A 144,179-nucleotide genomic window follows, 5' to 3' on the forward strand; every position below is an offset into this window, starting at 1 on the left:
CACACTTAACATTTGCTGTGAAACCTCTGCTCACACATTAACTAAAATTACTGTCCTTAACTCTTGCTAACTTCTCCCCTTGGGTATCCAAGTGAATGTCTCCAACAATTGCCTCAACACTTATGAAATGTCCTCTGTGTGCAGAGAACTGTATTTGTAGTTGGATGGAGATTACAGACCAGCAGCAAATTTAGAGCCATGTTGTTCAGTCCCACCACAGAGCTGCTTTGAAATTTAATACTCCAGACTCATCCTTTTCTCAACAGCCATACAACCAAACCTTCTGACACTTTGGGAATAACTATGTCCCTTTATCTCAGCCTGTCCTACCAGGTTACCATGTCCCTTGTGACCTGGCTAGTCATCTACATTTTTTTAAAGTTGTATAGTGTCAACTTGAGAACAAAAGCCAGTAAGTTGGGGCCAAATGCTCAGTGGGATCACACCCTGACAGGAATGATTTGATCTATACTTACTAAGCACTTACTGGGTACAGAGTTCTGTGCTAAGTGTAAGAGGAAAGACAAAGAAACCCCATTTCTGATGAGGCACAGATTGTAGCACAGGTTCATTTGCAGAGACTGGAGGAAAATTATGAGATGGAGGATTGTAATAAAATCAGGACAGAGCCAGGACTTGAACAGTAATAAGCAGATCTTTCACTAAGCCAAGCTGGGAGCTTCATGGAAATTGGGTGAAGCATGAGTATGGGCCAAGTCAGCACATAGTGAAGGCTCCAACCCCCTCATGCTGGTTGTAAAGAATTTGTCCATGCTTTCTCTATTGGAATAGTGACGGGGAAGGGACTTGGTTACCAAATGACTCTCCAGGGAAATCAGGATGAGGTTGTTCAGGCAAATGTGGTATTATTTATTCTTGTTTAAATGTTTTATGCTTAAAAATAAAAATTTTTGATTATTGACCCTTACCAGCAAAAAAAAAAAAGAGCATGTAATATCTAATGTGTATTAACTCATTTATAAATTACTTACACCTAGTACCATATTTACAGTTATGTATTTTTTAAGATAGTCATAAAGAGATTTTAAAAAGGATAAAGATGAAATATTTGATCTTAGAATCAATAGGGAGTCATTGGCATTTAAGTTAGGTGAGTGGTGTAATCGGACCCGAACTTTAGGAAAATGATTTTAGCAGTCAGTTGTTTGGAGGATGGATACAAGGAGATAAGACTTCAACTAGGGAGGCCAATTAGAAGGCTACTGAAATAGTCCAGGTGGTGGTTGTGTGAACAGGGGCAAAGGCACAGATGTGGTCACTGACTGAACACGTAGGTATGGGGTAAAGATGACAAAGTGAAGAAGACATTTAAGGTCAGGGAAAAAACATGGGTGACTTCAGCACAAACAGGTTAGTTTGAAAGATGAGTGGGTTGGGGAAAAGATAATGTAAAGATATCTGTGATCCAAATCACAATCCATTGATGCCTACTTATCCTTTGACTCACTCAACTTTACTGCATACTAAAAAGGGTGTATCCCTTCAGTGATCTGGGGACAAAGAGAATTTTCCCAAAGGCATACTGGTACTGCTACTAGTTAGTTCAGGTTATAATTGCCAAAGAGGCTTTCACCTGGAAAGTGGGGACATTAGGAGTTTGAATAGCAGAGGAAGAGATCAAAAATAGTGGAGTGTCAGAGGATGAGGGTATAGTTGGGCTGAAGACAAGCCCCCAAATTTAATTATTTGAGAACAACCTGTCTTCCCATCCATCAGAAAATTAACCCTTTGGGGTCAAGGTTTAGTCTACCTGGAAAGACAGCTTCTTCCTCCCCTCGATTTGGAGACACTGACTTATATTTGAACATATCAGTGCGACACTTTTGGGATCCTTTGGTTGTCCAAACATCTACCACAAAAACACTCCTGTGTCCTTGTTTCACTTGTCAATGACACCTTCACCTTTCTACCCACCACCTACAAGCTATCTGAGCCTTTCAAATGAATTTAATTATGATCGGTATTTTCTCTAAGAATCTAGTTCACTGGTCAAGGATGATGACACAGGAATACAGGACTGCATCTAGATCAGCTTTTATTTATACTGAACAGCTTTAAAAATACAGAATAAAATAGCTTTATCTCTACTATTTATTCACAACATCTGGTCCAAATATTACATATTTTTTAAATATTTAAACGTTTAATGAAGCCATGTTAGAAAAACAATATGAAATCTTTTAAAAACTCCATAAAAGAATTACACATCTCAAACCCTTCCCTACCCCCACCCTCCACCCTCAAAAAACAAAAACCAAACCCTTGGTATGCAAAATAATAAAAAGACAAACAAATAAAAGAGAAAAAAAAAGACAATCCCTCCCCCCGATAAAACACCAAAAAACCCCGAAAGGTTTACAGCCAAATTCAGCCACAAAACTCATGGAAAATATAGGCATCCCCACTGTTTTAAGAACATCCAGTCTGTTAACATGTCAAAGGTTGTTCTGAACCAACAACAAAAAAATACAACAATTTGAATTATCAGCAAGATGGCAACACTGGTCAAGATGACCTAAGTGCCTGAAAAATACAAACAGCAATCTAAGCACGGTTGATAGTAATAATATATACTGATGACAAAGCACAGTCACAACCAATCTAACAAGACAGGAATGTTTTTGGATGCTGCTAAAAATGGATTCCTCAATACAAAATGCAACCCAGCACAAAGCCGGATAGATGGATCCTTCAGCAGAAGCAAACAAGTCCATGGCCTTTTTGCAATACTGCTAATGACTGGCAGACTGTATGGTGATGCAGGAGATGTCTTATTCTCTTAAAAGCCACAACAGGAAATACTACGATATATACAGCATGTGGGAATCAAGCCATTGGTCACTATTTCAATTAGGTCTCTGACCAAGGGAGAGAGTTGCCTTGCTTTTCATCTATGGACTTGAAGAAGGCCACTCCATTGGAGCATTGCAATTGTTAGGGCATTATACACTGTACATTAATATCGGAATTATGTACTTTGTAGCACAAAGGGATGTGAACTTTATGTCCAACATCTAATGGTTAAGTTATTTTGAAACTAGTTATGTCAGTCATCGTTAACTGGCAGTCCCCTTTACACCACTATTAAATTTAACCTGCTGAATGTTCTCTCTCCCCTAAACCCTGAAACTCTTGGTATAAAGATATTGCCACAGCTGATTGTTCTCTGGCTGATGCATTTGGCTTAACCACTCTTGTGGCACATAAAAGCACTGAGGATTACATCTGCAAACCTTCACTCTAATTTCCTAGTACCAGTATTTCAGCAGGGACATGAATAAAAGGAAACAACTTCAGCTCTTTGTTATAAAACAGAAGCATGGGTAAATAAAGTATACACAGCTACTAGAGATTCATCAATGGAGAAATTCTATTATCACATGACATTGTCATGAAAATCATATCACTCCCCCCCTGGAAACCTGTGACCATTATCCTGGGTGGAAATGTTATTTTAATATATGGAAATACTGCAATATTCATGTACAAACCAAGCTGTTGTATTTAAAGTCAGTATTCAAAGGTACAAAGCAAATTCTGTGTATGTGTCCCACATGGAGACAGGAAAAGTCAGACATCATGACCACTCCCTTCAGTTCACTGGTCACTCAAGGTGGCCTGGTGCATTTACTACAGTCAATCACAGGTAATTTGCCTTAAAACTGAAATCAGTGGGTTCCTTTAAACAAGAACCTGAATTTTAGTGTATTAATTCTGAATATTGATTCTCAGCTACACTGCTGGTAAGTTAGAGAAATCCAGGGTGAGTTTCCAATTCTATAGCTATATATAATAAAGAAAGTGAATATTTCTGTCATGAATTGGGGGACAAGACGCTCTTTTTTAATTTTTCATTCTGAACATGTCAGGCCTTTTACACATACTTTCTAACTCTGTATGTGATTTAGTGGACAAGCAATTCAGTAAATTGCTCCATTCCACCAAAAAATGTAGTGTGACAAACACAATTCACCGTTACATTACCTCAGCTTCCTACCTAGCTATTTCTGTAAACAGGCAATAAAAACATATCAAATTATCTCCCTGCACCAAATTAGCATCTTTTGTTCCATTGTTTATTTGCTAGCAGTTGAGATTGTACTATGTGATTAACTTTATGTGTTGTGTATATGCAAGAAACATATTATTGTCCAATTCAGACACTGGACTCCTACCACATTCTGGCTACATTTTCAGCTCTTTGGAAATGGACCTACTGGGGATGTGGTATACTGTTCCCTTCACCACACTTCAGTCCCTGCTTCACAAAATAATTCAAAAAGAATCCCTAATCTGGCGATTCCCAAAGTTCATCCCACCAAATATCATGTCAAGGTGGAAAATTCTCTCCAGGGGAAGTGTTGTTACTTTATGTCTCTTCTCTATTTGTTTAAGTAAAGGGATATCACACGTGGATGCTACAAAATAAGACATTCTCCTATGCAAACAAGGGTTTCAGAAGCAATTTGGCATCTGAACCTTAACACACAAACTTTTCATGCTGTTTTGTGGAGGAAAAATATCAAAAAGGCAGGTCATCCATGCTAACCAGGATGTGTTACTGAATTATAGTGATAAGCATTCAATCCTTCTGCTGAGATATTTGGCAGCATTACTGTGCTGGACAACTAGAAATAGTGTCAAGGCACACTTACCAAACCCCATCAGTTCAGCAGTTTTCTCCATTTATCAGGGCAAAAGAATCAGAGATAAACAAAGCACAGTTTAACAGTATATTGCTTGATTTGGTCTCACCTAACAAAAAGGATGAGACTGATTGAACTACTGAGTGATTTTCTTTTGAACAACACTGTTTCTAAAATATACTAAAATAACCAGAACTTTTAACATATAAAACCACAATCAATTTTGAATACATGTGCTTCATTTAATCTGTAGTAAGATCTTGGCACAAAATGCAGAATCTTAAGAAGGTGTCCTAATGCAATGCTCACTAAAGCTCATGCTTCCTGGAGTCAAAGGGTTAAAAACATATACATTATTTAGCCCACAACCTCAAAAGGCAGCTAAGTTGATCTCAAAATGTTCTCTCCTATTTATAACAAACTAATCTTGACACTGTCTTGAGTGTCAATGGAGACACAAGAAACCACTGCAGCCAAAAGAGTTGTATGCAATTTGAAATTATCCATTTTTTAGCTGCTCAAAAAGCAATTGACCTTCGATATCTGGTGTAAATAAAGTCATCTCCTAATTCTGATTCTTCTCTTTCTTTACCTTTCTCTGAGCTGTAAATTCCAAAACAAATTAACAGATTATTTGTACTATTAGCTTAGTGTTCTCAATTAGAGTGCTCTGCAAGGGAACAGGCAGTAAGGCAGCATCCAACCAAACGCCTCTCACTTGATGTGGATCAGTGACAAAGAGGAATAAGAAAGGCTTCACTCAAACAGCAAAGGTGTAACCTTTGCTACTGCCAAGAAGTAACACGGACTACCTCAAGAATATCCAGGAGATACTCAAATGGCAAACTACTGAATGTTTCCTTAAGCTAAAGCAGCTTGAAAATGTCTTCCTTGAACAGCTGTGCAATAAAGATTTTATGAAGCCATTCCAGAAAGTGGAATACATGGATTTACTTAGATGAAGGGTCATTCAATGCTGATTGATCCAGTTTATGCTTTCTCCTTGATCTTAAAGCGAGATTCAGAGAAAGTCATAGCCTTCCCATGCTCTGGTCCAGTAGTCAGTTCAGAAAAATAAAAAATTGAGTTACAGCATATACTTTCATTTGATCAAGAAATACAAAACACAAGCACAGAAATATTATACTGGGCTTAAGAGCACATTACATTAAGCTTCCCTGACGATTTCCATGGCATTGCAAATGCGAGTTCTTTTTCCTGCTTCTCTTTGGGGGATGGAGTAGGTGGGTAGGGTGACAGGGATAAGCTGGATGGATCACAATGAATAACAGTGATAGCAAACTAATGTGTAATGGTCAGAACATTAAACATGAACATAGCCTCACAATTACGAATGCCTGATAAGTAACAATATCCACATTACAGGAGAGACAAAACTTTCATAGATAGAAATAAGAAAGAGTTTGCTGATCCAAAAAATCTACTGCTCTGGCCCTGAATGGGAAGATAAACATATGGTAGTAAATTATTTCCTAGTAGACTCTTAGGCAACTTCCTTAATGTTAATAATTTGATATGAAGCTTAACAATAGATTGACTCCCATCACATCCTCTCCCCCTAGATTCATTCAAAACAGTATCTGTGGTTCTCACAAATGTGTGTCTCCATAGGCCATAGAGCAATCCATTCTGCAATTCTAGTTCAAAAAAGCTTCCTAAAAATACTAATTCAAGAGAAAATGACTGCATTGACTATTAAGTCATAACGATGCAGAAGAAAATGCATTTTTGCTTCCCCTAGAACTTTATTTAGGCACAGATGAGATGAGGAATTGTGAAAACACTATCCAAGGAAGTAGGTCTAAGTGCTTGAAGGACCAGAAGTCTTTCTAGCCTGGGGACAGGTGCAGTGGGTACAGAAAGGGTAGGTGAGGAAGAAAAGCTGTTGACAGGTTATCTTGGATGACTTGGCATGCAGTCAAACATTCAGAATGCTAGGGATGAGAGACAGCACGTATCCAAAATAATACTATGCATTTACCAAGAAACAGGAATGCATAAAACAAAAACAAAAAACCCAAAAGAACAAAAAACCCGCCACGAATTCCAAACGTCTCTCTTCCACAGGAGGGTCGGGAGTTTTCAGGTGCAACTATCATTGCCAGCAATGGACGCCCTGAAAAGAGCCAGGCTCAAGGGTTTAAATAACAAGGGGGTCGAGACACTGTGTCAGACAACATCACCGCCCGCAACAGAAAAGCTATTTCTCATCGGTCTTGGCTCTGGGTTTCAAAATTTAAATGCAGATATACAAAACATATATTTTAATGCTTATTAATCAGCAAAGAACTTCAAATACATCTTTTACTACAACTAGATAATATAATTCCAACTAAGGCTATACGGCAGCCTCTGAATCTTCATCTGAATTTCTGCAGTTACTGCTTTTCCTGAAACCTTTCCACGTATAACCCATGAAGGTGGGGCTTATGGGTAAATAGCTAAAGCATCGGAATTTTTTGATAATGTTCATGCCAAATGGCAAATCATAGGATTCCATGCCATCGAGTGATTTACTCCCCTTTCCAACTCCTTTCTTCCACTTCCGTATTCCTCTTTCTTCTGGAGTACCTGTCAAAAAACAGGGTGAAGTACAGAATGAGGAAAAGGACCCAAGGGGGAAAAAAAAAAGAAACAAGCATGTTAATTTAACAGTGTCGTTCAGAGGAATACAATTCTTCTTCAAAGAAAACTGTTTCATAAGCAAGGCAATCCTGGAATACATATTGCCCCATACTGCACAGAATAAATACCTGCTCAAGTCCTGGCTTAATAAGCAGATAGAACGTTTTGCCAAATGATACCCTGCACATCTGCTATTGTGTTTGATGTGACAGAAAGAACAAAGGATGCAGAATCATGGAGTTGGGTTTAAAGTACTGGATCTGACAATGCCAGAGGGTGCACAAAGGGCAAAATGTTTGACCTTTCTGGACCCTGGTTTCCTTTTATGCAAAATAAGGGATAGCCAAAAATGCTGTGGATGTCAAAGGGCTATTGTTAGAAACCCTATAACTGTGACTTATTACTAAGATAATGGATTATTATGCAAAGAGCTCTGGATTCAGTGATCGAAGTGGGGTCCTCATCCTTGTTCTGCCTTTCAGATAGCCAACTATGGGCAAGTCACTTTCTCTATCTGAGCCTCAGTTTCCTTACCTGTAAAGTAAGGATTACTATGGAAAGAAAATCACTAAATAAAGTTATATGGTGTTTATATGATCTCTTCTAATAAGGGCAGCTGATAAGAATCTATGAGAATGAATCCAAGGCCTTCTAGTATGAAAAAAATCTAATCCAGTCTGTCTCTGAAAAAAGAATTTTTATTCTAGCCTATGCCACAAGAGGTAATTGAGAGAGAGAGAGAGAGAGAACGAGAACAAAATAATGAACCCAGTACAGGAAGCTAAAGGTTGTTATCTCATGGCAAATGGCTGATACCAGATTTTACAGGGTCAAAGATTTTCCAGTATGTTCACTATTATAAATATTTTAATATGAAAAATATTTCATTTATTATTTAAATTATATATCATTAGTATTTAATTTGACAAATATTTAATAAGATATTAAATATACCACTATTATTATAAAAAGTAGATGAAATAAAATATAAATATTACCACTAACCTGGGATGGTATTATCTAAAATAAAAGCAACACATCCACCTACAAACATTGCTGTGGTGAGAAGGACATTTAACACTTGATCAATTCCTGTGATCCCTAGAACAAGAAAGGAAGAATTAAGAGACTAGTGTCTGCAGACAGTAAACATGCCTAATTTAGGCTTATGTGGCCTTATTCCATGATAAGAAACTTCATCAAGCCCAAAAATTTAGGTATTTCAGCTAGACAAAGATTTGCTCAAACAGATACTGCCTTCACTATTTTAGAAATACTACAGGTATATTAAAAATAGCGTAGTAAAAAAAAGCAAGTGGATTTGGAATGAGAGATCCTGGGTCCAAACCCAAACTTTTTCCTAACTCTCTGCATGATCCTAAATAAATCACTACCTTCTCTCTGAGTCCAATTTTCTTCTCTGCAAAATGAAGGAGCTGGATTAAATCAGCTCAGAATCCTATGACCCTCTATGATTCAACTAACAAAAGATTTCCAGTTAAAACTGTGTAAGACATACAACGGAAAATTGCTAATAAAGTTCTAGGTGTACACTAAACAATCTCTGCTCAAAGCAATGCTTCAAAGAACAAAGCACTGAAAACCTTCAATAGTGGTGGAGTGGTTTTTGTGGGAGGCAGAGGGAGATGGTGGAGTGTAGGAGAGTATTTATATTATATTTATATTATCATACTGAATTACATATAATGTAAAATAATGTAATAATTACATATAAATTGGTATTTAAAGGTAGAAATCTCATTAAAAAGCTATTTGATGGGACTATTAAGTGACTGTTCTCCTGAGCCTAACTCCAGCTATGGGTAGCAAGAAAGGCAATCTGAGCCTCCAACCCAGATGTCAGTCAGCTGGTGAGATCCTGGTATGAACTGCAAAGGGGTGATCTCATGGGAAGGGCGGGAGAGCAGCTGTTCAGCATGGGCTGAGAGGATTCTCCTGACTCAATTTCCCCACTGACACCTGGCAGACCTTAAGCCTGACTGAATGCAAGTGGATAATCTAATCCTGCCTGGAACTGACATGAAGTTGGGGAGATACTGTATCCCTGCAATGTCCCTACTCTTGGTGGCAATTTCCTATAGTCAAAAGATTTGCAAGCTTAATACCAGATCTATTCAATTATAGATTATTGGTAGGGGAACATCTGAGGTTAAGTCTAAAATTAAGCTATTAGGCACAGGACTTTAGACCAAGAACAATAAGTTAGGGTACTTCAATACTTAGTAACACTGTGGAGACAATTAGGTCAAGAGCTTGTGAAGCTGGCAACATAAATATTGTTTGTGTCTCAGTTGGTTAATGTTTAAAAAAAAATTCTTTTTTGTGGTCCATATTGTAAATGCTTTAAAAAGAAGTATCACCAGACCAAAAGTTTGAATTGTTTTATCTGCTATAAACTGTGTTAAAAAATGAAAAATAAAAAATATTTTAAAAATAGCTATTTGGCACCTTTGGCAAACAGGACAGAAAAAATTTTGAAAGCACTTGAAAAAGTGAATAATGAGAATAAAAACAGAAATCTGGTACAGCATCAGTCATTTTGTGTGTTCCTTTTAAATACTTAATTATCATTTGTTTCTAATTGGAGAAATAAAATTGAGTATGACCCAGAGGTCAATAAAGGGATGCACAGTGGGGTGCAAGAAGGCTCTAATACATTATATATTAGGAATTATGTAGATGAAGCTGTGTATCTTATTTTGTCAGAGAAATATATTATAGGAAAATAAGATAGGCTGGCCATATAGTAAAAGTAAGGAATAATTAATTGATAGCTAGCCTGCATGCTTCAGCAGTATTCATGCAACACCAAGTGAGCATAAAGGAGGCCCCCAGCACATGTTTAGACAATTCCACCATATTTGTAGAAAAACATGCAAAAAATTGTGTGAACAATGGCGTAAGCACTGATGGGTTGCAGTTTGTATCACTGGAGGGCGTATCCACATTAATAAGGTCAAAGGTCTCTTCCAACGGAGTCTTAAGGTATTATTAGTGTAGATACAATGCCTTAAATAGACTATAGGATCAGATTATTAGAACTAGGAATGACAGACCATCTAGTTCAATCACCTCATTTTCACATGATGAAATGAAGGTAGCTGCTAAGGTTGACCTTCCTTTGGACTTTTCTTTGTATAATAGAGCTACAAAGGACCAATGCAGGGATTTAAAAAACTGAATAGGCTTGATTGTAATCCAAATAATGTTTCTTAACACAGTTGAAATGCTAAAACAGAAATTCATTAGAAAATATTTAAAGTAGTTTCAAAAAGACAGCCTTACATTTGGCATTCTCCAAAGAGACAGAAAGAAACAGTTTCTTGATTTATATGATAATTACGATGACAGACTGGATTACAATGAAGTTTTAGACTGTGCACACATTCCAGAGGCAAGTGTTACATGAACAGACAAAACATTTCCTATTAAATCTAAAGCAGACTGACAACTGGGCTGTGACTCAGACCTCTCTAGAGAATCAAAATGTTTCTCAATACCTGTGACTAGTGGGTTCTGTTTGAGGTAACTTGGAAGAACGAGTCCAAAGAAAATGGAAAATCCGAGGACAAAGAGGTTACGCGAAGAATTTAAATCTATGAACTGAAGATTGGACAATCCCACAGCAGTGATCATTCCTGAGAAGAGAAAGAAACAAAGCCAAAACTTCGCACCCCCCTTTACAGAAAAAGCACCTAAGGCCCTCAAACATTTGGGATGGAAGGGAATAAGCATTTATATAACATCTACTGTGTGTCAGGCACTGTCCTCAGCTCTTTAAAAATATTATCTCATTTGATCCTCACAACAACTCATGGGTAGGGGCTATTATCCCCAGCTGAAGAAACTGAGGAAAACAAAAGGTTAAGTGACTTGGCTAGGGTTGCACAGCTATCAAGTGTCTGAGGCTGGATTTGGAATCAGGAAGACCTGATTCTAGGCCCAGCACTCTACCCATTGAGATACCACATGCTAAGACTTCAACTTTTAACCATGTCACCATAAGGAGTCAACATGAAAATATACTGCATAACAGAAACAGAACTAACATTATAAAGATATGGGATTCTACCCTAGATTTGCAATCTGCCAGCTCTGGGAGCTTGGCTAAGTCACTTAGCCTCTCTACCTATTTCTTCATCTCTTAGTTCAAACAACAATATTGGCACTACTTCTACCCCAGAGTTGCAAGGATCGAATGACACAATATTTTTAAATTACTTTATAAACTGTGAATCGCTATGCAGGTCTATGCGATTAATATTACTATGTGGTACTATAAATAATAATCCATTGTCTGAGTACATTATCAGTGATAATTTGAGGTTCTGTTGTCCATGGTCCTGTATCACAACCTATACCATCAGATTAACCTTAGAGATCTATGACCTAAGCTTAGAAGAGAGTGGGATGAGTGCAGTGTTCTCTCACTGAGCTCATATAATACCATTCTATATAATCAAACATAAATGACTTTTGAACTAAGAACTTCTGGATTGATTATATACAATTTTTCACTTCTGTTATTATGGACAAATAAAAAGTAATTGTAGTTTCTTCACAACAGATAAAAATGCAGAGCCACTGAGTTTACATGAAAAATCTTGAAACTGCGAAACAATACCAAAATATGTATGGTATAACTATTTCTAATAATTAGGCAATCCTTTTAAAATGAGACCAATCCTGTTATGGGAAAAAAAAATAGCTGTCTTAAATGAAATATTTTAAGTCTGAAGTTTCAGCATTTACCCTTACAAAGTATTCCTGTTGTGGTTACAACTTAACCTCAGTTCTCCTTCCCTCTAAGGGGGTGATTTTAGAAGCTACTTGACTATATATATTCAAGGTGTAATTTCAGTGTCATCTTCAGGAAAAGAGTCATCTAAAAATTTCACTGAAGCCTTAAGAGTTTTAAGAACAGAAAGAATAGGGGAATGAGGAGAAGACAAGGACATAAACATGGTTTTACCAAAGAGTGTACAAAAGAGGGCGCCAAGCACAGGGTCTGGAAGAGAAGCAAACAATGCACTGAATTTCCCTATCATTCCGAGCATGAGCATTAAAGCCGCACCATACTGAATGACTCGACGACTTCCAACCTAAGAGGCAAAATTAGGAAACAAGAATTACAATGTGGAAAAGTCTGTCATCTAACAATATACTTTTCCTTTGAAGACATCCGTTGCAAAGAGCTACCAGGAAAATAGCTGTTCCACAGTAACTGATTCTGTCTCAGAGTTAACAACTTACACCACTAAAATAAAAAGAGTATAGTTTACAGACAGTACACATTTAGTTTGTAAATAGCAGAAATAGTTTTTTTAAAATCCCCACATTTAAGTCACTTACTTCAAACTTCATAGGTAAGATGGTATAGCGGACAAGGACTAGACCCATGCATGAGTTCTCTGAGTTCATGAGTTCATTGAGAAAACCCAGGTGAAGAAACTCCCTTTACCAATGCAGACTGACAAGCTCACTGCAACTGAGAGTCTCAAGAGAGTTGCCTGGAATACTGAGACATGGAAGTGACTGACTTGCCCATGGTCAGGTGGCCAGTATGTATTCAGAGGGGGAACTGGAATCCAGATTTTCCTGGCTTTGAAAATGACTTTCTGTCTCCACCTCATTCTGCTGCATCTCAGGCTATAGTATACAGAAAACTAGATTGGGAGCCAAAAGCCTCAGGCTGCAAGTCTTGGTTCTATGAGTCATTAGCTCCATAACCCAAACAAGACACTTTACCATCCTAGAATTCAGTTTCTTAGCTTGGAAAATGAAATGACATTAGATATCCTCTCTCACTCTAAAACTGAACAATCTTATATGTGTTTGAAGCAAAGCCCAGTACTCTAAAAGAATATGAATTTGTTTTAGGATTTGAAGGACAAGCAGCAAGAATGTGAATGTTTATTCCCGTTAACATTTCTGTCACTAAAAGTGCAGAAAGATGCTCTTTATGCAATGAGTCAGCCAAGCTTATTTTATATAAATGCAAAATATTCTAATGTATCAACACATAACTAAAATATGTCATTACTTAACAAGCCTAACCAATGAACTGACTACTTTACCCATCAACTCTTGTCTAATAGGTAGTACTTATTTGCAGTTACTGAGTCTGATCCCCAGTCTAGTCTGTCCCACTTATCTACTTTTCTAATCAGTTCCAAATGACGATCATTTTTATAAGAGTTTGAGATCTAGAAGCATGTGTTAGTCCCCTTCATTCTTACCACTTTTCATAATTCTCTTTGATATTCTAGATCTTTTGTTCTTTCAAACAAATTTTGCTATTTTATCTGGCCCTACAAACTAGGTGACTGGTAGTATGAATGGCACATCACTTAATCTGTACATTACCATAGGCTGTACTGTTTTTCTTACACTGGCACTGTCCAATCAGGAGCACTGACTACTGCTCCAGTTTTACAGAAATTCTTCTTTATCTGTTTAAAGAACATTTTGCAATTGCATGTATGTACGTAGGTACTAACTGTGCTTTAGTAGAATGACTTCCAGAAATCTTATCTATTTTGAAGTTATTTTAAAACAGGGCTGCTTTTCCTGTTACTGAATCATGGAGTTTGTTTTGCTATATTGAAATATACCTGGCTCTTGATTAGTGTAAATAATCAATACTGTACAGCAGTTGCATTATTCAAATTTTCACAGCACATATCCACTAGGCTGGAACCAATGACCACATTTTTTACATAATTGTAACTTTGATAGTATTAACTCAAATACATTCGACTATTTTACAAGATACACTATTCATACTAAGCACTAATTAGGACCTAGCTGTGCTATGAATTCTTGTGAGTTTATTCTGCAGCCTAAAACTTGACTGAAATTGTGCAAGCTGGTTTATTTGTTAACACCCTAGACATTTTTAAGCAAATTACAATGTCATCAGCACATAAGGATGGTTTCTGTCTCCTCTTTGCCAGTCCCTATGCCTTGAATTTCCTTCTAGTTTTCTTGCTATTATTCCTAGACAGGATTAGGAACAGTGTGCCTGCAGTTCCACAAGAAAGACTGTCACTCTATTTACAACAATCAAGTTCTAAACAAATGTGGGGCATAACAATTTTAGCAATACAACTATTTTGTTGTATTACTGAGGCTGAAGCTAAAAGTCATGCTGTCCATCACTGGTTTGTGAAAATAAACTGAAGAATGATTCTCAACGTAGTCAGAAGGACCCTATAAAAGAAAATTTAATCTCCTCAAAGTGCCTGTAGAATAAACTAGAAAACTTTAGGATATGTTGTAAGGTTTTTCCATTTCTTAATTAAACATGTAACAGAAGTTTAAAATACTCAGAATCAATGAACAAGCATTTATTAGGCACCTTCCAAGTTTTTAGGAACTACCCTAACTACTGAGGATACAAAGGCAAAAAGCTAAACAGTTCTCACTGTCAAGGAGCTTACATCTTTATCAAGAGAGAAAACATGTGAATCTCTAAGTGTACAAAAAATATATATTAAATAAACCAAGGTAATTTTGGAACAGAGGCACTCAAAGCTTAGGAAGGTGGACAGGGTAGACAAGAAGGGCCTTGTATAGGAGAAAGTTCCAAAAAGTGGTCTAACGTGAAAAATAATATTTTCCTTTAGACATGTTGAGTTTGAAATATACATATAAGATAGCCACTGTGAAAAGTTCAGTACGCAGTCAATGATGCAGCACAGGAGAGACACTAGGGCAAAACACACACACACACACAAATTATTTGCACAAGAATGATGATTGGCCCTATGGGAGTTAATAAGGTCACCAACAAAGGGTCAGTAGAGACGTCAGCCCATAATACAACCGTGGGATGCACCTACAGTTAGAAGGTGATCTATGAATGATGATCCAGGAGAAAAGACTTAAAAAGGATTCATCACATAGACAGGAGAACCAGGACAGAGCAATGCTACAAAAACAAGCACATACAGATATGGGAGAAGACAGTCACCAGTGACAAATGCTGCAGATATAAAGAATGAAGACTGGGAAAGGCCAGGAGTTTGACAAGAAAATATCACTGGACCAAAACATTCAAGATACCTTTTGTGTTAGCCAAGAAATGGGGAAAAAAAGTAGATGTCCATCAACTGGAGAATAAGTAAGTTATGGTACATGAATGTAATGGAATACTACTGCCCTACACAAAAATATAAATATGAGACTCAGAGAAGCATGAGAAGACATAATAAAGATAATGTATAAATGAAAACATCAGCAGTTTCAGATTAATGGTGTAGACGAAAGCCAGGCTGCAAGGGGCTAAGAAATGAATGAGATTAGAAAAAGTGGAAACAAGCATAGGCAATTTTTTAGGGAGTTTATCAAAGCACAGGGACTAGACAACAATAATATCTGACAATCATGAAGTACATTTAAGTTCTGCAAAACATTTTATATACATCATTCAATTGATCTTCACATCCTATGAAGTAGGTGCTAATAATACCAAAAATTTACAAATAAGGAAAGAGACTGAGAATGATTAAGAGACTTCCCCAGGTCAGGCACGTAGTGTCTGAGGCAGGATTTTAACCTTCTCCCTTCATAAGGCCTTTTCTGATTCCTCTACCTGTTGGTCCTCCCTCATCCCACCTCTGCTCCCTGATGAAACTGTCTTTTAGCTATTTTATTTATAGTATCCTATATTTACTTATCTGTCAATATGTTCCAATAGGATAGAAATTTCTTGAATGCAGGCATTGTATTGATTTCCTCTTTGTGCTGGTTTCTAGCACAGTGCCTGGCACACATTGGGTAATAGAGATGAATATTTCACAAGAATTCCAAAATCCCACCCCTACCCTCCAATTTTTCAATGACCTAGAAATTTTGTTTACTGACTGATATGTACTTTTAGGCCCAAGACATGTGAAAAAGCCTGCTTTTGAATAGTTCAGTGAAAATTTCCACATCAAATTTGAGAGGCTTTTCAGAGGATAATTTTCCTCCTCACTTATAATCAGTAATATGAGTCAGGGAAATGCAAAACCGTTTCCTGAAACAGTGCCACTGGTAAAAGTGGGCTAGTGTCCAAAGGTACTCGGAAGAGGCATCAATTAGCTCGTTAAACAGAGCTGGCATAATGCCTTTTCAGTAATAAACTGGCACAATTCACGTTGTGATTGTAAGCAATTCAAAATTTTAATGAAGATAATTATACCTATACTCCCTCAATAATATTTAAGAATGAAGTCTTTTGTAATATTAACAAGTACTGGTTACACATATCAATGGTCCTGGTTAAGTTACAAGGCAGAGTTTGAAAGGGGGTGTTGAATGTCTGGTCCTGGTGAAAGCTGAGGGACCATGCTGCTAAAATGGCTCTGCCCAAGTCTTCCTTCTACCTATTCTATCTACTATTCCTAGATGCATAACTTTATCATGAATTACCTACTGAAAGGATGCTTAGTAGATGATAGTCTGAAATGTATATCATTTGCATGGCAGCTTCCAATTAATGGGACCCACTTTCTCTTAGAGCTGTCATACCATATAAAAAAAAAATCTCTCTAATTTTCAAGAATTTTGTTTCTCACATACACAGAGCAATGGTACCAAAAAGTTGACTTTAAGAACACCTCCAGTACCATTAAATTTTTCCCACAATTACTTCTGTGATAAAACTTTGTAACAAGTTAAAAAGAGAGAGAGAGACAGAATCAGCAGATGGTACTGTCTGAATGGTTTTATGGAAATTTCCCCCTACCAATTTGCTAAAAAACAAACCAAAAACAATCCACAACAAAGAAATCAAATGTGCGCATTCGCAGCACAATGTGCTACAGAATTCTATCCAACATCATTATCTATTCTTTGCTCTCTCGATTACCCTGAAATGCAAAGAAGTATTAATCATGTTTATCTTAAGGAACTTTTTCTGCTTCAGTCCTCTTGTGAAAGTAACTGTGCAATCTCAAAGGCTATGCCTGAGGTCCTACTAAACCAGAAAAGCTTAAAAGAATAATCCTGGAAACGGTCTGCATGTCTCTCATAGCACTAGCTTAGTTAAATGCAGAAAAGCCCATGATCATAAGACTGGCAATAGAGTGAACTGCCCACTTAAGCAGAGGCAGGATGATCATCTTTGGATATTTCATAAGAGCAATTCCTACAGGTATAGGTTGAACTCGATAGCTTCTGAGCCCCCTCTTAATATCTTCAGTGATTCTAAAATTGTTTTGGCCACAGAGCCTCATGAATATTATCTACTAAGGTAGAGATCAGGGACCCATTAATCTTTTAGTAGTCTGGTGAAGACTCAAAATAATGTTTTTAATATAAAATAATGCAATGATTGTACTGAAAGATAGTTACTAAAATATCCACACAAAAAGTGTCCACAGATGCCAGGTTAACAATCTCTGGTACAGATTATTGGCTATAACCTATGATGGTGGAGGGAGAACCCACACTAACAATATCACAAATACTTCTGTGATACATACATACATACATATACACACACATATAAATTAAATGCTATCTCCTGATTACGGAATCACAGAAGTTGAAAGGGGCCTTAAAGGCTCATTAGCCAAGTAATGGGGGCAAGAGAGGTGAAACAACTTATCCCAAATCAATTTTTAGTGGCCAAGACAGGATTGGCAAAATGCTTCTAAGAATATAGTGCTTCCTTAGTACCACTTAAGAAACAGAAGGGTAGACCAGTGGAATAGGCCAGGTACTCAAGACACAGTAGTCAATGAATATAGCAATCTACTGTTTGATAAACCCAAGGACTCCAAATTATGGGATAAGAACTCACTGTTTGACAAAAACTGCTGGGAAAACTGGATAACAGTGTGGCGGAAACTGGGCATAGACCAATATCTGACACCGAATAAAGTCCAAATGAATACATGATCTAGGTATAACGATTGATACTATAAACAAATTAGGGGAATAAAGGATAGTTTGTCAGATTTATGGAGAAATTTATGACCAAAAAAGATATAGAAAACATTATGAAGTGCAAAATGGATAATTTTGATTACATTAAATTGAAAAGGTTTTGCACAAATAAACCCAATGTAACCAAGATTAGGAGCAGAAAACTAGAAAGGAATTTTTGCAACTAGTGTCTGTGATAAAGGCCTCATTTCTAAACTATAGAGAACTGAGTCAAATGGACAAGAATACAAGTCATTCCCCAATTAATAAATGGTCAAAGGATAGGAACAGACAGTTTTCAGAGAAAGAAATTAAAACTATCTATAGTCATATGAAAAAATGCTATAAATCCCTATTGATTAGAGAGATGCAAATCAAAACAACTCTGAGGCACCACATCACACCTATAAGATGGGCAAACATGACAAAACAGAAAGATGATAAATGTTGGAGAAGATGTGGGAGAGTTGGAACATAATTCATTGTTGGTGGAGTTGTGAGCTGATCCAACCATTCAGTAGAGCAATTTGGAACTATGCCCAAAGGGCTACAAAAATGTGCATAACCTTTGATCCAGCAATTTTGCTTCTAGGACTCTATCCCAAAGAGATCATAGAAATCGGAAAGGGTCCCACATGTACAAAAATATCTACAGCAGTTCTCTTTGTGGTGGCCAAGAACTGGAAATTGAGGGGATGTCCATCAATTGGGGAATGGCTGAATTGTGCCATAGACTTCAGAGAGGCCTAGAAGGACTTATATGAACTGAAGCTGAGCAAAAGGAACAGAACCAGGAGAACTCTGTACACAGCAACAACCACAGTGTGTGAGGAATTTTTCTGGTAGACTTAGTACTTTATTGCAATGCATGGACTTACAAAATTTCCAATGGACTCGAGGCAAAACACCTTCCACATCCAGGGAAAGAACTATGGAACTGGATCGCAGAGAGAAGCAGATCATTTTCTTTTGTATTATGTTTTGTTTTGTGGTTTCTCCCATTCATTTTAATTCTTCTATGCAACACATATTTAATAGGAACGTATGTGTAGAACCTATATAAGATTGTATGTCATCTCAGGGAGGGAGTAGGGAGGGAGAGGGGAATGAGGGGAAGGGAGGCTAAAAATATCTAAGATATATGGAAGTGATTGTTGAACACTGAAAACAAATAAAATAAATTTAAAAAGAAAAGAATACAGTGCTTCAGAGAATTCAACATTCAATTCATTTTTTTATCTACCCATGCTTCCTTGCATGCTTCCGTAGGACATAAAGAATGACCCAATTAAAATTTCTTCTCCCAAGAGGAATCATTTGTAAAATGAGGGGGTTGGACCAAATGGTTCCTTCCAGCTGTAACAGCCTGAAAACAATGAATCTAGATGCTGGCTAAGATGGAAAATTATTATTAGCATCAGTGATCCCAATATCATCCCAAAGACCTAAAAATAAACTATCTGCAGAATCACGTGATGTTAATTAAGAGCTGGGAGGGCTGTTACAGACCACCCAAGTCCCAATATCTACTACCTCCTCAATGTGACAGTATGTAAAGTGAGGAAGGTCATAGGATCACAGGATTATAGCTGAAAGGGTTCTTAGAAATCAGTCATCTAGTACAATCTCCTCATTCTACAGATGTGTTAGCTGAGGCCCTGAGAGTCACAGAAGGAGTGACAGAGGAGGGATTTGAACGCACTTTCTCAAGTGACTTGATCAAGATTACAAAGCCAAGCTCATGCTACTTCCCTAATTAAAAACTGCCTTCTGAAAACTATTTATAAAAATCTCTTCTTACATAAGGTGTAGTGAGGCAGAATCACATGGTTTTAAAAAAAAAGGACTGGGTTTAGAGCTAGAAAACATGAGTTCAAGTCTGGTTACAGAATCACAAAATTTTATAGCCTCTGAAAGGCATGTTACTGCACCTTTCTGGGCTTCAGTTTTCCACTGTGTAAAATGGCAACTTTAGAATGAGAGTTTAGATAACATTTAAGGTCATGTCCTGCTCTTGATTCTATGAAACCATGAAAACTCAATTTATAAAAGCAAGAGTGAGCAAAAAGCATCATTGTAAACAGTAGCTATTTGGTTGACTACATTTAGGGTAAAATGCTCTTTTTCTAGGAACAAATTATAATAATGTGGAAGATAAATATTTTCAGGAGAGGTCTCTTAATGTTTTGGTAGCACATTACAGAAAAGAGCATATTACAAGGTATTCCCACGCCTTTACTAGATCTTTAATAACAGCAATAATAATAATAACAGCATTAGCTCTGTTTCCCTCTACAGACAGATAAGCTAAGGACAATTTTCTCAGTCCTACTTCAAAACCCATCAAAAAAATAAAGATACTGTTAAGTTCAGCCCTTCAGAATTCAAATGTTCAGGGAGATTATACAAAATACTTCTACCATTAGATGTTAACTAGAAAAAGATTTGTACCTTAGTTATTCCTAAAACTCCAATATTGGGACTGGATGAAGTGGAGCCATTTCCAGTACCAAACACACCATCTAGAACACAGGACAGCCCCTCAATGAAAATCCCCCTACAACACAAAGGAAGGATAAAGAGAAACAGGGTCATTTTAGAGACAAAATATTCGAAAACTTGAAAACAAAAAATACCACATAGAAATCATTAAAATTTTATATTAAATGCAAACTGACAATTTCTCTATATCCAAGATATTTTAGCAAAGATTGTAGTTAGAAAAGAAATCCAATTTTCAAATACGTTAAATTCAGAATGGAGAGTAACAGAAAATATGTAGCTTCCAGAATCTCCATCTAGTCACTTCTCAAAGAGTATACTAAATTTTTATGTTATAAAAACCAATGATATTTCTTAAATCTTTTAAGCACTAAAAATTATCAACAATGAAGTTCAAGTGAATTAGTGATTAATAATGTCCTTATTAGAGATATAGGAAAAATAAATATAAATTAGTCTGACAAGGTGTAAGGTGGCAGTGTCATGGAAACAAGGCTCATATGATCATGTATTTGTGAAAGACCTCATTTACTTTTTTAAAAAGATGTTTTATTCACTTTTGTAAATTATTGTTCTCTTTTCTTTATCACTTTTATTGTCACTCAAGTCTTCTCAATCTTCCTGTGCAGGGCTGAAACATAGGATGCCCTGAGACACGCTGGAGTGTGCACAGAGAGGGACAAGCCTGAAGTCAGGACAACCTCAAGTCAAGTCTTGTCTTCAACTTATGATACCTGTGTGAGGCTGGGCAGTCCACTAACCTCTGTGTCTAAAGCAGCTATCTTGGAGGCTTAAGTTACAAAAAATAGTTACTGGTCTGCTTTAGGATAAAGGAACTGTGTACACTGGTGAAATCAGGGGCCTGAGGGGAAAAAAGAGCTCTCTATAGAGGGTTTACAAGTCAGATGTAGGGTACCAGTATGTTTGTTAATAAGAGTATGCTATGCTAAAATGACATATAGCCAAAGATATGAAACTAGTTCTCCCCCAGCCTTTCTTAAACTACCAAAGAAACAAGGTAAGATCCAATCATTTCTGATGAATCACCAGGTCAAAGAGCTGGAAAAGATGTTGGAGGTCATCTAATCCAACCCCTACCTAAACAAGAATATCACTCTGCAACTTAGCAATTAGCCTTGGCTTAAAGCTCCCCCCTCTCCCCCCCCAGTAAAATGGAATTCATGAAAGGAAGACCTTTGTCTGTCAGACACTTACCTATTTATTGCATGAATGGGAGGTGGAGGAGCACAAGATAATCTTGCACAGGCATAATAATCACCGATGGATTCAATAATACTAGCAACCACTGCACTGAGCATTCCTATAACCCCAGCAGCTGAAACGGTTGGAAGTCCCCACTGAACTGCGAAAGAAAAAACAAATATGAAATTCTTACTGGTTGTCTCAAATAGGCAATCTAATATTAAAATGCTTAATCCTAGTAATGAGAGGCTAAAAAATAATTATTCAATCAGGTAGGGCACTGAAATTATTATTCATTCCATTAAACTGATTAACAGTTATAGAACGATTTGATTTTTAATCCAATTCATCAGATTCTGGGACCCAATGCTAATTCAAATGAAGCAGGATATAATTGAAAGTACTTTGCATATGTTTTTACGTAAGAATAAACTGTTTGGCCAAGAGAAGCTTTACAATTCAACTCAACATATGTTAATTAAGTACCTGCTACTTGCAAGGCACTGAAATGTGCACGGGGCACACAGAGAATCCACTTCCCTGTGGATCCTGACTGCAGCTGCCACAAAGCCAAGACTGACTGATAGGCTGGGCTTCCCCACCTCAGTCTCTGTACTTAGGGGATGAAGACAGAGAGAGAGCTGAACACTGACTGAGATTTCTACTTGTCACAAAGTGACTCTGAAGAAATAATGAGGGAAGAGCCAGGTGAAACTTGTCAGGACTGATAAGCACAAAGGACACATAGGGGTCAGGGTCCAGTGGGCACTTGGGTGTCTTTTAGTTGTTCTCTCCTGTGGGCCCCACAGTTCCTTCTTTCGAGAAGCTTAAAAGTTAGAAGGTAAGATAAGACACAAATCGCTCTGAAACTGTACAGAAGAATAAAGATACAAATCACTCTGAAATTGTACATAAGATAAAACCGAATGCTATGGAAGACCTAAAAGATTATTTCCATCTAGGGGCTATCAGGAAAAAACTTCATGAAGAAAGCATGATTTGAGTGGGGGTCTAAAGAGTGGGTAGGATCACAATATATCAACAAGGGACTGCAGTGCCCTTAACAAAAACAGGTTAGTCAGAAAGAGGAGAATGCTTAGGGAGAAAAAATAACGATTTTCATTTTGGACAGGATGAGTTCAAAATTCCTATGGGATATATCCAGGAGAAGATGTCCGGCAAGGAGTTAGTTGACAATTAGAGCCTGGCCCTCAGGAGAGAGGTAAGGGATTTGGCAGTCACCTGCACAGGCTGACCACTGGAGCTGGTAAGACTCACTGAGATAGCTGGAGAAAAGTTGCGATGGAACAGCCTTCTGACGTCATGACTGGCCAAGGTTTGAGAAAAACATAACATTGTAGAACAAAAGCTTAAGAATCTCTGCTCTACTCTCCAGAGAATCTTGGGACAGATTTCAGGGGGTGTGTGAACTTGGATGGAGAAAAACTACATTTTTATTTCAATATACTTGGTTTCTATTCATTTCCCAACTGATTTTTATCTTTGGCGTTTAGCACAAAAAGTTTAGGACTACCAAAGGGATCTACCACACAAGAAGTTTAAGAACTCTTCCTACAATACATTAAATTGAGATCTTTTTCCTTCTTACATTAAGTTTTGCCACAGCAAAGCCCAGAGCTGAGATGTGGGTAGCAGAAAAGTGACATTAGATAGCAGTGTCATGAAGTGGCGACAGTATGGAGCTGGGAAGTCAGGAGATTTGAATCTGATCCTAGATATGCCAGTATGACTATGGGAAAGTTGTTTCTTCTCTCTTGGTCTCAGTTCCCTTTATTTAAAATAAGAGGGAGTGGAGCAGATCCATCAATCAATATGCATTTATTAAGTACCTTCTGTGTTTCAGAGGCTGTGCATGAAAGATGAGTGTATATACAACAGTTGATCGATTCCGATCTTTTCTAGATAGGAAATTCTATACTATGATACCATGCCAGCTGATTCCATACCTGACCAACTAATAAGACTCACCAAATCTGGGGTGGCAGAATGATTTATTTCCCTCCCAGAGGGACAGCGAGCAAAATATTTAGCTTTGTCTTTATTCCCAGTAGATTTCAAACTCAGGGGGAGGTATGCTGGTAAAAGTTTAACAACTAGCTCTCAAAAAAATGTAAATGCATGACATACTTTCAAGTTTAATCAGCATTATTAACATTTTTCTATTGCTTCCTTAATTCTAGATAATCAACAAAACAATGAATTAAGCCCTGATTTGTAGCATTTGCCTATTCATTTCACAATGCAAAATTTAATAAATGGCTCTGGTCTGAGCTGGCTCTAGTACACCCCTGCCAAGACCCTGAGCACTATACTCACAAATCCTTCACTACGCTCAAAGCAGCCAGGGTTCTTGCACTACCACAGGCTGGAAACCTGTGTATACTCACTCACAGCTTAGGATGTGGTGAGAGCCCCAACTCTGAGTCTAGTTCCCAGCTGGACTGTGGAGATATGAGCACCTACCTTCCCTTTCCAGTTTTGCGTACCATTTAGTTAGGAGGATTTTTCCATGGATATTTTTGATTCTCCAGGTAGAAAATATTGATTTGTGTAGTAGAAGTAGAGAACTGGGGGTGGGGAGGGAGAGGAATGGGATTGGGGAGCACAGAATGAACCTTCCTCCTCTGGGGCTGGTAAATGAAGCCAGACTTGATGATTTTATTACAAATACACCTCCTCTCAGGGTCTGCCTGTTGGAAATGAAGGTCCCATCTCTGGATATCCACCTAGCAAAAGCTGAGTGCATGAACTGCTCATTCCTGACTTCTGCAGGCCTGCCACTGCCCACATACCTTTGAACACAGGGAGCCTTGTCCACTATCCATTTTAAGTTTAACACTTACTAGGAGAAGGCACTGTCAAAGCTCACACGGACTGACCTCAAATTAAAGCTAGTTTCTTGACTTGTTACAAGGTACATATTCCACGAAGGGAGGCAAGAAAGATGGGTACGAGTGGTTGGGTGGAAGTATAGAATAAAAGCAGAGAGGCTAGAGCCAGTGTGTGGTGGGGTCTTGAACTTTATCTAGTAGGCCAAGAAACAGAAGGTTTTTGAGAAGAGAGACAAAATGGAGGTGCTACAGAAGTCCCCCAAGCCATGATAGAATAATGCCTGAAGACATTCCATGAGGGGCATGACCTATAGACTAAGCCCACTGCCACTTGTAGACAAATAGAATCATTATCCTTATACCGAGCAAAATATGGTGCCCTACAACTGCTACCCAATTCTTGCCTTCAAGACCAGGCAGAACAAGTCTAATACTTCTTCCACATGACAGATCTCAAAGTATTTTATGGCCAGAAAGGTCTACAGTCTATATGTAGAGAAAATAAAATCAAAGTATATTGAATTATAATCTCAACCAAAATGAATGCAACATGGTATAGCAAACTACTCTTACTATAATGCCAACATTTATCTTGAACATTCAATGCCATGGAAAATTAGTAAATAGTCATACAGGATAAAAGCTTTAGAGCTGGAAGAGACATGTGAGGTGGTCTAGTTCAATGATTTCATTTTATAGAGGAGGAAACTGAGGGCCAGGGAGGTTAAAGTGGTCAAAGGTACACACCCAGTAAGTAGTGGGGTTAGTACTTGAACTGAAGTCCTGTGACCCCAAGCTTGGCTCTCTTTCTTCACTGTAGGACTCTTTATGGGTTCACTGTGGGAAACTGAGTTTATTACATCTTTTTTTGTTCTAGCTCTGCCCCTTTAGTATGATTGGTTTGGACATATTTCCTCAAAGTCTTTTTTAAAAATTATTTTTGATATTTTTTAATCAATAAAAATCTGCTTTTTTGCCCTTCCCCCAAATCCCACCTCACCACCCAACCTGGGAACTGAAAAGAAATAAAAACAATACCCAAACCCAGCTACAAACATGAACGAACAGTTTGTTATTTCCACATTGGTCATGTAAAAAAACAAAAACCTGTTCATTCTGCACTGGGACTCCTTCGCCTCTCTGTAAGGAGTGGGTAGCCTGTTTCACCATTAGTCCTCTGGAATCGTGGCTGGCCATGATGCCGGTGACAGTTTCCAGTTCTTTCAAAGTTGTCTGTCTCCACCGTACTGCTGTCACTGTATATAAATGATCCTCCTGGTTTTGTCATTTCACTCGACATGAGACATGCAAGTCTTCCCAGGTTTCTCTGAAACCTTCATCTTTTCTTACAATAGTTTTTCATCATATTTCTATACCAATTCTTGTTCAACCATTCCCCAATTTATGAACACCCCCTCAGATTCCCATTCTTTGCCAAAGCTCAAAAGATCTATAAATATTTTTGTATGTTCTTACGAGTTTGTTTTGCTCAGGACTAATCTTTCCCTTAATCTTCCCTCCCTTTAATTCTCCCTTCTCTGTTCCCTGTTGAGTGAAATGTACTTCAGTATTCAACTATATTCTCCCCTCCTTTAACTAGTTCAGATGAATGAGGCTAAAGCACTAGCTGCTCCCTCCACCCTAACCTCGCTGTTTGTAGAGCTGGCTATTTGTGTACCTTCAGTTAGGAGATAATTTCCCCTAATTTTCCTTTCCTTTCTTTCCCCCTCCCCCCAGTATTCTACTCTTAATATCAAGACGTAACAGAACCACTACTAGGACTCGACTAATTTAGACTCCCTCTATGATCTCTCAGGCGACAAATGTATCATTTCCCTGTATTGATATGCAAGCAATTTCTCTTTTTATAATCAATTATTGTTATTCATTCATGCTTATCTTTTTACGTTTCTCAAACTCCTGTGTCTGAACTTCCAAGTTTCTAGAAGCAGCTCTAGTCTTTTCCAAAAGAATGCCTGAAATCTTTATCTCATTAAAGTCTTCATTCATCATAGATCCTCCCCCCACCCCCTCCCCAGTAACACCATACTCAGTTTTGTTGGGTAAGTTATTCTTGGCTGTAAGATCTTATCCCTTGCTTTCTGCTCGAGTTATCCCTTCCCAAGTTCTCCATTCCTTTTTAGTTGTGACTACTAAATTGTGTATGATCCTAACTGGCTCCTCAGTAGTTGAATTTTCCTTCTGGCTCCTTATATTATTTTTTTCTCTGACCTAGAAGCTCTAACTCAGAGGTGGGGAAAAGCCACAGGTTCTGCATCCCCACTCTAGATTTTGGCTATAATGTTACTGAGAATTTTCACTTAGGACTTTCTTTCAAGTGGTGACTGGTGGATTTGTTCAGTTTCCACTTTCCCATCTGGTTCTAAAAGGTTTAGACAATTTTAAAATTTCTTGAAATATCATTCAATCAATAAACATTTATTAAGCACCGACTATATGTGCCAGGCACTGTGCTAAGTGTTAGGGATACAAAAAGAAACAAAAGACAGTCCTTGTCTTCAAGGAGCTTATCACCTAATGGGGAATACAACGTGCAAACAAAACATACACAGAGTAAGCTTTGTACAGGGTAAATAGGAAATAATTAAGAGAGGGAGGGTACTGCAATTAAGGGGTTGGGGAAGGCTTCCTATGGAAGGAGAAATTTTAGTTGGGATTTAAAGAAAGCCAAGTGGGTCAGTAGACAGAGTAGAGAAGTGAGAGTTTTCTAGGAATAGGGAACAATCAGAGAAAATATCTGGAACCCAATATGGAGTATCTCATTCATAAAATTCCCATTTCTGGACTCATGAAACAGCAGAGGGCCAGTGTCACTGAATCAAAGAATACATGTCAGGGAGTAAGGTATAAGAAGCTAGGATAGATCCAAGGGGGCCAGATTATGAAGGACTCTGAATGCCAAACAAAGGATTGTGTATTTGTTCCTGGAGGTAACAGAAAGACACTAGAATGTACTGAGTACAAGAGATGACATTATTGGACCTCCACTTCAGGAAGATCACTGTAGTGGCTAACAAGATGATGGACGAGAGAGGGTGGAAGCTTGAAACATGATGCCTAGGTTATATTTTTTGTCACAACTTTCAGACAGTCTGATGATTTGTAAAAATTTTTTTCTCCTCAGTATCCAGGTCAATTGTTTATGTTCTGAGACACCTCATGTTTTTTCTTTATCCTCCCCCCTTTTCCCCATCTTTTGACTTTGTTTTAATGTTCCTTGTTTCATGAAGTAATTGGCTTCTTTTTGGTCCACTGTAATTTTCAGGGAGTTTGTTGCTTGGACAAGATTTTGCACCTCTTCTGCCACACTACTAATTCCCTTTCCAATTCTTTCTTCTATAGCTTTCATTTCTTTTCCATTTTTTTCTCAAGTGCTCTCATTTCATTTTTAAGAGCATTGCTCATTCTTTCATTATCTCTTCTTTTCTTCCAGGAATTCTAGTTCAATTTGCATTTAAGCTGTGTTTTGCTCTAAGGCATTACTTGTAGATGTTTCAGAACCACTCTCTTCTGTGTTTGTGTCTTGAGCATCCTTTTTTGCTTGCCCATCCTCTACCCAATTCCTGATTTCGGACTTCTTGTTAGGGCATGGTTCTGGCCCACTTCTGGAGGGAAGCGCTGGGCCCGTCCCCTCCTGTGGCTGCTTTCTTTGACTGTTGTGTTAGTCCTGCATCTCAAGGACTGGCTGGGAACATGCAAGCTTTCAATGCTTCCAAAGTAATCCAAGCCAAGGTAAAGTTTGACTGCTGACCCCCTAGTCTGAGCTCTGCAAGTTCCTGACCTACGTTTTGGTCAGAGCAAAAATAGACTGCTACTGGACTCAGTCTCTATCAGCCAGACAGGAAGTTCTGGTTCAGAGTGAAGAAACTACAAGGTGCCCTTTGGTCTAGGATTCTTTCTGAAGGTTATTCCTCTGAAGAATGGACTAGATACTGGAATTGAGATTCCACTCGGATTCCAGTCAGCGCCTGGGGTCTGAGCCAAACTACTGCTGGTTGTTTCTCCACAGACTGCCCAGAGCTTTCCTATCCAGAATGCTACCTACGTATGCAGGTCCCTCTTGGATGTGTAGCCCAAAACTGAGCAGTGAGTGACAAGGCTCCTAGCTGGCATCTGTCCCCACTGCAGTGCCCCAGCATGGATCTTGAACCTCCCTGTGACTGTGTGCACAACTTCTCCCTAGATGCTAGAGTGCTCCACACTTGGGCATATTTTTGCTCAGATGTGGAATGGCAATCTCAGTCTTCAGTACCAATGTTAGCAGGCCCCTCTCTCTGTCTTCCTATGCCAACCTGGATCTGACAAAGAACTCACTGAGACTTTTTCTGGATCTCCCCAGCAGGATTCAGTCTGATGCTGTTGCATTTTCTATGTCTTTATGGACGAGTTTAGTGGGAGTTCTGCTACACTGCTTCTTGCTACTCTATCTTCCCAGAAAGTCTTATTATTTAATATAAACTTCCTATTTCAGATGAATGTAAGTGTCAATAGTGGGTGTATATGTACAACAAGGAATGCCAATGTGAACATTATATGTGAGAAACATTTACACATACAACATTATGTTTCTGCTAGAAATTGATTAATATAGACTAGAACAAGAGTAAATAGCCATATTCAACAAAAATATAAGGTATGTCACAAAGGAATATATGACTTAGTACCATACACAAACAGGAAATATTTTAAGTTCAAAGGAACGGATAACAAAAAGGAATAACAAAACCAACTGAAGGATGGAGGAGTTAAAAGAGTGAGAAGGTCTTGTGAGCAAACCCATCCAACAACAGAGGAAGGTTTGTGTAAGGCAGTAGTGATAGATATAAAGTTAGAAAGCTCTGGTAGGATCAATTCTGTAGGGTTCTGAAAGGCTCTAAAAGGTAGGCTGAGTTTAGATTTCAGAATGTAAGCAATGGGGATCCACTGTGAAAGTTTCTGAGTGGGAAGGAATTATAAACAATGAAAGCTGAGTTTCTGGCATATTAATCTTCCTAAAGGGAAGTAAAAAATACATTTTGGGGAAGAGGTATTCATATCTAAAATTTTCATCATCTGCTCCCGACTTTAAAGTATCTTTTTCTAAGCTACATTTCCTTAAAAACTATAGTCTCCTACAAAGAAGAATAAATTGCCTACTTTGACCTAAATTCAAAAAAACTGTTAATATGCTAGAGGTTATATTCTTCAAAACGCTAGACATAAATCCAGACAATTCTTTTGTTGGGCTCTGTGCTTCAACTAAAATTTAATCAACTCATCTATTGTAATTTGAGAGTCACAGCCCTTCCATTTGTGCTTGTTAGTTTAGATAGATAGATAGATAGATAGATAGATAGATAGATAGATAGATAGATAGATAGATAGACAGATAGATAGATCTTTTCAACTATCCTTTTGCTATCAATAAAATGTGGACCCAATAATAATCAAAAAATATTTGTAACAGGTGGTCATAAATATTTGTTAACCAATTATTCCTATGCATCTCATTATTCTTGGGTACCCTCTACCTTCTCTAGCCCTTCTATTTATAACCTCCATCCACAACAGCCCACTAGTACTTCAAACATCCATTACACAAAACTTGCCTCATAACACTTGTCACCTAGAGCTTATAAATGCCATGCATGATCTCTTCCACCAAAACAAATCCATCCTTATTCTCTCCTCTCAAAGGTGTTGACAAGCTAATTTGAAAAACTAATACTCCCTGGCCATAAAGGACTGTTAGAGTGTAGTTTCCATGAAACACATACATTTTAATTGTCTTTCTTTAGACAATGTTCCATTTTTGTTATCAAAATCTCAGTGTCCACAGTGGTGAGAATTTCAGGTCATGAACACTACAAGTGATTGCTGCAACTCATTCCCCCTACAAGTACAGCCTGCACTGCCTTTGGACTGCCTTAAGTATACTTACATGGATATGGAACTTTAAACCAAGGTGCCACAAAAAGCACGCCTTGTCTAGCATCTGTACGAGCATAGAACCCATACTTTGTGCTGTCAGGTGGAAAGACATCTGTCACAGTGAATATGAAGCACAGTAACCAGGATACCAAGATAGCCAGGATTATCTGAAATTGGAAAGGGAAAAGACTATTCCAGGCTAAGTATATTAGTGGTTATTGATGAAACATCGCTTTTACATGCTCTCTCTCTTTCCCTCTCCCTTTCTCCTTGCCCAACATGGTACCTTGCCATCAATAACTTTAATGCAGAAAAAACTTAAGAGTGGTTTTAATGGATTTTCTTTTAATTAAATTGCATTTCAAATGCTTCACACACCTAACTTCAGTTTTGCTTAAATGACAAATACCACCTAGTGATGAACATCTATAAGAATGACTCAATTTATGTTCGTAAAAAAGACTGACATAGAGCTAATCCTAAGTAACCCCTTAGAGAAATGGGAGAAGTCTAACAAATATACTTTTCACTGTCATTTTATCTAGAGGACTACAAAAATATGCTCTTCAAAATTTAGAACTGGAGTATATTATTTGGTTTATCTTCAGTGAGGACAATGGTCATTTATGTGGCTTACTTATTACAGTTCCGTAACACAGAAATTTAAAAATCAAAATGGCCTTCATAGGTTCTCAAGAGATATGCATTGACAGTAATTTTTAAAGTAAAACAGAAATTGATTACTTACAGGGAACATTTTGAAAAGCTGCAATTTGTAGGCAGTCCATCCTTTTTTGGATTTGTAAATTGGGAGAGGAAATTTAACATTTCTGGCATATTGAGAAAATAATAATACTAGAAAAATAGTTCTGGGGGAGAAAGAAAAATTAGTTAGGTTCACACACTGTATACTGGAAATAATCCTTTAAGGTTTGACAAAAAAGCCACTAGAAATCTAATTTTGTACTTTCTTAAGACTAGAAAACTACTACACAGTTCTTATTTAATTGAAATGAGAGATTATGACATCTTTTTGAAATCACCTCTATAGGCAGATCTTAGAACTCTGATTTAACATCACTTGACACTGGAATAAAATATTACAGCAGAAGAACTAACCAACAGACCATTAACTTGCATAAATGGAGAAGACAGTTCTGGTTGAAATTTGTGAATAATAATATTGAAAACACAGAAATCTACATGATGGAATTTAGGGAATATAACACAAGGCATGTTTTAGAAAATGCTTCTATATTGAAATTGATGTCACATGAACTGCATAATACAAAAATGAGGAAAGATAATGTAATCTGAAGAAGACAAAGAGTGAGCAGAAATTGTCTAGAAAAAGATTCTGAAACAAAATGAGGCAAATCTAAATCTTCCACCAAACTGAATATTTTACCATATGATAGAATGTAAAACACAATCTTGTTAAGCTATTATCTAGTTAAAGAGTTCCCAGAACCTAGCTTGGCTCTGTAATTCCAGAACCTAGTTCTCTATTATTCTCGCCCTGCCCTGGCCCTCTCTCCATCCCTCCCCTACTACTCTAACACATACCTTCCCTTACCCCAAAAGCCAACAGTACCACTCACAACAGAACACCTACTGTTCCATCTCCAACAACTTCATTCATCTGTTCTAAAATTCCAGGTTCATTCTCAATCAGAAAATCTGATTGTGGATGGGTTTTTGGTACTGCCACCCTCATGCTGCCTTAATTACTATATAAGCAATTGCCTTTTCATCTCAAGAGTGAGAGAGGCAAAAAGATTTTATAAAAAATACTTTTACAAGGGTGTCCTTGACAAAAATTGTGTCCCACCAAAAAGAGTAACTCACTATGTTCATCCTCAATGTTCCTATGACTTTCTTCACAAAGCTCATTAGTGGTAGAACTAGAACTTCAGATCTCCTGCCTCCCAATTGACACTCTACTAAACCCATGACACTTCAAGTTAGAATTCTGTGGATATTTAAAAGGGATTTTCAACGAACTTTACGATCCTACACTGGCTCCTTAAAGACAGAAAAACCAAATCAGCAAGCAACACATTTTTGTATTAGCCTTATGGTTCAAAATTCCAATATTCCCACTGGAATTTTTACAATTTGTACAATTACATGGCCAAGTCATTACTATCAAAACTTGAAAGAACCTTTTAGTGATCTCCAAATGAAGGGCGATTCCCTCAGCTGACACTCCCTCCGGAGTATGGGACATCTCAGTATTTCCAGTTTTTCCTTACCCTGTTGCCTTCTATAAGCTTTATACTCCAGCTGAACTGGAGGAACCCGCTATCTCTGCACAGGCCCTGTACTAACCTAGCTCCGAGCCTTCTGCTGGGGCTGTTTCTCTTCACCTGTAATGACCTCTATCACCACTCTGTTTAACCCTCCTCATGTTCCAAGGCCCAGTTCAAATGGCACTTGTTCCATGAAGGTGTGGATCCTCTGATCTGACACTTGTAGGCTTCACATGCAGCATCTGGATCACACCTCTTCTCTACACTGATCCTATGTCCTTTTGTTTTAAAGCTATTTATGTGTCCTATTAGCTAGCAGACTGTGAACTCTGAGGACAGGAGCCATGTGTCATTGGTATTTTACTTCCCCCAGTGCTTAGAAAAAGGCTCTGTGAAAAGCAGACTTTAGTTAAAGAAAAGTGAAAAGATAAGAAGAAGAGAGGTAGTTGTTGACTGAGGAACATTCAACATATACTATGTACTATCTGTACATAAGAACGACCCCTTGATGCCCCTATTCTCATGTTAACCTGGGGTTCAGTGAATAAGGCTACCAATAACTGTCTCTGGGACTAGTATGCAAATTATTACGTCATTCTGATGGGAAAACATTCTGAGAGCTATAAACAACAGAGTGGAAAATAAACTTTTTAAAGTTTTGCAAGAAACACAGAAGTCATTGGATTTGAGGACTGCCAGGTGGGTAAGCAAGAAATATTTCCTTTTTGATTTTAGATGGTCACATGTTTAATTCTGACAAAGAGACAATTCAACAAACATGTAAGTTTCTAATATGAAGAAGATATACTGACTTTCCTAAGTTGATAAGCTATTAAACTGGATGTATCAACAGTCAATAAGAACACAGATTTAGAGTTAAAAGGAACCATAGAAATCTAATCCAAATAGTAAAGGAAACTGAGGACCATAAAATCCTTATTTGAAGGTCATACAGGCAATTAAGTGGGAAAACCAAGATCTGAAAAAGCAGGTTTCTGACTCTAAACAAAACCTCCTGAATAAATATGTTTTGTTAGGCTCAAACAACTTTCTATTTATTACATGGTACTACAAAAATTTGTTTTCTACAACCAGAAGGAATTTTACTTTCTATATTCACTATTATTACTTTATTTAGAAGATGAAAGAGTTGTATCATCATAACAATATCCACATTTAAAAAACAAACAAGTAAGTGAACTTACAGCATAGCTATGCCCCAGTGTTTCCCTGCTCTTTCTCCTGCTGCTTGGAAACCAGAGAGACCAATCAGGGCCACTGTTGGTGTAATAGTCAAAGGTCCAATATACTTTAGCAGAGCACCTGGCAGGCCAAGAAAGCCAATTACGACTTCTATCAATGAAGACATGATAATGGCACCTTGGATCTGAACCAAGAGATGAGAAAAGACATTATCAACTATCCCTATTCCCTCTCCTCTTTTAAATACTGCCTTTACTCTTTAAAAAAAAAACAAACAACAGACCCCTGACATTTATTTCCTGATTAAAGAAAAACAGATAGGCATAACTAACCAATACTAATGATGCATGCCACATTTCATATCTGTAATTTCCCACTTTCCCTCCTATGAAAAAGGGTATATGCCACATGCTTTGTAAGGTGTATAAAGTGCTCTCTTCATCACCAGTCTATGAAATAAGACAGTCTAAGTTTTATAACCTCCATTTTGCAGACACAGAATCTGAGGCTCAGAGAGGTGAAATAACTTCCCTATGGTCACAAAGCTATTAAATAATAGGGATGGGATCTGAACCCATCCAAGTTTTCTGACTCCAAAATCAAGCACTCTATATGTATTATATGAGGCTTTCTTACAAAGTCCACAACTCCCAAACTTAACAGAGTTCTGGAAGGTTCTGAAATATGACATCCACCCTAGTCAGATGTATTTGGGGATACATCTGGGTGTATTGGAGCATGGCAGGGCATGTGTTAAAGGCAAATCTAGAAGAGATATATGGAATTATTAAGGAAGAGGCTTCTGACACAAAAGATTTTCTTTGCAGACTGTGCAAACTGCTGTTCTCAATAAGTCATCGGCTTTTCATATGACAGTATATAAGCATCAATGGCATTACTGGTGCTAGAGTCTAACCATGAATAATCACTCATATCAGTTCTATTTGGAAAATTTTAAACAGGGCAGACAGGTTATGATTTGCAAAGTATAAATCCTTATGCTGCAGTAAAACCTTTTGGAACAAAACCAGAATTTTCTATTTTACTACTTGACTATAATGATGCTGATAAGAACTGGGACTAAAACTCAGTTCACAGAGGTTGGTTTCATACAGCTTTAAATACACTTTTTATGAGATATCTTTATTTAAAATACAATATCCAAAAGAATTTTAGCAACTGAAACAACTAACCAATCTCTTAAAAATAACTCTCTGATGTTTATAGAATACTGTTTTCAAATTTGTTGCAATATAACAGAAGTTTAAGACTGACAATAAGAATGAAAAAGAGAAAATAATGAGTTTTTTACCTCTCGTATTCTTGGATACCAGATATGTTCAGTATGCAATAACGTTGTTTCATTGCTAACAGAAAGATCTTGAAAACAAAAAAAGAAAAGCATTTTATCTCTTAATATTTGGAGAAATGCTGCTTTAATATGATTCAATTAATGTTAGTTTTTCAAAAGTCACCTCTGCTTTACACGTAAATCTAAATCCATTATTACTGACATAACAGTATGGCTTACCATAACGAGAGATGAATTCATAGCAAGAATATCAGATTAGTTAACTTGCAGGCAAAATCCTAATTTTCAATAAATGTAATGGAATTACAATTTAATTCACTTTTCTGTCTTACATTAAAAAAAATCAACCTTTACAAGTAATACATTTAATTAAATTATACTATGACAAACCATTCCCTTACTGAAATTGTAAGGTATTTGGAAAAGAAACTAAATCAAATGAATGATTTCATAATATCAATTCCAGAAGCCACCATGGAAATCAAGTAGAGAAAATTCAACTCCAAGAATCTAAAAAGCTAGTCTAAGAGTATGTGTGAACTAGACAAGTGTCTGGCTTTGCTATTTTCATAATTTCCCTACCTTCTTCTTCAGTCGATCAAAATATTTAAAGTTACCATAGTTAAAAAGAAAATAAACAGCATTTGTGGGAAATTTATATCTACATATTTTAGAAGGTATTATTCTGATATGTATCAAAGTGACAAGAGCACCACATATTCATAATTCCTTTGAAATAAAACATCAGCAAAAAAAGTGTCTTATATACTTCTCTATTACGCACACAAGCACACACGCACATATTCTAATCTAACTGTACCTTTTCCTAAATCTGCTTACACAGAAAACCTGAGTCATAGGTAAATCACACTCTTAAGAGAATAAAGATGGAAATGAGTAAGACAAAAAAAAGTGATAAAATAAAGTATTTTATTTGAATTTTAAAAAGTCTTTATAGTAAATATTTCACATATTGTAATCACATGTAATATTTTTCAAGGTTTAAACATATAACTTTTTTTCCCCTTTCAAAAGTGAGATCCCATTTTATGGGTATATTCAACATAGTATTTATTCATTTCATGAAAAAAATACATTTCTAGGCCCTGAGGAATGGCAGAAAGGAGAAAAAGGAAAAAACTATGCTAAAAATAAAAGGGCTATAATTCAGTATTGCATTTTTATTATTTAGTTCACAGGGTACAAATTATATATTTTGAAAAAAATAGCAAGTTACCTGTAGTATTACATTTCCATTTATCCAGAGACAAGATGGCTCGAGCTGGGGCCAAAAATGCAAAAGCACTGGCCTGAAATAGAGGTAACCTAAAAGAAATGAAAACAAAAACCATAACCATAACACTAAAAAGTTAAACAAATAATGGCATGACTGAAAATTTATTTTCTAAGAATCCGAACTAAGCATATATTTACTTGGGACAGAACACATGAAATTAGAGGCCCTCACACTGCTAAGAGCCTGCAAAGGTGTTATACCTGAATGAATGGTTACTGGCTGGAGCCAACCCACGCAAGTCACACTCTACTTGCACCTGTCTGAAAGTACAAGTAAATGTTTGAGCCAATATCTCTTCCTGATCACCTTTTTTCTTTCTCCTTCGGGGAGACTGTGCTATATACTGCTTCCCTCATTTCTTATAAGAGTCAGAAAGGATCAAAGACCACAGTCTAAAACACTCTTAGAATCACAGAATATAAGAGGTGGAAGAGCTCCCTTGTAGCCACCCAGGTGAATTCATACCTGAAAAAGAATCTTCACTATTAAGTGATCATGAGAGGGAACCCACCACCTAAGGCAGGCTATTCCACTTTTGGACAACGAACTGTTAGAAAGATACACAGTTGTAATGCTAAAATCTGTAATACTATATATAACGCTAATAAAATATATACAAAATATTTGAAAAGAAATTTGGCAAAACAGAACAGATAAGAATTTTAGGAAGAACTGAACTCATAAATCTAGTAGCTGATAAATCCAGGAACATAAAGTACTTAGAAAATAATTCCCTATTTAATATAAGATTGTCAGAAATCAGATTTAGACAAATATCTCACATTATATGCCACAATAAACTAAAAATAGATATACTATCTGAATTATTATACCATTAGCCAACAGAAGAGAACCAGATCAGATAGCTAATCTCGGTTAGATGTTAATGAAAATAAAGATATAATTTTTTTGCCTGTCCAAGTTCATACCAATCCAGAAATCAAGGGGTCTGAACTAGTCAAACCAACTCATTTTAAAGATGAGAAAACTGAGACAGAGAGGTTGACTGACGTGGCTACAGTCCTAACAAATATTAATTATAAGAGGCAGGTTCTCTTACTTTAAAACCAATGTTCTTTCTACTATGGAAATAATGAATGAAAAAGTAATCCTATGAAGTGGTCTCATTATTCAAATTCATACTGCATATTTCTGTTGGGATGTAATCAATGACAATATTTTACAAAATTGTAACTGAATAATGAGAATTCAAATACTAATGAAATCTGTGAAGTGGGATTCATTCACACTAAATGTTTGGAGCAGAAAGTGTCATGATCCAACATCGTTTTCTCCATCTCAACTACAATTTCCCTTAACCACTAACTTAACCCATTTACCACTTGAGTATACAACCCCTCTGATACAATTACTGAGTGGCAGGTGGAGAACACACAGGTCTGTCAGAGTTGGAGCTTTTCCTCCCTCATTTTTTAGGCCTCTGTCATCAACAGAACTCTGCTAAATGCTACACTAGGGTGAGGCTTGAATCAAGGCCTAGTTATGACTCTCCCTGAAAAACTAACACTCAAAGTACAGTCTCCATAACACTGCAATTTCATCATAAAAAACTCATGGAATCAGAACACACAAGCGTGCACAGGTGTGCACATACACATACATACTTCTGACACCATCCACACGTTCCTCAGTTTGTCTGGGTATAAAGACATGAAACAAGATGCATCTCCAAAAGTTTTTAAACTGCTTTTACAAAAGCAATGGAAGAGCTAGCCACATCACTGAATTACAGTTGAGGCTCTATTTAAGATTACAGGTCACAGAAGTATGATAGTGGATAGGTCCTATATACAAGTGCATATTCGTAACATCTCTGGATACTCCTCTCCGAGCGTCTAAGATATCTAACCACACTACCTTGCCACCTGCTCAGGCCACTTCCAAATCATATTTGGCAACCCGATGCTTCATGACAACTCCACTGCATTTGATCATAAGCAGGGCCACAGTACATATTTCATAAAATTATACATAAAAATATTACCATAGTTCTATGTCCCAATGAGTAATTTTTAATTGGAGCAGCTTAACATCCCATGTCTTACCTGCATCCAAAAGTTGTCTGTAACAAAGTTGTGATTCCCACACAGAAGAATATGGTCCCAATAAGCTGACTTGTAGCCCACTGGTCATATCCAACACACATAGCATCAGCTAGCAAGAAGGGCACTGCTATGGTTCCACTGAAACAGGTCAGATAGTGCTATAGACAACAGAAAGATATAAAGATTGCTTTATATGTGTGTGTGTATGTGTGTGTGTATATATACACACACACACACACACACAAGTATATCTCATACATACACACATACACACATTTCAGTTTTATAATTCTGGCTTAACTCCCCACCTCACTTCTAATTTAAAAATAACCTAAGGCTAATTCCTTTCAAAGTTTTGATTTCTGGTTCTACTATTAAAGAATGTTTAAACTAGGTAACAACACAGATTTTCTTGTAACCCATCCAGTAACATATCCCCAAAAGGCAGGTGGAGGCAAAGGAAAAGGAAAATCTGAAAAAGACTATCACAAAGTTAATATTAACTGTTTATTGGAACAACAGGGAAGTTAGTCTTTATGCCTCAGCAACCCCTTCTGGTTCAGTATGTTTGGAGGAATGAAAGAATATATACATAGAAAAGATGACTTTTTTGGGGGGATGGGGGGTTGAGGGGAGATGAAAAGATACACTATCATTTTACCTGTCTATGTAATCTAAGGACCTCAGAGTTTTGTCATCCAACTCACTGTAACCACTCCAACTCTTTATTAATGTAGGAGCTATCCTTGAACCAGTTATCTATGAAAAGTCAGACCACAGACTTTGCTTCAGAACAGATTAGAATTTGTGAAAAGCTAAAAATACATTACTACTGTCATTACAAAAAAAAAAGGAATCTGCCTACTTCTAAGAAAATTCTGTGCAATTCATGAAATTCTGAGATTTTTTTTGTGATGATGAGTAGAGGAAAGAAAGAGCAATAATTTTAGAATGGAATATTTGGGAAAAAGGGAAGGTAGCAAAAACTAATTTTGCTCATTTCCACTATCCAACTCTCACCCCACATCATCTAAACATCCTGTTCCACCACCCTTTTTCCTTCTTGGAAGCAGTAGGACTGTGAGGTCAATATGAATGAATTTGTCACAAGGCCAATAAAAGAGGAAACTTACTAATATACAGGCCAGGTCTCATAGGGGAGGTTGAAAAGTCACCTTTCTCCACCCCGGCACTTTTTTCTACATTCTTCTCAGCTATTTTTCTTTTCCTTTCCTTTTTATTATTTGCCTTGCTTCCCTGTACCTTTTTGACATTCTCTTCCTTTTTTCCTCTAGCTTTTTCCACCCTTCCACCATAAACGTAATAAATTTGCCATTTTATAAAAGATTCCAGTATGTCTAATTAAATTATTTAAGCAAAAGTTTAGAATACATATGCTAATAAATTAAATAAATTAAAGCAAAATAGAATAGAATAGTAAAGTATACAATAGAAAATACAATAGGAAAGTAAAACATTTAAGAAGTAAATAGTGGTACAAATTTTTAATCATATTTAAGAATTTTACCTGTAGCCCTAAGAATATACAGAGATACCAAGGAGGTACATCTTCTATTGTATAAATCATATCTGTTCTCTGGGGATCTAAACTTCCAGTGCTGTCCAATGTCTCTGCAAGAGAACTCTGTAGAATGAAAGAACTAATTAGCATTTTAGGGAAAAAAACCAGCAACTTTATTTTGGGCTAAAGTGGCAAAATTTTAAAAGTTACCCAATTTGACTACTCAAAAAAGGAGCAATAAAAATAAAACCTATGACTTTAAATGTTACTATCAAATCAATCCACAATTACCCAACCCTTCTCTGACCATCAAGGCCATAGTGTATTTACTATATCTGGAAAACCTTCTCTGTAAAGTAGATAAAAAATTTTAACCACTTAAAGGTGCTGAACCCACTTTCCTGGTTTGGGGCCAATGGAATACAACTTGCAAAGGCAAGAGCAATGAACACTTTAGAACAGCAGAAAGAGCATAAAACTAAAAGGCAACTTAGAAAAATATACTTGTGGATAACAAACCCACAAAAATCGGCATGGTATATTGTAAAGAGCACTTTACAATGGTTTTGAAGCCTGGTTCAGAAACTATGCGACTCTCTCCCCATTCATAAAATGATGAAACAATTACTTTTACTACCTACCTTTTTGGGTTACTTGCAGAAAAGCACTTTGTAAGCATGATGCAGAAATGAATGATAGCAGATGGACAGCCTAAGTGCTAATCGTACTGACAGTCATGAAACATTAAAAAGTTCAGAGGAAGATCACCAGCTTGCTAGGAACATCTTCTATGAAAGATTTATGTGTGGGCATGGTGGTGCATGCCTGTAATCCCTGTTTACCAGGGAGATTGAGACTGGTGGATAACTTCAGCTTGGACTGGATGCTCACATTAAGTTTGGCATCATCATGGTGAGCCTCCAAGAGCAAAGGGTGTGGGGGTATGAGGTTACCTATGTAGGACCAAACTGACCCAGTAAAGAAACAAAGCATATCAAAACTCTCATGCAAATCAATAGTGGAATTGGGCCAACGATCAGCCACTGCACTTACAACCTAGGTAAGACAGATAGAGACCTAGGTTTAAAAAAACAATAAAAAACAATAAATAACCTATAAAAAAGGAAAGGAAGGATCTGTGGCAGAACATGGATGAGAAGCACACAGGACAATAAGGAAGGGCTCATTTTACAAACTGCCCAAGTGGGTAAAGTATCCACATAGATAAGATTGTGGTTTCATCAATGTATCTAAGTAGGAGAAGTACTTTGACAAGAGACAGACACAGGAGATAATGTAAAACAAAGAAGACAACCAAAGTAGAAGAGAACACACTGTGACACATTCACATTTACATAGTTTGTCAAAGTTTGCAGAAAAGCTACCTCATGGCCCTGTGAAGGAATCTGTAGAGTTACTATGATCTCCATTTGCAAATGATGATGCTCACACAAATACCCAGTGGAAAATTAGAACTCAAATTCCAAACTAGCAGTCACACTAATGCACTTCTATACTCAATATATAAAAATACACCTATTTATCCACATACAACGGACAAGCAAGAAGATCTAAAGAGTACATAGGATAAATGACAAGTTGCTACTGTTACTTGTGTATTACTGTGTGTGTGTGCATGCACACTTATGTTTGTAGAAATTAATTTTATTGAATTTTTTAAGCAGTTAAATTCTTACTACGCATTTTATTTTGAAATCAGAGTAAAAATGGAAATCCTGGGCCAAAAATTCAACAGAAGCAAGGGCAGCATCCGTATCCTTCTGCTCTCGAGCTATTCCCTTAGCAGTTACAGCTGACATTTATATATAGCTTTAAGGTTTGCAGAAGTACTTCTATACATTATCTTGTTGAACAATAAACATAGGCATTCATTTTCTATTTTACATGTGAGGAAAATGAGACAGAGAGATTAACTGGCTTGCCCTATGGTTACATGTAAATGAGTTTTTGAGGCAGAATTCAAACTCAAGTTTTCCTGACTCAAAAATCTTCCGCTCCTTTTCAACAGAAGATTTTGGATACATGTGATGTTTTTCAACAAGGAAATCAACTAGATCAGACACCAGAAAGATGCACCACTACAGAGAAAAATGAGCCCAAGCTGGTTTTTTTTTTTAAAATTCTATTTCTAGGCAGATTTGAAATGCATTAAAAAGTAATGTGTATCTATTTAATCAGAAGTTTAAAGGAAGAGACAAAGAAAAAAGATGAAGAAACGAAGTAATCATCAACCAAATTCAAGAAATTTGCTTTGCTACAGAAAAAAAAAAATACCTTGTACAAGAAAAAAAAAATACCTTTTCAGCTATGCCATTTTCTGTGGTATAGATGGCCATTAGTTCAGTATCCTCATTGTCCTGTTCACCACTTGATGTGGCACCTCCATTAATTACCACCTAAAAAAGAAATATTTCATTAAATTGCTATTTCAAATTACTACACTTTCTGTGAATAAATCTATCTGAAGGTTTTTTCGCAAATCCTATTAAGACCAAAAAACTGAGACAGGTTTTAAAACTTGTCCCAAGATTTTAAAATAACAGCTCATTTATTCAAAAAATGCATTGTGAAAATGTAACAAAACCACCACTGTAATTTCATACAGGGTAAATTATACTCCAAACACTTTTTAAAAAAAAATATTTAACAGTAAATATTTGTATCAGTTTAGCCAAAAGAAAATTTTAAAATCCCCTCATGGATTCTTACAAAAGCATATTTGGCTCTTAACAACTGTTCACCCACAAAACAAAACATTCACAGGATATGTGTTCCCTGCTAAGCGTCTCTGTTCTGTATCAACATTCACTAACCAGAAGAACATTATTGCTTACCACACTAAATTCACTAATTAACTTGACTCCAGTTTTATTATTGAGATTCTATTCCAACTCATACTATGAACAGTACGTGACCTATTAAAAAGGTAAGACATACGAACACAGCGAACTTTTCAAAAAATAAAACTAAAACAAAGCCTACCACCAAACCCACAAGGTAACTCAGATTCAATTTTAAATCCCATATTGGCGTAAGCTAGTAGTCTTCATTTTTTGCAATTAACCTTATGACTCCCACAATACCTGAAGTATGAATTTTATACATCTAATGTCAATAAGGAATTGTTGTAACTGACAACTCAAGACTGCTCCTTCACTTGTCAAAACCCAAGGAAATGAACAAGTAAGTACTAAAACAAGCAATTCCTAACTTATGAAAAGAGTGAATGAGACAAGTTTAATTCTAAGTCAAGTTGTTTGAAAATCATGAGTTTTCCCACAGAAAAGATGTTATAAAGGATAATAAGTTTCCCAACTCTATTTAACCCTTAGTCTATTTCACATCCTTTAGCAGGATCAAACTCCAACACTAGAGAACCTAATATCATTTCTGTGAGATGTCTTAAAGTCACATTGGAGATACCAGGAATACATCCACACACTGCTCCAAAACATGTCTGTTCTATTCTGTAAACCCCTCCCCACCCAAAGCCTGCCAACTCACATGTGCCAGCACCTAGAGGTTTCTTCTCCCATTTTTAAACAGATTCAGCTTTTGTAGGGACTTGCAGTGGGGGAACTAAGTGGGTAGAGAAGAATTATAAAGGAAGATGAAGACCATGTTTAGTCAAAATTGGGTAAGATAGCAAACAGGACTAGAAGAGAGAAAAGAGTGGTAAAAATTGTGAAGGCGGAGGAACTTCTTAAAGAAGAGAACCTTTTTGGTGAAGAGGCACCAGGGTAAAGTGGAGGTTCAGCTGGTTCCCTAAGGCCCCTCTGACCATATCATTTCACTTTCATCTCTTCATTTACGATCTTATAATGGAAGGGGTGTATGTGTAGGAGGGGTGGGGGGTGTTGTGAGCAGGGAGGTGTTTACCTTATAAAATCCATCTGTTTTACTGGTATTTTTCAAAGAGCTTTTAAAAAATAATCCACAGTCCTTTTAAAACACATTTGATGCTAAAATCAGTTCACTTGTAAAAGGTTTTAAGATTTTCAAGATTTTGGAAGAAGTGCCGTTAAAACTGCTGGACTGTACTAGTTTTAAAGAGTTAATTTCTAAATATTATTCCAATGTTAACAAAATATCTCAGAAAGTTTATCTAAATGTAATCATGTCTGTGGTTTTCCTTTATATTATTTGTAGTATTACTCAGATGATAGGAAACTTCCACTGCCATTTTACTTCTTCAATGGGAAATTGTTCTTATATAACATTAACAAAGTATTACAATTTGGGGGGATATGATGTTTTTTAATCTCAGTTGAGACCAGTCATCATTCTCATTTCTTTTTTCCCTCACTAAAGGTAAGTGCCCAACCAACTAACTAGCTGGCTGCTCTGCCTAACTTCACTATCAGTCAGTCCTTACTAGGTCCTCAACAAGGTGCACAGATTTTTGGACTACAAAGTTCATATATTAAGTTGGTTTTATTCAGATTTTTTTCCCCTACAAGGATAATACAACATGGAGCATCATTAAGCTAGCCTGCTAAAATTTCTAAGAGCTAAGATTTATGATTTTCAAACTTTTTAAGTCTCTGGAGTGTCAAGTAATCTGTTAGTAATTTTATTAGGAAAGAAACTCTGGTGATAACTACTACTAGAACACAGTTTATAAAATAGCAGGTAAATCAATTAAGTTCTCAGTGTTCCGAGGTTACAATCTGCATAGGTTAAAGGAATTTCACATTAAGGGTTCAGCTCTAGACCCTCCCCCCTTGCTATCCCACCTCTAAATTCACTCAAGTAATATTGCTATTATTACTATAATGATAACAACAGACAAGAAGAACTGAGATTTATACAGCACTTTAAGGTCTGCTGATTGCTTTATAAATATGATTTCATTGGATCCTCACAACAACATTGGGAAGTTGGTACTATTATTATCTCAATTTTACAGATAAGGAAAACAAGGCAAAAAGAGGTGAAGTGACTTGCCCAGGATCACAATGCCGGTAAGTGTCTGAGGACAAATTTGAACTCAGGACTCCCTGACTTGAAGCCCATCACTCTATCCAGTGTGCTACACCTGGGTGACTAGGGTGAATAATGAATCTATAAACAAATGGGAAATGACAAGGGTTCAAAAACCTAAGCGAGGTCAGAAGTTTTTAACCTCTACAGTTTTTAAATTGTTACCACCTATTCTGGATAACTGGGGTCTGCTTTAATGTGACTACTACTACTCTTTACCTTATATTAACTTACTACTCTGTACTAAACTTAGTTTTAGGACAGAAAAGGGAAAAATCTAAAAGTAAAGAGGAAAATATTCTACCCTGACTTCTGAACAACAACAACAAAAATAAAGCTATTGTATACTTCCTGTCATGCTCCCCTCTCCCAGCCCCCTTCTCCCCAAGTACTACAGCACAGTGGGCAAAACACGTGACTTGAAATAGAAAATAGGATTTCCAGATGCACTAAAAATATCTCCATGATCACAGATCACTGAAAGTGAAGCGACATGTTTCTAGTGGCTGACTTCTACTAATCTCATTTTCCTCAGCTGTAAAATGAGAATAATACTTTCCCTATGTACCTGACAGGAGCATTATGAGCAGTGTCTGGCAAACTCTAAAGTGCTACCAAAAAATCTGACTTTTATTCCATCTCTCTGCTTCAGTAAATAAAAACTATGGCTGTTGCTGTTCATCCTTCACTCTTGAAAAGGACCGATAATATCGGGAAGGTGATATCATGACTTGCAAGTGAATTGGATTTAAATGAGGCAGGGCTATGCAAAGTCACCCATCTCAATATCTCCTCCACAGTCTTTGGAGTTCAATGGCAATGCCCAACATAGTCAGGACCACTGGCAAAGATGCAGTGAAAGACTTTGGCCTTTATAAGCTAAGGTCTTTTCCGGCTCTCCGTTTGAACAACAGCCATTCAGTGATTAAAGGCTAGGTAAGAATTGCGGCAAAAGATAGCTTTCCAAAAGAATCGATCTGAGAAGGGTTTCTCAGAGTTTCACCAGAAGCAAACAAAAACTACCTCCCACTGAAAAGAGGTATAATGAAAGATAAAACATTTTTTGACAGTGCATGACACATAGTGGAGTTTTCAATAAACACCTACCAACTGTCATGCTAGAAAACTATCGTGTCATCTTTTTTGTGGCTCCTATCAATTCTTAATTTACAGTAGAACCCTCGGCAAAGAAGAAGCAAGTAAATAAATCTTAGAAGCAAATACTAAATTACATTGCGTGGTGCTGTTAAACAAATCTCACGTTTACTATCTATTTTTAAAATGTGCTACCACTGGTTAACTTTAACTACCATCTTTCAACAACTGACACCCTGGTGAAATGCGCAAGATACACAGGCGTTCATCTTTTCAGACTAAATTTCAATATAGTTCCTCTGCAAAGAGACAATATTTGAAAAATTAAGAAACTACAGCCTGAAATATAAGTGAGAGAGATAACAAAAGTCAGGTTTTTGTAGTGCTTTATAACGCCCCTGTCAGGTACACAGAGAAATGAAAAGACTTGACCAAGTACACACAGCCAGTTAGCTGCCAAACCAAGGACAGAATTCAGGGCTCTTGAATCCATGTCTGCATTCTGTCCACTACACAGCTTTTCTAGGTATCTGCCTAATGTGCTCCCAACCTCTTCCAGGTCTATAAAAATCTTTATAAAAGGGATCAGCTAAAAGGGCCCTCAAGGCAATTAATGAACAAGCACTTAAGGGCTTACTATGTGCAAGGCTCGGTGCTAAATGTTGGGGATACAGAGGAAAAGCAAAACTAGCTCTTGCCTCCAGGAACTCACATTCTAATATGGAGACAGGATGCACATAGATGCATGCACATACACATACAAGTCACATATAAAGCAAATACAAATTAACTTGAGAAGGGAAGGCACTGATAGCTTGGGAGATCAGAGAAAAGGAAAGGCTTCACTTAGGGCTGTATCCTGCAAAGAGTCAGTTCCTCAAGGAGGCTAAAGTGAGGAGGATGAGGATTGCAGTCATGGTGATGGAGAATGGAGCACTGTGTAAAATGAACAGCAAATAGGTCACTTTGGCTGGACAGCAGAGTTTGTGAATGGAAGTAAAGTAGAAGAGGCCAGTTTATAAAGAAATTTAAATACCAAAACCAGAATTTATATTTGATCCTAAAGGTAATACGAAGTAGCAAAAATTTACTGGATAAGTGGTAACATGGTCAAACCTGGACTTGGGGTTCCAAAAGAGGAATCCAAAGGCAAAAGAGAAGTCAACAACTGCCAGTGCTGCAGAGCTCAAGGAAGAGAACTGATAAAAGGTTACTCGATTTTGACAATTATACAATTACTAGTAGTTTTAGAGAGAGTAGGTTCAATCAAATGATAATGTTTTTTGGAAAAAACTAGAATTCAGTAAACATTTACCAAGCATCTACTTCAAGGTACTGTGTAGAGAAAGAAAAAAATTTCAGTAGTCCCTGTCCCAAAGGAGCTTACATCTGTTTAAGAAAGAGGTGGACGACATACAACATATATAGTAATTTGAGGGGAGAGTCCATTAATAACTTGAGAGGAAGGACCAGAGAAAGTCTGATAACAAGGAGATATCCAAAATGATACTACAAGGAAGTTTACAATTCTGAGAACTGAGGTAAGAAAGGAATGCATCTGAGGCTGGGAGGTCAGCCTGCACAAGCATACAGGAATGTAATATGAATTCAGAGAAGAACTAATACATCAGTTTGTCTAGAAATAAGATTGTACAAAAGAGAGCCATTTTTTACAAGTCCATAAAGATGATCACATTAATTTCAAAATAAGAGTGCACAGAGAAGGCAACAGAGTAAGAATGAAAGTGTAAGTGGGGAAACATAAGGTAGCCAACTCTGCCCAGTGGATTAGAAGGCATGAAAGGAGAAACCTGCATTGGAGAGGGTGCCCCAAGATTTTTCTGGATAGAATCTGAGTTTCATGAGTGTCAGAAATGAAGATACAGAATAAGGATTCAAAGACAAAATGAAAGAGAAAAGCAGAGTTTTTAATGACACTGCTCTCTCCTAGTTCTCCTACCAGAGTGTTTTACTGTATCATCCTCACTCTGCCCTGTTACCGTGAAGTTAGAGAAGCAAGTCTCTATTCTGGATCTTATTTTTTTCTCTATATATTCTCTTTTCTTGGCAATTTCAACAGCTATCATGAATTCAATTATCATTTCTATGCTAATGACTCCCAGGTCGATATTTACAAACCTCTCATCCTGAGTTCCAGTCTCACATCTACAACTGGATGTCTGTAATAAAGATCTCAACATGTTCAAAACAGAACTCATTCTCTCTACCACACCCATCTTCCTAATTTTTATGTATCTGTCTAGGAAACCACCATCCTTCTAGTTACTGTAGTTCATAACCTCAGAATCATCTGGGACACTCTCTCTCATCTAATCAGTTGCCAAGTCTTATGGATTCTACCTCTGTAACAACTCTGACATGTCTATAACCTCACCAGCACCACCCTATTTGAGGTTCTCATCACCTTTTGCCTTCAATCTCTCAATAATCCAAACCACCCTCAACAAAGATGACAAAGTGATACTCCCAAAGTCAATGTCCGATCTCATGTGTAATGTCTCCTATTAATACTCGAATGGCATTTAAAGCTGGCTACACAAACTGATCGCCCTCTATTTTTACAGAGTGATCTTTCCTATGCATTCTCTGATCCAACCTACATGTGAGCACTTCCCTTCTCCACACCTCAGCGCCTGGACCATAAGCCAAATCACTTCCCCAACTCCACCTCTTGGAATCCTCAGCTCAAGTACCCTATCCTTGAAAATGCCTCCCTACTAACGCATGTTTGAGTCCTCCTATCCTTGTAATTTTGTGCATATTTTGTACTGACTTAAGTGGGTAGATACTGTTCCCCCCAGTGGAACTATGCTCCTGAAGGATTGTCTTGGGAGCACCCAGCATCTAGCACACTTCTTAAAACAACAGGTGCTTAATAAATGCTTTCTGAATGAAAAACTGAATGGGATGAGGAGAGACAGATGACAGTAGAGAGAAAGGTGAAGAGAATTTTAAAATTGTTTTGATTTTATATCATATCAATTTATATGTGTATGTGTGTGTATCTGCACACTACCCCCCAATAAGCCCTCCCTTGTACCAAAGATTTTTTAACAAGCAGCAAAAAAATGAACTGACTGTGTCTGACAGTATATGCAATGTTCTACCTCTACCTTGCAATGAAGAGAAGCAGGTACATTTTCTCAACTCTTCCTTAGTTTGGGTCATTATAATTACATTAATAATTATTTAGTATGCAATTTCATTTGTGTTTTTTTCTCTTATACTGTTGTAACCATTGTGTATATTGTAAATCTCCCTCAATATTTCTAATTCTTCAAATATTCTTTTGCAAGAAATTGAGGTGACCTTATTTCAAAATACGTAATATGGAAATATTCAATAAACATTTTTAAAGCACCCACTATGTGCCAGGCACAGTGTACATTCAAGTATATACTAAGTTGTTTAAATCTGCTTTATTTTTACAAAACTAACCAAAAGATACCAACTTTCCTTAAACCACACTGTAATTCAAATTCTTCACCGATAGACTAAACTTGTTTTTAGGCACTGCAAAATAATGGAACACTAATTCTTGTTAACAGTAACAATAATAACTAGCATACATATAGCACCTACATTTTGTGAAAGGCACTATCCTAAGTCCTTTACATCAACTATTTTTCAAGTACTTATTAGATCCAGTAAAATTTTAAGCTAATTGCCCTCAGAACTGCACACTTGTTCTATTTCTCTCCAATTCATTCTCCACACAACTGTCAAATTTGATATTTGATATTCCCAAAGCACACAGGTCTGACAATATCACTCCCCTATAAATGCCAACTGCTCCCGCACATACAGCGCTTCAAAATCTGCCTCCTGCTCAGCTTCCTGGTCTGATTATACATGAATACTTTCACATGACTCTACAGTATCACCAGGCTGAGCTCTCTGTTCTTTATAATACACAACATTCTCTCTCTTGCCCCCAACACCTTGCATGCTGCCCCTGCTCATCTCAGGCTTCCTAGCTTCCTCCAAAATTTAGCTCAAGCTCCTCTCTGTCACTTCCCTGGTCACTCTAGCTAATGAATACTGCTTTCCCTATATTATATTTAAATGTACACAAAGATAATCTTTTCACCAATCAAATATAAGCATCCTAAGGAAAGATGTTTCCCTTTTGTCTTTTAGTGCCAGAACCAAGCACAAAATCTGGTACTTACTTGGTCCTTGACAAATGCTTTTGGATAAATGAAACCTATATATTATAAGGAGACTGTAACTACTATAAAATCAGGACTGAATTTTAAGAAGAAAAATATAATATTCTGTAATGTTTAATAAGTTAAGGGCTCTGACTGATGAGCTAAGCCAGAGCATCTATCATTAAAAATTCACACAAAGAATTTAGCATTCTGGTCTCATATCTCCTCTGAAAATGAGACCATTTTTACCAATCCTTGCTTTAACTTCTATCCTCTTTACTGAAAAAATTTTTTTTGAAATTTGCCACTTAGAAAAATATTGTTAAAAGACTTACCACAAACTCTGCCATTTCTCTGAAAGAAAAATCCACTATTTTTTTTCTGTATTCTACATTCTCTTAAGTCTCTACATTTGTCATTATCATTTACCATGAACTTCCCACTACTTACCTCACTCCCTTTCCACTTATCCATCAGTCCACAAAGTTCAACCTCTTGCAAACCTTAGCTTAGATTGCCAAAGGGCTGATTCACTGTCCCCTCTCAAATGGATACTTTAAGCTCCTTATCCTCTCTTTTAAAGTGCTACAGCCCTAAGTCCCACCTACAATCTGACTTTCCCTCCCACCATTAATTATGTGGTTCCTCCCATATCTGGACCACTTGGTTTAGTGTTTTCTTTCAGGTACTTTATTATGCTTGCAATTAGCCTTTTAATATATCAGATAGCATTCTTTCTTAGTCTTATTCCTGAAAAATTCTCCCATGCAGCACCTAATCCAACAATTATTTCAAACCAAGATGCTGTTACCTTGGTATCCTTGTCTTAGAACTTAAAAATGAGAACTCTGTCTTGTTTTCACTCCTAAAAACACCAGTTACTTTTCCAATGTTCACAGTAAGTTCTCCAAATCCTTTGTTTCCTAGATTATAGGATCACTTTAATAAAGTGTTAAGTATCAATTTACAGCAAAATTTAAAAGTCCAGCTGCAAATGAAGACAGGGGAGGAAATTCAACTTCTACGAGAGTTATGGTCTATGTAAGGTTTTTGAAAAGCTTAAGGTTTCAAAATAAAAATAGACAATAGGTCAAAATTTTCCTATGTACAGAAAAAAAAATCTGACAAGTCAAATGCTTTCATCTGAAATTACAGGGGACTGAAAACTAACTATTTTACTACTTTCAAACAGTCGTGATGCCTGAACATGGAAACACTTTCACAAAACATGAGCTTTGAAAATTATTTCATGCTCAAAGACGCCAACACAAATGCTTCATCTTAACCAGCTTGAAAGTCCATTCACCTGCACTAGAAATGTGAAATTTTCAAGTTCATCACATGAGACTTGTAGAGGGATGGAGTTTTTGAAACTTTTAACTGAACCTTTATCTTTAAGGAAAGATTCTTATGTCCTTCAATTCAACACCCTTAATACTGCTGAATTCTTAATGAAGACATAAATAATACTAAGAAAACCTCAAACCAGTAAGTTCAATGACATTAAAATTATAGTAGGACTGTCTAACAGAGAGCACTAGAACTAATTCCAAGTATTATTGGCTGTGAATGGGCACCTTTCTATAAAACAGACATAAAAATGCTTCCAACTGTTACCTCAAAGGGTTATTATCAAGAATGTGATTTATAAAATCTATAGTGCTATATAAATATGAAGCTGAGCTAGTACTATTAGATCTATTTTCTTGTGTAATCCATACCACTATCACAATTCCATCACTGTTTTCATTTTTTGTTTGGTTAGGCTGAACCCCAAAAGTTCACTTTTATATCACTCCAAGTATGTAGTCCACAAATTCTCACACACACAAACCCTTTTCCCCATTAAATAACCTGCTGTTTCCAATCCAATGAAAAGGTATAAATAATGCTAGACAAACGGTTTTTAAAGAAGGTGGGGGAAGTAAAAGCTTAAACATTCTTAAAATATTTCCTCAAACCTGAACTCAACAGTAAAATACTGACTTTGCTGAAACAAATAGTGGATTGTATTACATATCTGTGCCTATGCCAGCATTCGTTAGTTCAGGTTATTAACTTGGTTTCTTCTGGAGGCCCAACAGGTTCAAACAGTCAACAAGATACTAATCCACACACCGGAACTGCAGAGCTGGCTGTACTTTCCTAAAGATATTATTAACAAATGGTAGCTCTTCAACAATTTCTGCTGTTTTCTGTTCTTCATTCACATGTACCCCCAAACCTACCATGTACTGCCTTTAAAAACAGATGGCAGATTTATCCAGATTATTTTCTAACCACCGATAACAAATACTAGATTCAATCCCCCATGTACTCCTATAGGTACGGACTCTTAATGTGTCTCTGGGTACTAGGGAGGCAACTTTTGACCATAAGAAATTACAGAAAATAACAACCATTTATCTCAAAATCCATCAAGGCACTACTCAGTTACTAAAAAAGAGAGAATCTGTGAGTTCCTCCTCAGAATTTCCATTTGAAAACATGGGAAAGTCAACCATGCTCACTCCTTTCTCCTTCTGCCAGCTCAGGTCTCGAATCTTCGGACCAGGCCTGACACTGACTACCCACATGGTCCTGGGCAAGTCATTTAACTTCTCAGTGTCTCCAGCCAAAGCTCCTACTTATTTTTAGCCTACTCAGCACTTACTCTGGATGAGTAGGCAGGTACTGAGGATAAAGAACAAAAATATGAAGCAATCCTTGTCCGCAAGGTGACTATTCTATCAGGGAAGCACAACCTATACACAGGCATGCATATACAAAATGTGAGGAGAGGGAGCACACTTAATCAAGAGAGGCTTCCTGTAGGAAGTGGAATCTAAGAATTCTACGAGGAAGGGGGTGAGAGAAAGGAAGGCACCAAACTTCCATCTGAAAACTATTCTAATGATAGACTTCATCACCTCCTTAAGCTGTCTATCCTACCTTTGGATAGCACTAATTGTTACAAAGCTTACTGAGCTAAAATTGGACTTTTGGAACTTCAGTTGCTCCTGGCTCTGTTTTCTGGGGCCAAGTAGAATGTTTAATTTCTTGTCGCGTAAACAGCTACTTGAAGGCTGAGGTCACAAAGATATTAGAACATAGGCTACCTAGCCTTTAAGCCTATAATACATGTTGTTTTCATCTCTGCCTCTCATCTTAGCAAGTCTTATTTCCTTCAAATCTCAATTCTAACATTAACTCCTACACAAGGATATTCCCAATTCTTCCCTAGTTTAGTTAATGCCTCCCCAAATGCTTCAAAAAACAGATTCCATTTATTTTACATAGAGCTATACATTTACACGTTGTCTCTTACACTAGAATATAAGCCTCCTTTAGGGCAAGGACTACTTCAATTTTGTCTTTAGATCCCCAATGTCCTCAATATTGCCTGTCACACAACAGGCACTCAAATGCTTGTTGATTAATTGAGGGTTTTCATTCCTTCCACTAGTCAGGCTATCTTCACTGTTAAATCACTACCATGACTCAAGATATTTCCTCAGACTAACCAAAATATTTGCTTCATTCTAATCCATTTCATTTTATTATGCCTTCTATTTTCATTGAAAAAGCTTCTAAGGAGACAGTTCACTGGTCTTTCCTGATACTTCTGCTCTCTATGTATAAAACTAAGGTAACTGCAGAACTAGCATTTCCTCCCTGCATTCCCCACTAGTCCTCCAGTTCCACATTAAGTCTGAGTGTGATATTGCACAGCTAAAATATTAACAGGATTCATGATTTCACCAATGTGGGTATTCCCTCCAACAACAGTACTCACATCCCCTCTTAACATAGTATTATCATCAGACTCTTCATGCATACTTTTACTTCCTAGCCAACTTCTGTAGAGGAGAAGTAACAAGACTATATTTTAAATCAATTAATTCTTATTTAAAGTATGATAAGGTAAAGAAAACATCAAAAATATAAAAACAATATAAGTTCAAGAACTGAAGGATTTTATTTCCAAGTATTTTCAATGCAGAACTATGAGCATACTACCAAAGCAAATTCAGCATTATTTTACAAGAAACTCTAAGGTATTATCATAACGACTGACAAACCTGTACAGGAAAATCTTCACTGGTATAAAAGGCACTATCAAAGAAACCTTAAGGGAAACCACTCAAGAGTTTTTAAAAACATAACCACTTAAGGCAATTTTAAACATACCAGATTATCCAGAACCTTGAAAATAATGCTGGTATTATATATAATACATCAAGTAATCCACCATATCTGGCTGCTAATATTCTTATTCAGATAAAATTATTTCACCTTTAATTATGATCATTTGTATTCTGAACAAAGAAATTCATTCATTTCCTAACTTGCAGTTCAAGTATAAAAGTTGAGTAATATCCTACCACATTTCTACTGATAAATTTAAGCCCAACTTTTCCACACTGTGACCTAACCAGCTCTAAGTTTTTAATGACAATTATACATCTCCTTCCTGCACTTAATTCTCAGTAAGTAGTTTTTATAGGTAAAACAGGGCTAAAAAGAAAAAGTCCAAAATTAGCCACTAACACTATAGTAGTTCTCATAATCAATAGCACTTCCTTCCTTACCCTTGAATGAAAATGAAGTTATTTGAGATCTTACATTGGTTAAATATTGCAACTATTCAGAGTTCTAAAAAATGATCGATATTGTTACCGGAAGAGTAAAGAAAGCAGGATGCTTGGATTCCTCTTCATATTTGCCCTCAGTGGAACCTCCAGCTTCTACTGACTTTGATGTGGTGTTTTTGCCAATACCCATGGTGAAGAAAAGACAAATGTTTGCAGAGCAGCTTGGGACAGGGATATAGGGTAACTATATGAGGAATGTGACAGATTCAAAGAGCAGCTCTTCCAAGTTCTGAAGCATTAAGTTCTCAGAGAAGCATCCCATTCCATTAGCACTACTTCTTAGAACCTAGAAGGGGGAAGGAAAGAAGTCAAATAAATTCTAACAAATAAGCAGAAACATAAAGTAGTTCAGTCCTTCAGAAAATAAAAATTGCATATTATATGTACTTAGAAAAATGCCTCTAAGTAACATGCTGTTGTGGAAATATAAAGGAAAAATTTCTTACACTATGACAGTAATGGAGGGAAAACAGCATCGATAACTCAAAAGAGCAAATAATTGAAAAATCATGTATTTTGCTTTGTCATAACCTTATTTGGGGGGCAGCTAGGTGGTGCACTGGATAGAGCACCAGTGCAGGAGTCAGGAGGACCTGAGTTCATTCAAATCTCACTTGAGACACTTGACACTCACTAGCTGTGTGACCTTGGGCAAGTCATGTAACCCCAACGGCCTCATCCTGAGTCATCTCCAGTCATCCTGATGAATATCTGGTTACTGGGTTCAGATGGCTCTGGAGGAGAAGTGAGGCTGGTGACCTGCACAGCCCTCCCTCACTCAAAACAAAGTCAAGTGTAAGTCACGTCATCATTTCTCTGATGGCATGGTCTTCTTTGGCAACGAAGGACAAACACACACACACAACCTTATCTTGACAATTATATTTTATATAGCCTAATATTAAAATTATCCTGTAATAAAACTACACAAGCACACCAATATTCAGCTAGGAAAGGGGCATTTTTCCTAATTTCCTCATTTTCCCAGGCATTGAAGCTAATAACCTCAAGAATCACTGGGGTACTCTGTGGAAGGCTTTGAATTCAGAGGATTTCAGTTCACATCCTTCTGATGATCACTATCTGGGTCACCTTAGGCAAATCACTTAACTCCCTCAGTTTCCTCGTCTGATGAAGGGCTGCGTAAGATGGCCTCTCAAGTTTCCTGTAGCTCTAAAACAATGACTTTATGATCATCAGCTTCTCCTTGTGACCCCAAACATCCCAATCAATTATCAAGTCCTAGGAATTCAGTCTCTCTGCCCCTCTCATCCCCTTAACTTTTCCTACTACCACTGTCCTGTTCAGGCTCTATCTCTTCTGTGGACATCCTCCTCACTAGCTTCCTCAGTCTCACTTCATCCCAATCCACTCTAACACACTACTCCTGCCAGACTGCTGTCTTGCTATACTGATATGATCTCCATTACTTCACTAATCAAAATAAAAACTAAACTCCTTAGTCTCATATTCAAGGCCAGAGTTATCCTAGAACAGCATGGACTTAAACAAATGTTTGTCTATTTGAAAGCCCTCTATAACATATTTCAACTTCAACCTTCCTTCTAGCCTGACCTCATAGATTTCCCCTTACATATTCTATCTTCTAATCAAATTGGACATCCATGAAACACGTTCTATGCTTTTTCTATGTCTACAACACTTGCGTTCAGGTTATTCCCTAACGCTAGAAATAGTCAACCACCTCATCTCTACCAGCTGAGATGTGATTTAACCTTCAATGCTTAGCTCAAGTGCAAACACCTCTATTAAGCTTCCTCTTAGGGAAGTAATTTTAGCTTAAATTCAGCCAATTACTAGCTCTATGACCCTGAGCAAGTCACTTAATCCCTGTCCGCCTCAGTGTCTTCAACTATAAAAGGGGGATAATAACAGTACCTATCTTAAAGAATTACAGTGAGGATCAAATGAGATAATATTTGTAAAGCACTTAGCACTATTCGTAGGCACTATACAAATGCTTATGCTCTTCCCTTTGTACCAGGTATAGGGTCTGAGACCTTGAATGGCTCAAAACCTGAATGACAATATTAGCAGGTTAGAAAGGACCTAAAACTGAAACTGACCCATTCATTGTTTATAAAGTATTTACATTTCATGCTCCTTTGGAAGATAAGAAGTTCTTAAGACTATCCATTAGCTGCACTGTTAGTGGAAGTGTGAACTGATCCAACCATTTGAAAGCAATTTCGAACTGTGCCCAATGGGCTATAAAAACGTGCATGCCCACTGAGTCAGCAATACCACTTTTAGGGCTGTATCCCAAAGAGATCATAAAAATAGGAAAAGGATCCACATGTACAAAAATATTTGTAACAGCTCTTTTTGTGGTGGCAAAGAACTGGAAGTTGAGGGGTTATTCATCAATGGGGGGAATGACTGAACAAGTTGTGGCATATGAATATTATGGAATACTGTTGTGCCATAAGAAATGGTGAACAGGAAGACTTCAGAGAGGCTTGGAAAGACTTATATGAACTGGTGCTGAGTGAAGTGAGCCAAGCCAGGAGAACACTATACACAGTAACAGCCACATTATAGGATCACTAACTTTGACAGACTTTGCTCTTCTCAGCATGCAAAGTTTTAAGACAGCTCCAAAAGGCTCATGATGGAAAATGCTATCCATATCCAGAGAAAGAACTATGGAGTCTGAATGGAAATCGAACCACACTATTTGTTCTCTCTCTCTTTTGTTTTCTTTGGTTTCTTCTTTTGCGTGGTACATTCCATTGGTTATAATTTTTCTTTATAACGTGACTAATATGAAAATGTGTTTAATAAGAATGTATATGTGGAACCTCTATCAGATTGCACACTGTCTTGGGGATGGGGAGGAAGAAAACTCAAAAGTTTGTGGAACTAAATGAAAACAAAAAATAAATTAATTTTAAAAGAAAGACTATCCATTAGCTAGTTAAAGGATGAGTCATAACTAGTGGTCTTTAAAAAGCAAGCCAGTCAATTCCTCAGATGCCCTAAAAAGTTAGTGAAGACAGTGAGTCAAGTCTATAAGGCATGAAGATGGAAGAACTCAACTTGACAGGGAATCACTTGTGGTCTTTTCCAGTATGCTTCCTCCAGAGGGTGGGGCTTGGACAGAAGGAGATTTCTGTCTCAACAGCTTCCTCCCCCACCAAAATGGCATCTTTCAACTGGCCCAGAAAGTGATGGTATACCCAGGAGAGAACAGGCCCAAAGAGTCTGGCTAAGCAACCTGCCCAACAAAAACCATACCCAGAGGGAGCAGAGCAAGGACACTGTGAGAAGAGAAAGGCCTCCAAGGACATGGGATGCTACAGCACTGCAGGGGTGAGCTGCTTTGGGCATGTGTATTCCTTACTGTACTCTTATGTTTGTGTATACTCTTCCCACTCTTGAATTTTTCAGAGAGTATACTCCAGGTCAATGGAAGCAATATTGCTATTACTAGTGAAACTATTATTTTCATCATCAAAGAAATGTTCAACTGAAAAAATAATATAAACTGTTTATGTGGCAAGAGGAGCAGAAAACTGATGCTAGTTCATTTACTGTGTTGAAAAGGCAGAAAAGGTCTCCAACATGTGAGATTTACAATCTGAGGAGATTCTGTGAGAAGGCACAGAAAGGAGAAGCCCAGGTTAAGTAAGGAGGCAAACAGACTGCCATCTGTATCTTTGAAAGGAACGTCCACATCGATGAAATCACAGTATGCAATTTAATATTCTGAGTAAAGAGAAACATGCATAACAATTAGCTATGTCCAGAAACAAAACAAGCTGACTCAAAAGGCAGTATGTCCTCCTTCTACGCAGTAGTATATATATATATATATATATATATATATATATATATATATATATATATATATATATATATATATATATATATATATATATATATATATATATATATATATATACATATGGAGGTCTTCAATTAAAAGCTAAATACTAGCTGGTTACCTGTACCAGAGATTCTTGCTCCAATAGAGGTTGGGCCAAATAGTCAATGAGCTCCTTTTTAATTTTGAAATTCTGTCATTTTGGGATTGATAATCTACAAAGAACTTTTCACATAACATCTGATCCTCACAACAATCTTATAAAATAGCTGTATAAATATTACGATTCCCATTTTACAAATGAGGATACAAGGCTCCATCTTGCCCAACATGATACAGTTGGTTCAACTGAGGTAAATTCTTCAGTCAACATCATGCTAGATGCTGGGAATACAAAGACAAAGCAACAGAGTTCCTACCTCCATATAGCACAGTAGTCTACTGGGAGAGTGATATATTGGGGGAAGTACAAGTTCTATATACAGATAAATTTAATAATATAAAGTAGGAAGTAAAAGGGGAAAAGGAAAGATCAGAATAAAGTGCTTTAGGAAAATGGTAAAGCATTTTCTGTCTTCAAATATTTGAAAGGCTGTTACAGGAAAGACAAGATATACATATGCAGTTAGCATTGCTCCAGAATGGAGAACTAGACCAATGAACAGAAAATAAAGGAAGACAAAGAATATCACCTCTATGTTCAAGAATTATGAAATTCCCTTATCTGACCATAATCTACTGGTTTTCACGTTTCCCTCTGCCTTCCCTTAAAAAGCCCTAACTCTTCGTCCATGCTCTGACCTCCAGTCCCCTGTCCCTTAATTCTCTCCCAAGTCATCTCCCCTGCACTAGCCACTCTCTCCTCTTCTATCTTAACTTCTTGACGAACCAATTCAACTCTACACTGTCCTCCACTCTAGAATCCCTAGTTCTCTTTATCTACCAATTACTCCCAATTAAGCCTCAACCCTGGATCACTCCCACCATTCATCATATTCACTCTTAAACACATGATGCTAAATGAATATGGAGAAAATCATGCAACTGTTCTAACTGGGTGCACTACAAATTTATATTACATAATCTCACTTGGGCCCTGAGACAATCCTACTGCACTTGCCTTATCAACTCACTATCCCACTTTGCACACTGATTTTTCCAGACCTTTTCAGACCGCCTCAACCTCCCATGACTCCCCCCTCCTCCCCACTCTCTCAGCTAAGAACCTTGCCCCATATTTTACAGAAAAAAATTGAGGCCATTCACTGTAAACTCCCTCTTCTCTCCTCTTCCTTATCTTCTAATCACTCCGATGCCTTCTGCCACTATCTCCTCCTTCATCCCTATCTCACAGATAAAATTTAAAAAAAAAAAAGCTATACTCTTTACCAAGACTAATCCCTCTACTTGTTCAAGGGATCCCATTCCATCTAGACTCCTCTAATAGGTTGTCCCCTCTGTCTCTCCCACTCTTTCACTTATTTTCAATCTCTCCCTCTCTATTGGTTCATTTCCCAATGACTACAACCATGCCCACTACTCCCCTATCCTGAAAAAACCTCACCTCATCCATCCATCCATCCTCAATTACCATCTTTTTTCTCTTCTGTCCTTTATAGCTAAATTCCTTTTAAAAAGCCATCTATAAAATGCTTATCTGACAATATTCTGAATCTAATGGTACAAATGCAACAAAATTCAGTTCAAATGAGATTACCAATATTTTTTCTAGAAGACTGATGTTAGAACACGTTTCCTTACTCTTGGCATGGCAGACTAAGAATGTAGAAAGCAAGACGCAGATCACAAATAGCTGAGACTCAAGGATCAGTGCCATAGGGGAGGCACATCGGCAGCAGGGCTAAGGGGCAAGACTCTAGTGTTACACGTGAAGTGTTCCACAAAATAGGAGCTTCATTTCTCCAGAATTACAGTACTCAGCAAGGAACCCCTGGGGATTGGGACTGGTTCTCTTTTTATCTTATATGTAATTTAAAATTCAACCAAAGTAGCTTCTTAAAGCTATAATACTTAAAAGCCACAGCTAAGGGATCAGCCCCTGGGTCACAATTACTGAAGATATTACTTTTCCCCCTTTCACCAGAAAAATCACAAAATAAATTCCCAGGTGCCCTCTACTGGATTCCAGCTGCAAACACTTTCCCTCTGTTCAGTGGGTTCCCCAAATTCCAGGTTATCAGCGAAGAGGATATAGGCTCCACTCCTTTCCTTCTGTCTTGTCCCCTGAAAACAGCACCCTGACCTTTCTTTTAGTTATTGTAAGAGATTTGCTACAAAGCACCACAATGTGGGAAACAAGGGTGGAGGGAAGTAGTGAAAGTAGTAAAAAAAAAAAAAAATTAGAAAATAAATAAAAAGAAAATAATTGTTCCATAGTTCCTTCAGATTTGTTATTTTTATATGTGTCATCATTACCCCTCCCCTCCACTCTGGTCAGAAATATGAAACCAATGGATCCCTTCTCGGAATGTTTATAGGATGAAGGTGTTATTTTTTTTTCCTATTCAATTTCATTGTTCCAGGATCCAGGCAAGTTAAGAAGCACTGCTCATCTTCAAGGGCCCTGGCTAGCTCTTTCTTAGTCCCTCCTCATTCTCTCTACCAACTTTTTGTTGTTTAGTCATTTCAGTCCTTCATGACCCCATGTAGGGTTTTACTGGCAAAGACACTGGAGTGGTTTGCCCTCTTCTTCTCCAGCTCATTTTACAGATGAGAAAACTGAGGCAAACAAGATGAAGTGACATGCACAGGGTCACGCAGTGTCTTGAGATCAGATTAAAACCCAGAAGATAAGTCGTCCTGATCGTAGGCCTAGAGCTCTAGCCACTGTGCCACCTAGCTGCTCTCTACCAGCTAGTTCCTCCAATTTTTTTCTTAGCTTGTCCTCAAGTCAATTCAGTATCTTAGTTCTCCTCAATCTATACAAGTTATTAAAAAAAAAAAAAGATAATCCAACACCCTTAGCTCTGGTTGTTTTTATCTCTCTGGTTTTCTCCTTAGATGGAGGACAAAATATAAATAGGGAGTGCTCTCATTCCTAGTTGAAGTCAGAACCAGTGATTAGTTTTCAGGCAAAGAAAGTTTTTGCCCCAATGTCCTACCATAAATAATTTAAATACCCTAACTGAAAACCAAGTACTTTTGTTTTCCATTGAAGCTAAATTTATCTTTTGTGCAGCTATTATACTGAAACTTGTGTTGGCTATCACTTTGGGGAGGATTTTAAACATTTTTCATATTCAGTGATGTCCCTCTATCACATTCTCAAATGAATATTTTATAAAAGAGGAATTTTTAAAAAGCATATGGAGAAATAAAGGTCAAAAATCTCATGAGTAAAATATAGTGGGAAAAGAAAGGGATTTTTTGGTCCTAAATCTCAAACAGTTCTACAAACAGTAACCATCAAAATGATTTAGTCCTGGTTTTTTATAAAAAGGAGAAAGAAAAGTCTGTGCAACAGACTAAGTGCAACATAAGGAAATAAACACAGCAGCATGATATTTGACAAACACAGAGACCCCAGTTATTAGGGGTGGGATTCACTAACAAAAACTGCTGGGAAAACTGGAAAGCACTCTGACAAAAAAAAAAGGGTTTTTTAAATGTTTTTATAAGGGAGACGATGGTATTAGAGGGGAAAAAAACTGGAAAAGATGTGCAGCTATGGAAGAAAGAAAGGAAATTTAGTTTGACACAAGAGGTGAACAACCCTGCCCAAGCAAAGAACTCCCTGAAAACTAAGAATGGAGGTAGGGAGGGAGGGAATGAGCATTTATTTAGTCCCTACTATGCTCCAAGTGCCATAAGTGTTGAGCCTCACAGCAACTATGCAAGGTAAGTATTATTATCCCCATTTTATGGTGGACATTTCACAAAAAGGACCAAAAAGTAGCAAATGATTCCACGATAATAGAAATAATAACAGCTAGCATTTACATGACCTAATAAGACTTGAAAAATGCTTTCTAAATTTACCTCATTTTATCCTCACAACTAGCCTGGGAGGTGGGTGCTATTATTATCATCGCATTTTAAAAGATCAGTAAACTGTGACAGAGACTTGCCCAGGGTCACATGGCTAATAAGTATCTGAGGTCCAATTTGAATTCAGGTCTTTCTGACTCAAAATCTAGTCCTCTACCAATGTAGCACCTAGCTCCCTGAGACAAGAAATATTAAAACAAAGTCAAAAGCCTGAAAAAGATGAAGAAAATGTGAGACATCTCACAGCAAAAATAACTGACCTGGAAAACAGAAGGAAAAATAATTTAAGAATCATGGGACTACCTCAGAGTCATGACTCCTAAGAAAAAGGCATATATATACACATTTGAAGAAATCTTAAAGAAAACTGCCCAAATCTCTTAAAACCAGAGGGCAAAATAGAAATAGACTTTACCAGCCACTTTCTGAAAGAAACTCCAAAGTGAAAACTTCCTGGAATATTACAGCCAAAAGCCAGAGATTACAGGTCAAAGAAAAAATATTGAAAGGATATATTAACAAAGAATTCAAGTAGAGGAGCCATAGTTAGAATCATACATGTTTTAGTAGACATCCCCATAAAAGAGTGGAGAACTTGGGATGATATTCTAGAAGACAAAAGACATAAACTTACAGCCAATAATTACTTACCCAGTCAAACTGGGTATGTCCTACAGAGGAACACATTGACCTTTTGATGAAATACAGGACTTCCTATCATTCTTAATGAAAGGAACAAAGCTGAATAGAAACTTGGAAGTTTAAACACTTGAGTTATGAGAAACACAAAACAGTAAGGATGAATGAACAATGATAAAGAATTAAAGAAGGGCATATTATGATATGTGGAAATGATATGTGTCCCTTCCAAGATGAAGAAAATTAATATTATACTATATCATTTTGATAATTATTATGTAATCTATCCTTTCCCCCATGTTATCAAAACCTTGTCTCTTAGCCTAGCTCAAAAGACCTCTCCCAGTTGGTACTAAAGCATTGTTGGAAGAAAGTGATCACTCCTAAGCCCCCCTCCCAAACTGATAAAAGTGGGATCTCTCAGTACCAGCTTGGCCTAGGCATTCTCCCTCAGGGGAATACTCTCACATTCTTGCTTTTCCTCATCAAAGTTAGGAGTGACTTGGTCTCCAAGAGGGAAATCAAAGTTGGTGAGAAGAATCTCATTGAGATGGTTTTTGTTTTCCTAGCCAAGACTGCTAGAGGCAAGAAGAGTCTCATCAAGCAATTAGTATTCTTTAATTGCCAAGAGAAAGGAGGGGTCATGGACCTCACCTGAAACCTACTTTCCCATGCTGAAGACTAATTCAATTACCTGAGGATTACTCCAGGTTCCCAAAGAGGAAATAATAAGAAGGAGCTAAGGTAACTCTTAACCCACCTCCTCACTAAAGAGCCTACAATCAGGATAGTTTTACCTTTATCAGGAGCAGGCCAAATAGCCTGTCAGGCCAATCAGAAGACACATGTAGGTTTAAAAGACACGTCTTGTCCTTACTCAAGAGTCTCTTATCACTTAGCGAAGCTACATCAATCTACTGGTTATGGATAGCTAATCATCACTAGTTTGGGTGAGATGACCAGCATGACCCTTTTTACTAACAGGAATATTCACATGGACTATCTGTGTCCAACCTGTGGCAGAGCATTCCGAGCTCATATTGGTCTGATCAGCCAGCTGGACACAATGAAACTTCATTTCATCATAGTGATGTCATTTTGGTCCTCTCCGAAAACAAAGGACAACAACCAACCTACAAGTTACTGTTAATAAAATGCTATTGTGCCCTGGAGAAAACTGTGTCTCAGTAAGCCTTTGATGCAATTTTACTGACCACAAAACCCAGTCATCATCATTGATAACAGAGATAATATACCTAGAAATGGTTCTATTATGTCTTAATGATCTTAAAAGAAAAATGGAAAGGAAGGAGAAAAGGAATACAGTGAGGGGAGATGGGTAGGTTAGAGTAAATCATCTCATATAATCAGCGTGATAAGTAGAAGTCTATAAAAATGAGGAACAGATAGAGGGAACAGCTGACACCTGAACCTCAGTGTCATCTGAAATGGCCAGTGAGGAACAAGCAGCACCAGCATCAGCATCAGCACCAGCACCACCAACCCCTCCCCTCCCCGCTCCAGGCCCCTCTGGGTACAGAAATTCGTTTCATTCAACAAAGAAATAGGAAAGAGAAGGGAAAATTAAGAGGGAAGGAAGATGAAGGGAAGAATTAGTCCTAAGCAAAATAAACTATAGCTAAGAATATACAAATATATTTAAAACTTTTTGAGGTGGCAAAGAATGGGCAAAGGCGATGCCCGTCAACTGGGCATGGGTTGTTATACAGTATAGGGATATGATAAAGTGTTGTTGTGCTATAAAAAAATGATGAAGGGCTGGTTTCAGAGAAAGCTGGCAAGACTTGTTTGAATTAAGATAATCAGGGGAACATTTTATATGGAGTGACAACAGTATGGTAGGGACAAACAGCTTTGAAAGACTTAGAAACGCTGGTCGGTGTAATGACCAACCTTGATTTCAGAGAACTTATGATGAAACATGTAATCTACTTCCTGATAGAGATGAGACTCAGAATGCAGAATGATATATATATATATATATATATATATACAGACACATAAACACACGTATTTCCCTTTTAGACATGGCTAATGTGGACACTTATTTTGCTTGACTATAGGTATCTGTCTGTACATATATATCTATACACACATTTGTTTGCAGAGTTTTTTTTCTTTCATTCTTAATAAGGAGTAGGGGAAGGGGAGAGCTGATTTTTGTTGATTAAAAAATTAATTAAAAATAATAAAATAAAGGCAGTGTTCTGGTGGTTCTTCTAGACTTTATTTTAAAACACATTATAAGTTAGCTATGCTGAACACTATCTGCTAATAGGCAAAGAACAAAAAATTAGACCAGCAGAACCAAGTAGAAATGCCACTGTAGTACCAATTATATCCAAAGAAAGATTAGTTTTATAAAACTATGGAAAATAAGAACTGAAAAAAAAACCTTATTATTTAATCATCTTTAGGAAAACTAGACAGCATTGTGACCAAAAACATTAGGAAACGTTTTTACTAGGCCTACACCACACAAAGAGTTACAGCCACTCTTCTAGTAGTAGCAAAGAACTTGAAACTAAGAGAGTGCCCATCAACTAAGAAATGGTGGGACAAATTATGGTATATGAATATAACAGAATATTATTGTGCAGTAAGAACTGAAAAAGACAGTTTCAGAAAAACCTGAGAAGACTTCCATAAACTGACGCAGAGTGAAGTGAATAGAACTAGGAAAACAATTTATACAGTGACAGCAACACTGTAAAGACAAACAACTTTGCAAGACTTAAAGAACTTTCTCTGATCAACAATTCCAGAGGATTGATAATGAAGTGTGCTACTCAAGTCCTGACAGAGGTGATGGATTCAAGATACAAAAGGAAATACACATTTTTGCAAATGGCTAATGTGGGAATTCATTTTACTTAACTATATATTCATTATATGAGATCTTTTCCCCAGTGAATGTGAGAAAATACAAGTTCGTTAACTGAAAAAAAAAATCCAATGGTAAAAAGAAAATGCTCCATGTCGAATTTAAAATAGCAAGAAAGAAACATGGATTTGTTTTCAGTGGAAAGAAAAATAAAGACTTTCTGGGAGTATTTTTTCCTACTTTTGCTTTTTGATCACTGAACTGGTTCATTCATAATCAAAACTAAGGTAAATAAGGTTTTTTCTTCTTTAAAAGCAAATTGCTTTTTGCATCTTTGTAAGCTTCAGAGAATCATCTCAGAGCTAGAAGGGACATTAAAGTCTATCTAGTCTAACCTCTTCATTTTAAAGATGAGGGAACTGAGGCTCCGACGGTGAACTTACTTGCCCCAAGTCACAAGGCAAATTAGTGCCGGAATGAAAAAGAAAATTAGGGTCTCTTTATTCTAAAGCCCAGGGATATTCTATCACATTTCTAAGGCTAAGAAAATGAAGAGGAAGGCATCTGGTTGAATGTAAACAAAGAGGAAAAAAGAAATTCCCCCCAAATCCTAATTTCCCAAATGACCCATAAGGTTTAAAGTATTTCCTTCCCTTAGGATGTTATGTCCTTAACTCAGCTGGATACACTGCTCTTTACCTACCACTCTAACATTCACTGAATTACCTTTTCTCCTAGATTTACAGACTTATCTTTCCTGTTCAAAATCATTCCACCACTCTTCTCCCCAAAAAGGTCTGATAATAACTGAAAGCATTTATCACCTACCTTCCTAGTTAAACTAACTCCTGAGGTTCCTAAACTCTAATGATTCTGCTCATTAGAATGATATACCCCTCACTAAAACTCTCATCAACATACTAGTTCTTTCTTGTCTAGATTTCAACACACTAATTGGAAGTGATCTTGAGAAATAAACTGGATGCCATTTTATATTTTAAAGTATTTTCACTTTCAGCAATACATTAAACTTTCTCATTCTTACTTCTTTTACAAACTTCTATTATCACTCATATAATTTCTCCCTCAGACTTAATTAACATTTTGTATTTGTACCCACAGTGCTTACTTAATACAGTGCTTGGCATCATACTAGGTGGTTTGTTAGTTTACTATTATCTATGACCTATAGTTTAGTATTTTTTTCTTCCACTTCTACTTTCTGCATTTTTCTCTATCTGGAATTCTTACCCTCTTCTTCATTTATCAGGTAAATCTAATTTTCTTCTGAAATGTATTTTCTGCTAAATCTTTTAAGTAAGAGTTCCTTTACCTTCCTTCTTGTTTCCTCCTATAAAAGAGTAAGAATGGGCAGAAGGAGAACACTCTTAAATCACTCAACTTCTGAAATACATTCTTCTCTGTTGAAATACTGCATTAGCTTATTTGTTGGTCTGCCTAAGTTGGAGTGTAATTTCCCGGAACAAAGGATATGTGATCTCATATGCCTATCAGGTTAAAAAACAGTGAACAAGGTAATAAAAATAAAATTTTCCTTGTCCTTCATAGAAAATCTTATGGATATTCTAGACTTTAAGTATTCTGTATCCATAAGTACTCAGTGAAATTTTTACTCTACAAAGGGACTCACATAAGTTTAAGATGAAGAAATCCACTAAGGTCTATGATTTCTTTAGAAGTATAAATCTCAATTATCTACTATTCTAAACAAACCCATAGAACTGACTTCATTAATAGCTTTATTATGCTTTGAAGTGACGGCTTTTAAAATCTTAATATCTCTATGCGTTATTTTTAAAAATCAAAACAATAAAACTACGGGAGCCTTTAAAAAAATCTACTTAGTTTATGATTTAATATTGTATATAATGGAAAGGTCCACCAAAAATCCTATTACAATCCTATGTTATGAGCATAGAGGTAATTTTAAGTAATCAAACAGTATACCAGAAAAATCCAAGCTCTGGTAGGTTTTAGCATACCAAAAAGGTAAGCCTGTCATTCAAGAAACAGCCTAGCTCTCAGAATCATCTCTTGGTTAACTACACGGTGATGATTATTTTGACTGCAGCTATTCCTGAACAGTGGTCTATTAAGTAATGTTAGAATTTCTCTCCTCTAGTTAACTTGTGAAACGTATTCCATCCATTTTCCCCATCTTTCTGTTTTCCCCAAATTTCAAACAATCTCATCTTTTTTTTTTTTAATAACCCCTTAAACAACTGCCCTTGACATTTTATATAAAAGGAAAACCTGAATCAAACTATATATTGCTTTGGTTGTGTTTGTAGATTTCCCATTTTGGCACAGTGAATAAAAAAAGATTCTAAACAATAATGAATTCAAAATACTAAAAAGTATTTTCTTCCAAATGAACTTTTAATCCATTTTTAAAATCTGTCAAGTATTTAGATCATTTGTAACTTTTACTTTAAATTATAGGCTAGGTAACTACAGCACTGAACTATTTTTTTTTAACTCTACTTAAGAGAGTTTAAGATCAAATAAAGTTACTTACTATCAAAATTGAAGATTTTTTTATTGCCCGGAGTCCTTCTCAATCTTGGCTTGCCCACCAAGTTACCGCGTTGGAGACTTCACAGTATGGTAATCTATGGGCTTTCATTCTTTAAACACCTAGACCTACTGAAGGAATTTCGTTTTTTATAAGCTGTATGGGCTTGCCAAATTATATAACTATTCTACCCAATCAGCAACTCTATTTATATTACACAACAGCCACCACATGGATACAAACTGTTACTGCATGTCTCTGTGATACTCTATGACTTTTAAGTAAATACACAGTAGATTTCTACATAACTGGTTGACGTTCTGGAAACGGAATTAAGAGCTTTTAGTTTACACTTCTAAAGTCTTCATAGATAAGCAGAGTTATAAAAACAATCCCTCTCTAAAACCTAACAACTCAGATGTTTACATTATTGAATAACCTCAATACAAGTATTGGAAAAGGCTACTACAGTCAGCCATAGGATCAGAGGGCTTGAGAGTTGAACAGGAGCCTACACATCATCTTGCCCAACCTCATTTACGGATATAGAGGCTGAGAAATCAAGGGGACTAGTGAACTGCCAAAGGTCACATAGCAGTTAAGTGTTCTTCAGATAAGGCATCCAGACCATCATAGGGAGGTCTAGTATTACAACTAGAATATCCGCCAATAAGAAGGGAGTGGCGCAGTGGACACAGGCACTGAGCCTGGAGGCAGGAAGACCTCAGTTCAAATCCAGCTACAGACATTAAACTTTGTGACACTGATACTGTGATACTTCACTTCTGCCAGCCAGTGTTTCCTCAACTATAAAATGGAGATGATAACAGCACCTACCTCTCAGATGTGAGAATTAAATAATATTTTTTAAAGGTTTTAGCACAGTGCCTGGTACATAGTAGGCACTTAATAAATGTTTATTTCCTTCCCTCCTTCCTCTATCCCTTCCTTCCTTCCTTTCCTGTGTTAAAAAAAATAAGACTTATTAACACTTAAGTTGGACTCAAGATTAAAATTGTTTAAAAATTCACAAAATAGGGAAATCTCATAAAAATAAGATTTTCATCTGAGTAAATTTACAAATTATAATCTTTTAATGGTAAAATTCCCAACACACACACGCACACAATTAGCCAATTAAATTGGCTAGATTAAAAAGCTAAGCTACTATTTAAAAATTGCCAAGGCAATGCCTTTGAAAATATGTAAAAAGAGGTGTTGGTATCTCTAGACATATGAGATGAGGCTACTAGAGATTTTTGGAATATATCCTGAAATGACAGAACCAGAAACAACATAAATGTATTAACTAATTGCACCACCTAGTGCCCTAGTGTCTGGATGACACCTGTGAAAACAGGAATCTGCAGGAGAGATCATACTACTAGGTCAGACACTAGAGGTCACCTAGACTAACTCTTTCATTTCACAAATGAGGAAACTGAGGCCGATTAAGTAACTTGCCCAAGGGCATACAGGCAATAAGTGACAAAGCAGGATCTGAACCCAGGTCATCTGATTCCAAATTCATAACTATTTTTCCACGGTTCTCAATTGTCTCATTTTTCATAATAACTTTCTGTAGCACTATTCAGGCAACTCTGGGCAAGTTTAAAGTATATTAGATAATAAAAATAAATTTTTATAATTAAAGATCCAAATCTGATATTTAAGATTTTGTCTTGATGTTAATGTATTCTGAGAAAGAAAATCTGTAATAATAGTTCTAAGATAGTCTTAACCTATCTTCAAAGACTGTCAGAACATTATCAATCTCCTTTTTCTCGCCAATACCAGAGGAAACACTTAAGAAGAATAAACCATAATGTATATAATTCAGTAGATATAAAAAATAAATCTTACCTTATCTTTCCTGTGTAATTTTCATTAGTTACTAACTGTTAGGGCATCTCGATCAAGATGCCTATACGTATCTTAAACTAATCCAAAACTTAACTTATACATTCTAAAACTGAACTCATATACACTTTTTCCCAAAAAAATCCCTCCCCTCTTGCTAACTTCCATATTACTATCCAAGGTACAACTATCCTCCTCATCACTCGAGTCATCCTCAATTCTTCACTCTCATCCTCCAAAGACAGATGGTTGTCAACTCCTACCATTTCTACCACTGCAACAACTCTAGAAAGCACCCTTTTCTTCTCTGACATTGTTACCACTCTGGTGCAGACTTACCCTTCATACCTAGAGTACTGCAATAACCTGCTGGTTCGTCTCTCTGCCTAGTCTCTTCCTTCAGCTGTCAAATCTTACTGTCATCTTCCTAAAGTGTAAATCTGATCATATAACCTCCTCCTCCCCATTCAATAAACCCCAGTCACTCCCTATCTCCTCCACGTTGAAATATAAAATCCTTGTTTGGCTTTGAAAGCCCTTTATAACCTGACTCCTTCCTACCTTTCCAGTATTCTTATGCCTTTCTCCTCTCTACATACTACTCCAAGATCCAGTGACAAGTAACTCTCCATCGTGTGACTCCAAATGTTTTTATTCACTGTCCCCCATGCATGGAATGCTCTCCCTCTTCACCTCTTCCTCCTGCCTTCACGTCTCAGCTAAAGTCCACTTTCTCCACAAGGCCTTTCCTAGGCCTCCTTAATCTTAGTGCCTTGCCTCTCATACTAACTCCAATACATTCTGTTTGTACATAGTCCATTGTCGCTTCCATCAGGCCATGAGCTTAAGAGTAGGGTCTCTTTTTTACCATTCTTCGCATCAGTGTTTAGCACGGTATCTGGCTTAATAAATGCTAACTGAACTAACTAAATAAATGTAATAAATCTATTCTTGTTCTGTCAATAATAGCTCATCAGAATTTTGGACTAACTATCCACAAGAGAAAAGCTAAGTGGACGCCTAATGTATTGTATGGATAATGAAATGACAGGACAACTTAGATTGTATCCATCAGAATGTAAATATACTGGACAAACACTGCTAATGGACAATAAGTTGAGCCAATGATTAAAAAGGAAGAGGAAAATAATTGGAGACCTGCCTTTGAGAAAATGCAAAGTTCTGTTTAAAATGATCTCTAACTTCTTTCTAAAACAAAGGTCTACTTTTTATTATTATTAAAGTCTCCAGAAAAATAATAGCCAACATTTACATAGCACTTTAAATATATCAACTAACTCTCATAAAAATTCAGTTAAGTATGTGTTATTATTATCCTCATTTTACAGAATGAGAAACTGAGGCAGAGAGCAATATAGTTACCATCCCAGGGTCATACAGCTAATAAGTATCTGAACTCACATATTCTGGTCCAGTGTTTTATCCACCTACACCACCTAGATGCTCCATACTTTATTATTATACATTACTGTAACACCAATATTCTTCAAAACATGAAACCCGAAAGTGTAAAGTTATCCAAAAGGCAATAGAAGGGTAAAAAGTAAATACGAATAGGCAATATATTATGCACAAGGAATTACAAAGGAAAAGTAAAGGATATCAAAGAAATCCAAGAGCAGAAGCAAAGGTGGGCTGGTCCTTGGACAAAAAAGAGCACCGAGGGCTCCAGTGGTAAAGAAAGGAGTGAGCTGAATAAGAGGCAGGCAGGCATACATAAGTGAACTGGGATCTCCATTTTGAGCGAATATCAACCAATACCTGTTAAAACACAGATACAGAAGTATTCACCTGAATGTGTTAAAGTCTATTAAATTAATGACATTTAAAATATTTTCCCTTTTCTAAATGTTCCTAATTTCTCATCATCAAATAAACCCAGCAGCAACCAAGGATCACTTACACCTACTTAAGAGAAGGAAGCAAAGAACCTTATGCCCCCAAGGATTCTTAGTGTAAAACTCAAAAATAAACACAAAAGTATTTAATTACCTAATTTAACCATAAAACCAATCTACCCACCTAAGACTTATTGAACTGGTTCTGGAGTCAAGAAGACCCGGACTCAATCCCACCTTTGACACTCACTCCCAACCTGCAGGTAGCTGCTTAACCTCTCAATTATTTTTGTTAACCAATAAATGGTTTTTAATGAATAACTATATCACTGTTATACTTGGCATACCTATTGAAAACTAATATAAGATCTGAAAATAAGATCCAACAATTTAAAAATAGAAATGACACATCAGCAATGTATCAGAGAAACTTATATAAGTATTAATATTCAAAAATATCTCAAAAAGAAAATTAGTTATCCTTAAGATTTTATGCATCACATCATTTTAAAAGTGTACAAGGCTTATTAATTAACACAATTAAAATTGCAATCCATACAATTCTGATCACTGCTTTCAAAGAAATCATATGCTTTGAATGAGTTTCTTCTATTCAAAGATTAGCCTTTCTCAGCCTAAGTGATATCTTTATAATTACTTCTGACTGATATTAACAAAGCATGCTCTCATGCCAAATTTTTATTTTCACAATATATAACTAACTATATATCAATTCTTCTCCTATTCTATTGATTAAGTGGAGTGAAATCAAAATAAATGTTAAATTAATCATATCTATCTATATTTATAGGTTTGAGAAGCAAAGTGATGTAAGGTGGAGCCCTGGACTTGGAGTCTGGCCATCTGCATTCAAATCCCAATTCTGACACTAGCTAAATTACTACAAGCAAGTAATAAATTCTGAACCTCAGTTTCCTCAACTGTATAACAGGAATAATACTTGACTTATCAATATATGTCAATATTGTTTTCAAGAAAGTATTTAGTAAACCCTAGATGCTATATATATATAGTATTTACAGATAATCAAAAGCTAATCATTAGGCAAAAGGCTTACAAAACCAATCAATTATTTTAAATATAAAACTTGACTTTCAATATTAATGACAGAACTCTCAGCCCTAAATTTAGACATAAGGAGCTGGAAAGAAAATAATGACCACAGATAGGCCAATAAGCAGTATTTAACGGGAATTCAATTCTATTCAACAAGCATTTGTTAAATGTGTTAAAGACTACTGTGCTAACTACTAAGAAAGAGGAGTGAGTGGTAGGGGTGATTAAGAGAAGAAAGGAACATGCACTACTAGGAGAGCTACAAATTTGGAATTATTCAAGAAGATTCACTACACAGTTTACAGCCTGGCCCAGTGATCCCACCATTAGGCATGTGCTCCAAGGAGGTCAAAGACAGAAAAGCCTCAAACACACCAAAACTCAGAGAAGCAGTGAGGTGAATTATAAACTGAGGAAATGGCTGACTAAACTGCTGCACATGAATATAATGGGACATAATTCCTGTAGCCATAAAAAACAAGGAATTATGAAGAATTCCAAGAAGATGAACTGATTAAGATGCAAAGCCAGAAGAACAATATAAAGATTAACTAAAATACTGTAAATATATGAAAAGAACACTTGGGAATTAGCCCCCTTGTAACTATAATGGCAGCCAATCCTGTGCCTGGAAAACACAATGACTAATGCTTCCTCTTAAAAACATTCTATTACTACATATATTATAGAAGTTAGTTTTGTTCAACTGTTTTCCTTTATTTCAAGGAAGCATTAAGGAATCAAAGGCAATGGTGATACACTCAAGAATAACCATTGTTTAAAGATGAAAGAATTCAATAAACTGCATTAATAAAAAACTAAAACCATTAGGAGGAACTTCTTATTGCTGTTAAGAGAAAAAGAAACAAAAGCAAACTGCTTTTTATTTGGTGTGTGTGTGTGTGCGTGTGTGTGTGTGAGTGTACACACACACACACACACACACACACACACACACACACACACACACACACACACACACACACACACACACACACACACACACACACACACACACGGCCCATGCAAGCAGCTAGGTGGCTAGAGTTCTGAGCCTGGAGTCAGGAAGATTCATCTTCCTAAATTCAAATTTGAACTCAGACACTTAATAGCTGTGCAACCCTGGGCAAGTCACTTCACCTTGTTTGCCTCAGTTTCCTCATCTGTAAAACGATCTGGAGAAGGAAATGGCAAATTACTTCCTGCCAAGTAAACTCTAAATGTGGTCACAAAGAATCAGACACAACTGAACATTGAACTCACATGGTCCATGACTGAGTACATATAATCCTTGACAGTAAAAAAAGTTCCCTCCATTTGTCTTATAAACTTTCTTATCTAACAGCTGCACAGATATTTCACAGCCAATGACGATTATAATTTTCAAGTCTTTAGGAAGAAGGGAAACAACCAAAATCACCCTTATATTGCACAAGATGATGACACTGGAATACAGATTCCTCTCTCCAAGGACTCACAGAGGGAGTAAGCTGAAAGCTACCATAAGACATGCTATGGAAGTCATGGGCACTTGCCAGGTCCTAAGATTGTGAAAAAGATAAATCTTGTTATGTTCAAGGTTTGTGCCCACTAGGAAAGAATCTAGCATCAAAGCACTGGATAGTTACAATGTTACAAATAGCTACAATACTTAAAAATTCAATACCTTAAGCAACTTCATCAACAACAGTTCTGACAAAGGGAAATTATTTTAAACCAGCTTTAAATTTTAAATCAGATTTTTAATGTTTTGTTTGTTTTGGTCTAAAGCCGGAGGTCTATGAACCTGAAGCTTTTAATATTTTGATAACTGTATTTCAACCTAATTAATTTCTTTGGCAATTCTAAGTATTTTGTTTTGTGCATTTAAAAACACTCCGAGAAGCAATCCATAGGTTTTACAGATTTCTAAAAGGGCGCATACATAAAAAAGGTGAAAAGAACCCATGGTCTAAAGAGTGTGTCCCTTAAGATATGAGAACTGCACTAGACTTTTTCAAATGAGAAGACATGGGTTCTAGTTCTGGTTCTGCCACTAACTAGAAAATAACCTCCAGGAAAGTCACTTATCTATGTCTCAGTTTACAAAAGAAGGGAACTGAATTAAATGATGTCTAAAGTAACTTCATATCTCTAAATACTGAAATCTATAATTCTAAAAAACTCAAAAATGAGAAATAGAGATTATAATCAGACACATTTAGAATTCATATCTTTTTTCTGGATTCTTAAAATATATCACAAGTTGTGAGCTGTACACTTTTACTATCAGGACTATGCTGGTCAATCCTTCACTGTTGAGGATGCTTCAAATAAACCACCTCTGCATACTACCAACTAAAATGAATGTCAAGTCTCAGAGGGAGACACTAAAGAAATGTGCTTGCCATATGGTTTTTCAGTCGTATCTAACTCTTTATAACCCCATCTGGGGTTTTCTTGGCAAAGATATTAGTTTCCTTTTCCAGCTCATTTTACAGATGAGAAAATTGGAGCAAACGGGATGAAGTGACTTGTCCAGAGTCATACAACTAGTATCTGAAGCTAGATTTCAACTCAGAAGATGATTCTTCCTGACTCCAGGCCTGGCACTCTATCCACTGTGCCACCTTACCTGCCCTTTATAGAGACTTATAATTTAAGAAGTCACATCAATGAACTGGCTAAAAAAAATAAAGTTACTTTTGTATCTGGATTCAAAATACAGCAAAATAATCCTATTTATATCAACAGTGCTGATTAAATGATAAGAATTTAAGGAATATTTACTTTATAATTTTTCTATGCTAATTTTGTTTAAAAAAATTAGTCATCCTACCAGTAATTTAAATCAGTAAAGCCAGTTTAAAAAAAAGAGTCTTCTTACCAGTAATTTAAATCAAAGCCACTCTATATAAACCGATAAATGTCTGGTTTTAGTTTTGAACTGATCCAATCGTTCTGGAGAACAATTTGGAACTATACCCAAAGGGCTATAAAAATGTGGATATCCTTTGACTGAACAATACCAATTTTAGGGCTGTATCCCAAAGAGATCACACAAATGGGAAAAGGACCCACATGTACAAAAATGTTTATAGAAACTCTGTTTGTGGTGGCAAAGAACTGGAAACTGAGGGGATGCTCATCAATTGGGGAATTGCTGAATAAGTAGTGGTATATGAATGTTAATGGAAATACTATTGTGCTTTAAGAAATATGAGCAGGCGGGGATAAAGGCCTCATTTCTAGAATATATAGAGAACTGACTCAAATGTATAATTATACAAGTCATTCCCCAATTGATAAATGGTCAAAGGATATGAACAGGCAATTTTCAGAGGAAGAAATTAAAGATATCTATAATCATATGAAAAAATGCTCTAAATCACTATTGATTAGAGAGATGCAAATCAAAACAACTCTGAGGTACCACATCACACCTATAAAATTGGCAAACATGACAGAACAAGAAAATGATAAATGCTGGAGAGGATGTGGGAGAGTTGGAACACTAATTCATTGTTGGTGGAGCTGCGAGCGCATCCAACCATTCTGGAGAGCAATTTGGAACTATGCCCAAAGGGCTACAAAAATGTGCATACCCTTTGACCCAGCAATATCGCTGCTAGGACTATATCCCCAAGAGATCATAAAAATGGGAAAGGGTCCCACATGTACAAAAATATTTATAGCAGCACTCTATGTAGTTGCCAAAAACTGGAAGTCAAGGGGATGTCCATCAATTGGGGAATGGCTGAATAAATTATGGTATATGAATGTAATGGAGTACTATTGTGCCATAAGAAATGATGAACAAGAAGACTTCAGAGAGGCCTGGAAGGACTTATATGACCTGATGCTGAGTGAAAGGAGCAGAACCAGGAGAACTTTGTGCACAGCAACGATCACAGTGTGCGAGAGTTTTTTCTGGTAGACTTGGAATTTTGTAATAACGCAAAAACTTCTTATAAAAAAAAAAAAATCCCAAAGGTGGTTCTCAAGGCAAAATGCCTTCCACACTCAGAGAAAGAAATATGGAAGTCATTCACAAAATGCAGCAGATCATGTTTGTGTATGTGTATGTGTTTGTGTATCATGTTTTGATTTGTTATATGATTTCTTTCATTATTTTAGTCTGACTACATAGCATGACTATAGTGAAAATACACTCAATAGGAAAGTATACGTAGAAAAAAAAAAAGAAAGAAATATGAGCAGGACTTCAGAAAACCTGGAAAGACTTACATGAACTGATGCTGAGTGAGGGGAGCAGAACCAGGAGAACATAGTACACAGTAACAGCCACACTGTGCAATGACTAACTTTAATAGACTTGGCTCTTCTTAGCAATGCAAGGTTCTAAGACAATTCCAAAAGGCTCAGGGTTGGAAAATGCTATCCACATCCAGAAAAAGAATTACAGTCTGAATGTAGATCAAAGCACACTATTTGCTCTCTCTCTTTTTTGCTCTGTTTCTTCTTCCTCCTGATTCATTCCATGAGTTATAATTCTTCTTTACAATATGACTAATGTGAACATGTTTAATATGAATGTATATGTAGATGGAGCCTATATCAGATTGTATGCTGGTGTTATGGAGTAAAGAAAGGAGGAAGGAGGAGAAAATTTAAAACTCAAAAGTTTGTGGAACTGAATGTTATAAACTAAAACTAAATAATTTTTTTTTTAAAAAAAGATTCACAATTTAAGTATATTTCAAAGGATCAAGCTGTTTTAATGGAAACTCTACTTGCACATACAAGAGATAATAGGATGAAAATATTTATTACAAAAAAAGATGATTCAAAGTGTGTTGTACTTAAAGTGCATTTATACAGATAGGTGATTACTTGTAATTTTTTTATTTCAAAAATTTAAAAAAGGTCTTTTTTTTTTTTAGGTCAATTCTACTCCTGCTCCAACATCTCTAGAATATGTAACCTTTTCCAATTCCACTGATAAATCTGATGCAGGAAGTATCTTGGAATCAGAGTGCTAGTCTTGGAATCAGACAACCTGAGTTCAAATCCTGCCTCAGGAACTTATGTAACTGTCACCCTGGGCAAGGCACTTAATCTCTCTCAGCCTCAGTTATCTAATCTATAAAATGGGGATAATAATAGTACCTGTACCTCACAGGGTTGTCATGAGGATCCAACGAGATAACATCAAGCACTTTAAAGGGTCATGTAAATCCCACCTACTGTTATTACTCCCCATTACTTCTCCCTGCCCTACCATAATAATTCCTAATTAGACCCTCTGCTTCCAGTTCTCCCTTTGTCAATCTACTTTTCACTACATTGTCAGAGTAACCTTTCTAAAGTGAGCTGTCCTTCCTCATATCCCTTTGCATGGAGATTATGAACATACGTTATATCCATTCATTCAACTAATTTTACATTTATCCATCACCTACTATGTGGCCAGGCATTGTGCTTAGCATAAGGGCTACAAAGACAGGTGTAAGGAAAAATCCCTGTATATGTAGAACCCATATAAGATTGCATGCCAGCTCAGGGAAGGGGTGGAGGGGGGGGAGAAAATTTAAAACTTACGGAAGTAACTATTGAAAACTCAAAACAAATAAATTAATTAAATTTTTTAAAAAAGAAAAATAAAAATCTCTGCCTTCAAGGAGCTCACAATCTAATGTAGGTGGCAACAAGCAAACAAATATGCACTAACAAGCTCTATAAGTATAAATAGGAAATAATTAAGAGAGTTTGGGAAATGCTTCCTGTAGAAGGTAAGATTTTAGCTGAGACTAAAAGAAAGCCAGAAAAGCCAGTAGGTGGAGATGAGGAGGGAGGGCATTCCAGGTGGGGAGAACAGCCAGAGAAAAAGCCCAGACCTGAGAGATGGAGTATCTTATTTTTGAAAGAGTAAGAAAGCCAGTGTTGCGGGATCAAAGAGTATGTGGCATCAAAAAAGTTAGGTGGAAAACGACTGGAAAGATAGGAGGGGTCTAAGTTATAAAGGGCTTTGAATGCCAAACAGATGATGTTTTTATTTGATCCTGGAGGCAATGTGGAGCCCCTGGAGTTTATTGGGGGAGGAGGGGATATTTGATATAGACAGACTTGTGCTTTAGTTAATCACTTAAGTGGCTGAATGGAAGATGGACTGGAGTGGGAAGAGACTGGAGGCAGGTAGACCCACCAACAGGCTATTGCAATAAGCCAGGCATGAGGAGATGAAGACGTGTACTGGAGTGGCAGCAGTGTTAAGGGACAGCAGAGTATTTGAGAGATGTTGCAAAGGTGGAATCAACACACCTTATAGCAACTTAGCTATGAGGTAAAAAAGGGTTAATTGACTTGTTCAAGACTCACACAGTTGCTAAGTGTCTGAGGATAGTTTTAGACTCGGATCTTTGTGCTATATCGATTGCACCACCTACTGGTCACTAAGAAATTATTCCAAAAAATTGAGAAAGTATGCTGCTAGAATTCCTTGATGAGACAAATACAGTCCTATTGACCAAACCAGGGAAAGATAAAGTATGGAAGAACTATAAAACAATTTCATTCACAAATATCAATTTAAAATCTTCAAATAAAATTCTGTCAAACTGACAACAATTCATTCACAAAATTATACGTGACTAAGCTGAAGTTATACCAGGGATGCAAAGGTGGCTCAACGTTGGGAAAGTGATCGACATAATCATATTGTAAATAAAAACACCCTAAAACACACAACTATATCATTAGATACAGAAAACACCTTTGGCAAAGTACAATACCCATTTAAGTTAAAAACCCTAAAAAATAGAGGATCAATATTTATTAATAATTATATATATGTATATAATTAATATCCAAAAAGTATTTTATCTAAAATCAAAAGCAAGCCTCATTTGTAGTAAGAATACAATAAAAGCTATTAGTAAAGGAAGAAAAGCAAAGATGCTTATGCTCCCTACTATTATTTGATAATAGTACTGGAAAAAGCTAGCAGGGTGCTGTGCTCTATGAGCAAGGGAGAATTGAAACAGCACAAAGGAAAAGTAGCATGCGCAAATTTAGAGTATCTACCCCAAATGTCCACACGGACTATCTGTGCTCAATCTGCAGTAGAGCATTCCGAGACCATATTGGTCTTATGAGCCACAATCGGACACAATGAAACTTGACTTTATCATGGCGATGTCATTTCGGTCCTCTTCGAGAATTTGGTTTGAGAATGAACCAAAAAAAAAAAAAAAAAAAGAAGACAAGATAAAGAAGTTAAATGCATAGAGACAGGTAGAAAGAAGACAAAACAATCCTTTATTTGCTGATGAAATTATGTTTTTCTTAGAAATCTTTTTCCAGATACCTAGATGATGATTAAAAAGCAACTTCACAAATACAAGATGGGGAAGTCAGGGTTAGACAGCAATTTGTCTAAAAAAAAGCTTTGTGCACTGAAAGATCAATGAGTAAGCAATAATATAGCAGCAACAAAACGCTAATAAAATCATGAGTTGCCTTTAGAAGCATAGCTTCCAGAAACAAATAGTTCTGTCCTGATCAGATCCCATATGGAGTATCACATTCAGGTCTGGGATGCAGAGTTTAAGATGGACATTGCTAGGCTGCAGAGTCTCCAGGGCAAGACTACCAGGAGCGTGAAGGGCCCAGATTCCATGTCTCATGGGAATCAGTTGAAGCAACAGGTCATGTTTACCCTGGTAAAGAGAAGAATGAATTGGGAAAGGATGAGAGGGCAAAAGGGAAGGGCCAGCTGTATTTAAACTGTCTCTAAGTTTCTAAAGTAGAAAGGGCTGCCTTTGGAGGTTGTAGGTTCCCCCTAACTAAATCTTCAAACAACAATCAACAATCATTTGTTAAACCCTACGTACCAGGCACTACACACTAAGCACTGGAGATCCAAAGAAAAGCATCAACAAAAATCCCTGTTCACAAGGTGCTCAGTCTAATGGGAAAGACAATATACAAACCAGACCTATACTGGGTAGACTGGGGATAATCTTAGAAGAAAGTCTCTGTAATTAAGGAGAAGTGAGGAAGGTTTTTAGGTGGAACTTTAGATGAGACTTGAAGAAAGCCAAGGAAGCCAGGAGATAGGAGGCAGAGTTTCAGTAAAAATACCTGAAAGCAGGAGCTGGAGTGTCACGTTTGAGGTACCACAAAGAAATCAGGGTCACTGGATTAGAGTGTGCCATAAAGTGTGAGAAGACTGGAAAGGTAGGAAGGCGATAGGTTACGAGGCAGCTAGGTGTCACAGTGGACAGAATGCTGGGCTTGGACCAAACCTGAATTCAAATCTAGCCTCAGACACTACCTAGCTATTGTGACCCTGAGCAAGTTACTTAACTATAAAATAGGAATAACAGCACCTACCTCACAAGGTTGGCATGAGGATTAAATGAGATAACTTGAAAAGCCAAACAGGGGATTTCATATCTAAGCCTGGAGAAAGATCAAATAGGATTGATCAGAGGAAGCTGAAATGGTCAGACTTGCACTTTAGAATGATCAATTTGACAACTGAGCAGAAGGTGGATTAGGGCAGGGACACCAAGCACTTCCACAGTCCAGATGAGGTGATGGGAGCCTGCAGCAGGGTAGTGGCAGGTGTGTTAGAATGGGGATTCCTTTCCAGACATGGGCCAGACTAAATGGCTACTGTGGTCTCTTCCAACTCTAAAAAGCTGAGACTGTTCCACTATCAATGTAAATTTTAAGGAAATGTCTTTTTCTATTGAAGGGAATGTGGGGAAAGTGAGAGACTAATGCACTGTTGGAAGGGTTGTGAACTGATTCAACCATTCAGTAGAGTGATTTGGAATTATGCCCAAATGGCTATAAAACCATGCATACAGCAATACCACTTCTAGGTCTGCAGGACCTAAAGAGATAAAAAACAAAAAGGTAAAGGACCTATATATACAAAACTTTTATAGCAGCTCTTTTAGTGGGAAGAATAGGGAACTGAGATAATATCCATCAATTGGGGAATAGCTGACCAAATTGTGATATATGATTGTCTGATGGAATATTATTATACTATAAGAAACGAAGAGGAATATGCTCTAAAAAAAACCTATAAACTTATATGAACTGATACAAAGTGAAGTGAGCAGAACCAGAACACTGTATATAGCAACAGCAATATGGCATGATGATCAGCTGTTAATATCTTAGCTTTTCTCAGCAATGCAATGATCCAAGACAATTCCAAAGAACTTCTGATGAAAAATGCTATTCATCTCCAGAGAAAGAACTAGTGGAATCTGAATGCAGATCAAAACATACTTTTTTTTTTAATTTTTGTTTTTTGGTTTGTGTTTTCTTTTACAACATGACTAATGTGGAAATGTTTTATATGACTGAACGTACATAACCCTATGTCAAATCGATTGTCTTCTCAATGAGGGGGGTAGGCAAGGAAGAAAAGGAGAGATTTTGAAATTCAAAGTTTTAAAAAATGAACGTTAAAAATTGTTTTTACACATAATTGAGGGAAAACTTTTTTTAAAAATAAGGGGAAAATCTATTTATCATCAATCCTGAAGATAATTTCCAACACTGAAATATCCAACTCTTTAAACTCATAATTTATACATAACTTTTATAATCCAACTCTATTTACAACACTGAAGGAAAAAATCTGACATATGCGTTTTCCATTACCCATAGTAGCCTCTAAATATTTTCCTGAAGTATTGAGCATTAGGAATTCTGAGAGGGAAAGAGATTTTCAAGAGGCATTAAGGCATTCAAAATTACTGCCAAACTAAAACTTTTCTCTTTTCATACCTATATGGCAAAGACCATATTGACCATATTAACTAACAGACACTAACAATATGAACTTTTGTATCCCAAATTATCTGCACAAATAAGCATCTCACCTTAACTGAATGGGTTACAATGGGTTCAGCAAAAACCTGAATCATCTTATCACAAAATCTATAGTGCCTTCAAGTTCTAAAGCAGCACATTAACCACTAAGAAGTCTCTTCTTTCTAGGATACCTTTAAAATGCTGCATCATCCCAGATCCTTCTGCTCCACCCCCAAGATTTTACTATATACCTCTAAATATTGCCATTTTTATCTCCACAGATTTCAGGTGCTTTGGACACTTAAAAATCCCTTATACCTCTTCTTATATACCACCCTTTTAGCAATACACATTTTCCAAGGTCAAATTTTCCTTCCTCTTAAAAAACAAGATTTCACAAAAACCTAAACAAAACATAATTAGATTTTTAACTTTTAAATCTCATGCAAACCAATAATTTTAAAAAGACACCAATTAAAATTTTGGGTTTTTTTCTTTTGGAAGGTACAGAATAAATGAAGCAAATAGGTACACTGCGGCCACCTACTTACTTATATGAGCTAATTATTCCCACCTATAATAACTACACCTTATTAAATTAGGTTTCAGAAGTATAGGCCAGGTAGCAACCAAATAAGAAATTAGAATCAATCAACAAGCAGTTATTAAGTAGCTATTGTGTGCCTCATGTGTGCTAGGTACTGGAAATGAATATACTACTTTTAAAAATCCAACTAACTAGAATACACTGTATTACATCAACTGTAATGCTAAATTCCTATTATGAAATACCAAAAAAGGAAACCTTAATTAAGCAATGAAGCTGACTATTCTCAAATTCTCAAATTTAGTGGTAAAGATAACAACAGTCTATAGGCAAAATGAAGGAAACAGAAACAAAAATGGTTAATCAGAGCATCCTGAAATAATTATCAGTCCAACTCTCCAAGTGCTTGATTTTGTAAATGTATACACACTGGCATACACATGTATCCAAAAAAAACCAAACAAACCAACTGTCAAACCAAAGTGTACATAAGTATTATACATATGCAACTCTATTGTGCTGTAGTGAGAATAGGTGCGTTGCCTTGACATATTAATTCCATTTCGTATAGACCACCATTTTGTGGTGAGGTGTTTTGATGTTTTTCATAACTTGCTTTTTCAATATTAAGACAGGTATAATGTCTGTTCATAAACAAGTGATAAAAACATATGGACTCCTGAGAAAGGACAGACCACCCATGGAAAAATGTGGAAAACAAACCTTTGTTAAGGGACCATTCACACCTCATCATTAGCTTGTCATAAGGTGCTAATAAAATTAATTGGTAAACAAACTAGGTCACCTGCCACCAATCAGAAGCTGAATATAATAATATCCATAGCCAGAACTATGAGGAACCCAGCAGGAGGTCTCAGACTTCTACTTGCTCTTTGGTTAGATTAGGACTTCTATGTGCTGGCACCTGGTAGTGTTCACTCAAAGGCAGCACTGACTTAATGACTTGACTTGCCAGATAGACCACATTGGCAAACACATGGCCTCCAGCTCTAGTGAGGGGAGCCTTGACTTCAGTAAGAGATAATGGTTAAAGAGATCCAATAAATAGGAAGTCCTAGGAAATCAGATTAGTTGTTTGTTCCTAGAGAGACTGATGTTTGTATTGTTCAACAGATATTATAAATTAATGTGTGCACAATTTTTAATTAATCAAGTCTGACTTCGAGAAGCTTAAGTCTAATTAGTGTTTCCATTGCACTAGTTAACATAGGGAATGGTAATTTGGTGGCATGTGTGCACTGTGCATTACATCTGTCCATAAAAGAAGGGGAATAATGACATAGGCACATCATCACAAATCCACATGTCATATACTCCTCATCCTATATTTATAACACACACAATCACATTAAAAAGTTGAAATTCTCTATATAATTAGTCAGAAACTCTTCAAATGAAAGACGGGGACCCAGAACTTGAACAAAGATCAAAGTAAGACACAGTAAGTAGACCCTCTTCAATGTTGTCATTTCAAAAATTGACATTTCTAGAACTTTGATTTGTCCTATAGGATTAATAAACATGAGTTTAAAAACATTGTAAGGATGAAATAGAAATTATCAAAAAGAATTTTTCTGTTCCAACTTACCAAACTTTAGCAATTTATAAATATCTATTTTCGTTTCAATACTGGGGTAATGATAAATAAAAAGGTTTAATCTGAGGAATCTTTTTCATGGTAACTCACAAAACTACTCCATTTCCTCAATTTTTTAAGTAAATTTTGTAACCAATGTCAAAGTTTACATAAGTTATGGAACTAACCAACCTACTTAGTAAATACTTAGTTCTCTTAATGCTAGTAACCAAAATGAATATCTAAATATTTTTACGTAATTCATTTGGTTAAGAAAAGGTAATGTGAATTTAAATTGCATGTGCAAGTGCGCATAACTAGAATAAACAATGAAACAAAAAACAAAATTGTAAAATACACTCAAAGTCCATTCAAAAGCAGTTAACCATAATAAGAAACTAAAGCAATTTTCCTGGTACTGTAGGTACTCTAGGTCCTACATTTTCTGTTGCTGTTCATCAATCCAAAATGGGCTGTTCGGATGGTGCTGAGGTGAAGTTGTTAATCTTGCCACCATTAAATATATTCCTTGGCACTAAAATAAATGGTAAATCACAAATTTTTAGTCATCATGTATCACACATACCTGTTATTTATAATGCTGCAAATACAATTCTGGCATTTTCTTACCTCAACAGAATATATTTTTACATTTTCTAATAAAACTTATCAAACCAATGCATATTTGTTAAGCCATACTATCTGCCTAACGCAGTATTACATAAAGTACTGGAGTAGCTGCAGAGGTCTATGACAAAGCTCCTGCCTTCAAAGCGTTTACAATCCACTTGGATGAGAAAATAACCTTAATGAATGAACATGAAACAATTTCAAAAGACTGACACGACAGCTTATGGTTAAGTGCTCTACAAAATACTGTAAAGATTCATGTGTAGTAACATCAATGAGGGCTGGAGCAGGCACATGAGGTTTCACTGGAGATGGAACTTGCCTTGGGAAGGATGGGACTGATTGGCCTTGGGAAAAGAGAAAAGTAAAATACATTCCAAGAGAGGAGAAAACTCAAGAGGTATGGCTAACAATAGTGTGGTTATAGGAGTGACTATATAATATATATGTTACATATACATAACTATATAATATATATATAACAAATGTGCCCAAGGAGATAAGACTACAATAAGGGAAGAGTTTGATGATAAGATGATTGAGCTTCCAGAAAAAAAATTGCTAGCTCTGGGACCCTGGGCAAGTCACCTCACTGCTGGGTCTCAGGTTCCTCACCTGTAAAATGGGGCTAACTGCACCTTCTTTACAGTGGTTATATCAAATGTAATAATGTATGTAAAGCACTCTATTAAACATTAACTACTAGGCAATCAAAGTAGCTTACTGGTCCAAACATAGGCAGTATTTTTCCTCTTGAATGCATTATATAAACCTGAGTCCACGCAATAATGAGCATTGTTTCCCTGTAAATGCCTATGTATTTTTTCCTTTAAAAGAGATTTCATTTTAGGGGTTCAGCCCAACATTCTGGGACAATCAATATTCAATAATCTCAACGTTCGTGTGAACTTTCTCTAGCTTTATCTACATTTCAGATTACTTTCTAAATATCTCAACCTGGGCAGTGAAGTGGTACAATTTGGAAGTATGGCCCAAAAGTTACTTAACTATACATTTCCTTTGACCCAGCAACCACTTTCAGGCCTATATCCCAAAGAAAGAGGAAAAAGGTCATAAGTACAAAAATATTTCTAGCAGCTCTTTTTGTTGAGGCAAATTCCTAAAAACTGAGGGTGGGAGGAGAGCCTGGAGAATGACTGAATAAATGATGCTATAAAAATATAATGGAATATTATTGTGCTATAAGAAAGAGGCATCAAAATCAGGAAGTACACCCTCAAGCATATTAAAATGTAATTGGGAAATATTTAACGAAATAAATAAAAATACGACATAGATTGCTAATTTGTGCCTTTCTAAACTAAATCAGTATGTGGCCTGCAGGGATCCTATTCCCATTTGAATCTGACATCACTGCTTCTAAGAAATAAAGAGACAGCTTCAGAGAAAATTGGGAAGACTTGTATAAGCTGATGTGGAGTATAATAATCAGAACCAGAGAAAAAAATTTTAAAACACTATAAAAGCAAGTAATTTTGAAAGGAGTAGGTAATCTGATTAATGCAACAATGATCACCACAATCAAAAGAAACAATGAATAAATGGACACAATATGCAAATGAGACAGATACTTTTTCAACATAGCCAATATGAGAATTTATTCTGACTTGAAAAAAGCTCAACATTAAAATCAAAATCCTGATTATAAACTATTATTAGCATTTTTTCTCAGTGGAAAGAAGACAAGGCAGGAGGCTGATAAAGAGAAGGAAAACTAGAATTATCAGCAATGAACCAAATTGTTTAAGAGCAAAGCGCTGGAAATTAGGGGACATCAGTTCTGGTCTTGGCTCTGTGGCCTTGGGCAAGTCACTCATCACTGTTATGAATAAAAAGCATCATTTGCTTGTCCTATTCTTTACTTGGTAATAATGCTTTCTTACCGCACATACATTTTTTGACATTCCCCTCCCCCCACAAAAATAAGTTAAAGCATCTCAAAAGCTGAGAAACTTGTCTTTTTGCATCCTCCATGATGGATATGCCCTCCATCAGGCCCTCAAATGTTTGTTGACTGTTTAGCACAGTGTTTGCATACAGATGCTTAACAAATGATTGAATGAAAGTGAAAGAAGAGGAAAAACAGATAATTAATGCCTAACTTCTAATTAATAGCAGGTTATTTTATATAATAAAACTATGTCTAGTACAAGATACTCTACAAGGTCTATCCCTTAACACAGAACTTGGGCTGAATAATAGACCATTATGACCCTATCACTAGCATTACCTAAGCCTTTCATTATGACTATGATCCATTTACATAATTCTTAATTTGTGTCAAATTCAAGACAAAAACTTCAAAGAACCAAGGACTGTCAGAACAATTTGGCCACCATGTATGAGGTTAGGAAAATATTAACAAAGCCTCTAGATCTACAGGATGAACAACACAGATTATAACTGTAAAATGATTTCTATGGGCCAGGATTTCCTGGTATTGCTCCATTTTTTTTCCACAGCTTCTAGTCCTTGGACTAGGACAAAGGAAGTACAGCATAGAGATCTTCTGTATGAAAGATGAAAAAAACCTTCCATTTTGTTTTATGCTGACTCACTTCTATGTTCTTCGTCTCCATTTCATTCTTTAACATTGCCTTTCATCTTTCAGATTTCTATATTAACAACCACGTATCCAAGTACCCTCTCTGATTCAGTTACACAGTTTTAGAGCTAGATGAGACCTTACCCTAAACTACTCCCTTTACAGAAGATGAAAACTGAAACCCAGAGAAATTAAGTAGTTCTCCCAAGGTCAGACAAGTAGTTAAATAGCAGGGAGGCTCAGATTCAAGCCCAGGTTGACTGTCTCCAATTCTAGCATTTAAGAAGACTATTCTACCTTGAATGAACTGTAGAATAAAATGCACTAATCAGACTCTTCTGTAACTCCATACTCCTCATCCAAGATTTTAAAAACTAGGCATCTGTCCTTTTATATTTGAGAAAGAACATTAAACAAAGTGTTGGGATATTTTCAACAGGTTTAACTAATCTAAAGATATGTAAAGAATATAACACCTAACTCCTAAGAGTAGCCTAAGATAAACATAATTCCTTGCCTACAAGAGGAGTGGGCCATCTATTTACTTATTTCCCCAAATGTTATTGAAAATTAAATTTAAACATTTTTCAGGCATAATAATAATAATAATGAAAGATAAAAATTTTAATACTGCTAAGTCACAAATGAGATACAAAGGAAAACATCCTATAACTGAAGCACAGCAGAGGAAAAAAAATGAACAAAACATGTCAAGGAAAATTCCAAAAGGATGATAGAAAATATTTTAAGAGAAAAGGATTATTAGTAGCCAAGATTCATTTTATCTATAAACCAACAATTACAAGTAGTGAGTCAAAATCTATGATCTATATGAAAATTAGTTCTGGAACACATGTTAAGCTTTTCAGTTTTACAAGATTAGTCTTTGTGGGGGGACCTTCTAACTATCCACTAACAATTAGAAAGTTATTTTAACAGAAATATGTAGCACATTACCTTTAAAATTAAAGAGTAAGAAAAAGAAAAATCTCTATTAGCTAATAAACTGAGTATCTTTGGGCTTTTGTTCCATGATTGAGTCTCTCCTTCTGTTAAGTTGGGAAACTCAATTTGTGTTCCTTTGGAAATATGAAAAATTACCATATTGGAAACAAGCCAATGACCTTGATCAAAGCAAGATTCTGCGTTAATGGTTAAAGGGAAATACAGCTCAAGAGTATTGGATAATTTTCCACTCAACTTTCTCCTCTGAAATACACACTAAATTCACACTAAACTATTTCAAATTTATTTGAAAATGTGGAATAAAAACTGTCACCTTAAAAATATTTACAACACATAGAAAAAAAGCTATAACATAAAATGTGCATTTTTTACTTTTTTTCCTCTCCTATCTTATACTTGAAATTGATTTTTCATACCTAAGTGCTTTAGACTTCACATTAATCTCATATTAGCTTCATTTTATAATTTATTCTTTCCACAAATGGAATGCAGAAAAAAATTGATTGAGTAGTCCAATGAGATTCTAATTAAGTTTTTGTCAGAATTCAGCTGGGAGGCAACAGAAAACAGGCTGCCCTCATTGATAGGGAGAAAGAAGACTGTTCTGCGTATAGGAATCAAATTTGTGTTATTAATAATAACAGATAATTAGCAAATCAAAGTAGTAAATGAAGGACAATTATGTCAAGAAGTCTTGTCCCAGGTTCAATTCCTACACCTGATGCATACTAGATACATAAATAAAGGCAAATAAGATTCAAAGTCATAGACAAATTGTTTCTACACCTCTTAATTATCAGTGGAAGGAGTTTCCAAACCAGGAGTTCCCCAAAACCAATGAAATCAGAAGTTCAGACAAAAAAAATAAGATCAGGTGAAATTAGTGCCCCAGACCCACCCCACACACACAACCTGTTATTTATTGCTACTCCAAACTGTAGTCATGTGCAAGGAAAAAGAAAAATGAAGATTTCCCATCTAAAGAGAACACATACACACACACACACACACACACACACACACACACACACACACACACGTGTCCAACTCAGCCATAGTGTGATACCAAGGGAAGACAAGTCAATCAAAAAGCACAAAAGAAAAAACTGAAAGCTATAAAATCATGGAGACTTAACAGGAACTTTGAAGGTCACTGCCATGGCAAGATATCTAGCAACAAGGTGCAGCAAAATATGTCACTTTCTGATTAAGTGCACCAATGTATTAATGCAGGACCTTTAAAGTTCTCAGAGATACCATACATAAATCTGGTTTCCATCACCAAGTGGCCTGAATATCCCAAAATCATCACCATCCTGACAAATCCAACTTTGTGCCTTCTGCATCGTCTTCCACGTTTCATTCACCGCAGTTTTTAAAGGCATCTGTGACTTAAGGGATAATTTCATTGGTGTCATTTCATTAACATGGATATTGCTTCCACCAATGAATCAGATAATAGAAGCTTCTCATCTTTTAAAATTCCTATACATGTTTCTCAATAAGTCTTTGATAGACTATCTCCCTGATTCACAGAAGGCCTATATTCCTTCAAAATAATTGTTTCTAAGAAGGGCAGGGATAGTTTGAAAAGGAAGGAAATCCTGCCTAAATCAACTATGTACAATAAGGATAAAATAATCTAAGGAAACCTTTAACCATGCTTTTCTTAGCCTATGCCAGTACATGCTAAGAAAATTAAAGCTAGCACATTTTAACTTCAAAGCATAATATACACATATTACAAACACACATCTATACCCTATCATCCTCAAGAAATCCTGAATAAGGCCACGAGGAAGAAAATTACTGAAGAAAAAAATTCAGACTGACAAGTCAAGATATGCTTTTTCTATATCAGGTTACTTTTATATAAATATAATATGCTACATTGTTACACATGTTTCCCCCCCAGGAGATGGGTGGGAAATAAAATTAACATTTACTGAAAATACGCAATTTTTAAAATAAACATAATATGCTACTGTATTTCCAAAAGGGCTTTAAAATCTTAGTTTTTTATCTGAAAGGGCCCTAAAAATCAGTCATTCCTATTCATTCCTCTTTGCAATTCTAAATTTGACACTAACAAGGCTTTGTAATGTGAAGACCTAAGAACTAAAATGAAAAGCACTTCTCTTAAAAAAAAATTTTTTTAATTCACATATAACAATTTTCACAATGGAAAACATCTATTCAACCAGTAGGTTATGCATGTAGCAAGAACTCCATAACCAAGTACCCTATTTTTCCCTCCCTGGTAACCAACATAGGAGGCAACTATAAGGATGCCAAAAGCTAAGGGAAAGAGTGGTAATGATATCACCACCAATGCTGCTCCTATTTCTGAAGAAAAAGTTTGTCTTAAAGTCAGCTTTTTTTTGTCCCAGAGTAAGCCCTACACAACCTAAAAAGCCACCCACTCTTCATCCTATTTTTTGACCAAAAGGTTAGGAAACAGATTTTTTTTTTTTTTTTAGAGTACCATGCTACAGACCCTTGGCAACTCAAATTTGGATTGCCATCCAAGACTGGGAATCCATAATCAATCCAATGACCTTCATTTACATATGGGGAAACTATGGACTAAAAAAAGCTAACAAAAGAAGGAAAGAAACATTAAGTGCCTACCATGTATTAGGAGCTTTAAAAAAAATTATTTGACCTTCACAATAATCCCTATCATAGGCAGGTGCTAACAACACAATTTGCAGTAGAGGAAAATGGACAAACAGTTCAAGTGACTTGCCCAGGGTCACACAACTAGTAATATCTGAGTCTGTATCTGAACTCAGGTCTTCCTGACCTGTGCCACTCATCCCAAATTATGGAACTTGCTCAAGATCCTACTCAGCTAACCAGGAAAAGTTGGGACTAAAACTTAAGTCCTCTGACTCCTACTCTAGCATTCTTTTCATTACATTACACTGTCACTCAAGAGAGCTTCATAATTGGTTTTATTAATGTAACTGAATTCATAAATCTGATCAGGTGTAAAATTTTTTTTAAAAAATCAGAAATATACTCCCCAAGCACTGGAATGGAGTGAAAAAAATCAATCCTTAATAAAAAGGCTTAATATTACTTTAATACATACAGAGTATTCCAAAAGCCTTAGTGCAGTTTAAACCTTTAAACTTAGTAGGTTTAAACCTTGTATTTAAACTGAAGAATAAAGCAAAACAATGAATGCTGGGAAGACAATATAAAAAATATAAACAAGTCACAATACTTGCCCTTAAGTAGTTTACAGTCTAAGAGGAGATAACCAAAAAACAAACACAGTAATAATGTGTACGTGGAATAGAAATGTCCCCCCAAAATAGGAAACAGGTTCAAAGAGAGTGCAAAAGAACATGAAATCACTTTCATTGAGGACGATTAGCACAGTACAGAAATACTAGTTCTTACAGGCTTGTGGTTAAGATAATGATATGGAAGATTACAGGAAACATGTATGTCCTACATACACTAAGGCAAAGATATAAAAAGAGCTCCTGATCACATCCTGATCAAGAGACTCAAAGAGAAAGTAAACTTGTCTATTCAGCCCAGGAATGTATCAAAAATAATCCAATAGCCCTAACAAATGGGTCCTCCCAGGTGTCCTGAGCATAGGTTAGCAGCCCCAAAGCCTGCATGTGTAGAGATTGTAGGGGGTTAGAGGGGAAGGAAGTAATGTTCTGGAAAGAGAAGCCAGAGTCACTGAGCACTCCACCTATGGGAAGTGAAAAATGGGTGGAAAGTTTGCAAAACTCTGACAAGGATGCTCAGGAGACCACCACCCCCTACCCATCCAAAGTCCACAGGACTCTGAGCACCTATCACAAAGAAGAAACAGTAAGCCCAGGAGGACAGTAGCTCCACAGCAACTATGAGCATGGACTGAGAGGAAAAAAATAGCATAGCCACAAAATATTCTAGAGTATCTGTAAATGAAGCAAGAGATAGAAAATAACATCAGAGCTCTAGAGAAAAAACTGGAATAGCTTAGAGCAAAAGGCAGAAAAGCTTCCTGTAGCGGACTCCACAGAAATTATGCTGAAACAAACAGAATTCAAACTTCTGGAGGCCACAAAAAAATATCAGAACAAAGTCAAAAGATTAGAACAGAGGGATGATTTAAGATTTCTACTCTCAGTAGCAAATTAAGAATTATCAATTTCCTAAAAACTATGATCAAACAAAAAAGCCTGGATACCATACTTTGAGAAGTCATAAACATTCAGCAGATCTAAGACAACGAGAAAGCAGAGTAAAAATAGAAAAGAATTTATCAGTCACATATCAAAAGAAATCCCAAACTGAATATCCCCAGGAATATTATAGATAAACTGCAGAGCTTATAACTCCAAGAAAAAATATGGCAAACAGCCAGAAAAACTTTAACTACTAAGTAAACACAGGTCAGTTATTACACAAGATTAAGCTGAAATTGTAGAGAGGAAAGAAAATCTTGGAATACAATATTCTAAAACACAAAGGCTTATGAAGAAGAATAATGCATACTTTGCAATATATAACTAGGAGAGGAAATAACTGGACCTTTGACAGACTAGAGGTCTTTCAAATATAAAAAAGCCAAAGCTGAATAGCAATTTTGAAAACAAAAACACAGGACTCCAGAGAAACCTAAAAAGGCATATATTTGAGCAACTGGGGATGAATGATGAAGAACTTCTTATGTTCTATCTGAGGGAGAAAAGATAAGTGCCCCTTCAGAATCTCACTATCTTCAAGGGGCACAGAAATTTAAAAAGATAACTCCAAAACTGGGGGTATTTTGTTGTTCTGAAAGTTTTAAGAGAAGAAAAAAAAAGTAGGGAAAAAAAGGAATATAAGGAAGAATTTACTGTTTCTCATAAATGAGGGGTGTGAGGATAAAAATGGCCAGTAGAAGTTAGGGGTATCTCATATACTTCACTCTAATCTGAACTGGATGAAGGAGTGTTTAAAAACGCCCAAAGAATCTAGTAGAGAGGTACATTAGACTCAAAAGAAAAAGGAAACAGGAAATTTTAAAGATGACTGGAGAAAGAATTAAAAAAGGGAAACCATCTCTCACAGCTAACAAGGTGCTATCAGCTAGAAGAGGCCTGAACAACCTGTGGCCTGTAGACTACTCATGGCCCGCTGGTCACTTGCAGTACGACAAAGGATTTCCTCTACATACGAAGGATGTTTTCCTTTACTTTTCACAGGACACCTGAAATCCTTTTGCAGGCCACAGGTTGTGCAGACCTGATCTAGAATCATGCAGAAACTTTAAAGCTATTCTTTCATTTCTTGATGCTACACAACATAATTAAACAAAAGAACTTCTCACTCTGAAACCACTGAACCTGACGTATATTTAAAAAGTAGAGAAACAATAGCTAAAGGCCACATTCTTCTTCCAGACTTTTCAGAAAATTTCATTGGAAAGTTAAAAATTAGCTCAAGAGTATCCATTAACAGTTATTTTGGTTCAAAACAACAATCAGAATGCCTCAGTTATATTCACAATATGTATTTATTGTATGACCGTGGTGACTGTGTTAAGTGTTAAAAACCCAGGAAGAAGAAAAACTTTGAATATAAACATTTACAAAATTCAACTTTGTTAAGATCTTTCCATAGCTCTCTAGGAGGAGGTAGGAGAAAAATACAGTGGGAAACATAGATGATATAAAACAAAAGATGTCAATAAACATTTATTCTTTAAAATAACCTTTCCAAATTTATAAAGTTTATAAAAATGTATGATTTGTAAAATGTACATATATTTATAAGTTTATTTTTCTTTGAAAAAATGAACCAATGAAAAATGACAAAACCCACCTTTTTAAAAATAAAAAATTAAGATAGATTTACTTCTTAATCTCTTAAATTTCCCTTAAGAGTCTCAAGTCTGAATAATAAAAGTTACAGCCTTATACCTAAACCTTTGGGAAAAGATTTATATGAAACAGATGTACAAATATAAGTAGTATTTACATGTAAGTGAAGTTTCATGAATAAATTCTATTAATAAAACTGTCCATTTTGGATAAACAAAAATATTTTGATTCAGGGAATTAATTTTCATCCTACCTTCCACTACATCATGATGCACAGCTGTCAGTTTTCTGTCAGTTTTCTATTTCTCACAGTGTCTGAGGAAAACAAAACAACATTTAATTTTTGGCACTTCCTTTCCAGTTCATTATTTTTTTATAGATGTTATATATAAAATATTTCATATGCGTAGGTTTTCAATGAAATCCTAATATTCACTTGTCAATTCAATCCTAATTCCTATAATGGAAGGGGCCTAAATAAATCACTTTTCCATCAGAGTGCCTTTGCAGGCTGATTTTTATCCAGTATCTTAAATTCCCCAAATGACTAGTCACTAGAAGAGCCTTAAGCTTCCTACATAATCTGCTCAACCATCCCTCATAGTGCTGGGGGGGAGGGGGAGGAGAGGGAAGGAAATCATGAACAAATAATATTCAAAAGGAAAAATATCATAAAATGGCTCTGAAATCAGATAATCTCTATCTTCCAAAAGCTTTTATTATATTTTTCCTGAGCAGAGAAAACAGCCAAAGCTACTTTCTAGTGAAATCAAGAGCAAAGAAAATGGTATTTCTTTGGAGAGATCATGAAAATATGGTCTGCTTCTACCAGTACTAACTATATCAGCAAGTGGGGAAAATAAAGGGAAAACCTTCGAATGGATTACTCTAAACACAGGATATGGAAAATATCCCTTCTTATTCAAAAACCTTGAACTTCACCACAACCTTATGAGATAAGGTGCCATTATTATCTTAGTCTTAGAGATGAGGCTGAGAGAGGTTAAGTGACTTAATCAATGTGCTGGTCTGAGCTAAGCCTTCCTGACTCCAAGTCCAATGTCAGCTAGCTGCTTCAAAGACGCACAGGGCAGCAATACGACTAGCAGGTCTGTTTTCCAAGGGTGATCTGGGAAAAGGGAAAAGAATCTGTATGTTCCAAAATATGTATACAGCCCTCTTTATGGTAGCAATGAACTGGAAATTGAGGTGATGGACATCAACTGGGGAATGGCTAAACCAGTTGTGCCATGTGATTGGGATGGTATACCACCACACTATAAGAAATATGAGTAAGCTTATTTTAGAAAAACAAGGAAAGACTTGCATGAAATAATGAAGAGTGAAATGAGCAGAGTCAAGAAAACACTGGACATAGTAACAGAAATATTGTTCAAAGAATAACTGTGAATGACTAAGCTATTCTAAGTATTCTAAATATTCAAATTAATTACAAAGGACCTATGAAGGTGCTATCTACCTATAGAAAAGGAACTGATAAATAAAAATATGCATAATATGGTTTATACACATAAACACACACACATATATCTGTGACAAATGGTGGCTTCTAGGGTTGGAGGGAAGGAGACAGTCTGGAACTTAAAACACACAAAAAATTCAATTCTTTAAAAAAGAATTTTTAGGGTAGGCAAGAAAAGAGAAAATTAAAGAATGCCTCCCAGGTTTTGTGCCTAGACGATACAGAAGAAAACAGTGACTGAGAGGACAGCAATACCATCAACAAAAACAGAGATGCCAAGATTTGAAGGCAGGTGAGGTCAGTTTGAAATGTGATGAGTCTGAACATCCTGATGGAGATCTGAAAAAAATAAATGTGGGGCTTTACGGGTCTGGAGAGAGGATAAAGTTAAGAGATATATCATTTTATTTTGAATACTAGAATGACTTTTCCCACAAAGCTTGCCTATGTAAAACCTGAGTCGACCTTACAATCAGGTTGTTATTTTAACTCATTTTGATCACTATTGCTTTCTTGTGAGAAGACGAAGAGCAATGATAATCAAATATAGATCTTCACTTGAATTAAAAGAAATGTAAATGATATTTCACAGTAAAATTCTCCTCTTCCTAACTTATAATTACCGAAGTAAATAGGCACATACTTTCTATCCTCAAGTAGAACATAAACTCCTTGAAGGCACATACTGATTTTTATACTCCCCAATAACAGCGTCTTGCATGTGACAGATATTCAATGTTTGTTGAAATGAAAAAACATTTTTAATAAGGTGAATATTATTTATCTTATTACATTTACCTTATTAATGTTACAAGGGTGGCTCTCTGGGTAACACAAATGAAAATATATTCAGAACTGTATCAATAAACTTTTTAAAAACAAAATACTGTAGAATTACTTTTCAGTGTGGGTGTGTAATATACCTACCTACATAGAAACATATTTTTCCCCCTCTTCAAAGAACTCTCTCTTTAGGAATGAGGGCCATTGGGAATTAACTTACACTAGCAGTCATCTCAGAGAAGCTATCACTGAAACTAAAAGAGCTGCCATAACAAGGGAGAGATACAGTAGAAGAAAACAAAGGTCAAAGACAAAATATTAAACATTTCCCCTTCCTTAATATGGACAGGGCTGGTGATAGACCAAGTACATCTGTTATCTGAGGACCAAACAGCTAAGTCAAAGACTGTTGATCATTATTAGGCTGGCTACAAGGCAATGAATTTTCTGACCATGGTAACTCTAGGAAGCTTGCTATCACAGATGCTTGAACTATGAAAGCATCAGTTATTATAAACAATATTATTTAATTTTTATTTGCCTGTGCATCATATGTAAAGTAGATTAAGTTCCTATAGACAAGAATCACAATATTTTTCCCCATAGACTACCTACCCCAAAACTCAGTGACTAAAAAGAGGAAGGTATCATAGATAAAATCAAATATTAATTCAAAGATGTAAAGCACCCAGTTCAACAAAAGCAGTGACTTTTTAAAGAGAATAAAACTTCCTGAAGGATTAGATTCTTCTCTAAACACTGAATGATGTCACAGAAATTGTATTGTATATAGTAAAGAGAAGTGAAACCTGAGCTGGAGTTAACTCTACCATCTACTCATGATTCACTTAAATTTTCTGTGCTCTACCTTAGCATCCTCCTCTGTAAAAGAGGAAGTGAGTTTTACTAGTATTTGATGAATCTACCCTGACTACTTTCACAGGGTTGTACAACAAATGCTTATTAAGCCTCAACTACATTCAAACATACATAAATATGGTTCCCTGCCCTCAAATAGCTTACAATCTAGAAGGAAGTACTCACTACTTCTTGAAGTCTGTCCTCACTTTTAATTGCCACCACCATTACCCCTGCTGACCTCTACTACTCTCCTTTATTTCAGAAGGCTCTTGTGACATAATACACATGGAAAAGGTTTGCAGACCCTCCATAAAAAACATGGAGCAATTATTAATTTTATAATTTTGAGCAAGTCATTTTGATTCTCTGGGTCTCAAGTTTCCTACCAATACAGTGGAGATCATTTTTGTCCTCACTACGTCATGGGTTTTAAGAATTAAATGAGAAAGGACACTAACTGTGATGGAGAGATCTAGAATCCTAGGTTTAGAGGTGGAAGGGACCTTGAAAGTCATCTAGTATAAATGAAGAAACTGAGTCCCGGAGAGGCAACATGAATTGCCCAAAGTTACACCTGAGTGACAAAACCGGTACTCAAACTCAGGTCCCCTAACTCTAAACTGGACAAACTTTCCATAGCACCAAAGATAAGGAGGTGCTCCACCAAAATTCACTTGCCTTCTAAGTGTGAGTAGCCACCTCCTCTACAGAAACCTCTTCAGTTGGAGACATCAGTAACATGGAGCTCCAAGTAAAACTTTGCCATGTTGATTCCCTTAAGGAACCAAACAATGGGCAGGGATGGCAGCTGGACTTGGGGACATCCCAGGAAAGATTGTTGAATGGAATATTCTTGGAAATAGAAGAATGAGATAGAACTGTGCTTGGACAGGGCTCCCGACAGGACAGGTCCTTCTTTCACTTAGGAATAGAGAGAGTTTTAGCTGGTACAGTGAACTGCCATAGACAAGCCACACAGGTGATGTTTAAGAAGCCATGAAAGCAGGGTTTCAGGTATGGGGGACAAGGACCTAGTATTGAATCCTGCCAAAGAAAATCCAACTCCTCAAGAGCATGACACAATAGAGGGAAAGCAGTTGCAGCCCAATAGGTTTCCAGAACCCAAAATGAAGGAGAAAATAAAACCAGGCTTAAAACATATGCCTCAAATATGGGAAGGCCACCTGGGAGCATAAGAGGAGAAGGCAATAAGTAAGACTATCAACAGAGGAGGAGTAAGAAAAACGACAGCCTACAGATCACTGGTGATAGGTGAACAACTAATGAGAACCTAAGGTGGCTAGGGATGAATGGCGATGCTACAGACTGAATCTATGATTTCCAATACGATAGGGAATCTACCAATCTTAGCACTGGGGTACATGGGATATTCAGGAGGACTCATACCTCTGGGTTGAGGGCTTAACAAGCCCTTTTCAGGGCTGCTTATCCACCTTTGATGTCCACCTGATTCGCCCAACTCTCACCTATGGCTCCAAGAAGCTGTAGCAGGTGTAACAGCCACACCCTGGTAAAATCTTCACAACAGACAGCTAAACCAGGTTGAGGGTAACCAACAGCCCTCAAAGTTGTGGGTGAGTTAGGGAGATGTCTACCCAAAGCATGTGAAGACTTTGCCCAGTGGAACAGGCAGATGAGAACAATTTGTTCCAGCAGCCAGGAAGTCTGCGGAAGCAGGTGATGTGGAAAGGTTAGAGCTTAGACATCAAAGATGCCAACGGTATCCACTGCAACCAGGGCCATCTTCAGTTGCCTTGACTTTTGTTTTGCCACTGGACTTCAATGACTCTGGAAGAAAGGGTGAGACCCAAGACTTTTTACAATTCTGCCTCACTTAAATCCAATTCATGAGCAAGTAAATATTTCACCCAACTCAAGGCATCACCAGTGACATCACTTTGAAAAAGGATGAATAACAACAACCAATCTAAGCACTTTCTTTAAAACTAGTCTTGGATTAGGAGAGAAGTAGAAAATTTGAAAAAAATTTTACAACTAGTGTTTCTGATAAAGGTCTCATTTCTAAACTATAGAGAACTGAGTCAAATTTATAAAAATACAAGTCATTTCCCAATTGATAAATGGTCAAAGGATATGAACAGGCAGTTTTCAGAGGAAGAAATTAAAGTTATCTATGGTCATATAAAAATGCCCTAAATCACTACTGATTAAAGAGATACAAATCAAAACAACTCTGAGGTACCACATCACACCTATCAGATTGGCTAACATGACAAAACAGGAAGATGATAAATGTTGGAGGAGATGTGGGAGAGTTGGAACACTAACTCATTGTTGGTAGAACTGTGAACTGATCCAATCATTCTGGAGAGCAATTTGGAACTATGCCCAAAAGGTTACAAAAATGTGCATACCCTTTGACCCAGCAATATTGCTTCTAGGGCTATATCCCAAAGAGATCATCAAAATGGGAAAAGGACCCACGTGTACAAAAATATTTATAGCTGCTCTTTTTGTGGCAGCCAACAACTGAAAATTAAGGGCATGCCCATCAATTGGGGAATGCCTGAATAAGCTGTGGTATATGAATGTAATGGAATACTTTGTGCTATAAGAAATGATGAGCATGCAGACTTCAGAAAATCCTGGAAAAGTTTATATGAACTGATGTTGAGTGAAGTCAGCTGAACCAGGAGAGCATCATACACAGTAACAGCCACAGTTACTGAAGACTGTTTCTGATAGGCATAGCCTTTCTCAGCAATACAAGAACCTAAAACAATTACAAAGGACTCATATGCCATCCACATCCAGAGAAAGAACTATGGAGTTGGAATGCAGAGAGAAGCAGACTATTTTTTCTTCTGTTCTGTTTTCTTTCTCATGGTTTTTCCACTTCGTTATAATTCTTCTATGCAACATGACTAATGTGAAAATGTGTTTAATAGGAATATTAGTATAGAACCCTTACTGCATTGCATGCCATCGTAGGGAGGGAGGGGGGAGGAGGAGAAAATTAACACGTATGGAAGTGAATGTGGAAAACTAAATAAATTGGAGAAAAAAATACTACAGTCTTGGAGAGTTGCCTACAGAAACTTCTCATAAGTGACTTGTCCAAGGTCCCCCAGCCAGTATGAGTCTAATGTAATCTAATGAACCCAGGTCTCACTGACTTTAAGGCCAGGTCTCTCTCCATTATAAGCACCATGGTCAGTCTGAATGATGAAGAGGCATACAAATAAATATAAACACAGAAAAGAGTAAAGCCCCAGATAAGAGAAGAAAACTAGGTGGATCTTCTTTAGAAGTGGCCATGCCCAAGGTCCAAGGAAGAGCATCTAGAGAAATAAAGGCAAGGAAAGAACAAGTCCATACTTTGAAAAGTTCTAAGAAGATTTACAAGGGGGAAGAGCGGCACAGAGTCTGAGACATGTGGAAATGGCTGGGGAAAAAATGTTAAGGAGGAAAAGCAAAGAGGGAGTTAAATGTAAACAATAAAGAATTAAATATACAGAGATATGTAAATTACAGCTAAAAAATATGAATTGGTTATATTGTAATAGCACAAGAATGTACAATACCAGAGATCTGACTTTTAGAACTGAGAGGCACTAGAGAAACAAACAGAATGAAAATGAACGTGAGTCGTTTTGGGAGGAACTCAAACATATGAAAACTTTTCCCCCCTTTTGGAAGTTGAGGAAGGAAAAGAGAGTTTGGTAACAGACTTCAGAAGAATTAGAACTATCTAATACGTATATGCAGGGGAAGTGGAAATGGGATAGGATCCACACTTGTGATTTTGATGGAATGGAGAACTCCCAGTGTGGCTACTTACTCACAGGTATACAGAATTCACAGAGGTACTGAAAGGTTAAATGACTTGTCTAAATGAATATGAAGAAAGAACTTTACCAAGTCCTCCTGATTCCAAATCCATCCCATCTATCAAACCATGTTGCCATTCTAAAATATCATTTTTGTAATAAAACCTGTAAGGCTAAAATGAGAAATTATATGAAAGGATTCTGAAAGGTACCATAAAAACTTGAGCTATTACTTTCAACTCAATCAATAGCAAGATTAAATCATCTGTATAGACAGCCAAGTTTCCTAAACTGATCTTTCAAGAAAATGATAACAGGATCCAGTTACCATTTAGGATTTCAGTTTCTGCACAAACCATATGCATACCCTGCCCCCAAGAAACAGAGCTTGATAGTAGTGGGTGAGTACAGCAAAGCAAAATCCCTTATTATTTTTTAACTTTTTTAAGAATTTCTTGAAACAATGCTAACATAATTAAATTCAACTTAAATGAATCAGGCAGAGTCAGAAAGCACTTAAACTGCTTAGAAGTGACTTGAAAGAAAAGCACAAGATGACAATTTGGTCTCTACTATAGCTATTTTAAAAATCCTCACAGGCGCCAGGCAGAGAAACTTGATTAGGAATTGCAAGGTATTAGAAGAAATTGGTCCCAGTTTTGGCAGAGAAAATTGTTTGGAACACTGACCCCAATAGTCAGTTACCAAGTTAATAAGATCTTAAGCTATTTTAAAAGAGGTTCACTGTCCACAACAAAGAAGCCTCAACTGGTCAAACCACACATCGAATACTGTATTCATTCTAGGTGTCACTTTTTAAGGCATGTTTGGAAATCATGGTATATGAGAAATCCTGAAGAAACTAGACACATTTTTAATCCTGATTACACTTAGAGGTTACGTGACTGCTATGCTCAAATATTCAAAGGGTTATTCTGTACAGTTCCAAAAAGAATAATTTGCTGCACTGGATGGAAATTATAGGGAGGCAGATTTCAGCTCAATCTAAAGAACTGACAGTTAAGCTGCCCAAAACTGAAATGGGCTATATAACCAGTTCCTCCATAATTGGAAATGTTCAAATACAAGTTAGATGGCAACTGTCAGGACTATTGAAGAGGACTGCTTTCATTTCTTAGGGTCTATAAGTAGACAAAACTTTCTTGACATGCTTTTATTCTAAACAATAGCTCTGTCAAGACTTGGTACAAGTGCTTTGTGCCTGCTCATGGCATCTAAAAAATACCAATGATCTGATAGGGTAAGTTAACCAAAAATCATTATACCTTGGACCAGTGAAAAAACTTGAGTGAAGGCCCCAAGTTTCTAGAACTGACTAGCTGCGTGAGCTTAGGTAAATTTCCTAAGTTCCTTTAGGGCATGGATGGTTGTCTATTTTTGTCTTTGTATATCCAGCCTGTAATGTGCTTAATATGTTTGTTAAATCGAATTGTAAAACAATAATGATATCTGATCCCCTCCATCACAATACTGTGAGAATAAAACAAAGTCTCTATTGCAAATGCACCAGGCTCTCAATATCTACTGGAAACACACAAGGCTCAAAAAAAATTCTTACAGGTTATTTTCCTCCATGTAAATTTATCTATTTTACACTTCACCACACAATCCAGAATTTCCCACATTAGTCATGTGTGGTATACCCAAAAAATTATGGATAAGTGAGGCTTCTAAGAAACAAGGAGAAAGAGCTTTTATTTGGCACCTATGGGTTAATGCAGAAGACAAAAGACCCACTTCACAGATGAATCTTTACAAGACACGTTACATATTTATCCTACTGGATATTCCCAACAACCCCTATGAATGAGTACTAGTCCATGAACAACATTTGACCAACGAGGAAAACCAAGGCCCATTCGGACCTGGGCAAGGTCACAGCTGGTACAGGTCAAACCACGATCTGGCCTCCAAGTCTTCCACCATCTCTTCCCACTAAACTACATTTCGGCCTCCACGTTTACAGGGGGAGGGGATTTTTGAGATCCGCAGTCCATCCTCAAATGAGCCCCATGAGCCCGGGGGAGGTAAAGCAATCTGCCCAAGGTGAGTAACGGAAACCTGAAGCCCAAGTCTCCTAACAAGGAAGTCAAGGTGTCTTTCCTGGACATCCGCCGCGTACGCTTAGATTCTCATTCAAAATTACGTGAAGTTTCAGCCTTCCAGACCCGAAAAATAAATCCAGGAAGCCGCCCTCCTCTTCCATTCTCTCTTATGCTTCGACCCCTACAAGGCTGTGTCACAGATCTCCCCTCCGCAAGCCGGGGCCCCCGTGGAGGTGCACCGGAGCAGAGGACGACAGGCAGGGAGAGAGCCCGCAGCCGGGGCCGGGGGGCGCGGGCTCGCCCGCACACACGTCGGGGGCGCCAGGCCGCTGGGCCGCCGAGGTTTCCCGTTACCACCCAAGCCAAGGGCGGCGGGAGCGGACAGCGCGCCCAGCGAGGGCAAAGCCTCCAAATCGCGTGGAAGAGGCGTGAAGGGGCAAGGAGCCAGGCGTCACCACGAGCGAGCGGCAAAGATGGGGAAGCATCCAGAGGGCAGTCCCCGCAGGAGGAAGGAGACGGGGGACGGCCGAGCAGGGAGGGAGCGGGGTGAAGGATCCCAAGGGCTGGCCGCCGAGGGACGCCTGCGGGGCAAGGCCACGGGGGTGGCCGGGGATGCGGCATCCCTTCTGACCCTGCCCCTCGCCCCGACACCACGGGGGAGGGCCGGGGGATGGAGGGGGTGACGGCATCATGCCGCAGCACGGCGGGGGGCCAGGGGATGGGGTGCGGGGGCCTGCGCGCCCCGGCTGCCTCGGAGGCTTGGGGATGCGCTTGGGGGGAGCTTCGGCGTCCCAAGTGCACCTGATCCCCGAGCCGGGGATGCGGACCAGGGCAGGAGCCCGGCAGCGGGAGAACCTCCAGGGTCCCAAGCGCACCCAGCGCGTGACCCCCGGGCCGGGGGCCAGAGGGGCCAAGATCCGAGGGGAAGCATGGCGGGGGGCCCGGCGTCCGAGGATGCGGATGCAGGAGGGAGGATGCGTTCGGGCGGATGCGCACCCCGGAAGGCGAAGGCTCCGGGGGCCCCGCTGCCCGCCGGACGGGGCACGGGGCGTCGGCTAAGCGCCTTGCGGGCAGGCATTGTTCCACTCCTGCCTTTGTACCCTCGGCGCCCAGCAGCGCCGGCACATAGTAGGCGCTTACCGAATGCCGGCGAGCCGGGGATGCGGAGGGAGGAAGGGCGGGAGGGGGGCGGGCCGAGGAGCACCGGGGTCCCGAGGTCCCGAGGCTGGGGCAGGCCCCGCGGGGGCAGAGAGGGAGGGGTCCCGGGTCGGAGGCGGGGTGGCCCGGCTCGCGGTCCGGTCCCGCCCCGCCCGGGGTCGGCGCGCTCGCTCTCACCTGGGCCGGGCCGCCGGCGGCCGCGCCTCTGCCTCAGCCGGAGCCGGAGCCGGAGCCGCGTGTCGTCCTCCACCCGCTGCCGCTCCCGCTCCACCTCCACCGCCTCCTGACGCCGCCGCCGCTGCCGCCTGCAAAATGGCGCCGCCGAGGGGAGGGCAGGAGGCGGGGGAGGCCGCGGGGAAGCCAAACCCCCCAGCCCTCCCCCTGCCGCCGCCGCCGCCGCCGCCGCGGCCTCCTCCGCCCCCGCCCCCTCTCCTCCGCCCCCCCGACACACCCCCCTCCCCGCTCCCCGTCCCCCGCCCCCCGCCCCCCGCGCCGGCACGCGCGGCGCCCTCTCGCCGCCCCAGTGTCGTCAGCGCCCTCCCCCAGCCGCAGCCCCGCCCCTGCCCTCCCCCGGCGGCTACCTTCACCCCTCGTGCCCCTCCCTCCCCTCGTGCCCCTCGTGCCCTTTTCGCCCCGAGATTCCTCCCCTCCATTCCGGCCCTTGTCCTCTTCCCCCTCCTGACGCTGCTACCCCGAGGGAGGGGAACCCCGCATTTCAGAAAAGGAAAGTAGCCAGGGAGGCGCGATCGCGGACCCCACTTGTCCGAGCCCGGCCCCCCCAACCCCAACAGCTGGAGCTGAGACGGATTCTGCCCCAGTTCTTCCAACTGGTCCCAGTTAACTCTCTTCAGGCTCCCATGGCAGCCCCTCTCCCCCAGTTCTGAATTCCCCTCCCGAGGGGGCTGCCCCTGCCCCTTGGGCAGTCCGGCCCGCCTTGCCCTTGCGCTGCCAGGCTTCGCCCTGAAGGCTCCCTGGAATAAGCCGCCCACCCCCGGACTCTTACCTCCGAACAGGAGGCAGAGACCACCTCCCATGCAGCCGTCCCAGCAGCGGAGGCTGCCCGGAGCCGGCACCGAGCGGGGCACACGAACCGAGCCTGTGATGCTGGCCCCATTTTACAGATGAGGACATCAGGCTGAGAGGGGCTGAGTGCTTTGTTCATGGTCCGTGGGGAAGGCAGGGCTCACAAGCAGATCCGGACCCCAAGTCCGGCCGTGTACCCCTTTAGACATGCGGCCCCTCCAAGATATCGGGGAGCCACCGATTAGAGCCAGAATGGTCATGCGATCCAACCTTCCATTTTACAGATGAGGACACAATGTTTGTTTTCCAAATTTTCATTTGTAATGGAGGCTCTTCACTATGCTTGGCAATAACATGATATGCTTTAGGGGCAGGGATCTCTCTAGGTTTTTAATAGGGCTTGCCATTTGTTGGATTTAGGAGTCCACTGGGTGGGGAGAGGACAAAAAAAGGTTGATTCTTACTACCTGTTACCTAGTGAAAAGGTTTGAGGATGGTCCAGGGAGGTCGGCCTCTCTATATTGCCTTAGAGACAAAGTAGACTGTGGGAATGTACTGTAGTGTGGAACACTAAAAAAAACCCTTCATGATTGGCCCTCGCATAGGGCTTTTCATCTTGAAAGTGATTCTGTCTTGGCCAATACTGACTAATTAATTCTCACAACAGGCCTTTGAGGGAGGTAAGGAATTGTCCATGATCAAATTTCATGTGTGAAAGAAACAGCTTTCATGATCAGAATTACAAACCTTTGTGAAGCACTTCCATACACATGGAATTGTAGTCAGGACACACATTATCAGTTCACATTTGCTGAGTGCCTAGAGGGGGTGTGGTGCAGAACTAAGAATTATGGGAATCTTAAATTAGAAAGGATGTGGTGTATATCTTTGAAAAACTCACCAATTGTTATCTATAATTTTCTTTTCCCAAATAACCTATTAAAAATGAATCACTAACAGGAAATGCAATGGCTTTTTGGGGGGATATCATTTTTTAAACTTATGAAGCACTGGAAATCTCCTTCCTAGGCTTATACTGGATCTGATGTGACCTTGGGTTCCCAAAAGGCAGTGTCCGCAGAGAGCAGAGTCTGGCAGGTCTACCAAGTCAGAGGAAAAGCTTAGAGTTCAGACCCAGTCTGTTATCCTAGGACCAAACTAGTTAAATTTGTAGTGACTCATCATCAGAAGGCTGGCCACCAGTTGACCATTTTTTTCAGGCGCAGCAACTAATAAAGATCAACTATTAAGGAGAGGAAGGCAGCTAAGTGGGGAAGTGGGTAGACTGTAAGGCCTGAAGTCAGGAAGACTCAGCATGGCGTGAGACACTTACTAGCTTGTTTGACCCTGGATAAGTCACTTTAACCTCATTCCCCTCAATTTCCTCATTTGTAAAATGAGAAGGAAAAGGCACACTACTCCAGTATCTTTGCCAAGAAAACCCCAAATGGAGTCACAGAGAGACTGAAATGACTGAGCACCGACAAAATTAGAAAGAGAAACTGCTATCTGCATTAGTGGAGAGAGTACTGAAAGAGACTAAATCACAGATACTTGAAAGACTGAAATAAATGATCAAAGCTCCAAAGATCCCCAAAAGACAGAAACCTACTCAATCATTCAAAAAAATTTTGAAAATATTTCTTTATGAAGGAAAAATGTCAATTTCTGGAGATAGTGGGCAAAAAACCATCTATTTTCTTAAATGTATATGTATAGGTACATCATTAGAATATTTTATTTTTACAATATAATAAAATATTAAAATAATTTTAGTTGGCTTCTTACCTTTGTTAAAGTAATACTGGGTTTCTGTAGCAGTTATACAGAATGTCCCAAAAGTCTTAGGGCCTTAAAACTGAACTAAGACTTTGGACCCACAACGTATAAGAGAGAAGACTAGGTGTGGATGGAAAAGTAATTCTAGGGTGAGATTTACATAATAGCTTGTATTTGTGTATAACACTTTAAGATTTGCCTAACAATCTGCTGCTTTAAGAATATTACCTCATTTTACCGTCACAAAGACCCTGGAAGGAAGCAGAACCAAAATACTTCCAGATTAAGTGACTTGCCCAGTCACACAGATAGTAAGTATCTATCTGAGGAGGATTTGAACTCCAGTCTTCCGGACTCCAGGTCTAGTGCTCTAAGGAATCTATGACAGATCAGTGAGTAACATCTGTAAGCATTCAATTCAGATGATCAAATGAGATTATATTTGTTTTTTAAGAAAGCTTAGCAATAGTGTCCTATACTTTGTAGGTACCATATAAATACTTATTCTCTTCCCTTCTAAATTCAGCAAAGATTAAGTATTTGCTAGGTGCGGCTGCTAGGCTAGGTCCTGAGGGGACTTACAAAGTTTAGATAAGATGCAAAATGTAGATAGATTTAGTACCAGGCCATCCTGGGAGTGTTAGGGAGTGTTAGGCAACCCCATGGATCCAAGCACTATCCCTGTGACTCCAAATCAAAGTACCCCTTCCTAGCCACCATTCCACTGTCATTCAGTCAATCACTCAACAGACATTTCTTAAGCACTTATGATGTGCCAGGCACTGGGCTACATTCTGGGGATACAGAGAGGCAAAAGGCAGTCTTTGCCCTCAAAGAGCTCACAGCTTAATTAAAGGATGCCAAGTGCTCACTAAAACTGAGGTAGGGAAAGAAGAGGGTACCCAATGGCACCAGGGCATGCAGTCTTGCAGACAGGTAGGGAATTATGAGATAGTTAAGTGGAGGGTCTGGAAGGAGGTCTCCAATGTCCACCGTTCACCCTTTCCAGTCAGAGAGAGTGCAGGGCCCCAGGGGGAAAGCATACTGAAGAGGTGTGAGTTTTGGAACTGATCTCACTGGAAGATGAATTTCTGGAGACAACTGATGGAGTTTCAGATTCTGGGTACTTCCTTGGATTCTCCTTGAATCTCCCCACTTAACCTGGTCTTTCATACTCAAATCTGTGGCCATTATCTGTTACCTCTTGATTGCCCCACCTGCTTCCCACTCAGACACTCCATTGTCTGATATCTCTACCAGGTGTTTCCCACCTTTGATCCTACTTCTCCTCAGGACCCTCCCTAGACCCTTCCTCCCATCACCCTGGACTACCAGACCACACCCCCCAGATCCCTCCTATAGTCTTTTCTGTATTTAGTTCCATCTCGCCTCCATGAAGACGCTCAGATTGAATTCAGCTCAGACTCTGTCTAGCTGGGATTCTATCTGGCCCACTTGTGAATACAAGTGTTACAAATGCTTAGGCTCCTTAAGAGCCAACCCAAGATGGCGAATCTTTAATAAACTTTGTTTTCTTTGGCTTTAAGAAGGTTTGAGTCGAATTCATTTGAGCATGACCCGTACTGTGGGTATTTCGGGGTCCCCAGCACCCCTCAACCTCGTCACAATGATGAAAAGCTCAGGAGAACAACCCCCGAAAGAAATGTGTTGTTTCTCCTTAGAAGATAATTTCTTGAGGACAAGTCTGAGTTTGTACATGTTTTGCTTATATGAGAAACACATTGTAAGAACTCTTTTATGCATTCATTCATTCATTATGAAGGACTTTAGATGCTGAACAGAGCATTTTGTGTTTACTCCTAGGGGGAATAGGAAGCTCCTGAAGTTTATTAAGTAGAGGTGTGTCTTGATCAGACCTATGCTTTAGGAAAATCATTTTAGTGGCTGAAGGGAGGACAGAGAAGGCAGACCACTAAATGGTTATTGCAATGGTCCCTTTGTGAGCTGATGAGGGCCTGCACCAGAGTGGTGGCATTGTCAGTGGAGAAAAGAGGGTATATTTGAAAGATGTTGCCAAGATGAAATGAGCAGAAACTAGCAACAATGTGGACATGGGGCTGATAGTGGCAAATCCAAGATGACTCCTAGGTTGGTAGCCTGAAGTACTGAGAGGATGGTGTTGCCCTTTATGTGAATATGCAAGATAAGAAGTAGAGTAGGATTTCAAAGAGAAGATAATGAATTCCATTTTGATCATAATGAGTTTAAGATATCTGCTGGACATCTAATTTGAGATGCCTGAAAGGTAGTTGGAGATGTGAAATTGGGGATCACCAGAGAAACTGGGGTAAGATGTGTAGATTTGAAAATCATTGACACAGTGATAGTAATTAAATCCATCAAAGCTGATGAGATCACCAAGTGAAGTAGTATAGAGGGAGAAGAGGGCGTAGCACTGAATGAACCCTGCCAACATCTATGGTTATAATGTATGATCTGGAGAAAGATCCAGCGAAGGAGTGTTTTAGACAGGAAGGAGAAGAATCAGTAGTGTTCTAAAAACCTAGACAGAAGAGAGTATCAAGGAGGAGAAAGCGATATGCAGTGTCAGAGGCTGCAAAGAGCTCAAGGAGAATGAGGAGTGGAAAAAAGTCACTGGATATGGCAACCAAGAGATCATTAGTGAATTTGGGGAGAGCAATTTTGGTGGAATGATAAGGTTGGAAGTCAGATTGTTAGGGGTTAAGGAGAGGGGAAGGGACACCTGTAATAGACAGTCTTTTCAAGGAGTTTAACTGCAAAGAGCAGAAAAGACAAAGGATGATACTTGGGATGGAAGGATCGAGTAAGGTTTGGTTTTTTTTTTTTTAGGATAGAGGAGATTTGAGCATGTTTGTAGACATGAACCAACAGAGAGAAAGAGTGAAAATAAATGAAAGAGTAGGGATTGCAGAGAAGACAATCTGTTAGAGGAGTCAGAAAGGACTGGGATCATTTGTACAAGTGGAGGTTTTAGCTTTGGTAAGGAGTAAAGCCCTTCATCATATGAGATGGGTGAGAGTATCAAAAGGCAGGGATGAAAGGTGAGGAAGAACATGAGGCAAGGTCCTCAGCTGAGAGAATGGGGAGCCATGGAAGGTTTAAGGAGGGAGAGGGAAGAAAAGATTTGGAAGTCACTCTGGAGAGAGGGTTATAGAGTTGATACAGGAGATATAGTAGGATTTCCCAACAGCAGTGAAGGCTCACTTGAGATTATATAATACAAATTTGCAGTGGACCTAGTCAACCTATACAACCATTCAGTTGTGTGATTTTCTCCATCTTTTTTCAGCAGCATGTGTAGGAACAAAGGTGATGGAATGATCCAAGGCTGAAGGTTGGCTGGATGTAATTGACAACATAATAAAGGGTGAAATTCAAGAGAGGAGGGCATTGTAGGGGTGAATTGGTTCACCAAGGAATCAAGATGAAGAAAATAGCTTAGTGCAGGAGGGATGGCGTGGGAGAGGATCGAGGGGTCAAGGGATTGGAGGTCCTAGTATGGTTGAAGAGTAAGGTTCTGTAAGGGAAGACTATGAGAAAACTGAAAAGTTAAAAGATTATGGTCAGATAACAAGATTTCAAAATTCTTGAACGTAGAGGTTTGTACATATTAGGGTAATAGCAAAATCAAGGGTATGAACATCTTCATGTGTGGCTAAGGTTGGGTGGAGGAGTGACTCAGGGGAGTATGTCTCCTGTAGAATACTCCCAGGAACCTGTGCTTGGCCCTGTGCTATTTAACATTTTAATCAATGACTTAGAAAAACACATGTAGCACACTTATCAAATTTTCAAATGGCACAAATATAAGAGAGATAGCTAACACAGAACATTTCAAAAATATTCTGACAGGCTAGAGATTAAATTCAGTAGGCATAAATGTAAATAGTTTTAAATTTGGGTATAAAAAATCACCTTCACAAGTACAAGATGAAGAAGGAATGTTTAAACAGCAGTTTGTCTGGAAAAAGACCTGGGGCTTTATCGCACTGCAAACTCACTGTGAATCAGCAATGTGATATGGCAGCCAAAAAATCCAATAGACTCTCCAGCTTCCTGAAAAATGGCACAGCTTACAGGAAAAAAAAAGAAAAAAGAAGTGACAGTCCTTCTGTACTTTGCCCTCATCAGACCTCATCTGAAGTACTGTGTTCTGTTTTGGGGGCCATTGTTTTAAGAAGGGCATCGTTAAACTGGAGACACTAGAAAAGAGAGCAACTGGGATAGTGAAGGGTCTTGAATTCATATCGTAGCAAGATCAGGTGAAGGAATTGGAGAAGGTTTGGGGGAAGAGAGGAAAAGGAAACAAGATAGCTTTTTCAAGTATTTGAAGCCCTGCCATGGATGATGGTTTAAAGTCTTTTTTTTTTTTCTATTTGGTCTCAGAGGGTAGAATCAGGAGCCATATGTGGGAGTTACAAATAAGCAAATTTAGAGTTGATGTAAGGAAGTTTCCTGATAATTAGAACTGCATTAAAAAGGAATTGATAGGCTGCTTTTAGAGATGTGTTTTACCACCCCTCCTCTGATACTGTCACCACCTGGTGCAAGCCCCCTTTGCCTCAGGGTTGGATTATGGAAATATTCTGTTGGTGGGTCTGCCTGCCATGAGTCTCTTCCCTACTCCAGTCCATCTTGTGTTCAATCTACTAATCCTAAAATGCAGATTAGCCAGGTCAACACTTTCTCTCTCACTCAGTAAACTCCAATGATTCCCTGTCACCTTCCAGAACAAATACAAAATCCTTTTCTTGGTGTTCAAAGCCCTTCATAACTTCTTCAACATGTTCTTCCAACCCCCAGCCTATCCAGTCTTATACCTTACTGTGTTCTTTCATCCAATGACAATGATTTCCCTGCTATTCTACAATCAAGACACTCCATCCCCATCTCTGGGCATTTTCTCTCATTCCTTCAATGCTCACCCTCCTCATCTCCACTTCCTGGCTTCTCTGCTTTCCTTAGAGTCCATCTAAAATCCTGCCTTCTACAGGAATCCTTTCCCAATTTCTCTTACTTCTCGTGCCTTCCCTCTGTTAATTATTTCCTATTTATCCTGTTTATAGCTTATTTGTACATATCCGTTTGCTTGTCATTTCCCCCATTAGACTTGAACTCCTTGAAGTCAGGAGCTGCCTTTTGTCTTTTTTTGTATTCCTAAGGCTTAACATAGAGTGCCTGGTGCATAATATGTGCTTAATAAAAAAAAATATATTAACTGACTACCTTAGAGATCTTTAAAATAGAAGCTGAATGACCTACTTGTTGGGTATGTTATAGTAGGGATTCCTTTCATATATGGGTTAGACTACATGGTCACTGAGATCCCTTCCAGTTCTCAAATTCTGTGAACTTTATGACTTTCCCATTTATTTGAATTCACCGTATTTGATTCAAAGAATATCTGGACCTTTTCCCATATGGTTTCCCTTGAGATTGTGACTGGTACAAGCAGATATTTTTAAACGTTTTTAAACTGGATTAGTGGTTGACATCAAGAACAGTTTGTGACATAGTTAATTTGATTGAACTTGTAGTCATTTCCTGGCCACCTCACTTTAATATTTTGAGAGATAATTTACAGCATGGAATAAGCCTAATGTACATGTGAGACATCGGCTAGTGCTCTTCATCCTTCATCCCCAAAACCTCCCTGTTTCTACTCTTTGCCTTTTAGTTTCTTTCAATATTGGAAAGTGACATAAGACCTTCATGACAGTTACTGAAAAACAGTAAATGTTAGAATCAAGGTAGGATGATGCCTTGGGGGAGGAGGAGGATATACTTGAGTACAGGAAATATCTCCTCAGATAAGAAAATCTCTGAGACCAAACAAACAGAGTTATGGGGTTGTGTCAACAGAAAGTCTCAGCCTTTATTTTGTTCCCTTCTTACCTGTAAGAACTACAGGTTGAGTCACAAAGATTCTATCTCAAAGGCAGCCTCCACGATCTTAGAGATTGCCAACTACAGAAAAATTCATTTTCCCACAGTAGATCCCATCTGTTTTTTATCAACTCCTCTCATTCTGAGACTTAGACACTTGATTCCCCCTTTTACTTTTCTGCCAGAGTACAGAGTACCACTAATGGGCTGTATGCTAGAGAAAGCCTTAAAAGCTATAAAAACCCAACCTATACCCTAAGAAGCTAGAGATGCTACTAACTGAAGCATATCTTTTCAGTTTCACTATTCAAGCTATTTGACCCCAAGACAGCAAGACAGCTGGTGGGTGAGATTCTCCCAGAACACTCCAGGAAAACTCTAGGCTGAGAAAATTCCCATAACAATGACCTCTTAAGATCTCTTCTTCCACTTTCATGACATAATGTTTGGGGAAAATAGTAGACATTGAATTTCTTAGGACTGCCACAAAATCAATGTCTGAGCAGACAATACTCTCTATACTTTCTGACACCACAAAGTATATCAGTTAAAAACCAAAATTCACTTTTATGCTCGAGTAGCCTGGTAGAATCCTGCTGCTGTGTGCTCTAATTGACACACTGGAAATACTGAACCTAGATGTTCAGGATTTTAGAAAAGATTGTTTTTAAGGAGCACCACAGATATAATCTTATGTTTTAAGAAAGTTAATTGGCATAGAACTTTAGTTCTAGAAGGGACCTAGAGTTTCATCTGCCAATATAGTCTTATGATCCTAAAGCCTGGGGGAAAACATTCTCTGCTTGTGATGTCAAAGAGAACCTAGACCCCTTCTTTTTCCCTTCCTTCCTCAACCATTCCTTCAGGACCTAGCTCTGGTTTACCTTCATTCATTCATTCATTAATTCATGCACTAAGTCAATCAGTCAACAAATATATAATGGAGCACCTAATATGGGCAAAGTATGTTCTCCATGAATTTCCTATTTTTGATCAATTATTATAATTCATGGGGATCTTGTGATTTCTTGTGAGTTCCTATTATACTCCCAGTCAGAACCACACAACTCAGCACTTAATTGTTCTCTGTTTCATAGTTTTGCCTCATTGATTCAGAAATTTAAAAATGGAAGGGACCTCAAGAGATTATCTAACCCCTTCATGTATTAGATTGTAACCTCTTCAGATGGTAACTGGGCCAGCACTATCAGTAGTCCCATTTCTTGAGAGTTAGAGTCATGTTGGGGTATCATCTATCAACTGCCAGGGCTTGAGGACAGCTGCCACTGAAAGGAAGGTATCTGAATGTATCCTAACATGATCGTTCATAATCTTTTCTCTCTCAGAATCCCAGCATACCAAAAGTTACCGATTTTTACAGTCTCCTCTCCACCTTTGAGAGCTATTCTTCCAAGAGAAGACCTTAAATTGGCTGCTTAGCCTATTGAATGCAACAAAAGTTTGTCAGGTGTTCTAGGCTAGGTGTAATGAATACAAAGCCAAAAATACAATAGAGCCCTTGCCTTCAGGGAACTTAAATTCTAGGGAGGGAAGGGACTGAAGCAACAGAAACACAGATAAGCAAATACAAGATACTTTCCTTAGCAAGAAAGCTTCATGAATAAAATATATGGGAGTCTACCTGCCAAAACAAACTCAGGGGCTATATGAACACAAAACACTTTTCGCACAAATAAAGTCAGATCTAATATAACATCAGTTGCTCATGGGTAGGCCAAGTTAATATAATAAAAATGACAATTCTATCTAAATTAATTTACTTATTTAGTGCCATGCCAATCAAATTATCAGAAAATTATTTTCTAGAGCTAGGAAAAAATCACAATTCATCTGGAAAAACAAAAAGTCCAGAATGTCAAAGGAACTAATGAAAAGAAATGCTAGGGAAGGTAGCTTAGCCATACCAGATCTTAAACTGTATTATAAAGCAGCAAAACCACTTGGTACTGACTTAGAAATAGAGGGGTAGATCAGTGGAATAGGTTAGATACTCAAGATACAGTAGTCAATGATTATAGCAGTCTACTGTTTAACCCAAGGACCCCAGTTTCTGCCATAAGAAATCACTGTTTGACAAAAACTGGTGGGAAAACCAGTGTGGTGGAAACTGGGCATAGACCAATGCCTAACACTGATGAGGTTTGGGGTGCTGGGGACCCCAAAATACCCACATGCCAGGTCCTGCTCGAATGAATTTGACTCAAGCCTTCTTAAAACCAAAGAAAAACAAAGTTTATTAAAGATTCGCCATCTTGGGTTGGCTCTTAAGGAGCCTAAGCATTTGTCACGCTTGTATTCACACTTGGATTGAATGAGAGCGCCTTCATGGAAGCAAGATGGAACTTAAATACAGAAAAGACTATAGGAGGGATCTGGGAGTAGTCTGGTAGTCTAGAGTGATGGGAGGAGGGGTTTAGGAAGGGTCTTGAGGAGAAGTCCTAGGAGGCAATCCAAGGACGGTCAAGGGTGGGAAACAGTTTGAGGTAATCTGGAGATATCAGACAATGGACAGTTTGGGTGGGAAGCAGGTGGGGCAATCAAGAGGTAACAGATAATGGCCACAGATCTGAGTATGAAAGGTCAGTTAAGTGGGGAGATTCAAGAAGAATTCAAGGAAGTTCCCAGAGTCTGAACCCAATTAACACCATACACAAGAATAAAGTCCAAATGGGTACACAATCTAGGTATAAAGGCTGAACTATAAACAAATTAGGAGAGCAAAGGATAGTTTGTCATATTTATGGAGAATGGAAAAATTTATGGCCAAACAAGAGATAGAAAACATTATGAAATGCAAAATGGATAATTTTGATTACATTAAATTGAAAAGTTTTTGCACAAACAAATCCAATGCAACCAAGATTATGAGGGAAAGCAGAAAACTGGGAAAGAATTTTTACAACTAGTGTCTGTGATAAAGACCTCATTTCTAAAATATATAGAGAACTGAGTCAAATTTATAAGAATACAAGTCATTCCCCAATTGATAAATGGTCAAAGGATATGAACAGGCGGTTTTCAGAGGAAGAAATTAAAGCTATCTATAGTCATATGAAAAAATGCTCTAAATCACTATTGATTTGAGAGATGCAAATCAAAACAACTCTGAGGTACCACATCACACCTATCAGACTGGCTAACATGACAAAACAGGAAGATGATAAATATTGGAGAAGATATGGGAGAGTTGGAACACTAATTCATTGATGGTGGAGCTGTGAGCAGATCCAACCATTCTGGAGAGCAATTTGGAACTATGCCCAAAGGGTTATAAAAATGTACATACTCTTTGATCCAGCAATATCGCTTCTAGGGCTATACCCCAAAGAGATCATAAAAATGGGGAAAGGTCCCACATATACAAAAATATTTATAGCTGCTCTTTTTGTGGTGGCCAAAAACTGAAATTAAGGGCATGCCCATCAATTGGGGAATGGCTGAACAGGTTGTGATATATGAATGTAATGGAATACTATTGTGCTATAAGAAATGATGAACAGGTGGACTTCAGAAAAACCTGGAAAGACTTATATGAACTGATGCTGAGTGAAATGAGCAGAACCAGAACATTATACACAGCAGCAGCCACAGGGTACAAGGACTGTTTCTGATAGACTTAGCCCTTCACAGCAATGCAAGGACCTAAAACATTCCCAAAGGACTTTTGACGCAAAAATGCCATCCACATCCAGAGAAAGAACTATGGAATCAGAACACTGAAGCAGACTATTTTCTCTTGTGTTATGTTTTGTTTTGTTTTTTCTCATGGTTTCTCCCATTCATTTCAATTTTTCTATGCAACATGACTAATGTGAAAATGTATTTTATAAGAATGTATGTGTAGAACCCATATAAGATTGCATGCCATCTTGGGGAGGGTGGGGGAGAATATCTAAAACTTGTGGAAGTGAATGTTGAAAACTGAAAACAAATTAATTTTTAAAAAAAAGAAAACAGCGGGCTGAAAGAATCTGAAGAGGCTTCAGGTAGAAGGTGACACCTGAAATGAAGAAAGAATGTAAAATAATAACTAATAAAATCTTTAAAGTTTGTAAACTATACATATACTATTTCATTTGATCAGTCTATATGTATATCATTTCATTTGATCAGTCCTGTGAGGTGAGTGCTATTATTATCCCCATTTGATAGATGAGGAAATTGAGGCTGACAAAGGTTAGATGACTTGCCCAGACTCACAAAATTAATGTGTCTGAGGCAGGATTTGAGTTCAGATCTTTCTGCCTCCAAGTCTAGCTTAGTCATCCTCCCTTTCCAACACTTAATTGACAAATGCAAAAGATATAAAAGCAAATATTGACTTTTTAAAATAATCTATTTATTTTAAAAGAAAAAAGATATTGATTTAAAGAGGGAGAGATCCGAAGGATGTCGATTCTAGGCATATGAGACAGTCCATATAAATACATGGTGGCAGGAGATGAAATTTTAAATTCATTACTCCTGCCTTCAGATCTCCTTTTCTCTCTGCGCTATACCTTTACAATCTCATCTGTTCCTTTGGCTATAACCATCAGCAACACACAGATGACTTCCACATTTATATTGTCAGCCCTATTCTCTCATGCTCCAGACCCACATTTCCAACTACCTACTAGGCACTTCCCTATGTATGTCTCGGTAGTACAAGCACCTAGTGGTACAAGTCCAAAATTGAAATAATCTTCCTTCCTAAACTGACTCTTCTGTTCTTCTGTCATTTCTGACTCTTTATGACCCCGCTTGGGTTTTCCTGGCAAAGATACTGGAGTGGTGCCATTTCCTTCTCGGGCTCATTTTGCAGATGAAGAAACTGAGGTAAATGGGGTTAAATGAGTTGCCCAGGATCACAAAGCTAGTAAATGTCTGAGGCTAAATTTGAACTCAGGAAGATGAGACTTCCTGATTTCAGGCCCAGCTTTCTATGCACTATGGCATCACCTAACTGTTCCAACTGACTCTTTATATCTTTCCTATTTCTAGCAATGCTATCACCAAATACCTAGTTACCCACCATCAAAACCTAAGGGGTATCTTTAACCCTGATTCCTCCCTTATTTCACACATTCATTTAGCATTCCTACTGATTATACTTCTCTGACATCTCTTGAATCCATTCCCCTTTATTATATATATAAAATTCCTAATATTCCCTAATCACCTGATTAAAAATCCCTAATTACAACTAGGGAAGTAGAGGCCACCCTTTCCAGCTACCTCGGTAACTCTAACAGCCTCTAATTGGTCCATATATGATAGACATAAAGCTAGAAGAAACCTTAGAGGTCACCTATTTATTCCAGCCCCCACATTTTAGAGATGAGTATGCTGAGACCCCAGAAGAGCATCTCACATTTCTCGTTTTTCCTTCAGTTAGTCAACTACAACGTTCCAGATACTGTGCTAAGTGGTAAGAACATAGAAAAAGTTAAATAAATACATGCTACCTCTGCTCTCACATTTTAGTAAAAAAGATAGCATGCAACTAACTGTGCATACAAGACATATAATACTATAACTGGAAAGTAGTTTCAGAGGGAAGGGGCCTGGGGAGATTGGAGAGTGCTCCTTGCAGAGGAGAAATTTGAACTGAATCTTTTTTTTGGCAAGAGGAAGCAATTTGGGCTAAGTGACTTACCCAGGGTCACATAGCTTTAGAAAAAAAATTTTAATTTTAAATTTTAATTTATGGAATGAAATAAACATTTCCATAACGTAGTGTAATAAAAAGATGACTGCACATGAAACTGCAAAACTATTATGTGCAACTTGCTATTCCTTTTAAATATGTAATAAAATTAATACTTTTCTTTTTCCTTTTTTTCTCCCCTCTCTTCTTCCCCCTACCCTAGAGATGGCTATCATAGACACAAATAGATGTGTATATGTAAAATCATTCCATACATTCTTCTGTTTATCAGTTCTTTCTGTGGATGCACATAGCATCTTTCTTCATATGTCCTTTATAATTAATTTGGGTATTTATAATAGTCAAAATGACTTATTCACTTAAGGTCAATCTTAAAATAATATTGCTGTTACTGTATACAGTGTTCTCTAGGTTCTGCTCATTTCACTCATAATCTCATGTAAGTCTGTCCATGTTTTTCTAAGATCACTGAGCTCATTCTTTCTTATAGCACAGTGGTGTTTCATTACAATCATATACTACAATTTGTTCAGCCATATTAATTAAAAATTTAGTTAAGCTGAAGCATAATAAATTCTACTCCAACCTCCATTTTAACTGTGTGTATGTGTTTCTTGTAAACAACATATTGTTAGATTCTGATTTTTAATCCTTTCTGTTATCTGTTTCATGGGTGAGTTCAGCTTTATGTTGAATCTTGAAGGAGGCCCAGGGAAGATAGGGAATGGAGATGAGGAGAGAGCATTCCAGGCATGCGGGACAACCAGTGGAAAATCAGAGAACAGGAGATGAGCGTGCTGTGGTAGAACAACAAGGCCACTGTAGCTAGATCCTAGAGTTCCTGGAGGGTGGTAATGTGTAAGAAGACTGGAAAGGTAGGGAGGAATCAGATTGTAAAGGACTTCACATGCCAAACAGAAGATTTTATATTTGATGTTGGAAGTAATAAGAAGTAACGGGAGTTGATTGAATGGAATGGAGTAGGATAAAAGGGATATTACATGGTCAGATCTGGGCTTTAGGAAGATCCCTTTCGTAGCTGAGAGGAGGACAGACTGAAGCTTGTAGACCAACTAGAAGGTTCTGGTAATAGTCTAGGTGTGAGGTGATGAGGCCACACATCATCCTGACCACAGTATAAATGGAGATAAGGGGAGGTATGTGGCAGATGTTGTAAAGGTGAAAAAGATAAGGTTTGACAACAGATTAGATATATGGATTGAGCTAAAGTGAGGAATGAAGGATGACATGGAGTTTTCAAGCTTCAGTGGACAGTCACAGAAAAGTTAGAAAAAGTGGAAGATTGGGGTGGGGTCAGTAATGATGAGTTTGAGATGCCTGTGGAATGCTCAGTTCAGAACGCCCAGCGGCAAGTGATAATTTGAAACTCGGGAAAGATGAGGATAACTTGGAACTCAGGAAAGCTATTGAAATAATGGGAGTGCAGGAAAGAGATGAAGAATGGAGATGAAGATTTGTGAATCATCTGTGCAGATTTGATAGTAGAACCTCTCAGAGGGAGAGAAGGACCAAGACTGAACAAAGTGGCACAGGCATGCACAGGAGCTAAGACATGAAGGAAACCACAGCAAAGTAGACTAAGAAAGAGAGACCAGCCCGATGGCAAGAGTACCACAGGAGAGCAAAGTCCTGAAAACCCAGGGTGGAAAGAGTGTCTAAAATAGGAAAAATGGTGGTTGTGGGAGAAGAAATGATGATGAGCTCATCCTCCATGCTGATATTTAGTGACTGAAATATTTACTAAATCTAGAGCACTAAAGAATAGATATAATACATGTCAGTATATATGTTTATATGTGTATATATGTATACACATACATGTACGCTCACATATGAATACGTATTAACGGAACATTTTGGAAACAGAAATTTAGGGCCTTTGGGTCACAGGAGGACAGGAAAGCATGTTGGTAGAAGTGGGGAAGGGCACTAAAACCCTAGTAAGGAGATTTGGATATAGCTAAGGGAGATAGGTCAATAAATTGCTTGCCAGACTTTCCTTATCTCTAGGATGCTGAGTGTTTCTACTCCGTTATATCCCCCTGCCTTGAGTTCCTTTGCCCTAGAGGAAACTTCAAACACTTTTCTTCTTTTTTCACTGCACCCTACTCAGTTTCCTAGGCAGTCACTTTTGTGGGAAGTGGGTAAGGTCTTTTAATACACCTCCTCCCTGCAGTCAGACTGACCTTTAGTCATGGCAAGGAGAGGAAAATTCTACCATTTAAAGAAGGAATCCCTTGAGACAGGAGCCACTCCCTGGTGATACCTTCGTCCCACATTCTGGTCAGATAACATGTTCCTGTTTCCACTCCCAAAACACATTCTACAAAACCTCTTTCCTCACTGAGCAGCAATTATACAAAGTTTGTGGAAGAAAGAAGAAGAAAGGGGGAGACACTGCTAGCAGATAGGGATGGGGAAATAACCTAGAAGCCACCCACCACTGCCCAGCCAGTGATGCCAGCCCAGACAGTAAGAAGCTCCTTTCTCCTCTCCTTTCCTTCCCCTAATGCATAGCTGTGTGACTTTGAACATGGCACCTCATGCTCTGCAACATTAGAGGTTTGGACTAGACCATCTGTAAGGTTCTGTCCAGCTAGATTAGTCTATGATCTTTTAATTGGTGTGACGCAAAGGTTACAGTCAGCTGATAAATGTTTGAACAACTATTTTTCCCAGGGGGAATAAAATCTCCTGTCTGACACATTTTAAATTTAATCTGCATTATTAACATTTTTTATTAGTTTCTTAAGTCAAGACATCAACAAAACAATAGATCAAGCCAATTTTTGAAATTCTCATACTGAAAATTTAATGATCCAGAAACAGTTCAAGCTGGCTCCAGCACATCTATTTCATCTAGGTCCCCCAGAAGTGAGTGGTATGGAGGAGTCGTAGCTATTGATTCTAGAGAGGCCTGCTCAGGTTTCATGAAAATTAAAATTTAGGTAAGAGGGTGCATTTGTATTTTAATATATGTAAAGACTATATTTGAAAGAGTGTTGGCCTTGGATGGGTTCCCTCCTGGCTCTGACTTCAAATAAATAGTTTTGTAACCTGGTGCAAGTTATTTTCCTTCTCTGAGCCTCAGTTATCTCATCTGTTAAAAAAAAAAAGGTTGGGGGGGGGGGATTAGAAATACTACCTAGCCCCCAGAGGTGAAGTAAGGAAAGTACCCCATAAACCTCATAGCTACTTTCTGATAAAGGTCATTGGCTCAGGTTCATATAGTTTTTGGACATGACCAATGGGAGAATTTATTTTGCTCGACGACTCATACTTGTAACAAGAATTTTGTTTTTCTTTCTTTTTCATTAGGAGATAAGGAGAGGTGAGGAGGGAGAGAGAGCAAGTGTACTTCTGTTCACTGAAAAAAGTAAATTTTTAAAAAAATTATGTAAGGAAAAAACAAACCTTATACTCTACATGAAGGATAGTATAAATAACTGCCATTAGTTTTGTTGCTGTGAATATTTTGGATGTGTAGTTCTACTTCCTTAGACGTTTGGGGGTTTGTGCATACGTGTTAGATAGAATGCTAGACCAGGAGTCAGGAAGACCTGAGTACAAATTTGACTTCACACACTTACTAGCTGTGTAATCCTGGACAAGTAACTTCATGTTTGCCTCAGTTTTTAAAATGGACATAATAATAATACTTACCTTTTATCATTGTGAGGATAAAATGAGATGGTTGTAAAGCTCTTTGAAAATCCTAAAACATTCCATAACTCTAGCTGTTATTATATTAATAGTATAATATAATTATAATATGTAATCTTAGTAGTAGTAGTGGAAAGAAATAGGACTTGGTTGGAAGACCTAGGCTGAGTTCTCAATCCTATCACTTACAAGCTGTATGACTTTTGGGAAATTTTTTAACTCTTCCACCTCAGTTTCCTCTTCTACCAGAGGGATTAACTATACCCCAAATCCTCATTTCCTTGAGTTGTGGGGAGGTATGTATCCTCTTAGGCTTAGGCTAACCTAAGGGCCTTGTGAAGCCAACCGGATGAAACGTCTGCTGGATTAAATTCAAATGATTCATGTGACTTTGAGCAAAGTCATTTTATCTCCTTAGGCCTGAGTTTCCTAGTTTGCGAAATCATATGCCTGCCGTATTTGGTCAACATGATTGTGGAAAGCATCAAAGGAGATAGAATATGGGTGTGAAAGTACTTGGGGAAAAAAATCTTTTAAAAGTGTTGACAAACACAAGACACACATAAAAAAATGCTGTATCATTTCTCTAGCTTGAGGGCTCATGCTGTTGAAGGACAGCCCTACATTGCTGACTCATGCTCCACCATGACTTCCAGATAATTTCCTGACCGAATCTTGCACAACCAGTCCTTCTCTATGTACAGTTTTTGGCCATTTGTTTTTTCTCTACCGATTTCCTCCTCCCATTCATGCCTTTATTGTCACTACAACTGCCATAAACATACTGTATTTATATACTGTAGTGCTGTGAGGGTTACAAGTACTTTGCATAGCTTATCTCATTTATTACTCCATAACTTCCCATTGAAGTCCAAAGCATTATTGTTCTAAAGGTAAGGAAATTGAAGCCAGGAGAGGTTAGGTGATTTTGTTCTGGGTCACACTGAGGAATAAAAATTCATGTTCAATTAGTGCTGTTAAGGCTTATAGAATAAACCTTACAAAGTATTCTCACAACTAACAGTCTAATGAGGTAGATAACGTGGATATTTCTAACTCCATTTTAGAGATGGAGAAAATAAAGTCCAGAAAGGTTTAGTTGACCAACAAACATTTATTAATTCACCCTACCAAAGCAAGTCAACACTTTCTCTGAAACTCAGTAGTTAGGCACCCTCGTGGAACAAGCACTGGACTTGGAGTGAGGATGACTTGAATTCAAATCCAACCTCAGAGACTTACTAGCTGTGTGACCCTGGGCACGTCACTTAATCTCAGTCTGAAAATTTAGTATAAAATGAGATGATATTTATACAGTAATATGCAAAGCTTAAAACATTAGCTGCGAAGTGAACCTGGAGAGGGGGACTTGCGGGGGTTGCACGCAGCCAACATGTGCCATGCTACGTCTTCCCTTTGTACTTTTCAAAAAGGCTTTCCTACTTTGAGACCAGCTACTTCTGCAAGGTGTTCTATTCTGTAATGTTGGTTGTTGTGTAATCTCTTCTCCCTGTGTCTAACATGACTCCAATTTGCCTTCCCTCACGTCTGCTGGTTCCACAATCACATTCTTCCAGTATCACCACTATAGAAACAATCTGTGTGCCTTTTCTTTTTAATTCTCATCCCTGTTCAGAAGATCAGCCTTTCTCCTCCCCAGGTGAATAACAACCCAGTGAGATCCTCTCATAGCCTATTGTAAGGTGCCCTGGGAGTATGCCTCTGCCTCCTTTTCTATTCTTAGCAAATTTCCTTTGACCTATAACACCGTGTTTGTTTAAATGATACCTGTCTTTTCCCTCCTCTAGGAGACACCATGGCCCCTCTCCATCAAATACTTCACCTCCAAAATCTCTCCTTGCTCCCCACAAATAATTTAGACTCTTTCCCTACCAAGTCAACAGACTTGGTTTCCAAGTTCTCATTTGCTAGTTGTTTGACCTTGACTGAGTCACTTAATTTCTTCCCGAGATTGTCCTTTGAAGCATATGCAATACTAGCCCCTCTCCATTCTTGTGGCTGGCATCCACTGATTTCCAGACCATTCTCCTACCTTTTTCAACAACTACAGCCTCTAGTCCACAGTCTTGTCTACCTCCATCCCCACTGACTCTTATGGGACTTCTTTATTTGTGACGATGACCTCTCTAAACATTCTAATCACAAAATCCTTGTCTCCTCAATTCCCACAGCCACTTTCCCCATCACACTAAAGCCACAGTCCAGCATTATCCCATCATAGTCCTTATGATCTCAGGAAACTGGGCCACTTCCAATATCCTAAATTTTAAATTTCTTAAAATACTTTAATTAAAATCTTTTCTTCAGCTCTGCTCAGCTAGGGGCACAGAAGATAGAGTACTAGGCCTGGCATCAGGAAAACAATCTTCCTGAGTTCAAATCTGGCTTCAGACACTTACTGTCTGTGTGACCCTGGGCAAGTCATTTAACCCTGCTTTGCCTCAGTTTCCTCATCTGTAAAGTGAGCTGGAGAAGGAAATGGCAAAATACTCTAGTGTCTTTGCCAAGAAAACTCCAAATGAGATCATGTAGAGTTGGACAGAATTGAAAACGACTGAACATCAACTTCCTCAATAATCCCAAAGCTACCCTCTGACGTCCTTTCCAACTCTAAATCTAACGTCCTATGGCTTTCAAGTCCCTTAATCCTTCCCTATTCTTCCATTTATCTTTCTTATTCTGGTTTCACTCTCTCCAACTGATATATCCAGCTTTAACCCAGCTTTGCATCTTTAATGATTCACTAGTTACCACCCCAGCATTCCTCATTCCCGGGACCTCATGATGTTCCTCACGTTCATCAAATGGATAATAATTTTGTGAATATCTCCTTTGTCCTAAGATGATAACATGCTTTATAAACTACGAAGTCTTTTTTGGTATTAGTTTAAACATTAGAGGAATTGATCCTTAATTAATCTTCCCAACTGAGAAAGTTCAGGATGTAATCATTGGAAATAAAAGGCAGATAATGGGATGTTTAACTGGAAAAGTATAGCCTGACTGGTGATCTCTTTATGAAGTTAAAAGTTCTTGATTCAATTAGAATGGAAACTTTGACGTCAGCTGAGCAAAAGGGGCCATGCCCCTAGGTGGCTCCTAAAAAGCAGTCATTTAGTTTGAGAGGAGCCACTTCTGGTGAAATCAGGTCTGAAACAACTTTGTATAGTATGACCTCTGCACCCATGACAAAGCACAGAAGAACTGGGGAGATGGGGGGAGGGGAATGTTTACATCACCAATCACACGGACCTAGAACTTACTCACCCCATAGGAGATACCCCTATCCAGTAGTTTTAGAGTTTATCTCTCTAAGAAAGTTCAAGGTACAGTGGAGGGAGGAGGATAGAATCCAGAAAGAAAAGAATGCTTTCCAAGAGGGGAACTGACCAGAGAACCCAACAGTGGCGTACTGAGCAGAGGTAAGGCACCTACCCAGCATCATGTGCCCTGTAAGAATCCTGTAGCACCTCAGGATTGAATTGCCTTGGCCACATATGCTCTCTACATGTGTGCCTTGCCATTACTGTAGTACAGATTTAGTTTTTATTATTATTATTTTATTTGTTTTCAGTGTTCTACAATCACTTCCATATATCTTAGATTTTTTCCCCTCCCTCCCCTCCTTCCCCTGTACTTCCCCACTTCCTCCCTGATACATCATACAGTTTTGTATGGGTTCTACACATTCATTCCTATTAAATACATTTTTCGCCTTAGTCATTTTGTGTAGAAGAATTCAAATGAATGGGAGAAATCATAAAACAAAGTGTAGTATAGATTTGTGACCACACCTCCCAGACCTCAAAACTTCTCAATACCATCACCTTCTCTCCATGGTTTCCTATCTCAGTGGAAGAGTTATCCCTATTCTTCATTTAAAGGATTCAAGTCATCCAGCCCAAAAGAGTTAGATCCTGGGATATTGAAAGAATATACAGATATGCTTGCTGAACTACTGTCAATTATATTTGAGGAATCATGGAAAATAGAAGTGTAATGGTGTAAGGATGTCTACCCCTATTCTTCCTAATTCTTCTATAATATCTTCAATCCCATTGCCTCCTTGAGGACTTTGCCCCAGAAAGCATTCCTCCTCTCATGCATACTCAATCTCTCTCTCCACAATAGCTCTTTATTTTCCCCAAAACAGACCCAGTTCTCCCCTATCTTACCAAAAAAAGAATTCTTACTGATTGTAATTATAATGTTCCTAGAGAAGAGTTGAGAAAATACATTTCTGTGTAGGAGACCATGGACATGGAATATTGTATATCCCGTCAGATACGACTGACCATTGATATGCTGATTGATTTTGATGAACTACTTTTTTTCTTTTTTTTTTCCTGAAATTTTTGCCACAAGGACACTCCCAAGGTAGGGAGGGATGAGGGATACATGTGAAAATGAAGGTGAAGTGAAAACATAAAAACAAAAGCATTTTAAAGCCTCCTCTCGACATAATGTAAAATACTTCTGGAAACAGGTGAAAACCAACTAGTGAAAGTTATAAGCACAAGAGTAGCAAAATGTCTCACAGCCAGCTACTGTTCCAACTCTTTTTTCCCCTTTAAAGTCAAAATTCTTGAAAAAGTTGCCTACCTCCCAAAGCTTTGATTCTCTCTTTGCTCATACCATCTTTAACCCTTTGCAAACTGGTTTTTGTCTGTGCCATGAAAATGAAACTGCTCTCTCAAAGGTCGCAAATATTCTCTTGGTTGTCAAAATGCCAAGACATTTGTTTTACTTCTCTTTCTTGACATCTGTACAGCATTGGACGTTTTGGGCAACCCCCTCAGTTTCTATCGGCTCACACTCATTTGGTTCTCTATTACATCTTCTAATTCTATTTCTGTCTTCTCATTCACTTCTTAACCCCTTAAAGCGGGTGTTCCCCAAGGTTTTATCTTTTCCTCTTTCATTATCTCTCTATATTCTTTCTTGGTGATATCATTCACTCCCATTTGTCCAAGATCATTACTCTTCATTTGGTTTCTGATATCTAAAGTAGTGTGTAAACTAGTCCATTTTTAGGGTGTTGAACAGCTATGACAAAATAAAAGAAGCAGTACACAGGTATCATTAAAAAGCCATCGACACCCTTACCTGGTACTGGAAAGCTACCAGCACTATGCCATGGACACAGCTCACATATGGCATCAAAATATGGAATTTATCCTTTATTAACTGTTGTTCTCCAAGATGATCCTTAGCTGGGCTTTGTGTGAAACTGGATGCTCTGTATTTCTTTGTATGCTCTGGATTCTATTTTCCAGACAAATCAAGTGAACAAGCACTTATTAAGCACCTCTCATGTACCAGGCACCCTAGCACACCCAGGATGGCCTTCTAGCATAGGTTCTTTGATCTGCTTTATGAAGGAAAGGCAGCTTCAAAGGGCTTAACAATCCTTCTTTAAACATATATGTCATTCACTGGTTCAGAGGAAAGGTCAGCATCCTGATTGTGAAGAAAATATAAGCAGAGAAGTAAAGAAAGTACTAGTTCAGGGGAAAGGTCAGCACCCTGAATGTAGAGAAAATACAAGCAGAGAAACAGAGAAATTAGCACAGAGATTCAACAGACAAGGCTCCTACTGTCTGAATAAAGTAACACAACTGCCTACATACAATACTGGATCAGGAGAGCACAAACCTCTGAATGGGGGAAAGGAACATTTTAACAAACCCACTACTCAAGAGTCCCATGCAGGGAATCAAAAGGTCCTTCTCATGAGTAAGCCCCCAAAGCAAAATACCAGCCTCCCAGTATATATAGTTTTCAACTAATAGGCTCAGAACCAGAAGGCATCACAACCAATCTAACTCAGCATAGCTGCAAACTACTGGGTTTGAGATTGTGGTTTCAGATGTTCACAATTTAGCCTAAGTCTGAACTCTAAAAAGAAAATGACAAGAATAAAATCCCACTTTGCTTGTGCTTACCCAGGTTAATCACTGGGGGTACACAGAAAGGTAAAGATAAGGTATCTGTTCTCAAAGAATTCACTGTCTACTGACAGAGATAACCTGCAAACCACTATGTACGTACAAGATATAAGTAAGATAAATTAGAGGTAACCTCAAAGAAAAGATAATTCCATTTAGGAGGACTAGGACAGACTTTTTGAAGGTGAGACTTTAGCTGAGATTTGAAGAAAGCTAGGGAAAGCAGGAAGATGAGTCAGTAAGCATTAGTTCATGAATTTTGGTAGTGGTGTTTTTTTAAATCTTCTTTAGTATTCTGGGTGTCCTAGACTATGGAGACAGCTGAAGTTTGGTACATAATTATCTTTGGTGCATAATTTCTGTTTTAGAGAGTTAAGAAGTCTTGGGGATCAGACAATCAGATTTACAATATTCTACTTTTTGAAAATTGGCATGTTTCCCCATCTCTCGTTATGCCTCACTTCTCCTATTCTCCATGATTCCTCAAAGATAATTGACAGTAGTTCAGTAAGCATATCTGTAAATTCTTTCAATATCCCAGGATATAATTCTTTTGGGCCAGATGACTCAAATCATTTAAAACAATTATATTCTTTCTTTTTCTCTCCTTATTTATGTGGGTTTTAAATTCCCTCTTAACCATTTTTGTTCTGCCTTCTTAGCTTAAAGATTCTCATTGCTAAAGAAGATAAAAGTAGTCCAATATTTCTGATTTCTTTTTTAAAAATTAATATTGTGTGAACTTAAAATTAATTTGACTTTTTTTCAGTTAAAAGCATTTATTTTGTCTCCCTAGAGGGCAGGTAGGTAGTACAGTGGATAAAACATCCACCCTGGTGTCAGGAAGACCTGAGTTCAAATGTGACCTCAAATACTTACTAGCTATGTGACCGTGGGCAAGTCACCTAGTCATGGTTGTCTCAGTTTCCTCATCCGTAAAATGAGCTGAAGAAGGAAATGGCAAACCAGTTCTGTATTTTTGCCAAGAAAACCCAAATGGGGTCACAAAGAACATTTGGTCTCCCTCCTCCCCAACTCCCACTATTGAGAAAGAAAGAAAAAAGGATTATAAAACCTTCATAAGAAAAAGTGCAGAGTCAAGTCAAACTTTCCCATTGGCCATGATCAAAAATGTATGCCACATTTTACCTACTGGCACTATCACTCATTTGTCAGACAGGGGTAGTGTTCTTCATCAGTTCTTTAGAGCTCTGATTGGTCATTTCATTGAACAGAGTTCTTAAATCTTTCAAAACAAGAACACAGCATTTTAAAAAGTCATTTTTTTCTGTACTTAGCACTTTTCCCAAACATTAGTTCCTTCGGGCTTCCTGACACTCTTTAAATAGGTCCACTTCAGGCTGTTTTATTCATCCTATTTTCCTTTGGTGACACTTCCAAATTTTGTACAAATCCTTTTACAGTCTGAGCTTAACAGCGTTTTGATCTGTTAGTTCTACTATTGGCAATATATCCTAAGATTTATAATGAAAAAAACAGCGATCACTTCAAATATATATGCATATACATATGCATATATATCAATTCAAATACTTGTATGTACATATTTTAGCATTGTTTATAACTACAAAGAACTAGAAACTCCCAAAATGTCCAACAGTGAATGGAAGGATAAACTATACTGTATCAATGAAACAGAATATTGCAATGCCATTAACATGACAAATATAAAGAAACTTGGAAAGTTTATTCATTATTCCCCTTCATAATCCTTCAGTCTAGCCAAGTGGCATTCTTTCTGTTCTCACCCATAAGGCTGTCACTTATTTTTAGAAGATACTCCCTCCTCATCTCTCTCTTTTCTTCTTAGAATACGAACCTTATTTAACTTCAAAACTTAAATAGTGCCTTCGACATGAGGTCTTTCTTGATTCCTCTCCCCCATCTACTAGTGCACATGCCCCATATTGCTTTGTCTGTATTGTATAGACATATGCCTACAAGTCATTTCCTTCAATCGAATGTATACACCTAGGGAGCAAAAACTTTCTCTTTTGCCTTTGTATCTATCCACAGAGCATAGCACAAGTAGGAGCTTAGCAAATGTTGATTGATTGAGAGATGTCTGAAATGATGTAAAGTAATGAAATGAAAACACAATTAATATGGATCATTACTATATAAAAGAAAAATATGTACACAAGTACAAATATACCAATAGACAAGTAAAGAACAAAAAAAGGAATGAGTTAACAAACGGTTATGAATATATTTTATACATATTTCATGCCATTTGTTTTTATGTGTAAATATTTCTAAATGCATGCTTTATTTTCTATTTTTCCTTGTTTCATGGGTTTCCATGTTAAACTGATTTTTTATTTGTTCATTGCATTTTTATTTGATTGCATATTTAATTGGTTTTGTTGTTAAAGTTTTATGTAACAAATTATTTATAAATATTTTAAAAGCTGGGTTTATTAGGGAGCTTCTCATGTGGCCACATCAGCATCTTTATATATTTTCCTCTTTCCTAACTAATAATAATGATAATAACAATATTTATATAGTGTTTACTATGTACTAAGCACTGTGTCAAGTTATAGTCATTATCTATGAGCCTCACAACAACCCTGAAGGGTAGGTGCTATTGGTATCCTTATTTTACAGATGAGAAAGCTGAGGCAAATGGAGTTGAAGTGACTCGTCCAGGGTCACCCAGCTAGTGTTAGAGGTCATTTTTGAACTCAGCGCTTCCTGACTCTAGGCTTAGCACTCTATTCACTGTGCTACCTAGCTACCTAGATATTCATAGGTATCATCTCACTATTGTCCTAATTTTGTTTTTAGAAAATTCTCATTCTTTTTGAACTATCTCCTCTTTTAGATTCTTAGGCTATGAGGGATTGGGACTTGATCTGTAATTTTAATGATATAGGAAATTCCCAGGTAAGGCACCCCCGTCAAACAATGTAGGTCAGCTCTGACACTTATGGTATTAGATAGAGAATTTTCTATAGCACTAAGAGGTCAAGTGATCCCATGTGTCAGGGACAGGACTTGAAACCAAGACTCTGGGGCCAGCTCCCCATCCGCTGTGCCAGAATGACTCTTTCAGGCTATGAGATCATAGTGATATTTTCTCTGAACTTTATGGAAGCCATTTTCTTAACATCTAGACTAATAACGCAGTATGACCAGTATTCCCCTAAATGGATTTCAAAAACTCCAGTGCGACATAATTTTCTTCCAAAATTTCTATCACTTTCTTTTATCAGTCAGTTATGCTATGTTAGTCAAAATTAGGTCTAGAAAAGTAGTTTCTAGTTTCATTTTCTCAGTCTTCTGAAAGCTGAAACTTAGCAATAAACTGAGTTGGGGTTTTCTTCAGATGCTCTATTTTTGGTGGAAAGAGACTATGCTAAGATATGGTGTAAGCTGTTCTTTTTCCTACTAGACTACGAATACCCTGAGGGTAAGGACAATATTTGTTCCATTTCCCATAGTGCTGAGCCTTGCCCCATAGTTCTCAGGGTATTAATTCAATTCAATAAGTATTTATTAAGTGACTACCATGCACCAGACATTGTGCTAAACACTGGAGGTACAAAAACAGGCAAAAAACAGTTCCTGCCCTCAAGGAGCTTCCATGTAAACAAATACATCCAAAGCAAGCTACATGCAGGATAAATAGGAAATAATTAAAGCTATGGCTCAAAGCTGAAGCCTCAGGGTTTTAGCGGCTCAGTTCAGTCTTAAAGTCTTCTAAATAATTAGTTTTCTTTAAGATATGTGTGCCATGGATTTCAGAAAAACCTAGAAAGATTTACTTAAAATGATGCTGAGTGAAATGAGCAGAACTGGAACATTTTACCCAATGGCAGCGACATTGTGTGATGACCAACTTTGATAGACTAAACTCTTCTCAGCAAAGCTATGATCTAAGACAGGGCGGGGAACCTGAGGCCATATGTGGCCCTCTAGGTTGTTAGGTGCAGCCTTTTGACTGAGCCCAAGTTTTACAGAACAAATCCTTTCATTAAGGGGACCCAGAGGGTTGCATGGGGCCTCAAGGCTGCCGGTTCCCCACCCCTGATCTAAGACAATTCTAAAAGATCATAATGGAAAATGCTGTCTACAAAGGGCAGAGTCAAGATGGCAGAGTAAAAGCAGAGACTACCCAAGCTCTCCTCTCCCAAAGCTCTCCAAATATTTGTAAAAAAAATGACTCTAAACAAATTCTATAGCTACAAAATCCACAAAATAACAGAGTGAAATAAATCCCCAGTCCAAGACAACCTGGAAAATTGACAGGAAGGATTTTTTGCACTGGGCAGGAAGCAGAGCACAGTCTGGCATGGGCCACATCAGCACAGCCAGGCTAGAGCAGGCTTCAGGGGATCGAATCATTGGCATCTGTGGTAGTTTCTAGATTTCTCAACCCACAAATGCCAAAAAGGTCACTGGGAAAATTCTGTGGGAGCTGGGTGAAAGAGGAGCTTGCCCTCTGGTCCAGTGGGCCCCAGCCCTGGGGCAGTGGTGGTGGCAGTGGGGGCAGCAGAGACTGCTTCCAGAGCTCTGAGCCCACAGACAGTGGGCATCAAGCAGGTGATACAAAATCCCTGAAGTCTGGAACAATACACCCATCCCACTGGAAGCAGAATCCTACCCTGACAAAGAGTTGGAAAGTGTTAGAAATGTTAGAAATGGCCGGGAACATGAGTAACCATCATAAAAGAACTCAGACCATAGAATTTTACTTTGGTGACAAGGAAGATCAAGGCATACAACAAGAGGAGGACAGCAGAGTCAAAGCTCCTACATTAAAAGCCTCTAAGATGAATATGAATTGGTCACAGGCCATGGAGGAGCTCAAAAAGAATTTTAAAAATCAAGTAAGAAAAGTAGAGGAAAAATTGGGAAGAGAAGTGAGAGTAATGGAAGAAAATCATGAAAATAGAATAACAGCTTGCTAAAGGAGACCAAAAGAAATTGTGAAGAAAATAACGCCTTAAAAAATAGACTAACCCAAATGGCAAAAGAAGTCCAAAAAGACAATGAGGAGAAGAATGTCTTAAAAAACAGAATTGGCCAAATGGAAAAGGAGGTCCAAAAGCTTGCTAAAGGAAATAATTCCTTCAAAATTAGAATGGAGCAAATGGAAGCTAATGACTTTATGAGAAATCAAGAAATTATAAAGAATGAAAAAATAGAAAACAATGTGAAATATCTCATAGGAAAAGCCACTGACCTGGAAAACAGATCCAGGGGAGATAAATTAAAAATTATTGGACTACCTGAAAACCATGATCCAAAAAGGAGCCAAGAAATTTTCTATCAAGAAATTATCAAGGAAAACTGCCCTGATATTCTACAACCATAAGGTAAAATAGAAATTGAAAGAATTCACTGATCATCTCTGGAAAGAGATCCTAAAAGGAAAACTCCTAGGAATATTGTAGCCAAATTCCAGAGTTCCAAGGTCAAGGAAAAGATATTGCAATCAGCAAGAAAGAAACAATTCAGGTATTGTGGAAATACAATCAGGATAACACAAGATCTAGCATCTTCTCCATTAAGGGATCGAAGGACTTGAAATATGATATTCCAGAGGTCAGAGGAACTAGGATTAAAACCAAGAATCACCTACCCAGCAAAACTGAGTATGATTCTTCATGGGGAAAAAAATGGACATTCAGTAAAATAGAGGACTTTCAAGCATTCTTGATGAAAAGACCAGAGCTGAATGGAAAATTTGGTTTTCAAATACAAGAATCAAGAGAAGCATGAAAAGGTAAACATGAAAGAGAAATTATAAGGACTTATTAAAGTTGAACTGTTTGCATTCCTACGTGGAAAGATGTCATATTTGTAACTCAGGAGACCTTTCTCAGTATTAGGGTAATTGTAGGAGATCAGATAGATAGATAGATAGATAGATAGATAGATAGATAGATAGATAGATAGATAGATAGATGAAACAAAGTAATTTGAATATAAAGGGATGATGTCTAAAAAATAAAATCAAGGGATGAGAGAGGAATATATTGGAAGGGGAAAGGGAGAGATAGAATGGGGGTATAAATTATCTTACATAAAAAAGGCAAGAAAAAGGTTTCACAATGGAGGGGAAGAAGGGAGAGGTAAGAAAGAATGAGTGAATCTTACTTTCATAGAATTTGATACTCAGTTGGGTATCTTACCCTATAGGAAAGTAGGGGGAAAGGAAAAAGGGGGGGGGATGATAGAAGGAAGGACAGACTGGGGGAGGGGGTACAAAACACTTTAGAAAGGGGATAGGATCAAAGGAGAAAATAGAACAATTGGGGGAAAGGATAGGATGGAGGGAAATATAGTTAAATCTTTCACATGACTATTATGGAGGTGTTTTGCATAACTACACATGTATAACCCATATTGAATTGCTTGCCTTCTCAGTGGGGGTGGGTGAGGAGAGAAGGGAAAGAATTTGGATCTCAAAGTTTTAAAAACAAATGTTAAAAAATTGTTTTTGCATGCAACTGGGAAATAAGATATACAGGCAATGGGGTATAAAAATCAGTCTTGCCCTTCAAGAAAGTAAAGGGGAAGGGATAAGAGAGGGGGATGATAAAAGGGCAGGCAGACTGAGAGAAGCAGTAATCAGAATGCATGCCATGGGTGGGGGGACGGGAATGAAATGAAAATGAAATGAAAGTTGAAAACTAAAAATAAGCAAATAAATTTATTATTTATTCAAAATAAAAAAGGAAAAAGAAAATGCTATCCACATCCAGAGGAAGAACTATGGAGTCTGAATGCAGATCAATGCATAATATTTTCTCTTTTTTTCTTTCTCATGGATTTTCTTTTTTGTTCTGATTCTGCTTTCACAATATGACTAATGTGGAAATATGCTTAATATGTTGGTACATGTATAGCTTATATCAGATTGCATACCATCTTAGGGAAGGGGGAAGAAAGGAATTGGAAAAAATTTAGAACTCAAAATCTTATAAAAGTGAATGTGTTTGCCATTATCCAGAGTTCAACATCTAGGACATCTGAATTGTACTTTTAAGTGGAGAAGAATAATAACTGTTGAGAGAAAAGTAGCATAGACCTCATTAAGTTATCCTTTTCTGTGATTTGTTGAGACTTTCTAATTGGGCCAAATCATAAGATTTTATCAGTCCTGCTGACTATGTGTTGAAGTCTGAGAAACTAAGGACCATTACCAGTCAGAGTAGGAGAACTTAACATTTTTCTCCTAGTAACTGAGTTTCATTGAATATTATTTGGCTATCACTTATGAAAATCATGAAATTGTGTCTGTTAATAAATAGTATGTATAGATGTTACATCTTTGAACCAACCTAATAACAATAAACTTTAGAATCAAAGGTTTTATTTTGCCCTAGGGGTTATAGACTATATGGATATCTGTTAGTCTGGAGACTTAGAGTAGTTAGAATTTTTCTGGAGGGTTTTGAGCCAGTTATCATGTATTAACTGTATGTGTGAAACTCCATAATGTGATTATTCCTAATTTATGAACATAGAATAAATGAAATGTCCTTATATGTGTTCATTGTTAACTATTTTTGGAACATGAGCAAATTAATAATATCCTAGGTCTAGTGGTTGTTGTCCTTCATAATCAAAAAGGAGCAAAATGACATCACCAATACAATCTGAGAAGGCTGTACCACAAGTTGAGCACAAATAGTCCATATGAACATATACAATGTAGATGTCTCAAAATTTGCTTCTCTCACATTTCTTTTGAGCTATTTCAATTTTGCTTTGCTTATAGAGCACAGTACCTTTTCTGATGAGGGCATGCCATGCTGGGTGTTCTTGTGCCATGTCTCACAAACAGTGCTGAAGTTGTTCAGAAAGACCTTGAGAGTGTCCTTGCATCACCTCTTCTGACTATCATGTGAGCACTTGCCTTGTGTGAGTTCTCCATATAATAGTCTTTTAGGCATATGTGCATTTGGCATTCAAACAATGTAGCCAATTCATTAGAGTTGCCCTCTCTGCAACAGAGTTTGAATGCTTGGCAGTTCAGAAAGGACCTCAATGTCTGGTATCTTATCTTGCCAGGTGATCTTCAGAATCCTTCTAAGACAATTCAAACAGAAATGATTCCATTTCCTGGCATGTTGCTGGTATACTGTCCAAGTTTCGCAGGCATACAACAGTGAGGTCAGCACAATGGCTCTTTTGACCTTCAGTTTGGTAGGCAGTCTAATACCTCTTCTCTCCCTTCTTCTTTCTCTTTCCTTCTGAGCTTCTGTGAACATAAGCAAGATGGAATCTTTGTTGTGTCTTTCCCCTTGGAATTCAGTTTTCCAGGCTCATGTTAAATTGTAAACATCTGAAGGATTAATATCCTTTGAACCCTGGTAATTCACAACTGTAATACATCAGGTGCTGAGTGACATAGGTTATTGAGCCTTTTGACTCTGAGTCAATTGGGTGCTGAGCCATGTGGACTTTGGTGCCTTCTCAATCTGAGCTTATTGGTCAAAAGTGTATATACATTCTGAGACAAGATATTGCCTTGAGGCCCACTCATGGGAAAAATGTTTCATCTGAGGTCTTTTTGATTTCCGAAATGAATTGTGCTATGTATTACATCCCATTGTGCTAGGTGGGAACCTGCAAAAGCAACGTGGAAAAAAGGACACACCCCCAAGAGGACTTTACGTGGACACTTTGTTTTCTACCACCCCTGGGAATGTGCTGTGTTAGGGAAGACGCGGGCCTGGGATCCCCTGATTGTATAAAAAAGTATAAGGTGAGGGTATGTTATGTTATGTTATATACTTTTGTGTCTGTTTCAAGCCATGTGACTACCCTGGTAATAAGTTGTTATACCATTAAGAATTGTGGGGGGCGGAGCCAAGATGGCGGAGTAGAAAGACGCACATACACATAGCTCTGAACCCACAACCCATAGAATGGCTACAGGGAAGTAACTCACGGCGAATTCCGCACCCAGAGGCCACGGAACATAGGAGCGAGGGAGATTTCTGTTCCAGAGAGACCTGCAAACCTCTCGCGGGGGGTCCTTCGCGCCGCGGACTGGGCGCCGGGACTGGGAGCTGAGTGCAGCCCTGCCGCGGCACCGAGAGGAAAAGATCCGAGCAGGCTTCACAGACAGGATCTCCAGCGGCCACGCGGGTCCCTCCACCCACAGAGGGATCTGCAAACCTCTCGCAAAAGGTCCGTCGCGCTGCAGACACAAAGCCCAGCCCAGACCTGCTGCGGCCACGGCTGCGGCACCGAGAGAAACAGATCCGAGCAGGCTTCAGGGACGGGATCTCCAGCGGCCGCACAAGTCCCTCCACCCACAGGTGACAGGGGTGGGTGAGAGAGTCTCTTTGGCGGGTCGAGAGGGGAGTGGGGTGCCCCCATAATTCAGGCCCCCCCGGGAGGTAGAAGCTGGGAGGCGGCTGCGGACAGGGGCTCCCCAAGCGGACGGGAGCTTGAATCCATTGCGGAAGGTCTGCGCATAAACCCCCTGAGGGAACTGAGCCTGAGAGGTGGCCCTGCCCCGATCTCAGCACCAGATCATAATCTCATACTGAATAGCAGCCCTGCCCCCGCCAAAAGCCCTGAGGCTGGAAGCAGCATTTGAATCTCAGACCACAAACACGGGCTGGGAGGATCAGGAGGTGAGGTGGGTGTGAGGAAAATATTCAGAGGCCAAGTCACTGGCTGGGAAAATGCCCAGAAAAGGGAAAAGAAATAAGACTATAGAAGGTTACTTTCTTGGCGAACAGGCATTTCCTCCCTTCCTTTCTGATGAGGAAGAACAATGCTTACCATCAGGCAAAGACACAGAAATCAAGGCTTCTGTGTCCCAGCCCACCCAATGGGCTCAGGCCATGGAAGAGCTCAAAAAGAATTTTGAAAATCAAGTTAGAGAGGTGGAGGAAAAGCTGGGAAGAGAAATGAGAGACATGAAGTCAAAGCATGAACAGCAGATCAGCTCCCTGCTAAGGGAGACCCAAAAAAATGTTGAAGAAATTAACACCTTGAAAACTAGCCTAACTCAATTGGCAAAAGAGGTTCAAAAAGCCAATGAGGAGAAGAATGCTTTCAAAAGCAGAATTAGCCAAATGGAAAAGGAGATTCAAAAGCTCACTGAAGAAAATAGTTCTTTCAAAATTAGAATGGCACAGATGGAGGCTAATGACTTTATGCAAAACCAAGAAATCACAGAACAAAGAGAGAAGAATGGAAAAATGGAAGATAATGTGAAATATCTCATTGGAAAAACAACAGACCTGGAAAATAGATCCAGGAGAGACAATTTAAAAATTATGGGACTACCTGAAAGCCATGATCAAAAGAAGAGCCTAGACATCATCTTTCATGAAATTATCAAGGAAAACTGCCCTGAGATTCTAGAACCAGAGGGCAAAATAAATATTCAAGGAATCCACAGAACACCGCCTGAAAGAGATCCAAAAAGAGAAACTCCTAGGAACATTGTGGCCAAATTCCAGAGTTCCCAGGTCAAGGAGAAAATACTGCAGGCAGCTAGAAAGAAACAATTCAAGTATTGTGGAAATACAATCAGGATAACACAAGATCTAGCAGCCTCTACATTAAGGGATCGAAGGGCATGGAACAGTATATTCCAGAAGTCAAAGGAACTAGGACTAAAACCAAGAATCACCTACCCAGCAAAACTGAGTATAATACTTCAGGGGAAAAAATGGTCTTTCAATGAAATAGAGGATTTTCAAGTATTCTTGATGAAAAGACCAGAGCTGAAAAGAAAATTTGACTTTCAAACACAAGAATGAAGAGAACCATGAAAAGGTGAACAGCAAAGTGAGGTCATAAGGGACTTACTAAAGCTGAACTGTTTACATTCCTACATGGAAAGACAATATTTGTAACTCTTGAAACATTTCAGTATCTGGGTACTGGGTGGGATTACACATGCACACACGCTCACATACACAGAGACAGAGTGCACAGAGTGAATTGAATAGGATGGGATCATATCTTTAAAACAAAATGAAATCAAGCAGTGAGAGAGAAATATATTGGGAAGAGAAAGGGAGAAATGGAATGGGGCAAATTATCTCTCATAAAAGAGGCAATCAAAAGACTCATTAGTGGAGGGATAAAGAGGGGAGGTGAGAGAAAAACATGATGTCTACTCTCATCACATTCCACTAAAGAAAAGAATAAAGTGCACACTCATTTTGGTAGGAAAACCTATCTCACAATACAGGAAAGTGGGGGATAAGGGGACAAGCAGGGTGGGGGGGATGATAGAAGGGAGGGCATGAGGAGGAGAGTGCAATTCGAGGTCGACACTCATGGGGAGGGATAGGATCAAAAGAGAATAGAAGTAATGGGGGACAGGATAGGTTGGAGGGAAATATAGTTAGTCCTATACAGCACAACTATTATGGAAGTCATTTGCAAAACTACACAGATTTGGCCTATATTGAATTGCTTGCCTTCCAAAGGGAAGGGGTGGAGAGGGAGGGAGGTAAAGAAGGTGGAACTCAAAGTGTTAGGATCAACTGTCGAGTAATGTTCTTGCCACTAGGAAATAAGAAAAACAGGCAAAGGGGTATAGAAAGCTATCTGCCCCTACAGGACAAAAGAGAAGATGGAGACAAGGGCAGAGAGGGATGATAGAAGAGAGAGCAGATTGGTCATAGGGGCAATTAGAATGCTTGGTGTTTGGGGGGGGAGGGGATAAAAGGGGAGAAAATTTGTAACCCAAAATTTTGTGAAAATGAATGTTAAAAGTTAAATAAATAAATTTAATAAAAAAAAAAAAAAAAGAATTGTGAATGCTTTAATTTCTTGAATAAGGTTTAGCTTTGAGCAAATAAAGGGCTTATACCTACCTACCTACCTACCTACCTATCTACCTATCTATCTACCTACCTCTCTATCTATCTATCTATCTATCTATCTATCTATCTATCTATCTATCTATCTATCTATCTATCTATCTATCCATCCATCCATCCATCCATCCATCCATCCATCCATCCATCCATCCATCCATCTATCTATCTTTCTATCTATCTATCTATCTATCTATCTATCTATCTATCTATCTATCTATCTATCTATCTATCTAGCTCTATATTCACAGCAGCAGCCCTCAGTGTGCTGTGTTGATTGGCATTATAGCCTTCCAAACACTAAGCTAGCTCTGAAAATGTGTGTGTTAATCTCATCCATCTAAGGAAAGTGTATTACTGAGATACGTGAACTTAAACACAACATTAAAGCTTTTTCCATTTATTGTAACTGATGATTTGACATATGGATGAGTGTGGAGAACCTCTGTTTTCTTGGTGTTAATTTTCAGGCCAAAGTTAGCACAAGCAACTTAGAACTGATCCATAGTCTGCTGCATCTCAGCTTCAGAGGCTGCATTGAATGTATAATCATCTGTGAACAAAAAGACACGTGCCAAATCTCCCTCCACTTTAGTCTTGGCTTATAGCCTTCTTAAATTAATTTACCATTAGCATAATAGCTGCCCTTGATGCCCTTTTCATCCTCATTGAAGGCCTCTGACAGCATTACTGAAAATATCATGCTAAAAAGCATAGGAGTAATCAAACACTCTGCTCCACTTTATTAGTGACAAGGAAAGCACAAGAACATTGTCCATTGTCCAGAATCCGTGCAAGCATTCTGTCATAGAACTGGTGTACAATACTGATGAACTAACTTCTCTAGGCAACCAAATTTTGCCATGATATTCCACAATCCCTCATGACTGACAGCATCAAAGGCCTTGATCAAATCAGATCTGTACATTGTGTACAGACATCTATTCTGCTCCTGGAATTCCTTTTGGAGTTGTCAGGAAGTAAACACCATATCGACTCTTCCTCAGCCCTTTTTGAAGCCACATTGGCTCTTGGGTAGAGAACCATCTCCCATGTGAAGGATCAGCCTATTAAGGAGAAATCTGGCAATTATTTTGCTGGCAATAACTAAGAGAGAACCCCAAACCCTGTAATTTTCACAGGAAAACCTATTCCCTTTTCTTTTATATAGATGGACAATGGAAGTATCCTTGAACTCCTGGAGGATAACCTCTTCTTGCCTTTTAAGCTGGAAAATTTCAGTTAGCTGTTGTATGAGCAGTGGACCCTCTACTTTTTAAATCTCAGCTGGAATAGAATCAATATAATTTGATTTGTCACATGAGAGGAGCTTAATGGTATTCAAAACCTCTTCTTCAGCTGAAAGTTTGGCTAGAGGGAAATTGACTTCAACCTGAGATATATAGTCAGTGGCTTCAGTATTGGTTGATTATGGTCTGTTGAGAATATTATGGAAGTGTTCAGTCCATCTCTCCAGGATCATGTCCTTATCACTAATCGATGTGGCTCCATTAACGATGAGTACTTGAGATGCACAATAGCTCCTTGGTCCATAAATAGCCTTCAGGGCATCATCAAAAGGACTTTGGATTGTTTCTATCAGCATAAAACTGAATTTCATCTACCTTCTTATTGAACCAAGAATCCTGAATCTCTCTCTCTAAACTCCATTTATATTTTACTTCCTTTTTAAATAGTATTTTACTTTTTTCCCCAATTATGTGTCAAGGTAATTTTTAGCATTCATTTTTATAAGATTTTGAGTTCCAATTTTTCTCCTTCCTCCCCCTCCTCTCTTCCAAAAATTATAGGCAATTTGATATACATTATACATGTGCTATCATGTAAAACATATTTCCAAATTAGTCATAGTTGTGAAAGAAGAAACAGTTAAAAAAAAATAAAGTGAAAAAAATGCTTCATTCTGCATTCAGAGTACGTCAGTTCTCCATGTGGATGTGGATAGCACTTTTCTTAGTGAGTCCTTTGTACTTGTCTTGGATCATTATATTGCTAAGAACTGAGTCATTCATAGTTGATCATCACACAGTGTCACTTATAGTGTACAATGCTTTCCTGGTTCCTGACTTGGCATCAGTTTGTACAAATCTTTCCAGGTTTTTCTGAAATCTGCCTGTTCATTTTTTTTTTATGTTTATTTATTGATTTTTAGTTTTCAACATTCATTTCCACAAAATTTTGAGTTCCAAATTTTCTCCCCATCTCTCCCCTCCCCTCACCCCAAAATGCCAAGCATTCTGATTACCCCTTCCCCCTATCTGCCTTGCC

At 37.9% G+C, this 144,179-nt stretch overlaps 1 protein-coding gene across 9 annotated transcripts; it reads right to left on the minus strand.

Annotated features, from left to right (window-relative positions):
• Positions 1–2,039: 2,039 nt before the first annotated feature.
• On the minus strand, positions 2,040–106,389 carry SLC23A2 (solute carrier family 23 member 2). 9 transcript variants are annotated; one of them, XM_072635302.1, is made up of 18 exons: positions 106,216–106,388; positions 96,129–96,190; positions 86,335–86,429; positions 55,325–55,585; positions 42,710–42,808; positions 40,398–40,514; positions 38,870–39,027; positions 36,744–36,832; positions 35,507–35,574; positions 34,197–34,378; positions 31,488–31,608; positions 30,750–30,906; positions 21,969–22,116; positions 20,703–20,808; positions 12,307–12,436; positions 10,835–10,972; positions 8,319–8,414; positions 2,040–7,259 (listed from the first exon to the last, which is right to left on the minus strand). In XM_072635302.1, exons 4-18 carry the CDS (start codon positions 55,427–55,429, stop codon positions 7,027–7,029), a joined length of 1,947 nt encoding a protein of 648 aa, XP_072491403.1. In that variant the 5' UTR covers positions 55,430–55,585; positions 86,335–86,429; positions 96,129–96,190; positions 106,216–106,388; the 3' UTR covers positions 2,040–7,026. The 9 variants fall into 9 exon arrangements, with proteins under 9 accessions (XP_072491403.1, XP_072491402.1, XP_072491405.1 ...); XM_072635301.1 differs by lacking the exon at positions 86,335–86,429; XM_072635304.1 differs by lacking the exons at positions 86,335–86,429; positions 106,216–106,388 and adding an exon at positions 100,410–104,962.
• Between the last annotated feature and the right edge of the window lie 37,790 nt (positions 106,390–144,179).

The sequence above is a fragment of the Notamacropus eugenii genome, chromosome 1 (assembly GCF_028372415.1).
Source record: "Notamacropus eugenii isolate mMacEug1 chromosome 1, mMacEug1.pri_v2, whole genome shotgun sequence".
NCBI lineage: Eukaryota > Metazoa > Chordata > Mammalia > Diprotodontia > Macropodidae > Notamacropus > Notamacropus eugenii.

Coding starts and splice junctions, on each gene's coding strand:
- SLC23A2 (XM_072635303.1), bottom strand. CDS start 55,429: ATGGGTATTGGCAAAAACACCACATCAAAGTCAGTAGAAGCTGGAGGT. Junction 35,575..36,743: donor ATGGAAATGTAATACTACAG/GTAACTTGCTAT, acceptor TTTGTTTTCAAG/ATCTTTCTGTTAGCAATGAA. Junction 31,609..34,196: donor CACTGGGGCATAGCTATGCT/GTAAGTTCACTT, acceptor TTTCTCCCCCAG/AACTATTTTTCTAGTATTAT.